Raw genomic sequence first — 103,093 nt, 5'->3', positions numbered from 1 at the left:
AAACTCTAGCTTGAGGACTGCCGAGTTGGCTGAGATAGAGAGGCGACGCTGGGTGGAGCAAGAGGAAGCTGCTGCTATGGAGCGCGAGATGCTTGATGTTGAGGGGCTGAACTTGAATCTGAACAGTTCTTTCACTGACTACTTCAATAACCAGCAGGATAACGAGTCTTGAGTTCTCTTCGTTCTTGGTTATACTTTGCTGCTGCTACTTCACTCCTACTCTTCTACTTTACTACTACTTTTGTCATGTAATAATGGTTTAATGTTCTTTGGATTTGCTGGATGATTGTATTTTTAAACTCTGAATTTGAATCTTTTATGTTTGATTGTGGAATTTCGTTTACTTTTGGAATTTGTTTCGAGGACTCTTCAATCATGATATTTTACAAATAACTTATCGGGTTCACTTTGAGGAAGTCTAATCGATTTGACGAAAGTTGGATAAGAAGGGTAGATACCATCAGCTAGATAGTATGACATATTATAGGTGTAACACCCAAAACCAATATTTAAATAAATCTAACTATAGAAAATTCTTTTTCAAATTACGCAGCGGATAATAAAATTAAAATGACTCTAAGTCAGAGATAAAATATAAAATAGTGGTTTAAAATATTACATTGTTCATTAAAAACTCTACTAATAAAATTAATTAGTAATCACCACTTATACAAAACCATTTTATAAAAGATACACCTTTAATTTAAATAGAACAACAACAAATAAAGACTCTATGAACCATTCCCGTGTCACAATCAGAGCGGAGCTTTCACCAACAACTCGATCACACGACAAACATACAACCTGAGAACCTGAACCCCCAACGGTTCAGCATATACACAAAACAGAGGGTTAGATAATGCAACCGTGAAGTGACTGAATATAAAGTATACCAGACACTGAATAAATAACAACAATTGCATATATACAACTCATACACACATAAACATGTATCAGTCATATTCAGACATAATCAAACATGTTCATTTGATAGATAATTAGCTTATTGCAAACAATCATCACTTAGCAATAATTAACATAACATAAACTCAACATTATTCGAAAAACATAGACCACATAATTAATCCTCAACAAGAGCACTAATCACATCATCATTTAGATTAATCACTCATCAATCATTCATCAAGTAACATAAAACATATTATGCCACCTAACACATAACAAGTAAGAAGCACCTTCATCTCTTAGTGCATCTAATGTCTCATACGTGCAATGTTACCTAGACACAACTAAATGCATGTGGTACCCATCGTCATAAAATTGGATAACTTAACCCAAGTGTTTTAGATCATTTTCTCTAAAACATTCTAGATCATCATCTCTAGAATAACAGTAAACTAGATCATCGTCTCTAGGATACTCATCAATAGACACAACTTATGAATGCATGAAATGTGCATATACCAAACACATGGTATCAACTACCAATACATCATCATTATAATATGGATAACTTAATCCATCTTCATCATCATAAGCATCATCATCATCATCATCACAAAATATAGAAACTTAGCTAAATTGTTCACATCATCATTATTTTAATTAATAACTCAAAACATCATTGTTAACATCATCAATTTAATCATTAACACATCATTAGTTAGCTACTCAAAACATCATAATTTAATCAACATAGATTAATCATCAAGATCTACTAATCCTAGGGAAATTAGAATTAATCCACACCAACATAGGTTTTTAAAGCATTTTCAAGTTAAAACAGGGTCTTGTATCGATACAAAACACAACTTGTATCGGTACAAGTTCGTTATTTCCAAATTTCTACATAACTCACACATGTATGTGTCGATACATACACTCCTATGTATCGGTACATACACACGATTTTCCAAACTATCAAAAGGTAGGTTAACTTAAATTCTACCTTTAGTACATTTCATTCATTTACACATTATTAACAAACACTTGGAAGACACCAATTTACATCAATCATGAGAATCAACAATATTCATCACTACTTTTACCAAAACATGAAAATACCCAAATAACAACAATCAACAACAACAAGTAAAAACATAAATTTTTATCATATTATAACATCATCAAATCATGGATAAACATTTATCAACATGTGATTCAACATAAAAATATATAATAACACATTCCCATTTTCCCTCAATTAAAACCCAAAACCCAAAAAGAGATGTGAGAGTTTGAGCTAGAGAAATGTGATTTCTCCCCTCTCATTAACCATCTCATAGCTACAAAATCCAACCTCTTACCTTGTATTAATGTTGGAAACTCTAGTCCTCCACTCCTCTTGAATCCTCAAGCTCCAAGTTACTCTTTGCTCTTGCATTTCTCTTCTTTTTCTTCATTTTCCCCCAATTCCGAACTGTACATTGCGAGCATGATTTCTCCCACCTCATACCTTATTTTGACAATCCCAACGGTCAAAGTTGCGTTTGTATGTTGTGAACCTACCCTCAAAATCTTGTTGAGAACCAACGGTTAACGAATATGAAATCGAAGTTTTAGTGGAGCTGATGCATGGAAAACGGGATTTGCTTCTCTACTCTCATTCTTTCTCTTTTTCTTTATTTTCTCTCTTCTCTTTCTTCCTCTCTTTTCTCTTCTTTAAGACAAATGAAAACCCTTGTTTTAAGGTATCATCCAATTACCACAATACCCTTCATTTAACTCTCTCCAAGCCTAATAACCATAAGCCCACTATTCTAGCAACCAAATAACTTATGACTAACTAACATGCATAATCATACTTAGTAACTAACTAAATAATAATACAATTTAAACACATAATCAATTAATCACACAAATAAATAATTAATAAAATATGGGGCGTTACAACTCTCCCCCACTTAAAAGAATTTTCGCCCTCGAAAATTGTCAGACTAAGACAACCCTAGACGAAATCTTTTCATCCGATTCTCCAACAAAACACTCAAACTCTATACACTACCAAAGTTTGACAAAACTAGTCCATTCCGGTCACACGATTTTGTCTACTCATTAACAAGAGATCAAGGGTGGTCATTCCCTTAATTTGTTAATAGATAGACAACAACTATGATGGTGGCATAAACCATCTTTGTCAATCTACAATAGTGCTTTCCTAAGAACGAATAATCTGTAAAGAAATATTCCACCATAAGTACTCTTCAATCCATTACGTTCCAAATAAATCTCATCTCCATAGGGATTTCACAACTTCAAGATTTTCCATAAGTCTTTACATTCCTCTTAATCCTTATACGTTCACGTCCAAATCTTATCCAAACCATAGTTTTAAATTTATCATCGCCATACTCGGTTGCCGATAAGGTCCTCAAACTCTTACCGATACACATCAAAACCACATCATTAATGACACAACTATTCCTTTTACACCAATCTCAATTTCTTACGTTGAGTTCCAACATAATTGCTTCATTCCTAATCCATCACTTAACCAACCTTTTTGTTTTTTTTAATATGCAACGTTTCCAACATCACTTCTTCCGTCAAGATACTCACATCCAAAATATATCCTGAATATTCCATCACATTATTATTGTCTACTCATCCTTGATTACAATATCTGAAATCTTTTATTCCTTTATCATAGGTTTAACTACACATTTGGTCCCTTACGTTTATTTTAAGTTTCAATTTGGTCCCTTATGTTTAAAAAGTATCAATTTGGTCCCTTACGTTTATTTTAGGTTTCAAGTTAGTCCTTTCCGTCAATTTTGACATATGTGGTAGTCAATTTGCATATGTGGACATACACGTGGCACTTGGACACACTGACACGTGTATTGTTCAAACGGTGTTAGTGACAAAACTAACGGAAAAGACTAACTTGAAACCTACAATAAACGTAAGGGATCAAATTGATACTTTTTAAACGTAAGGGACCAAATTGAAACCTAAAATAAACGTAAGGGACCAAATGTGTAGTTAAGCCTTTATCATATGCACTCACGTATGCTAAGCCTTTCTTCATCATACCAAGCATAAAGAATTCAATCTTACTAATCTTCACCGACTTTTCCATACAAAATCTTTTCCGATAGGTGATTACTTTAACTTGCTTTTATTTCTGAATACTACAAAAGCATTCCATGACATCCATTTCAAGTAGCTTCTCCAATCCTCCCGTTATACGCACAACCACAATATTTGTGCTTAATCTTATTTCAACCTTCAAAGTTTCACACGAAACTTTCCAACATACTTTTCCACTTAATGATCTCAGTAGTCCTGATTCCAATTGTAACTTCCTTCAAGGAATTTCCTCTTATACTTGGTTAGATTCGACACACAAACTCTACACCAGAATTTCAAAACCTCCTCGTCATCTAGTTGAAAGTCCGCTTCTTCACTTTGACTGATTCTTCATTAGTCGTCGATTAATTTAAATCTACCTTCAGGTCATATCCAATTTCTTCAAGAAAATTATCCGCCAACTTCATCATACTCAATCTTACACTGTTAAGCGTCGTCTCACATACCCATCTTCTCACTTTTGAACTACTCAGTCAGTTCCAATTATTTCGTCATATATGCCAACATCTGCAAGAATTCAATACTCAGAGCATCTGTTACCATACTAGATTTATTCGGTAGTAACTCAATTCAAAGTCATAATCCTTTTTAATATTCAATCCATCTTTTTCAATCTCGTGTTCATCTCTATTCGATCCAATAAACACTTCAAGTTTTCTTGATCACTGAACACTTCAACTTCGAATCATATAATCAATGTCTCCACACTCTAAGTACAAACACCACTACTGCTAACTTCAAATCACAACTCAGATAACTCTTCTTATAACTTTTCCTCTACCATCTGATCGATAACTCGATCTCGAATCCAGTTCACTTATCCTACGAGCACTGATCAGCTAATCCATAAAATTGTCTAATGATATCCTCATTTAGTTAGCGATAATCAATACACCATCTCATGTTGTCATCCTTCTTCTTACTTAATAACAATGGAGCTCTCCACGGCGAAACAATCAATCCGACAAACTCCTTCTCCTACGGTTCTCCAACTGCCCTTCTAGTTCAACCTACTCTGAAAGGGACATCACTAACGCTTGAACATTCTCATTCTGACATCTCTATCTATCTTATTTTCCTACACTCAAACATCTTAGAGAAATATAATCTTCTCCCCCACTTATCTTAAACCCACATACAACTCATACTGGAATTCTCAACTCTCATACTTAACTATAGGCTTCTATGACTCTCTAACTAGCTCTCACAAAAAAACTAGTATCGACAGTGTTTACACACATGTCGCATACAAGGGATAAACTACGAAATACAACCATAAACATTTGCATAAAATGCACAAAAGCAAAATATAACATTTCACACACACATTCAATAAACATATATCTTTTCCAAATTCTAAAAATTAAGAATCAAATAAAAACAAGAAAAGATAAATATTTCATAGCAACAAACTTTAAAAAATTCATATTCACATAAGCATATCACGCAAGAAAATTATTAACTTAACTTGATAATCAACATAGTAAAATAAAACAATCAAAACTTGTGCAACACATCCATGAAATTCATCTTAAAGGAAATATCATAGTTATTCACTATAACTTAGATATAACAAAGAATATGTCAATTAGAAATAATCTATCACATATCATATCAAACAAAACATATGCCAAACATATCATAAAATTCACTTACTCTAAAGAAAACAATTAGATTTTCAACAAGGTTCACATCATCAAGAATTAATACTAATTCAAAAATTATCTTATGTCATAAAGAACCACACACAAAGATATACATATAGGTATATCTACGAATTCACATAAACTCTATCACGAATAGTTAATTTAACTATTAATTTCATTAGCATATTCAAGTCCTAATTGAATCTACATAGCACAAAATAATTTTCTACATTCTATACAAGTTCAATTATTAACAAAACCATCACTATCTTCACATTTAATTTAATCACAAGAAAACACAATAGCTACACAAACACGACTGACACCATGCCCACTCAGTCTGAGTGCACAGACCTGCTCTGATCGACACATTACCCACACAGTTCGAAGACAACGGGGCTCTGATACCACCTTGTAACACCCAAACCCAATATTTAAATAAATCTAACTATAGAAAATTCTTTTTCAAATTACGCAGCGGATAATAAAATTAAAATGACTCTAAGTCAGAGATAAAATATAAAATAGTGGTTTAAAATATTACATTGTTCATTAAAAACTCTACTAATAAAATTAATTAGTAATCACGACTTATACAAAACTATTTTATAAAAGATACACCTTTAATTTAAATAGAACAACAACAAATAAAGACTCTATGAACCATTCCCCGTGTCACAATCAGAGCGGAGCTTTCACCAACAACTCGACCACACGACAAACATACAACCTGAGAACCTGAACCCCCAACGGTTCAGCATATACACAAAACAGAGGGTTAGATAATGCAACCGTAAAGTGACTGAATATAAAGTATATCAGACACTGAATAAATAACAACAATTGCATATATACAACTCATACACACATAAACATGTATCAGTCATATTCAGACATAATCAAACATGTTCATTTGATAGATAATTAGCTTATTGCAAACAATCATCACTTAGCAATAATTAACATAACATAAACTCAACATTATTCGAAAAACATAGACCACATAATTAATCCTCAACAAGAGCACTAATCACATCATCATTTAGATTAATCACTCATCAATCATTCATCAAGTAACATAAAACATATTATGCCACCTAACACATAACAAGTAAGAAGCACCTTCATCTCTTAGTGCATCTAATGTCTCATACGTGCAATGTTACCTAGACACAACTAAATGCATGTGGTACCCATCGTCATAAAATTGGATAACTTAACCCAAGTGTTTTAGATCATCGTCTCTAAAACATTCTAGATCATCGTCTCTAGAATAACAGTAAACTAGATCATCGTCTCTAGGATACTCATCAATAGACACAACTTATGAATGCATGAAATGTGCATATACCAAACACATGGTATCAACTACCAATACATCATCATTATAATATGGATAACTTAATCCATCTTCATCATCATAAGCATCATCATCATCATCATCATCACAAAATATAGAAACTTAGCTAAATTGTTCACATCATCATTATTTTAATTAATAACTCAAAACATCATTGTTAACATCATCAATTTAATCATTAACACATCATTAGTTAGCTACTCAAAACATCATAATTTAATCAACATAGATTAATCATCAAGATCTACTAATCCTAGGGAAATTAGAATTAATCCACACCAACATAGGTTTTTAAAGCATTTTCAAGTTAAAACAGGGTCTTGTATCGATACAAAACACAACTTGTATCGGTACAAGTTTGTTATTTCCAAGTTTCTACATAACTCACACATGTATGTGTCGATACATACACTCCTATGTATTGGTACATACACACGATTTTCCAAACTATCAAAAGGTAGGTTAACTTAAATTCTACCTTTAGTACATTTCATTCATTTACACATTATTAACAAACACTTGGAAGACACCAATCATGAGAATCAACAATATTCATCACTACTTTTACCAAAACATGAAAATACCCAAATAACAACAATCAACAACAACAAGTAAAAACATAAATTTTTATCATATTATAACATCATCAAATCATGGATAAACATTTATCAACATGTGATTCAACATAAAAATCTATAATAACACATTCCCAATTTCCCTCAATTAAAACCCAAAACCTAAAAAGAGATGTGAGAGTTTGAGCTAGAGAAATGTGATTTCTCCCCTCTCATTAACCATCTCATAGCTACAAAATCCAACCTCTTACCTTGTATTAATGTTGGAAATTCTAGTCCTCCACTCCTCTTGAATCCTCAAGCTCCAAGTTACTCTTTGCTCTTGCATTTCTCTTCTTTTTCTTCATTTTCCCCCAATTCTTAACTGTACATTGCGAGCATGATTTCTCCCACCTCAGACCTTTTTTGACGATCCTAACGGTCAAAAGTTGCGTTTGTATGTTGTGAACCTACCCTCAAAATCTTGTTGAGATCCAACGGTTAATGAATCTGAAATCGAAGTTTTAGTGGAGCTGGTGCATGGAAAACGGGATTTGCTTCTCTACTCTCATTCTTTCTCTTTTTCTTTATTTTCTCTCTTCTCTTTCTTCCTCTCTTTTCTCTTCTTTAAGACAAATGAAAACCCTTCTTTTAAGGTATCATCCAATTACCACAATACCCTTCATTTAACTCTCTCCAAGCCTAATAACCATAAGCCCACTATTCTAGCAACCAAATAACTTATGACTAACTAACATGCATAATCATACTTAGTAACTAACTAAATAATAATACAATTTAAACACATAATCAATTAATCACACAAATAAATAATTAATAAAATATGGGGCGTTACAACTCTCCCCCACTTAAAAGAATTTTCGCCCACGGAGAGCTTGCCATTCTGCCATTAAAGTGAATTGAACATTCTTCCCACATGCGTATATTTCCTGCGCTTTTGCCAAAACGTCATTCTCGGACCAACCTCTTTTTTGCAAACCCCTAGCGGCCTCATAAGCGCCAATCCATTTACCCAGTATTTTATTCATATAATTAAAACGGTTTCGGCATGCAGCTGCATCACGCGGAGAATCGAATAAGCAATGCTCATTACCCCAATATGTATCACCTTTCTGGTTTCTCACGACAACACCGCTTGTTCCAAATTTAATCCACCCATTCGCACCAAATTTTGATCAGTGTTCTATGCTGGTTGATGGTTTTTCTTGCTCTTAGGAGTTGAATCATCTGAATTTGGAGTGACTTCATTAGCAATAGTTATTTGTGTTGAAAATTCGGGAAGTTAGGTGTACCACCACTCGGAAAATTTTCATTCACCATTGTCATATAACCATTAAACGGGGGTGGTTGAGATGGATTTATCAGCATAGATCCATAATATGGATGAAAGTTTGGAACAAAGGATGACTGGTTGAAATTTGGTACTAAACCAAAATTAGGTATGTTTTGAGGATGTTGGTTGAAAAATTGATTTGGATTTTGATAATTGTTGGGATGATTAGAATAATTTTAGGTGTTGAAGTGATTATTTGGATCCATTTCACTAAAAAAAAAAAACTAATACTTCAAGAATAACATTCAATGACTACATGTCTAAGATTTTGTAAGCAAAACAAGCTTTTTGGAAGACAACTCAGTTTATCACAATTTGTGTAAGTTGTAAATTAAGTCCGGCAACGTTTCTATGTCAAGGGAATAAAGTTCCAAATACCTTAAACGAATTAAACTCCCTAGTGACGGTGCATGGATAAATGATGTGCATAAAACCCGAAAAAAAAAGGTTTGACAGGAAGTACTGATTTTTTTCTTTCAGGATATCGGTTCAACTGGAAAAATATGTTCGCAAGATTTCAACTTTTTTGAAGGCACCCTCATTGATTGAAAGAAATGCTCAAGAGTGAAGAAAAAGAGGAACTGAAATGGAAACAGTGAAAGTGAGTGAGAAAGAAAGGTTGGGATTTATTTATAGTACTTGCAAAATTACTCTCATTTGAAGTTAGACAACTTATAAGACACTTAAAAATAATATACTCAGTAACCTGTAGCAGTTATCTCCCTTTAATCAATGAAACACTATAATTCAGTTGGTACTCAATCTCAAGTATTAGTTGGCCTTTTCTGCATTCAGCATGGTTTTTGTGCATTTGATTTAAGAATGAATGTCTTTTAAAATTGATGAGGCTGCATTGTATTTGTATTGGAAGTGGAAATGAATGAAACAGAATTTACTGAACAACTTTGATTCATGAAACTCTCATGAAGCAGTTTTCTCATTCAATCTGAAATACATTGAACTGCAGTAGCAGGTTGACAGTTTCTGACGGTTATGCAACTCTGATTGGAATTTGTGAGCCTGTTCTCTCCCTAACTCTCCCTAACACAATACACAAGTTGTTTCTTTATTTAATTTATTTAATTGCAACTCACCGCATTTTAATATCCATCATAATGTCGACAAACGTGCTCATAGTGGTATTGTAATTAGAGATTCTGCCACACCTCAACATGAAAAGAAGGTTATACACCTTGAGACAGATGGTCAGGGTGCAAAAGTTGAAGATGACAGTTTTGTGGAAGAAACGGTGGATCTAAACGAGAATAATGGCTTTTCGTTACAATCACATGTCCAAAAAGGTAACTAAACGAGAATAAATTACTTTTCGTTACAATCACATGTCCAAAAAGGTAACTCAACGAGAATAATGGCCGGTTCAGAGTTCCTTTAAGGCCGATCAAAATGTTATCATAAAAAATCAATCAAATCCAAAGTTGAATTCAATTTCGTAAAAATGGAACGGTAAACATGAGACGCAGATTTAACTGAGAAAATTGAAGAAAGGAACACATGTCTTGGTAAGTGGAACACTGAAATGGAAACAGTGAAAGTGAGTGAGTTAAGTGTGGAGAAGAGAAAGAAATGTGAACATAGAGAACTGGTTTGATTATAGATCTTATCTCACTGTCAAACATATAACAAGTTTATATATGGCTGAGCATTGAGCAACTACTATCTTGAGCTTAAACATAATCACTATTCATTACATAACAAGCTGTAAATTTAAAAGATTACATGGTAAACTAAACTGAACCATTTTTTATATATAGAAGAATAAGAAGAATCCAATCAAAGGAGATCGGTCAAAGTTATGTGTCAATACACATTGTAGTAAAACCAAAGAGACTGTAAAATCTAATACATTGTTTCTGACAAAAGCTGAAATCAGCGAATTATAAGAACTTCCATTGCAGCTGAAAATAGCAAATCATAATGAACTCAAAGTATTCACATCTATCAACTTGGCAACAACTAGAGCAGAATCTGTTCAATTGACCTATAAACAAGAAATATAAAGTTCGAAGTCAGTTTAATTGTTCATAGGCCTTGAATTGGTAAGAGTTTGATGCATGCATAAACAACTTGCTTTTACGTATATTCCTTAGTAGCAGATTTTGTAGCAGTAAAAGTCAATAATGAGAATATATACCAATGTTCTTCAAATGGCATAAAAATATAGAAAAGAAAGACAAGAAGCTTCAGAAATTACAGTCAGTTATATATCAAAATGAAGAAGTCATTAACATGAAACGACATGCCTTCTGAGAAAGTTGAGAAAATAGTTACAATTAAAACTAAACATGATATTAGTAAATTTCAATTCCATAAACAAAAAGGGATATTCACTTACTAAACTAACAAGTGAGAAAATGAAATAAATAAATAAATACAAACTTACCTATGGCTATGAAAGCAAAAAAGAGAAATTAACACAACGAAAAGATAGATGAAGGGAGAATCCTGTTGAAATTAGAAGCAACACAACACCATCATCACCAGATGTTTAAATTTGGAATATGTGCTATCTTGTCCCAGTCCTCCCCTGTTCCCTCCTTGCATCGTTCCTTTAATGTTGGGCATTCTTGAATATCCAAACTCTCAAGAGAAGTGAGGTTTCGAATACCCTCCGGCAAGCATCGCAATCCTTTACAATTGACAATCTGTAGAGATCGAAGGGATTGTAGATTTTCCCAAATTAGCTCTGGTAAAGACTCAAGCTCATCACAGTCAGAGATAGAGAGATGCTCTAAAGCTAGGTTAAAGGGTTCATTTGGTAACTCCTTCAATTTTGAGAATTGAAATATTTTTAGAGTTTGAAGAAAAGTAAGGTTTGTGAACATCCCCTCTGGGAAGGATGTTATTCCTTCAACGCCTCCAGAAAGGGTAAGACGAGTAAGACAGCAGAAGTTAGAGATTGACCTCAGTAACTCATTGTTACATTGCCATACAGTGAGTTTTTTAACAGATGGAAGACACGGCAGTGCAAGTTTAGGGCAATGTTCGATTATCAATTCAGAAAGACAAGGAAACATCTCCCCTCTTTCCACTTTCAATAACCCCTCTATGTTTGGTAACCCTATTAAATGGAGTACCTCCAGAGATGGGAAAACTCTCTCCTCCATACCATCTTGACACTCATCATCCAAGTATTTTAGATTATCCATCTTCCATACTTCCAATCTTTTTAGAGATTGTAGTTTACCAAATGATGGAAGCCGCACACATTTCTTGCAATTCCAAAGATTAAGAGAAACTAAATTACTAAGAATACTTATCCAACTTGGTAACAATAATCCTTCATAGTCATCTATTCTCAACCTCTTGAGGTTTGAGTGAGGTTGAAGCCCTTCAAGTACTTGCTCAGCATTTGTATCTCCAGACCATGACAACAATAATTCTTTGAGGTCTTTTTTACACATCAAATTGGCTTCTTGAGCTTCAGATAAACTGCCAACATTTTCTAAGCCTTTAATACTCAGTTCTCCACCTAGGTTTAGATCACGTAACTCTGCCAAGCTATTACCTTTCTCTAAACTAACAATGTATAAACTTAATGTTCTTAGGCAAGATATTTTTCCAATGTTTGGAAACAAGCGAGACAACGAATAACAATATCTAATGACTAGATGTCTAAGATTTTGTAAGCAAGCCAAGCGTTTTGGAAGACAACTCAGTTTATCACAAAATTTTATTTTCAAGATTTCCAATTTTTGTAAGTTGTAAATAGAGTCAGGTAACGATTCTATGTCAAGGTCACTAAGTCCCAAATACCTTAAATGAATTAAACTCCCTAATGATGGCACAACATTGATAAAGGATGTGCTTAAAACTCGAAGAAAACGATTTGTTGGGAAGTAATGATGTTTGCTTTCACTATATCGTTCCAACTCATACAAAGTTCGCAAAGATTCAACTTTTTTGAAGGCACCCTCATCGATTGATAACAAGTCATCGAGGTGAACACTTATGTGGTGTGTGCTTTTTGACAAACTGATCTTGTTTGCAGACTCCAAATGGAAACATTCTTGCCCCATTATTGATTGAGCAAGATCATGGACAAGATCATGCATCTTGAAAGAAATGTCTCCATAATATGTATCCATCTTAATGTCTTGAAAGAATGATTTTTGGCATAGTTCATTCCAAATCATGCTGCCAACATCTTCAACCTCCAAACTTTTCCTAGATGAAATAAATCCATTAGCCATCCAAAGATGAATCAATTCTTCCTTCCACATTAATGTATCTTTCGGAAATAGAGCACAAAAAGAGAAACATTGCTTTAAAGTCGGCGTTAAATAAGAATAGCTCAACATCAAGGCTGGCAAAACATAATTGTCACTCTGTGAATCCCAAAGGTTACTTTCTTTAATTTCCAACCATTCTTTTTCTCCACTCCTTGAGCGCATTAGACTTCCCAATGCTTGTGCAGCAAGAGGCAATCCCCCGCACTTTTTTGCTATATCTTTGCCTATTTCCACGAGCTCTACTTGTTCTTCTCTGTCATGTCCAAATGCATATTGTTTGAATAACAACCAACATTCACTTTCAGTGAGGCCAGACAAATGATGAGCTTGACATGTTCCCATGATTGATGCAACAACCTCATCACGAGTGGAAACTAAACAAGAACTACCTTTGGATCCACTGGACAACACTGATTTCAGCTGGTTCCATTTCTCTTGGCTCAATCCGAATTTCAGTTCTTCATTTTTGTTCCAAACGTCATCTAAAACTAGCAAAAATCTTTTACCTTGCAATAGTTCTTGCGCCTTTCTTTGTATTACCTCTAAATCCAAGGCATCACATTTCTCACTGTTGATAGATTCTATAATGGAACATAGAATCCTCTTGACCGAGAAAGCTTCAGAAACACAAACCCATATCTTTGTATCGAAGTTGGTGGTACTCCTCACCCTTTGATCATTGAAGACCAATTGAGCGAGAGTTGTTTTTCCAACACCTCCTAAGCCAACAATGGGATAGACGGAAAGGGAGTTAGAGTTGCTCCCTTGGTTGATAAGAAAGTCGACAATCTTCTCTTTATCATCTTCTCGTCCATACACATTTGGTTCAGCAATAATTGAGCTTGTTTGACGCCATTCAGCCACTTCAACTGTCAATTCCTTAGCAGTAACACCCTCTTGGAGAAGAAACTTGTTCTTCTTGTCAGCAATTTCATCGAATCTGCTTGAAATTTCTTTCAACCTGTTTCCAATCTTGTGGCGTAAAATGATATTCTTTGGTTTGAAAGCGGATGAGCCCTTAAGTCGATTGGATTTAATGGAACACTCATCAAGGATATCATCAAGCACATATACAGCATCTTTGAGTTGTTGTAACCATACCTTAATAGAGCGGTCTGTGAGTTGTTTCTTCTCAGCATCTTCAAGTACTGCCTTGATCAGTTCTAAGTTAGTTGATAGCTTTTGAGCCTTTGAACTGATTCCAGAAATGATTGAAAATTCATTTTGAAGAAGAGATATCAAATTCTCAAACGCAACTCCAAGTAAAGCATCAGCCATATTTTCAGAAAAAGAAAGAGTTGAAAAGATGAGAAAGTGGTTTAGATTAAAGGAGTAGTAAACAGAAGAGCTGTGAGATGAATGCAATGGCAGCTCAATAATTATGAAGAAATATCCACAAAGCCAGATTCCATTATTTCAATAATTGATGCAACTTGCAAGGTTCCATTATTGACTTTACCCACTTGGGTGGTTGTAGGACACATTTTCAATCACAAGTTTACCGTGTGGTCCATTATTGACTTTACTTGTCTCTTTTTCTTTGTGTTCATACCTGAACAGACATAAAGAATCTACTTTTATATCAAAATTGATGAACAAACTTTACTCTATAATTACTTTGATTTGATTTAGCTTTTGGGAGAGATTATAATGTAACTTTTTTTTTTTACAGTTTTGTTCTAAGAAACATCAAGGACTGAGTACTACTCTTGTTTTATGCACTTAGTAGTGTGACCAAGGTTGTCAGAACCGGACCGGTCATCGAACCGGCGAGCTCATCGGTTCAAGGTTCAATTGGACGGATTTTGCATTAATATGCCTCTTAGTTCTTCATCCTTCTATATTCCTTCTTAGACTTATCCATTGCACTCTGACAGGTTGTGTTTGGGAAATGTAGAATCGAACAAGTCTAACATCTAAGCTGATAAAAGCTTTATGAGTGCTATTGCAACACAAAAACTGATTGTTGGGTAGTCAATCAAGTTTTAGAAATTAGAATAGTTAATCAGCTACAAAGTTGGTAATTAAACTGATTGTAAGTATGGTTAGAAGTTTATAATAAGTTATCTACTGTTACATGCATTTCTAAAGGCCAAAATTCTATTTTAACAACTTATATTTCTGCAAAATTGTAAATTCAATTCTGTAAATTCAATTCTGCCTTAAAATATAATTTGAAGTGAAGTATATTTAAATATTAAAAATGATACTATAAATACAGTATTAGACACAATAATCTTAAAGTTGGAAGCAGAACTAATTAAGTGCACTAAAATTTATTTTGATAGAAGGATTTAGAGATAGCTGCTGTCACGACCCAACTCCAATCGTGACCGGCGCACGAACTAATACTAGTCCGGCAAGCCTAATGACCGAATTTAACAAACAATAAATATATTATTTCCAAATGACTATTTACTTTAGAACAATTTTACTGAAATTTCGACAAAGTCTCATCTGTATTTTCAATGTTTCCAAATCAGAATAAATCCTGTTTTACATGATACATCATCAGCTAGAGTTTTGAGAAATACATGTTTAAATTTATACATTTCAAAACAAGATATTCCTAGACTCAAAATAGCTGCAGATACTCGATGATCAACTCCAAATATACATATACAAAATAGTTTTTCATCAAGAAGGCCTACCAAAAGAGTGACATTGACAAATCTTTAACTCTGCTAGAAGCTTTCTATTCAGTTGACTTTGAATCTGAAAAAAAATATAAGATGAAGGAGTAAGTCACAAGGACTTAGTGAGAGATAACAACCATTACCAACTAGATGGGAAACACACAAAGGCACGAGCATTTGATTTTTAGAAAGCTTGTAATAATTATTGTATAGTAGTAACTACAAAATATAAATAATACTTGATCCAAATCATTATAGAGTTTGAAATTTGAAATAATAAAAATATAGAAATCCAATCAAATAAAAAGAAGTCATAACGAGAGAATCGAGAGACGGCTCCATCTCGTTGATAGCCCTTTCCTCCTAAGAGTGGCCTTTCACTTAGGGGCGGCTCCATCTAACGGATAGCCCTTTTCTACTCGATTACGAAAACACATCCTCATCTTTAATTAGGTTGTCTACAACTCGTCGATAGTCAATTCGTTACGATAGAATCGAGAGACGGCTCCATCTCGTTGATAGCCCTTTCCTCCTAAGAGTGGCCTCTCACTTAGTGGCGGCTCCATCTAACGGATAGCCCTTTTCTACTCGATATTATATAACTAGGTGCACCTAGACCGTTATCCTTGTTATCGGTTACTTGATTGAAATCATTATTCTGAAAACATATTTATCAAAATCCACGTTTCACGAGATATTGAAATTTATGTAAAAATACCACAATCAAACCTCATTTTCAATTCATTTGCTCAACAAGTCATGGATAAGTCCAAATAGAGTATAGTTAATTTGATGACTTGGAAATTATATAACAATGACGAGAAAATGTTCAAAGGGTGTGTTCCCCAATTTTATAAATACTTTAACATAGAAAATAAGTAACATAAAATTGATAATAGTAGTTAAAATAAGTAGTAATGATCATCATCAACTCACAACTATGAAGACCGACTAATTTTGCTCTCCAACGACTCCCAGAGAAGCATGTGAAGATTCCGGCGTAATATCTGAGTATCAGCAATATTATATTTTCTTTAGATTCACAAACTCATTATAGAACTATAGTAATAACAGATAACCATGAAATCTTCTAATATATACTCTAACTTCTGGATTGGAATTAATTTCTAACCCACTAATCATGTCTAAATATGCACTAATTGAAATGTAAGTTGATAAATATACCTCAAAGAACCTTAATGAGCAACTTTCACAAAATGGGTATTCTTCTTCTTCTAAGCACAAACCCTAACCCCAAAACACTAACTCTCACTTGTATTATGAATAGCTTAGCTTAGATGTATAGTTTTTCTTGTGGGTGTTTTGATTTGTGGAAGAAAATTGATGATTTAAAAGAAAATAGGAAAGAAAGAAGTAAATTGAAAGTGGGGTGTTGATGAAAGGCTGAAGCTTAGAAATGGAAAGTGAAAGAAGAAATGGAAACGTAAGACAAAACAATGGCGGTGGGTTCCGTGTTAATTTATTTTTTTATTTATTCATTACTATTATTTTTTAAAGGGGCTTTTCATTTTATTTTATAATATTTTTTAAAAATAAATATTAAACGGTGCGTTTCAGTCTTCTCCCCTTAAAGAAATTCGTCCTCGAATTTATACTACTAACCTTGATTTTCAAATAAGTGTGGATACTCTGCTCGCATGATCTCTTCCGACTCCCAAGTTGCTTCTTCAGCCGACGATCCTTTCCAAAGGACCTTCACTGAAGCAATATCCTTTGAACGTAATTGTGTAACTTCCTTATCTACTAATGCTATTGGGTGTTCGGTGTATGACAAGTTCTCATCTAATCATGACTAATCACATGAAAGGGTTATAAAAGGTATTTCCGTAGCATAGAAATGTAAAAGACCGTTCGAACTGTCAAAAGATATGGTCGAAGGGCCAAAGTGATAAGCTAGAAGTTTCGAATCACTACCAAAACTCTAACATTTCAATGAACTTTGAACAAATTTTCCCATTTTTGTCAAACCACATTACACGCTACATTGGCGAAACATGTAGGAATACATGCTCTCCCACATTGAACCCTAAGGGCGACACCTCTGATTAGAGTAAAATTTTTCCTACTTCGAGTTGTCATTAAACACTCTTAGATGATCTTAACATTTTCAATGATATCTTGGATCAACTCTAGGCGCACTAGTTTAGACTAGCCAACTTCAAACCATCCTACCGAAAACATACATCATCTATACACAATGCCGCAAAAGTTACTTTAATACCAGACTGGTAACTACTTATATGACAATTCTATCATAGAAAAACATTGGTCATCTTCCTCCAATATTAAGAACACAAGAACAGAACATATCCTCTATGTTTTTTTATAGTTTTGACAAATTGACCATCGGTCCTAGGATAATGATTGTACTAAGATTCAAACGGGATCCTATTTCTGATAGACATCTAAAACGGAACAGGCAACTGAGCAAGCCATGTTGTCAGAGATAGTAGAGATTGACATACCATGTAAAGAAAGGATCTCGTTTAAATAAATCTTAACATAATGACCTACGGATGGTTTAAAGTTTCTACTGTTGCTTATATGAAAAATGGTCTACTGTTGGCACAATTCCATTAGCATTCTTGCTGTAACTAACTAAAATTCAACAATAGACCTTAGAATCACATCTCTTTTAGTTCAATGGTCTATTACTTTAGGCATTTGGAACCATACTTTCACATCTTACAATCATTAAAACAGTATACTCAAGGTTCTCACTCTTGTGACATCTGTAAGACCACCCCTAACAAGAACTTATATAAGGTTGCAACATTACTTTCAAACAAAACACGCAAGGAATTGAACATAAAATTAAAGGTACCGAACTTAAATTATGTCTTGAACAATGATGTATGGAGGTTTTATGAGTAGCACCTCACACACTTCTAGTTTTATTTGACACCCTGCTTTAACTATAATCATTGCAGCATATCAGAATCTCCTTTCCACCAACATGCTTCCGCTGCACAACTCTGATTTGTTTGGTATAAGTAGTTTATGACTGTATTCCATAATACTCACCTAATTTACTCTCTACTGTTTCAATTTATCAACTCGTGATCTAATAACCCAAGAAACATATAGTAAGAAATATTGAGAGGTTTAAAAATTAGTCTTCAAGAGCTTATAAATAAAAAAAACACTTGTTTCATTCATTCCAGAAGTTAATCACCTTGAATGACTATCAAGGGGCATCATTCTATTATAACTAGTATTTATGTTATATAAACCACCTACTTCATATTTAATTTACATCTTAATAGTCTACCAACCAAGCCTAGACATACTCAATCCAAATGTATTCCTATATCAAGGAATATTAAATTTCAAGTTTAATAATATCCTTATCAAGGCCTAAATTTTTACTGATAAATATGTCAATAGCCTAGAAGCTACTAACCAATGCAGAGTTAATAGGCGGTTTTCCACCTGTTTCTATTGCTTAGGAATTTCACAGATGAGTAATTTTTTTATTTTATTTTGGTGACTCATAAGAAAAGGTAGAATTTTGAGACTTGAAAAAAAAAAAAAAAATTTCAATCCTAGTAGGTCTTCGGTACAATCTTGATGTGAAAACTCCCAGGTTTATGACCGTTATACTAACTCTATCAAATATCCATAAAGATGTTAGAACATTAGTAAACTCAAAAGACATAACCAGAATTATATAATGCTCATAGTATGTGCAAAGAGTTTTCATTGAAATAAAACCCCTCTCAACCTTTAATTGGTGATGCCTAGACCGCAAATCAATCCTAGACAAAACACTTAGCTTCTTGAAGTTATCAAACAACCCGTCACTTCAAAGTAAACAATATTCACTCGTTACTACCCTACTATTCGATTCTCTACCACACAATACCACATGAGTACGGTTCATCTTTCTTCCCTATAAACAATATCACAGCTTCCCAAGGAAAAGAAGTTGGACTAATAAATATCTTATTGAGAAAATCATATAGCTTCTCCCTTAACACTTAAAGTTATGCTAACTATTTGATCAAGAGATATGGATGTCGTTGAGTGTTAGGAACCAAGTTTATAGAGATCTTAATATTCTTATCACGAAGCAATCTAAGAAATTCTTCAGGAAAAACATTAGGAAACTCATGTTTTTGGAACTATTTAATTTTTTTTTTCTTCACTCACTTGTATTTCCATAATCAAGAATAATTATCCATAATAACTCCCTTTTTAATAACTTGTTAGATCCTAAACAAGAGGTTAAATTATATGGTACAAAATCACGTTCTACTCGCAAAGGATAAAAGCAATTTACCCAATATCTCAATTCTCACTCCCTTGTTATAATAGACTAAGGTGATATGATGGAAGAACATCCAATTCATACACAACATCCTGTCATAATCTATACTAAAGCTACCAGTGTTAATTCATGACTAGATAATAATTGTGTCGTAGCTGCCAAGGACGACCCCTCCTGTTATTGCATACTCGACCACATTGAAAGTACATTTTACCCTCTTTGAAAAAAAAAATCAGATTGAAATCAACCTTTAGAGTCAAAATTATCCTAAGGAAAAGTGAATTATCTATATGCCCCATAATCTAATCTACGACTCTACACTGTGTAAAAAAAAAAAAAAAATTGTCTACTAGAACTATCTCTCTTGTGATACTAATATTTGTTGTGACTTGAAAGTTCTGCAAAACGAGTTTTGTTCTTTGAAATTGACATAACCTCAGTTTGTTTAAATCCCTCATAGTCATAATTTAAACCATCTCCAAAACTTTCTAGAAGAAAACGAGTCATAAACAATCAAGAGATCTCACTCCATGCCAACGTCGATGATCCTATTTGTACAGGTAAGTGTATAAAACAAGTCATATACCAAATCCTCCAACTTAAATGATGTCAACTTCACTGCCCTTATATCTGAGCATCCTAACGTTTTTTATAACCTCTTTAGATAGTCAATGAATTTAAGTGGATCCTCACGCACACTCGACGTAGAAAAGGTAAGGGTTTAAGTATCACAAATTTCTCTACATCAACATTAATCTCTCTAGATGGGGTTATCGTCTAGTACTCACCCTGGCTAACTACTTGTGACCCATAAACATTTTTTGTCTTAGATTATCGTTATAATGCTACTTCTCAACAACAATCACAATAAGTTGTTGCAATACCTTTAGCAATATTCGTCTTCCTCTAGGCACCTCAACACTAACTACTACTACTACAGCCAATCACGTCCGTCGACATGAACGTCGCATCCTCGATCATCTACTTTAAATCGACAACGAGTACGTACGAATCATAACCTCTTTAACTAGGTTGGGAAGTAAACCATAAGGAAAAACTTCGCTTCTAGTGGAGATCCTAGTGTTGGGTGGCGTCCTCACCAAATGAAAGAAAATTGACCGAATATTGGACAAGACGACAAACAGATGTAAACAAATCAAAGACCAAAAGAGAGATGATAGGATTGGACAACAAGTGAGACAGAGACTACCATAGAGTATTAATAGCTTCTTGCAAGTAAATGGTGCCGCGGTTCACAATTTACTAGCAAAAATCTATTATCACTCTATGTCTGCAGCTATTAGCATCTACAACCGAGCTCTGATACCAACTTTGTCACGACCCAACTCCAATCGTGACCGGCGCACGAACTAATACTAGTCCGGCAAGCCTAATGACCGAATTTAACAAACAATAAATATATTATTTCCAAATGACTATTTACTTTAGAACAATTTTACTGAAATTTCGACAAAGTCTCATCTGTATTTTCAATGTTTCCAAATCAGAATAAATCCTGTTTTACATGATACATCATCAGCTAGAGTTTTGAGAAATACATGTTTAAATTTATACATTTCAAAACAAGATATTCCTAGACTCAAAATAGCTGCAGATACTCGATGATCAACTCCAAATATACATATACAAAATAGTTTTTCATCAAGAAGGCCTACCAAAAGAGTGACATTGACAAATCTTTAACTCTGCTAGAAGCTTTCTATTCAGTTGACTTTGAATCTGAAAAAAAATATAAGATGAAGGAGTAAGTCACAAGGACTTAGTGAGAGATAACAACCATTACCAACTAGATGGGAAACACACAAAGGCACGAGCATTTGATTTTTAGAAAGCTTGTAATAATTATTGTATAGTAGTAACTACAAAATATAAATAATACTTGATCCAAATCATTATAGAGTTTGAAATTTGAAATAATAAAAATATAGAAATCCAATCAAATAAAAAGAAGTCATAACGAGAGAATCGAGAGACGGCTCCATCTCGTTGATAGCCCTTTCCTCCTAAGAGTGGCCTTTCACTTAGGGGCGGCTCCATCTAACGGATAGCCCTTTTCTACTCGATTACGAAAACACATCCTCATCTTTAATTAGGTTGTCTACAACTCGTCGATAGTCAATTCGTTACGATAGAATCGAGAGACGGCTCCATCTCGTTGATAGCCCTTTCCTCCTAAGAGTGGCCTCTCACTTAGTGGCAGCTCCATCTAACGAATAGCCCTTTTCTACTCGATATTATATAACTAGGTGCACCTAGACCGTTATCCTTGTTATCGGTTACTTGATTGAAATCATTATTCTGAAAACATATTTATCAAAATCCACGTTTCACGAGATATTGAAATTTATGTAAAAATACCACAATCAAACCTCATTTTCAATTCATTTGCTCAACAAGTCATGGATAAGTCCAAATAGAGTATAGTTAATTTGATGACTTGGAAATTATATAACAATGACGAGAAAATGTTCAAAGGGTGTGTTCCCCAATTTTATAAATACTTTAACATAGAAAATAAGTAACATAAAATTGATAATAGTAGTTAAAATAAGTAGTAATGATCATCATCAACTCACAACTATGAAAACCGACTAATTTTGCTCTCCAACGACTCCCAGAGAAGCATGTGAAGATTCCGGCGTAATATCTGAGTATCAGCAATATTATATTTTCTTTAGATTCACAAACTCATTATAGAACTATAGTAATAACAGATAACCATGAAATCTTCTAATATATACTCTAACTTCTGGATTGGAATTAATTTCTAACCCACTAATCATGTCTAAATATGCACTAATTGAAATGTAAGTTGATAAATATACCTCAAAGAACCTTAATGAGCAACTTTCACAAAATGGGTATTCTTCTTCTTCTAAGCACAAACCCTAACCCCAAAACACTAACTCTCACTTGTATTATGAATAGCTTAGCTTAGATGTATAGTTTTTCTTGTGGGTGTTTTGATTTGTGGAAGAAAATTGATGATTTAAAAGAAAATAGGAAAGAAAGAAGTAAATTGAAAGTGGGGTGTTGATGAAAGGCTGAAGCTTAGAAATGGAAAGTGAAAGAAGAAATGGAAACGTAAGACAAAACAATGGCGATTGGGTTCCGTGTTAATTTATTTTTTTATTTATTCATTACTATTATTTTTTAAAGGGGCTTTTCATTTTATTTTATAATATTTTTTTAAAATAAATATTAAACGGTGCGTTTCAGCTGCATAATAATAAGCAACCATTCCACTTTGCCTTTACAGCATGCCAAACTGGAATACACAACACTTTCATTATTAATGGTATTATCTAGAAGCACCGATACCTCTATGATTAGGCGTGTCGCGGTGTCCGACACTCGTCCGACACGTGTCGGATAGCTCATATCAATGTCAAAAAAAATTCAATTTTTTCTTTAGTTTGACACTCCTTTGATCGGTGTCCGACACTTGTAAAACACTCGTGTCGAACAAGTGTCCCAAAAATAATTATTTTTTCTTTACTTATACTCTTCTTAGGCACATATCAGACACATCTACAAGAGTTAAAGATGTGTAGAAACAACAATATTGATCAATGAGGGATTGAAGACATTACATTTTGATTACGATATTTTTAGTTTTTTCGATCGTAGATGGAAAAATAAAGGTAAAATACTATCATATCTTGTTTTAAAACTTTTTTTAAAAAATAATTTGCTCAAATTAGATTTACATGTATATATTTTGATTCTCAATTTATATGTTTTATAAATATGTAGCGGTATCGGTGTCCTATATTTTTTACATTAACGGTGTTGTGGTGTCCGTGTCGTGTCACGGTGTCCGTGCTTCATAGGGTATTATACAATTATTGTATACATTCTTAACAGCATAGTAATTATAGCATGTCCAATTGCACTGCACAATTATTGTCATTCCATTTTGCAGTTGCATATATTTCAAGATTCAACGTAAAGATCATCACGGAATTGTGGATCTATCTTCATATCACGAAAATATTTCAAAAGCAAGTGATCTATATTCCTTGATAATAATTTAGTTCATAATACTCCCTCCGGTCCTTTTTATAAGGAACAATTTGAAAAAAAAATTTGGTCCTTTTTATAAGAAACAATCATTAAATTTATTTTTACAATTCCATTTCTACCCTTATTAAATTGTATCCATTCCAAAGTTATGCATTAATTAGAGTAACATATTCCCTAAGAATAAATTAATACACCAAGGTTAGTTTTGGAATAGATCGTAAAATTTTAGAATTTTTATTAAGAAAAATAAGGTTTCTTGGTATGTGTGTTTTTACCAAATTGTTCCTTATAATAAGGACCAGAGGGAGTAATACACATCAGACATCTTTGTTTAAAAAAAAAAAAACAATTATATTTAAATATAAGATATAACAAACAATACTATTTATGAAAACCTTCAGAATTGTCTACTACTAGAAATTTGCTATTTTCCTGTGAATTTGCCTGCAGAAAATAATCTGCAGCTATTTCTAAGAATTTTCCTGCGGATTTCACACTCAGGACTCCTTTCCTGCGGGTTTTCAGGAAAATCCGCAGGTCTTTCCGAGGATTTTCCTGCGGAATTTTGCACTCGACCACTTTCCTGCGGATTTTGATACTTCAGGAAATTCCGCAGATATATCCAAGGCTTTTCCTGCGGATTTTGGCACCCCATGTTCATGCAGATTTTACTACTTCAGAAAATTCCGCAGGTAACTTTTAATGTTTTTTTTAATTTAAAAGTTATGATTAAGATTTAAAAAAAAAAATATGATTAAGATAAAAAATATTTTTTTTGAAGAAGCTAAATTAGCTCACCCAAATTGACACCAGAGAGAATCGAACCTCCGACCTCAAGAGGAACACAGTCTCAGGTCCCAAGTCAATACCAATGCACCAACCCAAGTGGGTTAAGATAAAAAATGTTAAAATTAAAATACAAAAAATATAATTTGTCGTTCATCACTCAACCCTCGCATTCTCCAGAACTCTGAAATCAATTTCTTTTCACAATGAACTCATTCCTTTCCACAACGAACCCTAAATCACAATCGCGAAATTCATTCATCTGAAAATCACAATCGATCATGATCTCTCCACGAAACCTATCCTTCTCTAGGGAAACTCATTCTTCAGAAAACTCATCGCAAATCCTTCGGTGAACTTCTCTTGCGAATCCTATGACTTCTTCTTCTTCTTCTTCAGTGAATTGCAAATCCCACGAAGGTTTTAGCTGGGAACCAGAATCCGCAGGAAACGTGTTTCCTGCGAATTGTTTGCCCAAATTCGCAGGAAAACAACAAATTTCTAGTAGTGGTGGTTCAAAGTCTAAACTAGACAAAATTTTGAATTAGTTTGTACAAAATGAATAGACCCTAGTAAGATGCATCACCCTCCTTAAAAGTAAAAGTGGTTTTAGCCCCCTCCTCATCGCAGTTGCGGGAATCGAACGGTGGTACTCCCTATTAAGTTCAACACCAATCACCACTAAATCAACTAACTATTGATAAAGTACATTTTCTTAGAGAAGAGCGTGAAATGGATTGGGATGGATTATGATTAACTCTAACTTTGATTTAAATTTTAATTGAGCCATTTTGAGGACCCTAACCCCAAACAAACCTGATTAAAAGTAAAAGTCTATAAGCCTATCAAAATTTATTAGTTTTTTTATATGTGTGTCCGTATCTAAAAGGACCAAAAATTAAAGACAGAGAAAGTACAATTATGTCATTTTTTGAATTTTTTTACCAAATCAATTATAAGATAAACGGATATTGTTGATGAAATTAATATTAACAAAATGAAAATTAAATATTTGTCACTTAAATAAAAATTCCATACATTTTCCTAGATTGAAAGTAATCATATTTGAGGATTGTTAAACATAGTGTCCATTTGGGATTTTAAGAGGGGAGGGAGGAGGGCTTTGAAATATAAGAAGGATGAAGTGGATGGAATGAAAGACTTTGGAAAGGGAGGGCTTCAGGATTTTTTCTTTCATGATAATATTTTTACCAAATTTAGATAAACTCAAAAATCGTATTGAAGAGTTTTTGATAAATTATTCAAATTCAATCCATGTTATTATAATATTCTCAATATTTAAAATATATTGTTATAAAAAAAATACTTAAAACATGCTCCAATTAAAATTTGGCCAAATTACAGGGACAAAAAATTAAAATTCGCTTAAATTACAGGACGAAATTTAAAATTCATAAATGTGAAAATTTATGCTCCAATTCTGCATTTTTTACCTTCTCACCACCATTTGAGAACTCTTCTCACCATCTTCAAACTACAAACCTAATCAATTCTTCGTTTTCTCATAAAATGTTTAATCTTAAGATCATTTTTTCAATTCTGAAATATATTTCATCTTAATTTTTAAATTTTGTCTAGTTTCCTTTACATATTTAGTGTTAAAAAGATAAAATTCTCTATTTATGTCATTTCTCATCATCTGTTATCACCACAGTGATTATATTATGGTACTCTAATTTCTTATATTATTCCACGACTTAAACTCTGGTTTTTATGTAAAAAATGGGAAAGAGAAATCAAATATATCTTAAAACAAAAACTGTTAAAGAGAAACAAAACTTCCTCTCTCTCAACTTTTAGCCGGTCCTAATTTTATTTTCTTCTCTTCTTTGAGTTTTCTTCCTCTTTTACTAGTAAGGGGGTGATTGTAGGGCATTTTTGGCCTAAAATTACTTCTCTGCATCTTTTTTCTCTTGTTTTTAATCTAAATAAGTAATTTTCACATAAATTGAGTCTTTTAATTGTTATTTTGTTTAGTTTTGTTGTGACTTTAATTTTATAATGTTATTCGTAGGCATTCTGCCGTTGTATGCTATTAACTTGGATCATTTCAGTTTGTTCGTAGATTCATCCTTTTTATTTTTAGCTATATTGAATTTGTATCTGATGTACTCTATCAATTATTGGAATGAATGAATATATTTTTCTTTTATAAATTAAATGTTAAAGCGATTGTAAGATTTTTTAAAAAATGATACTATATGTTTTTTTCTGTCAAAAATTGTCTTTTGAAAAGAAGATTTTTTGCATCGAAGAATTTATGGGGTTTCCAAGTTGAAGAAAGTGAGATGAGTTTTTTAATGATGTTGGTGGTATAGTAGAAAATGAAGAATTGGATAATGAGTTTTTCACATTTATGGATTTTAAATTTGCTCCCAGTAATTTGTGCGAATTTTGATTTTAATTTGTAATTTGTGGGAATTTTAGTTTCCGTCCATATAATTTGCAAAGTCAACACCTCTGAACATTGAACACATGACAGTGGTTTAGCATATTTTAGTAATGCCAGCATGTAGAGCTTTCAATTTAGGGGGCCAAGCAAATTTGGACTCAGCTCAAATATGAAGGCCCCAAATATGATAATCATTTTTTATTTTTTTTTAAAAAAAAGCCAAAATGAGACCTATATAAATAAAACCAAAATCTCCTCAGCACAAGACGTGCCAATGGAGATTAAAAAAGATTACAAGAGAGTCAAAATACAAAAATCATAAAGAAATTATACAATGCCCAAACAAATATGATAAGTGATCACGGTCGTTTCGTGGTCAAATAATATTTTAAGTTAAGAGTAATACAAGGCAGTTCACCTTGGTCGTCTCCAAAGACTCACAATCAGTTTATCTATATTAGAACAATTCAAAAACTGTAAATTATGGGGATTTGTTTGTTAACAGAACGTAAGAAAAATGTGAAATTTGATTGATTTAAAACGATCAATTCATTGGCTTCGGATAACTCGACCTTAATTCTATCATAGGTAACACATAATCATTCACACAACTATTTATGCTTTGGTTGATTTATAAAACTAATTATACAAGCAAGAACTAGTTTTACAACGAATTCATTCGATTAAGCATCTAATGCGTTCAACCGGCCGTGAAAGGTGATCAAGCATCTCAGACCACGGCCAATATCCTAACTTATTCGATCAACCTATTGCTAAGCGCAATTGTATACCAATTTCTGTTCGGTTTAATTTATAACAAGCGATGAATTAAAATGAGTGAAACTACTGTATCAATTCGAATATAACAATTAAGCAATCATCTAACAAGAATTAATACAGTGGAAAAGGGGACGAAATTGATAATGAAAAGCATAAACATGAACGAATTTTGACATTAAAAACAGACCTCAAGAATCATGAATCGAGTTCCTTACCAATGAATTGAAAGATGAAAATTAGTTTTCCATGAAGTTGTGACGGCTAGGGTTTGATAATTTTCGTGAACAGTGAATAATCTGCCCTAGCTGACTTTTTTCGGTTTAAATAATACATGGAAACGGGCCTTAAAACAATTGGGCCGAAAACATAAAGTTGAGCTGAAAGTTAATAATTTAATTCGTCTGGAACATAAACGTAATTATTCGACTCATTTGTGCTCCGAATTGACTTGAGGCTTCAACACAAAAGTTGTAGCTCTCTTTCTCAGCTTTCCAACGCATCCTCCCGCGCCTCAATCCGGTATACGTAGCTCCAGTTATGACCTACAGACTGCGAAGGTGTCAAGTTATTATTAATTCAGAAAATAAGTGACGAAAATAAAATAAAGCTAGAAATAAACTTAAATATAAAAACACATTGAAATGGTGAAAATAATGAAATAAACCATATGAATACTTGAGTACAATAGTAGAAGAATGTGCATTAAAATGCATCGATCAATAAGCATAAATAGCAAAAAATAATTTGGCTTAATTACACTTTTAGTCCCTTATCTTTATTTTATGTTTCAAATTGATTCCTTATCTTTTAATAGTTTCAAGTTGGTCCCTTATCTTTTTTGCAGGTTTCATGTTGATCTCTCCCGTGAAATTTTTCACTATTACCGTTAAGGGACCAACTTGAAACTTAAAATAAACATAAGGGACCAAAAATTGCAATTAAGCCAAAAGATTTCTATGCCTACAATTAACTCTTTACCCCTACATTTTTATGATATTCCAATTTTACCCTTAATTATATTATTTTTAATATTTTTTACTTTATTCTATTCAACTTTTCAAGATCTCTGCGCACCCCCTCCACTACAGTGTTCAGGGACGCTTAAATTGTTTTGGTTTGATACATTTTATCAGATCGTCGAATCCTACCATCTCATTCTCTAATAATTGTCCCTGATAAATAAATGAATTAAAAAAATGCCAGAAGTAACCTTCGAACCAGATTACATTTTATAGGCCCTCGCTCAGCGAACAGGTAGCGACCAGTTCGCTGTCGCTCGTTGTCGCTCGCCAGGAGTTGTCCTTGCACTGCCTATGCTCGCTAGCCGTCGCTAAGCGACCAGTTCGCTGTCGCTCGCCAAAAGTTGTCTGTGCACTGACTATGCTCGCTATCCCTCGCCAGGCCGTCGCTAAGCGACTAATACTGTGCAGAACATGTTTTGTTGATGTTTTAAAGTGTAATTAGACACTTGTAACATGGTTTAATGGTATTCTTACATGATTGTTGATGCTTATTGATGCTTATAATGCTCATTGTTAATCGTTGATGATTGTTAATCATGTATGAAATTATAAATGAAGAATATTAAGGTTTTGTTTAATCTTAATGATGAAGAATGTTGGATAGTGTTCCACATTGTAAATGAAGAGCTTTATGCTAAATAACTGTGAGTGAATTCATGAAAAACATATACATGCATTCATGAATTAAATAGGATATTGGATATTCCAATAAAGAAGTATGTCAGATTATATTTAACCGATAAAGAAGGATATTAGAGGTGAGATACTTTAATAAAGAAGATGGTACCACATGCATTAGAGATGTCTAGGATGACATTCATAAAGTTGAAGCATTAGAGTTGCATTAGGTTATGTGTACATTTATGTGATAAGTGATATGTGACACATGCTTGGCTAATTGCAATAATTGATAATTGATGTTTGAGTATTCGATTATATGTGTTTAAGAACTTATAATTGAATGATAGATGTTGATGTATATGTATAATGTATGATTATGTATGTATTATGAAGGAGTGTTTAAGTACCGTTTTACTTACACTTATGTTTTGATTATGTGATCTAACTCTCAGGTTTTGTGTTATGTGCTGGACCGTTGGGGGTTCAGATAATCAGGTTGAGGATCCGGCTCAGAGTTAGAGAGTTTGCTCGTGCTTTGTGGTAACGCGCTTTTTGGTGAGGAGTTTAGCTTAGACTACTCCTTTATATATATATATATGTATATCTTTTTGATGGGTTGTATAGAATTGCTCTGATTAGGTGTTTACCGTGTCGGGTTATTCGCTTGAATTGTACTTAAGCCCGTGATGGCATATTTGACCTTGCTAATCCTTACTTTTTGTTGTAAACATAATATCCTTGTTGTTGATATGGCTTAGAGCCTTAGGATATTATGTGAACAATATGGTTATTGTATGACATGCACAATGAACTATATTTGATTTTAATTTCCGTTGTGCTAGCATGACGTGTTTGTGCTATGGTTTTTGTATTATAATCGTGACGTCTTAATTTCTTAAGTGTTTTATTTATTTATATTCAATAAATTCGCGTAAAGGGGTTTTGGTGTTACACCATGCTTTAGGACAATTTTTCCACTCCCAGTACATGCAGTCAATATTGTCAATCATCCCTGGGAACCCCCGCATTTCACTAACATGTAGTATTTTTTGCAGGTCATCTTGGGTTGGTGCTCTCAGATACACTTGCTCATACAATCGTATGATTCCTTTACATAATCTACGTAAGCACTCCAATGTTGTAGTACCTCCTATTTTGATGTACTCATCGACCGCATCTGCTTCCATACCATATGCTAACTGATCAGTGCATTTTGGCACATATTTTCTAGTATTATAATTTAGCATATTAGTAGTCTTTCTACAATAATATCGAGTTTTTATTATGTTTCTAAGTTTTGGGTCACAATTGAGCCTTAATGAATTTATTTGACCAATTTTCGTATTTAATGACATATTGATCCTTCTCAGTCTGCAGGTCATAACTTGAGCTACGAGTATCGGATTGAGGTGTGCAAATATGCGTTGGAAAGACAAGAGAAAGAGCTACAACTTTCATGTTAAGGCTAGAACCCAGTTCGGAGCGCAACGCAGTCAAATATTTACGTTTATGTTCCAGACTTTATGAAAATAATGTAATTTCGGGTCAAACTTATGTTTTTCGACCCGTAGCTTTTTAAGCCCAATTTTCTATGAGTACTTAAGCAAAAACACAGCTAGGGTTTGAAAATTCGGATTTCACGCAAAAAAATAGAAAAGAAAGGCTGCTACATTCTCATGGAGAACTAGCAACCCTAGGTTGATCCATTGGTATACGGGAACATCGTTCATGACTTCTTGAGGTTCAATTCTCAATAGTAATTCAGTTTATTTATTTATTGTCTTCTCTTATCAATTCATGCTCTTTATTTATTTATGAAACTCGAATATAGTGATGCTTAATCTCTATTTTGAGTTATATATTGTGAGACTTTTCAGATTGATTCATCGCTTGTATGACTAGTTCGAATAGGAATTGATATAGGTTTTTTCGCGCTTAGCAAAAAAGGGTTGGTCGAAATCTGTCATGATACAAACCGTGTTCTAAGTGACGCTTGTTCACTACTCATGGTTAGTTGAACACATTCTTTGCTTAATCGAATGAATTCGTATAAACTGTTTATCGCTTGTATAATCGGTCTTATAAACCAACCAAGGCATGAATATATAAACAATATTTTATGTGAACCGAGGATAGAATCATAACGAAGTTTTCCTAAAACCAATGGATTGATCGTCTTTTTATCAATTGAATTTCTAATACTACTCTTTCGATCTAAACAAACCCAAAACCCCATATTTAATTGTGTTATTCATTGTTCTTATTTTTACTAATTATTAAATTAGAGGTCCTTGTGAGACGACCAAGGTTAACTACCTTGTTACTACTTTTCTTAATTAAAACTTATTTTGATCACGAAACGACAGTGATCAAATTGGCGCCGTTGCCGGGGATCTCTGATTAGGATTAGTAAAATTGAGAACTAACTAACATTACTAACAATTTTGTTTTGTGAGTTTTAGTTGTGTTTCAGGTTCTGACGTTGAATTTTGTAGTGAAGCTGAAAAATAATTAATTTTCGGTTCATATCTTGGATTGATCCGAAATTTGGTCCACAAATCCGAAAAAAATCAAGGAACAAAACTTTCGTATCTTTGATACGAAAATTCAGGCTGAGATTGCGAAATTCCTTCGTTTAGACCACTTTTTATTTTTTTTGAATTTTTCATATATTTAAAAAAATCCAAAAAAAATTATATATAGATTTGTTTGATTTTTAGAGATTTTAGGTGGTATTTTTATTTTTTTTAGATTTTATTTGACTCAATTTTTTATTTTTCTCTTCATTTCATTTAGACAAAAAAAAAAAAACCTATAAAAAAAATGGAAGATTCATTGGACCAGTTGACTTATATAATTAATTGCTTGGATGCAAGAAAACAACAAACATGCTATCAAAATCATATTCCAACTGTGATGTGTAATATTTGTTCTTCGAGTTTTCATATTAGTGATGCATGTCCTATATTGTTAGATACTGCTCTTTGTGGTGAGACCCAATTTGTAGGTAATTTTCAAGGACAATACTATCAAGAACAAAATTCATATCTTGAAGAACAGCCTATTTGGTCACATCCACAGTTTCAGCAAATTGATTCATTGGTAGTTGAACCACAACCTAGTTTGGAAGAAATGATAATGCAGATGGCTGAAAATAATAAGAGAATGGCTGAAGATCATTTGCAATTTCTTCAACATATGCAAGTTATGAAAGTCCAAACTGATCAAGTTGAACAAATAATCTCCACCGTCCATCGAATTCAAGAGGAGAAGATGTCTCATGTTGATGTACAACCTGCTGCACTATTAGAGGTAATGCAATGTGATACAAGTCTTGATGAAACTCCAAGTGAGCCCATTGAAACAATACTTGTTTCCGTTGATGAACACAAAATAAGCAACATAAATTCAAGTGAATGCATGGAAGAGATTACACCACAAAATTTATTGAAATCTGATTTAGATGAATTATATACTTCTCTTGAAGTAGATAAATCTTTTGAAATTTTTGCTTGTGAATGTGGTGTTTGTAATATTTGTCATGAGATCAATGCAGCTATTTTAGGTGAAGACATTTTGATTCCGGCAACCAGTTGTGCAGAAATCCCAACAAATTCAATAACTCTTGAAGTTAACACAAAAAGTGTGGATTTTAGTCGGAAGCAACCATTTTCTATAGCAAAAAGATTGTTGGTGGAACCTCTGATTAAGCCGCACAACAAGCAGCCATCCTTCATCATTTGTGCATCTCTTCCACCCAATTTATCTGACTCACAAGCTAAATGTGGATTTTCTGATATTCATGCTTTTGTTATTGCAGGTCCACCATATACATTGGCTATTCCTCCTAAGCCACCAGATTTTTTACTAAAGGGCAAGTCCACTTGCCACTTGCTTCTTCCTGTTACGTGTATTCGTAGTGTGGAACGACCTCCTCCAAAACCACCAGACATGAAAGCTACACCTTAGCCCTCGGGTGTGTTCCTTCCTTTTCTTTATGCTTATTGTTATACATTGCGGACAATGTCTGTTTTAAGTGTGGGGGGGACATTTATTTATTTTATTTTTTTGTCAATTAAAAAAAAATAGTAATAATAAAATAAAAAATAAATTTAGCATGCATGCAATTGTTATGAGTAGTTACATGTTTTAAGACTAGAGCAATATAGCTGTAGGATTGGTGAAATTTTTGGAAATTCTTGTTTTCATGCTTGATATGATGATCTTTGCACCTTAATGCACAACTGCTGAAAAACATGCAAACTTAGTAGTGGCTTGATAAATCTTTAAAATACACAGTCATTATCCTAAGTTGTCTGAGTATAGAATATGATAAAGAGGTATGATTAGGACTAAGTTTGAAGGAAAGCTGGATTACTTGATTGTAGGATCATGGCTAGATTAAATGATGGGATACTACACAATAAAAAAAAAATTAAAAAAATTAATTATAGAATAAGTTCCTATGCCCGAAACTGGAGGAACAATACTGAATATGTTGAGTTCCTGTGCCCGAAACTGGAGGAACAAATGTTGTGTAGGGTGCTCTATTCGGAGTAACAGGTTGGACTCATTATAAGTGAGATCCCGTCAGGTGAAAAGGTAGAGTAGCACCTAAAGCATAACTAAAATGAACTTAAGTAGTATCCTTGCGTATAAAAATCAAAAAGCCTGTGAGAACAAGAAAAGCGTAGCTTCCCCTCAAGCTGAAATCCGAACTCAAACTCTGAGTTGTAGGAAAGAAAAGACAGCTTAGTATCCTGACTGTGTAGTTTTCAAGAAGGATCATGTCATGACTCTGGTTGACAGTAATAGGCAGTACACACACACACGCAGGGTTATCGTTGACAGCTGATATACAAGAGTTATGTCAATCTTTGAAATACAGTCCACGGTTGGAAGCTTGAATCCTAGAATTTGTTGATTGCTTGTGATGATTGTAGCATGCTTTGTTCTTGAGTTTTGCTCAGGAGAGCAAAAGAATAAGTGTGGGGGAATTTGATCAGTGCATTTTGGCACATATTTTCTAGTATTATAATTTAGCATATTAGTAGTCTTTCTACAATAATATCGAGTTTTTATTATGTTTCTAAGTTTTGGGTCACAATTGAGCCTTAATGAATTTATTTGACCAATTTTCGTATTTAATGACATATTGATCCTTCTCAGTCTGCAGGTCATAACTTGAGCTACGAGTATCGGATTGAGGTGTGCAAATATGCGTTGGAAAGACAAGAGAAAGAGCTACAACTTTCATGTTAAGGCTAGAACCCAGTTCGGAGCGCAACGCAGTCAAATATTTACGTTTATGTTCCAGACTTTATGAAAATAATGTAATTTCGGGTCAAACTTATGTTTTTCGACCCGTAGCTTTTTAAGCCCAATTTTCTATGAGTACTTAAGCAAAAACACAGCTAGGGTTTGAAAATTCGGATTTCACGCAAAAAAATAGAAAAGAAAGGCTGCTACATTCTCATGGAGAACTAGCAACCCTAGGTTGATCCATTGGTATACGGGAACATCGTTCATGACTTCTTGAGGTTCAATTCTCAATAGTAATTCAGTTTATTTATTTATTGTCTTCTCTTATCAATTCATGCTCTTTATTTATTTATGAAACTCGAATATAGTGATGCTTAATCTCTATTTTGAGTTATATATTGTGAGACTTTTCGGATTGATTCATCGCTTGTATGACTAGTTCGAATAGGAATTGATATAGGTTTTTTCGCGCTTAGCAAAAAAGGGTTGGTCGAAATCTGTCATGATACAAACCGTGTTCTAAGTGACGCTTGTTCACTACTCATGGTTAGTTGAACACATTCTTTGCTTAATCGAATGAATTCGTATAAACTGTTTATCGCTTGTATAATCGGTCTTATAAACCAACCAAGGCATGAATATATAAACAATATTTTATGTGAACCGAGGATAGAATCATAACGAAGTTTTCCTAAAACCAATGGATTGATCGTCTTTTTATCAATTGAATTTCTAATACTACTCTTTCGATCTAAACAAACCCAAAACCCCATATTTAATTGTGTTATTCATTGTTCTTATTTTTACTAATTATTAAATTAGAGGTCCTTGTGAGACGACCAAGGTTAACTACCTTGTTACTACTTTTCTTAATTAAAACTTATTTTGATCACGAAACGACAGTGATCACTAACATACACATTGCTGTGTTACATTTTGCTAAGGGTGATATACCTTCTTTATTGGCTGCATCAACTCGCTGGATGAAGTAGTTATCACTACTTGAAAGGTCCCCAACGATTCGAAGGAAAACATGTTTTTGCATCCGGTACCGACGACGAAACATTGCATCGTCATATGTAGGCTCATTGGAAAAATAGTCGTCAATTAGTCTTTTGTTTGCCGCTGCATGATCTCTATTGAGATATTTTCTAGTACGAGGTGCATTATCTTCCAATATTTTCTGTCGACGCTCTCTAAATCGATTGAGTATATAAGTTTCTTCAATTTCACGTCTTTGTTTGTAGGCTGCGATATCAAAATGATATTTTGATGGATCCATTTTTTGTGATATTGGAAGTAGATTGGATATGAGATTTGGGATATTGGAAGTAGTTGGATGAGATTTAGGATATTGGAGGTAGATTGATACATAAATGGCTGTATGAGTCCCTATATATAAATGGTAGACCACTGACGGATTTGAAATAAATATTGTATAGAGTTAATAATCAGATATAGATCATATTCGAATTGGGTGGTAGAGCACTGACGGATTTGAAATAAATGTTGTATAGAGTTAATTATCAGATAAAGATGAGATTCGAATTGGATGGTAGACCACTGACGGATTTGAAATAAATATGGTGGGGTTGGTACTACACTGACATAATGATAGCATACAATACCAAATGCTAGTTGGTTCAGTGATGATTGGCGCTGAACTTGGTAGGGAGGACCACGGTTCGATCCCCCACAACTGCATTTGGGAGGGGACTGAAACCACTTGATGCCAGAACTCACCCCGAACTCTGGACTACTAGGGCCCCTTCCCGTAGGAACCAGAGGGTGAAAACCAAAAAAATAAATAATAATAGCATACAATAATGATAACATACAATAATTTAAAACAAACACTACACTGACATAAATCAACGCAATAAAATTAAAGCAAACACTACACTGACATATTCAAACACAATAAAATTAAAGCAAACACTACACTAACATATTCAAACACAATAATTAAAGCAAACACTACAGACAAATACTTGCTTGAAATTAATTATCAAATAGTTGTTAGGCCAACTTTTTCAATATATTTTTCTTCTGGTCATCAAGATGCTCGTCAGAACTTAACCGTACATACAATTTCATTTTCTCCAATTGGTTAGCCTCTTGTTGCATCAATGCTATCTTGTCCAATTGTTCAATCTGTTTCTCCCTTAATTGTTTGTATTTAGCCCCTTCTTTGTCCACCACCTCCGAGGAAGCTTCTTTGCTTTTCTTTTTACCCTTTTTTTTAGCTGCCTCCCTACCCTTAGGACAAGAACTAGATCCTACAGAGTTTGAGTCACATGCATCACTCTCGTGAGATCTCTTAGATCCACTACTTCTTGAGCCAGTATTTCCTCCAAATTGACTACTATAACGTGGCTGATCACAGAGAGCTTGTCATTTTGTCATTAAAGTGAATTGAACATTCTTCCCACATGCGTATATTTCCTGCGCTTTTGCCAAAACATCATTCTCGGACCAATCGCTTGTTTGCAAACTCCTAGCGGCCTCATAAGCGCCAATCCGTTTACCCAGTATTTTGTTCATATAATTAAAACAGTTTCGGCATGTAGCTCCATCACGCGGAGAATCGAATGAGCAATGCTCATTACAATAGTCAACAATTTTACCCCAATATGTATCACCATTCTAGTTTCTCCCAACAACACTGCTTGTTCCAAATTTAATCCACCTAATAATTAGCACCAAATTTTGATCAGTGTTCCATGTTGGTTGATGGTTTTTCTTGCTCTTAGAAGTTGAATCATCTGAATTTGGAGTGACTTCATTAGCAATAGTTATTTGTGTTGAAAATTCGGGAAAAGTTAGGTGTACCACCACTCGGAAAATTTTCATTCACCATTGGCATATAACCATTAAACGGGGGTGGTTGAGATGGATTTCTCAGCATAGATCCATAATATGATAAAAGTTTGGAACAAAGGATGACTGGTTGAAATTTGGTGCTAAACCAAAATTAGGTATGTTTTGAGGATGTTGGTTGAAAAATTGATTTGGATTTTGATAATTGTTGGGATGATTAGAAGAATTTTGGGTGTTGAAGTGATTATTGGGATCCATTTCACTAAAAAAAGACTAATACTTCAAGATTATAGAGAAGGACAACATTCAATGACTATATGTCTAAGATTTTGTAAGCAAAACAAGCATTTTGGAAGACAACTCAGTTTATCACAATTTGTGTAAGTTGTAAATTAAGTCCGGCAACGTTTCTATGTCAAGGGAATAAAGTTCCAAATACCTTAAACGAATTAAACTCCCTAGTGACGGTGCATGGATAAATGATGTGCATAAAACCCGAAAAAAAATGGTTTGTCAGGAAGTACTGATTTTTTTCTTTCAGGATATCGGTTCAACCGGAAAAATATGTTCGCAAGGATTCAACTTTTTTGAAGGCACCCTCATTGATTGAAAGAAATGCTCAAGAGTGAAGAAAAAGAGGAACTGAAATGGAAACAGTGAAAGTGAGTGAGAAAGAAAGGTTGGGATTTATTTATAGTACGTGCAAATGTGAACATATATAGAGAACTGGTTTGATTATCGCTCTTATCTCAAAGGAGAAACATACTTGATATATATGGCTGAGCATTGAGCAACTACTATATGGTAAATTAATTACATATCAAGCTGTAAATTTAAAAGATATATTGTAAACTATTATGCAAGTAGTTGGTAAACTTAACGGAACCATTGTTTTTAGAAAGAATAAGTGGATTGTTCTTATTTCATTAATTCACTAAGATCTGTATAACTAAGAGAATTCCTATTATTGTCTTAATGGGTGCTTTATTTTGTATAAGCTGATGCATCTCCTAGTGATACCCTTGACAACACCTCTCCTAATACTTTGCCTACCTTGCATTAGAAAGCCACCAGAATTTCCAAACCACCATCCATCCTATTTACAAAATTACAATTGTAATAATGTTGCCTATCACTCAACATTTTCTCACCAGTAGCAAAGTTGACTAAAGAAAGATTACTTTTGTCTATTGCAGTGCAGCCCCTTTAAAATGGACATTCCTTCAATTAGATATCAACAACGCTTTCTTAAATGATGACCTACCCAAAGAAGTCTACATGAAACTGCCTCCAGGGTATCCAATCAAGGATAGTAATCTAGTCTGCAAACTCACAAAGTCCTTGTATGGTCTTAGACAGGCTTCCAGACAGTGGTTTCATAAATTTAGCTCTACCATTGCTCAATTGGGTTTTGCAAAATCATATGCAGATAATTCTTTGTATTCAATGACCTCAGGTGTTGATCTGGTCATTTTATTAGTGTATGTAGATGACATTATTTTGACTGGTCCAAACCAGAAACTTATTCAGCAAGTGCAACATTCATTGGAAGAAAAATTCAAGTTAAAAGCGATACATCTATGCCAAAGAAAATACACACTGCAACTCCTTCAAGATACAGGGTTCATATCCTCCAAACCTTTTCCCATTCCCATGGATTCCAATCTTCACCTCAATGCCACTGACAGGACTAACTTAACTATCAGATGTCAACATGTACCGAAGATTTATAGGAAGGCTCATGTACCCCACCATTTCAAGGCCAGATATCACCTTTGCTGTGAACAAACTGATTCAGTTCATTGCTTCTCCTAGAACTCCTCATTTGCAGGTTGCTCACAACCTTCTACAATATCAAAAAGGGTCACCAGGAGAAGGGTTATTCTTCCTTGCCACTTCCTCTTTCAAACTAAATTCCTATGTTGATTGGGGCTCTTGTCAAGTTCCTCGAAAGTCCACCACTGGTTTTTGTCTTTTTTTAGGAAATTCCCTTACAGCTTAGAAGTAAAAAAAAAAGCCAACAGTCTCACGTTATTCAGCTGAATATAGGGCGCTTTTGCATTGACGGCTTCTACACGTTTTTGAGGTCACCATCCCTTCAGTTATGGTTTACTGTGACAGCAAAGCTAGTATTCAGCTTGCCAGCAATCCACTTAGTCACGAACTTTCTAAACATGTAGACATTGATGTGCACTTCATTCGTGAATATGTTCAAACCGGTTTCCTAAAGTTGATACATGTATCCTCAGCAAACCAGCTTGCAGATGCTCTCACGCATTGCCTCGGGTTCCTTTCCTTTCCATTATGCGCAAGTTAGGCATTTTAGATATTTATCTGCCAACTTGAAGAAGGCTATTATTAGAGTAACCAATTCTTAGTTTGTATTTTTTTTATCAATGTTCTTAGTTAAAGTTATACGTTAGTTAGCTTTCATTTAGGTTTAAAAATAAAACAGATGTAGTATTTATTCGCTATCTATGATTAGCCCGTATGAGTTGTTTGAAATACACTTTTTAAAAATAAAACAAAAAGGACCAATTTCAGATTTCTTAAGATAATTCAAGAGTACAATGTACCAAAACAATAAATTCAAGAGTAAATAAAAGCAGATGTAGTATTTATTTTTCTACTTTATATTTAATGATAGTAAAGGGAAGAGACGATATTTGATATATGTCACCTACATCTTATGTTGAAGACGTTTTCGAGTGTTGTACACATGTCTGTGTGTAAGGAACTAACAGAATAAGCCTAATACACATCTAAGGAATCTGATAAAGATTGGTGGTTTGAATGTCTCTGTAACGGATAAATAGATTCTAGGGACGAAACCGATAGAATCAAGTCTCAAAGTAGGAATTCTAACGAATTGAATAGAATTCGGTACAAATGAGAAATGTAAAGATAAATTGAGACTTGTTTTTAGAGAGAAGAATATAATTGTTCATTCATTCATTGATTGCTTTTTCAAAGTGAGGCACAATACCTTTAAATACAACCCTGAGGGCTAAAATAGTAAAATGACATAAGATAAATTATTATTTAAAATAAACTATTAATTGATACTTAATTCCTGTCACAGTCTCTTCTCTTAGGTAACCATTTTATCAGAGCAGTATGCAGGTGCTATTGCAACACACATGAATGCTAGGAGAATTCCTGGAGCCCCTATTTACAATGCAAAAAGGCATATCCCCTTGTTGACCAATCAATCAAATTTTAGATTGGATAATCCGCTGCAGAGTTGGTAATTAAATTGATTGAAAGTGGGATTGGTCGCAAATTTCACTAGTTGTTACAGGTATGTCTAAAGGTGCAAAATTCTGTTTCGAACAACTCTATATTTCTGCATAACTACTAGGTTCATTTATGACTAATAATAGAATTTGCAGTGAAGTGTTAAATATTAAAATTGGTGCTATACATACAGTATTATACACAATAATCTTAAGTTGGAAGAATAACTAATTAATTGAACAAAGTAGTTACCATTTATGAGAATCCTATAGTTTCACCTTTTGCCACCACCACACTTATCTCAAAATGGCTCCAACCGGAAGAAAAATAACATAGGAATAGGACTATACAAATAATGATGATTTACTGAATGAATTCACTAAAATTGCAACATTACAAATAATCAGGCATCTAAAGATCTTTCTATATTTACTCAACCATTTTTAATACCTCAAACAACTCACCTTGCACAAAATATTTAAAACCATCTAAATTGCAAAATTCTAGTTTCAATCTAATAATTTAATTGATTCATATCAACCTGTAAATTTAAAAGATGGTAAATTATTATGCAAGTAGTTAGTAATCAAGTACCTTAAGGTTGCTCTTTTCTGCACACAGGCAGCATAAATGGTTGAAGCTAGTAGCAGACCAAGACACAGAAGAATTTTATTCCAAAGAGGTAATCAAGTACATTAAGGTGGTTGGAGATCTTTTCTGCACTCAACACAAACATGGCAGACGATGATGATGCCTATATAATTATTTGTAGTAAGCTGCAAGGATCTTGGTTCTACTAGATCAAGATCTTGGATTTGAGCCTTATAAATGAGAATAATAGATGCAGAGACAGCTTTACCATATATATGTTCGACATGTTCGTGCAGATCGAGTCAAAGCTGTCAAGGTTTAATATGTCTTTTAGATACTGAAAATTAAACGATAATTTACAATGTATTTATCTGTTTTCTTCAATAAATCTTTGTAATGCTATGTTATACTAACTGATATATCCATGAAAAAATAGATTAATAAAAAAAAGTAGATCTATCAAAGTTGTGTCAATACAAATTACAGAAAACCCAAGGAAATAAATGGATAACTAACAATCATTGAAACAATGAGGAGACTGTAAAATCAAATACATAGTGTAAACCAAAGGAAATTGTTTCTGGTTTATATATAGAGCACAATTTCCTGACAAGAAGTTGCGAATCTTATTTTCCATAACAAAGCACATTTTGAGAATTTTTGGAGCACCTCAATCAACTAATATCTTAAGAACTTCCACTGCGGAGCATGACACACAAAAACAAGTGATTCCTGCACACAGAAAAACTAAAATGAGAAAATAATATGGTCATAATAAGGACATGCAGGGAAGAGAGAAAACTAACTTACCCCTTCTTACATTCTTCAATGTACTGAAAGTGAATATTAGGATCCTCTCTAAACAATACAAAGTAAAAAGACAAAATTATAAAAACTAAAAAGAACAAGAAAAAGGTTAATCCCTCACAGGCTTTGAATTGGTAAGAACAACTTGCTTCTCAGAATATTCCTTAGTAGCAGATTTTATAGCAGTAAAATTCAATATTAAAAGCTAAACAAAGTAATTTATTTGAAAAAGAAAATGCTTATGTTAAAAACATATGAGTCCTGAAACATTACCTGCACAATTATTTGTATATTTGCACAAAGGATTATTCATGGGAAAAGGTTCCGACGAATTCAACAAAAGCCTGAAAATGTTTGGAAAGGAAACCCAGTCAATTGAGAACTTGAAATCAAAAGATGTGTATTTAAATGACATAATAATATAGAAAAGACAGATAAGAAGCTTCAGAAAAGACATGCCTTCTAACAAAGTTGAGAAAACAGTTACAATTAAAACTAAACATGATATAAGTAAATTTCAATTCCTCAAAAAGAAAGAGATGTCCAGTTACTAAAATCAAAAGAAAGTATAGAGAGGCTACCAGTTTTGGTGGAAACGTGACAATCCTCTTCAAATTAGAAGCAACACCATCATCGCCGCACAATCTTCACTTTTGGAATATGTGCAATCTTGTACCAGTCCTCCCCTATTCCCTCCTTGCATCTTTCCTCTAATGTTGCACATCCAATAATATCCAGAACCTCAAGAGAAGTTAGGTTTCGAATACCCTCTGGCAAGCATCGTAATTCTTTACAATAAGAAATCTGTAGAGATCGAAGGGATTGTAGACTTTCCCAAATTAGCTCTGGAAAAGACTCAAGCTCATGGCAGCAAGAGATACTCATATGCTCCAAAGCTAGGTTAAAGGGTTCATTTGGTAACTCCTTCAATTTTGAGAATCCAAATATTTCTAGAGTTTGAAGAAAAGTAAGGTTTGTGAACATCCCCTCTGGGAAGGATGTTATTCCTTCATCGCCTCCTAAAAGGCTAAGAGTGGTAAGACTGCAGAAGGTAGAAATTGACCTCAGCAACTCCTCATTGTTACATTCATCGGCACAAAGGTGTTTAAGAGATGGAAGACATGGTAGTCCAAGTTTAGGGCAAGAGTTGATTAACATATGAGAAAGACAAGGAAATGCCTCCCCTCTTTCCACTTTCAATAACCCCTCTATGTTTGGTAAGTTCGATAAATAGAGTTCCTGCAGAGATTGGAACCCTATACCATCGTGAGACTCATCATCCAAGTATTTAAGACTAACCATATTGTTTAATTCCAGTTTTTTTAAAGATTGTAAGTTACCAATTAACGGAAGCCGCACACAGTTCATGCAATCCCAAAGTTTAAGAGAAACTAAATTACTAAGAAAGCTTATCCAACTTGGTAACAATAATCCTTCATAGTAATCTATTTGTAACCTCTTGAGATTTGAGTGAGGTTGAAGCACTTCAAGTAGTTGTTCAGCATTAATAGCAGAGGTCTTTGTAGATTCATCACTTCTTATTTTCCATGACAACTGTAATACTCGAAGGTCTTTTTTACACATCAAATTGGCCTCTTGAGCTTCAGCTAAACTGCCAACATTATTTAAGCCTTCAATACTCAGTTCTCCACCTAGGTTTAGATCACGTAACTCTGCCAAGCTATTACCTTTCTCTAAACTAACAATGTATAAACTTAATGTTCTTAAGCAAGATATTTTTCCAATGTTTGGAAACAAGCTAGACAGGGAATCACAAAAATCAACGACTAAATGTCTAAGATTTTGTAAGCAAACCAAGCGTTTTGGAAGACAACTCAGTTTATGACAACCTATTATTTTCAAGATTTCTATTTTTTGTAAGTTGTAAATTGAGTCGGGCAACGTTTCAATGTCAAGGGAACGAAGTTCCAAATACCTTAAATGAATTAAACTCCCTAGTGACGGTGCATGGATAAAGGATGTGCGCAAAACCCGAAGAAAACAGTTTGTTGGGAAGTAATGATGGTTTTTTTTAGGATATGGGTTCAACTGAAAAAATGTTCGCAAGGATTCAACTTTTTTGAAGGCTCCCTTATCGATTGATAACAAGTCATCAGAGTGAACACTTATGTGGTGTGTGCTTTTTGACAAGCTAGTCATGTTGGCATCCTCCAAATACAAACATTCTTGCCCCATTATTGATTGAGCAAGATCATGGACAAGATCATGCATCTTGAATGACATGTCTCCAGCATATCCATCCATCATAATGTCTTGAAAGAATGATTTTTGGCACAATTCATTCCACATCATGTGGCCAATATCTTCAACCTCCAAATTTTTCCTAGATGAAATAAATCCATGAGCCATCCAAAGATGAATCAGTTCTTCCTTCAACATTATTGTATCTTTGGGAAATATAGCACAAAAAGCAAAACATTGCTTTAAGGTCGGCGTTAAATAAGAATAGCTTAATGTCAAGGCTGGCAAAACATAATTGTCACTCGGTGGATCCCAAAGTCCGCTTTCTTTAATTTCAAGCCATTCTTTTTCTGCATACCTTGAGCGCATTAGACCTCCCAATGCTTGTGCAGCGAGAGGCAACCCCCTGCACTTTTTCGCTATCTCCTTGCCTATTTCCACAAGCTCTACTAGTTCTTCTCTGTCAATTCCAAATGCATATTGTTTGAATAACAACCAACATTCATTTTCAGAGAGACCAGATAAATAATGAGCTTGACATGTTCCCGTGATTGATGCGACAACCTCATCACGAGTGGAAACTAAACAAGAACTACCTTTGGATCCACTGGACAACACTGATTTCAACTGGTTCCATTTCTCCTGGCTCAATCCGAATTTCAGTTCTGCATTTTTGTTCCAAACATCATCTAAAACAAGTAAAAATCTTTTACCTTGCAAAAGTTCCTGCACCTTTCTTTGTATTACATTTAAATCCAAGACATCACACTTCTCACATTTGATAGATTCTATAATGGAACATAGAATTCTCTTGATCGAGAAAGATTCAGAAACACAAACCCATATCTTTGTATCAAAATTGGTGGTACTCACCCTTTGATCATTGTAGACCAATTGAGCGAGAGTTGTTTTTCCAACACCACCTAAGCCAACAATGGGATAGACGGAAAGAGAGTTAGAGTCCCTCCTCGCTTGGTTGAGAAGAAACTCGACAATCTTCTCTTTATCATCTTCTCGTCCGTATACTTTGGGTTCAGCAATAATTGAGCTGGTTTGACGCCATTCAGCCACTTCGACTGTCATTTCCTTGGCAGTAACACCCTGTTGTAGAAGAAACTTGTTCTTCCTGTCAGCAATTTCATCGAATCTGCTTGTAATTTCTTTCAACCTGTTTCCAATGTTATGGCGGAAAATGATATTCTTTGGTTTGAAACAAGATAAGCCCTTAAGTCGATTGGATTGAATGGAACACTCGTCAAGGACATCATCGAGCACATATACAGCATCTTTGAGTTGTTGTAGCCATACCTTAATAGAGTGGTCTGTGAGTTGTTTCTTCTCAGCATCTTCAAGAACAGCCTTGATCAGATCTAAGTTGTTTGATAGCTTTTGAGCCTTTGAACTGATTCTAGAAATGGTTGAAAATTCATTTTGAAGCAGAGATATCAAATTCTCAAACGCAACTCCAATTAAAGCATCAGCCATTTTTTGAGAAAAAGAAAGAATTGAAAAGATGAATTGTGAGGTGAATGGAATGGTAGCAAGTCAGCAAATTAAATAGCAAGTTGGTGGGAAAATATAAAGAAACATCCGCGAAGGCATTATTGGGTAGGGTTGGGTCCATCACTTATTTTATTCATTTAAGTGGTGAGAGTGAGACTGTGAGTACAAAAGCATGTGAACACAGTACTAATAAAATATAAAGGAGAATAATGCAATGAAGAGTAAGAGAAGCAACAATGCAATTTTCAATGGAAAATTGTGTAGAAACATCCAAGAAGCCACGATGCAATTTTAAATATTTGAATACAATTTTGACTAATTAAATTAATATATTGTGTTTTTATGATTACTTGCTTCTGAGGCTTAGGAGAATCTGTAATTCTTTCAACATTTGTTATAGATGGATTTTTAAATGTTTGGTCTATCATTAAATTGTTTTTTGGAGGTAATTAATTAACATTATAATATCCTGAAAACAAAAAATGATCGGAATTTGTGAGGTGGTTTCTTTATTCAAATCATTTAATTGCAATACAACATCATAATACTAATCTGAATATAATATGTATAACAACCAAAAGGTCGAGTTAGATCCAACTCTCAAATTTTAAGAGTTAATACAATATAAAATCCACTTGTTCTGGTGCACTGTATTATGCATTCAGTGGTGGGAGTACTATACTAAGTCATGTGAACACATAGTTTTTCTGTTCTTTTTTCTTTTCAATGATCTATTAAACACAGAACAAGTATGAAACAATATGCCCTTAAACACAGAACTAGAAAACATTGATTTAGTGGCAGAATTTTTCCGTCACAAAAGTCCTAATTTCCGCTAGTAACTACACATTTAGTGGCAGAATCAATCTTCCAATAAAACCAGAGCACCGGTAAATTTACTGACTGAGAATTCCGCCAGTAACTTCGTCCAAAAGTGTACTGCAAAACGCCTTTAACTTATTGGCAGAAACATCCGTCAGTAAGTGTACTATTACTTTGTGGCGAAAATATATAACTCTGATCTTTAAATATAAGCCGTCTGATCTCAATCAAACGGTTCTGATTTCAGTGACTGCATGTGCAGTCAAGGGTGCTGACTGCACTCCAGGTCCCTAATCTGATCACATCAGATCAGATCTCGTAAAAGCATACTAGAAAGGGATTTGGATTCTGTGAAGTCGACTGCATGCAGTCAGTAGATTTGGACCGTCTGATCAAGATCAGACGGCTCAGATTTTAAGGTCAGATTTTAATTATAAAATCTGATTTTAAAACCTGAACCGTCCGATAGATCGGGCGGTTTATATGTGGCCAATTGCACTGCAGTCAGTATATGTGTGAATTCACTGAATCCATATCCTACTAGAAAGCGAACGCCTTATACAACATTTGCTTTCTACAAAGTGAAACATAATAGTCGGTAAAAGGAAAAAAATAAACTAGGATCGATGGAAATATGGACTTGCCTCTTGTTTGATGCTTTGTTCCTTACTTGTTAGGTGATTTCGATCAACAATGACCAACAACTTCTTGATTTTGTTGATTTTTCCCGTTTTGAGAGGGGTTTTTGCAAATTTTGCAAATTGTTCAAATAAGGGTGAAGAAGGTGGGACATGCCTTATATAAGAGCCTCGTTCGCATTCCAGACATCAAATGGTTATAATTAGTTCGCATACATCGAACGTGTTTTTCTCCATAATTCCATGGGGGGTGGGCTACGGTTAATGTGCATAAGCCTTTTCTTATGTATGGTGCATAAGTCATTCACAGTCATCAGATGATTTTACACGTGTAATAATCATAACGGAAGAACTTTCTATTTTTGCTTGCTCAATTTCGGCCACATTTTATATGTGATTCGATCACCGATTTCGAAAACTAATACCGGAAACATTCATAAAATCGAACGACGATCAAAACCGTATAAAGAACGTCGAGTTTCGTTGATTGTTGAGGGAGAACGAATTGAGTCGACGAACCGGGTCGTCGACCCGTTTCTGCAGAAAATGGGTGGGGAAGATGATGAACAGTGACGCGCCTCCACGCCCACTCTCACTGGCGGCGCGTGGGGGCGCGTGCGGTGGCAAGGAGACTCCAAATATTTTTATTGTTTTTACAGAAAAATAATAATTCTGGGAATTTTGGGACCAGTTAGGTATTTTTCTGAGACCTGGAACTATTTTTAGTTAATTAAATGAGGTAAATATGCTTTTATAAATATCAGGTATTAATAAAATGTTCCCAAAATTTTATTTAGGGTATTTTGAATTATTTGGAACGGTTGGGGATACCTCACTCTCTCTGGTTTTATATCGTCTTAAAAATTTAAATTTATTTCACAATTAATTAAGTTGATTTAAAATATGTACTTTCGTCGATAAATTAAAATCAATTTAATTGGGTTGGGGTACTGATAAGAGGAGTGGTAGGCTTTTGTTTTGAGAGAGTGAATGACTAATTGATTGTCGGAGTACATCTAAAACTATTAAGTACATCGAATAATTTTGTAGAACAACTCTTTGAAACCATTCCACAGCAAAAATGGATTCATACCGTTATACACTGAAACTATTAGTCTAGTTAAATGGTTTCATGGCGTTATACACCGAAACCATTATTATAGTTAAATGGTTTTATATGAGCATTAGTGCCAATATGTTATATGATGACAAAATTAGCAAGTGTACTAACTTATCGTTAAGTAATAAAATTTATAAAGTTCGTATCCGCAGGGATTGTTCCAATCTCGACAAAACAATTGTATCGTATTTAGGACGTAAATAAAAAGGGGGTATGCTTGGCATATATTTGGTTTTCAGACAGTAATCTAAAGAGATGATTTTTAATAAAGATTAACGGATGATTAGAATTTTCGATTCACTTCCTCTTCATGATTTGGTAAATGCGGTCCTAGGCTTCCTCTTCACTCTTATTGTCACGATGAATTAACTAAATAGTTCAGATCAGTGTTAATGACTAAGAACCCTTTTCCATAAAAATAATTCCCTAATGTCTTAGGTCAATTCAAATTCATAGAAAGATTTATGCACGTTAATTCTATTTATCATAGTACAATAATCCGATATCTCTAAAACGACTATTGACCAAACAATTATTTCAGATTCAGGTTTCAAAAGTTATGGTTAGTAATCATTCGATTCCTAAATTCAATTCATAAATTCGTCAATTCATAAAAAGCATTAAGGGCAGAAATAACTGAATAACAATAATACTAAAAAGGTCCCAAGGATCCTCAACAATTTACATGGTTCAAATCAATTCAAGGAAGATCATCTACTAATTCTAATCAATAGAGACTTAGTTACTCATAATTAATTTAATAAGCAACATAGAGTGATCAAGAGAGAAAATAAACCAAGAAGCTATGTTGTTGTATCTGCCGTTCTATCACTTCCGTTCCTTCTCCAAAAGCCTGCGTGATTCCGCCTTTTTTTCTTCCTCTGCTGCTGTGCGTGATGCCTTATATATATTATCCATGAAACCTAATGTTTTCTTTTAGCCACATAAGCCAATCACAATTTTACTTTCTTTTTGGGCCAGCAAACCGTTTTTCTTCTTTTCTTGGGCTAATATTGTACTACATGTCATATATTTAACACATGCTAAATAATATAAAATATAAAATTAAATATTATTTGCAACTCTTCTATTTGGCAACGGTTGATTGTGTGATCGATCGTCCCATAATTCTTCATAAAATCTTCAATTCTTGGTAGCTAATAATCGTGCCATGATGTTGATGAGTTGCGGTGTGATTTTTCCAGAAATTTGCCCGTTTTGTAATTTATCTTCAAATTCTTTGTGATGTATCAACTCTTGCTAGAATCATCTCTAAACCATGTAATTATATCTAAAAACTTATTAAAATACTATAAAATTGCTACTCAAAACATAGAATGACAGACTGTCATTACAACCCCAAACTTGAACTGTTACTTGTCCTCAAGTGACATGCCTGTCAAAACAAAACGGTCAGGGAATTAACAAATTAATTTGAATGATAAAAATCTCATAAATTTTTTTTCTTCATCCGGCGATAGAACCACCGGTCTTAACTTCAGTGATTCTGCTCAATCAGCACTCTGACATCTAAGACTTCAATCAGATTCAGTCCAATGACCGTTCCCCACGATGTCCAAGTTCAACCTTATCTCTCACTCACCATTTCACTCAATTTGACAGGGTATTCACTCCATCAACATGCAAATGCTATTTTACCATAAGCTTGAAAAAATTCTAAACGTCAATCAAAGTAAATACATAACACACATTTTTGAGGTCTTGAAGGTTATAACCTGGCTTGGGTAAATGGTGGGATAATTTTGGAAAAAGTAGGCTAAATTGGAGTTAGATATCCACTACTATTCCTTGTTAAAGAATTACCATTACGGGATCTCAATTCATTGTTAATCAGGTACTTAGAGAACTTATTTTTCAATTTTTTTTTTAAGATGCCATTATTTTTCATGCTTAAATGGCTCTTTATTATTTTTTTATTCTTTTTTAAGAAACTCAATTATTTTTTTAGAGTCTCTATTATTCTCTCTTTTTTTTTTTTCAAGTTCTCTAGTACCCCTACCCCAAACTTAAGATGTTGCTAATTCCAGAAGCAACCCCAAACTTAAAATGATGTCATGACAAGGAAATTTAAAGCTTCTACCTAACTCCAAGGAGGGCAAACAGATAAAAATTTTCAGATCAAAAAGGCTTATAATTTGGTATGTCACCGAAAGAAAAGAGGAATATTTTTTTTTTTTTGGCTCAAAATGGTTTAGCAACGGATAAATAATAACGGGGTAGCTTGAAAAGGCTCAGAACACCAAACAAATGTGCCTCTATGTGTGTAAATGCAAAACCAATCAACAGTATAGAATAGTCGCAAGTTCTAGAAAATATACAAAGCATGGATACACTCATAAGATGTGAAAGAAAATGGTATACCGTGGAATTTATTTGGCTCAATATGCTCACCAGCTGAGGTATCTGAAGTTGAACTAGTACACCGTGCAAAACTCCATCTTTCCTATTCATCTCTTTGTCTCTTGAACCATCGCGCTTTCATGAGCAGTCACACGTCAGTTATTCTTTTATGTGCAAGTCTAAGAGATTCTCATCATGCAAATTCAGGTGTTAACACACTGACAATTCTGTAAAGACATAAAAACATTCAACTTGATAATAAACAAAGTAAAAAAAGGATGAAACGTAGGGGATTGTCAGCAAACAACGACCATGACTGACTCTTTTTTTTTTGAAAAATTAAAGACTGAAAAAAAAAAAAAAAAACATATCTGATGGGTTGCCTCCCATTAAGCGCTTCTTTACCGTCATTAGCTTGACTCATCACCAATCGTTAGGGTGGCATATATGACAAAAAGAACACATCATCCTTCTTCTTCCTCTTGTTTGGTAGGAATTCCATGAACTTGACATAAAGAGTCAAGTGCCCCCATCCTCTAATAGCCAAGCCTTGGTAATATGTGCTCTTCCACTTTAGAGAAGAATAATGCTCCTTTTTCAAGTGACATTCCTTTTTACTTTCCATTGGTGGAGGCTCGCATGTTGATGACATTAGTCATTACATGGAAATAAAGACCATTTTCAAGTATTTTTAGAGGTTTTTGACCTAAATCATGAAGAATGAAACATTGATTTGAAGCTACATGCGAAGAAAGATAGCAAATGAAAATTGGTGGATTGTATAGTATTTTTACGCCTAAAACGGAAGTTTTTCCGCCTGGGGCGGAAATTTCACTGAAGAACCAAGATTGCTCTCTGTTTTGCCGTTTCAGGCGGAAAAAGCTGTGCCTGAAACGTAATTCTTTACGCCTGAGGCGGAAATTCTGTGCCTCAGGCGGAAAACGTTACTTTTGATCATTTTTATAAAAAGGAAACATCAGATCTGGATCATTATCGAATTTTTACGCAAAAGAACAGCTATTGGAGCGATTTTGGAGGATCAAGAGCGACCAAGCAAGGATTCAAGTGTGGAAACACATCAAGATTCTTCTTGTAATCATGCTTTCTTTCATTTTATTTGATGTAATTTCTGAATTTGCAATGTCTAGCTAAATTCTCATGATTGGTCCTTAGGTGATTCTAATTACTTTTGATCTTGAACTATGTGATTGTCATATGATATGATTAATGAATTACGAAGTTAGTTTCTATTGATTGTTCTTTGTGCTTAATGCTTTGTATGAATTCGCGACTTATATGATGATTGCAATGATTTGTTTTACTATGACGATAGGAATAAATCATCGATCTAGGAACGATTGATCAATTAATTTTCACTTAAGAAATTTTGGATTGTTAATTGAGATTAAGAGATTAAAGTTTTTCTTCCTCACATGATCATAGGTCTTACTAAGAAATTAGGGATTGATGATCATGAGAGAGGATTATGTTACCAAGACATTGGGCATAATCAATTGTGTTTTAATCAAATCATGAAACTAATTTGAATAATTCGTTATCATACATGGCGTTACCAAGAGAAATAGTAATTAGATGACCCAAAAAGGACCAATCGCTTTTCTTACATCAATCTAAACACCAAAGCAATTCCAAAGTTTAAAAGTTTGAACTTGAAACCAAACAAGAACCCCCTTTTTACAATTTATGTCAATTTACATGAGTATGTCTTCAAATTACAATTGATTTACAACAATCCCTGCGGAAAGAACGATTTTATTATACTACTTGACGGCTATTTAGTACACTTGCTAAATTTCTATCAAGTTTTTGGCGCCGTTGCCGGGGATTGTTGATTAAATCAACAAGGCAATTGAGTCATACTTTGAAATTTTATTGTTTTATTGATTAAGTTTTTGTTTATTTTAATTATAAATATATATATACAGAAAAATAAGATCTGAATTTTATTTTCATTTTCATTCTTGTGTAGTGCAGTTGCTTCTTAAGGTATTTTCTGATTGTTTATGCAAGGTAGGAGAGTAGCAAGAGAACTTGTCTTTGATCCTGAAATAGAGAAAACAGCTAAAGCAAACAGGAAAGCAGTTCGGTTAGCCCGAGAGGCTGCCCGGTTAGCAGGTGTTGCACAAGAAAGTAGTGAAGAAGCGGTTTCTAGTCCAAACACATCGGACAACGAAGCCAACATCATGGCTGAAAATCCACCACCACCTCCACCAGTTGTGCCTGAGAGGATGTTAGGTGACTATGGGCAAAGAAACAATGGAGAGCTTGCCAATCTGGGTTTCCAACCGCGAAATCATGTGTCATTTGATATCAAGAATTCAGTGCTCAGCGCCCTCAAAGAGAATCAATACTCAGGGGCAGAAACACAATGTCCAAATCTGCACCTGGAGCATTTCTATGAAGCTTGTGACTATACAGACCCACCAGGAGTATCTGAATCAGATAAAAGATTAAGGCTTTTCAAGTACTCGTTAACTGGAAGAGCTAAAGACTGGCTGGACACAATACCACCTAACACCATCAATACTTGGCAAGAGCTAGAGATGAAGTTCATGGATAGGTACTTTCCAATTCACAAGTATTTGGAAAGAAGAGCTGACATTACAAGTTTTGAGCAAGGAGACTCCGAAACATTGTATGATGCCTGGGAAAGATTCAAACTGAGCCTGAAGAAGTGTCCTAAGCATGGGCTCGATAGTCATACTCAAATGCAGCATTTCACACAAGGATTGAGAGCTCAAACTAGAATGTTTCTAGATGCATCGGCAGGTGGATCTTTGAAAAATAAAAATCAAACTCAAGCTAGAGAGTTGGTGGAGTCCATGGCTCAAAATGAGTACAGAGTTGAAAATGATCGTGGTGCAAAGAAGAAGGCAGGCATGATAGAGCTCGATACTCAAACTGCTCTTTTGGCCCAATCTACATTGATGAATTCTCAAATGGCAGCTGTGTTGAAACACCTCACTAGCACTCCTAATGCCCAAATGCCAGTCATGGCAGCTAATGAAGTGAAATGTGATTTTTGTGGACAAGGGCATGCTAATGGCCAATGTTTTCCTGAAGGGTCAGAAGAGGCAAAGTACCTAGCCAACTTCAAAAGGAACAACCCAAAGTATGATCCATATTCAAACACTTATAACCCAGGTTGGAGAGATCATCCAAACTTTGGTTGGGGAGGAAATCAAAACTCAAATCAATCTCAACAACAATCTTCTTCACAAAACTCCCAACAAAGGAGACCTTCTCAATTAGAGGATACACTTACTCAATTCATAAAGGTGACGCAAGGGAACTTCGAAGCTATGAAGGTTAGCCAAGATCAAATGAAAACCAACCAAGATATTGCCAACAAGAATCATGAAGCTTCAATTAAGAACTTGGAAACTCAAGTTGGGCAATTGTCAAGGCAATTCGCGGCTACTCAAAATAATGGTTTTGAAGGTTCTACAAAGGATAATCCGAGGAATGAAAGTTGCAAGGCGATTAATTTGAGAAATAGAGTGGTTCCTTCACCTGAGATTGTAACGAAGAAAAAGAGTGAGCCTAGTGTTGAGGGAGTGAAAGAAAAAAATAATGTTGAGGGAGAAGTTGAACATGAGAATGAGGGAGAAGTTGAGAATGAGTTAGAAAAAATGATTGAGAGTGAGAAAGAGGAGTTAGTTGAAGATGAGAAAGAGAAAAAAATTGAAAAAGAGAATGATGAGAAGTTAGTTGAAAAGAAAGGCAAGGGTGTAGAGGAGAAAGAAAGTTCTGTCCATGCTAAATTGCCATATCCGCGCAAGAAGAAGGCAAAGGCTAATGATCATCAACAATTCAAAAAATTTATGAAGATGCTTCATGATCTCCAAATTAACATTCCTTTTGCTGAAGTGTTGGAACAAATGCCTGTCTATGCCAAATTCATGAAAGATCTCTTGACAAAGAAAAGGAAACCTCTTGATGATGACACAGTTGATATGACAGAGGAATGTAGCGCCATAATTCAAAAGAAGCTTCCTCAAAAGAAGAAAGATCCGGGAAGTTTTACTATCCCATGTTCTATTGGCAACATTTCCGTTGGTCGAGCTCTATGTGATTTGGGAGCAAGCATAAATCTCATGCCATTGTCAATGATGAAAAAGATTCCGGGAGCCGTTGCTAAACCTACAAAAATGCAACTCTCTTTGGCTGATCGATCAATAGTACATCCATATGGCATACTACATGATGTGTTGGTAAGAGTTGCGGAGTTTGTTTTCCCGGCGGATTTCGTCATCCTTGATATGGAAGATGATGCAGATGTAGAACCATTGTTGTTGGGTAGACCATTCTTAGCTACCGGAAGAGCATTGATTGATGTTGAGATGGGAGAACTTATGTTGAGAACACATGGGGAACAAGTCATGTTTAACGTGTTCAAAGCTATGAAACACCATGATGAGGAGCCACAATGTTACAAGGTTGACGTGATTGAGGAAGTGGTAGAAGATGTCTTAGTGGAAGAAACACCATCCTTACCTTTAGAGAGAGTAATTGTTAATTCCATCGATGATTTGGAGGAGGAATGGGACAAGGAGATTGAAATTTGTCTCCGTCAGCTTGAATCATGTAAAGAAGAAGAAGCACAAAAAGATTTTGAAAATGTGTATGCTGTGGAAGAGAAAGCTAGTGGTAAGGAGGACCTAAAAGTTACTATTCCGGAGTTGAAAGAGCTCCCCCCTCACTTAAAATATGTTTTCTTAGGAGAAGATGCTTCACAACCGGCAATCATAAGCAGCAGGTTGAGTTCTTTGGAAGCAGAGAAGCTAACTAGAGTCTTGCGAGAAAATAAAGAAGCCATGGGTTGGAGCATCTCTGATTTGAAAGGGATTAGTCCCGGATTCTGTATGCATAAGATAAAAATGGAAGATGAATACAAACCTGTGGTGCAACCTCAAAGAAGACTAAATCCAACCATGAAAGAAGTGGTGAAGAAAGAGGTTCTTAAACTTCTAGAAGCTGGTATGATTTATCCAATCTCGGATAGTGCGTGGGTTAGTCCTGTCCATGTGGTCCCGAAAAAAGGTGGTATGACAGTTGTGAGAAATGAAAAAAATGAACTGATACCCACTCGCACCGTCACTGGGTGGCGGATGTGTATAGACTACAGGCGGTTGAACTCGGCAACAAGGAAGGACCATTTTCCTCTTCCATTCATGGACCAAATGTTGGAAAGGCTTGCAGGGCAGGCCTATTATTGCTTTTTGGATGGATATTCTGGGTACAATCAGATTGTAGTAGACCCAGAGGATCAGGAGAAAACAGCTTTTACTTGCCCTTTTGGAGTATTCGCTTACCGGAAGATGCCTTTCGGGTTGTGCAACGCACCGGCCACATTCCAGCGGTGTATGCTATCTATTTTTGCTGATATGATGGAGGACACAATCGAGGTATTTATGGATGATTTTTCTGTGTTTGGTAAGTCTTTTGATAAATGTTTAGCCAATTTGAATGCCGTATTGAAGAGATGCATAAGTACCAATTTAGTTTTAAATTGGGAAAAATGTCATTTTATGGTTAAAGAAGGTATTGTGCTTGGACACAAAATCTCTTCAAAGGGCATTCAAGTTGACCAAGCAAAGATAGAGGTTATTAAGGAATTGCCTCCTCCCGTGAATGTTAAGGGAGTGAGAAGCTTCTTAGGACATGCCGGTTTCTATCGGCGTTTCATAAAAGACTTTTCCAAAATAGCTAAGCCCTTAAGTAACCTCCTCGTGAAGGAAAATGAATTCAAATTTGATGATGAATGTTTGAATGCTTTTGTTGTGATTAAAGAAAAGTTGGTCACCGCGCCCATAATCGTTGCACCTAATTGGGATCTCCCTTTTGAATTAATGTGTGATGCAAGTGATTATGCGGTTGGAGCGGTGCTTGGCCAACGACATGCGAAATTTTTCCATGCTATATACTATGCAAGCAAGGTTTTGAATGAAAACCAAATCAATTATACAACTACTGAAAAAGAGTTGCTTGCAATAGTATTTGCTTTGGAAAAATTTCGCTCTTATCTGATTGGATCGAAAGTTGTTGTTTTTTCAGATCACTCGGCACTTAAGTACCTCCTCACAAAAGGCGACTCAAAGCCTAGACTCTTGAGGTGGGTACTACTTCTGCAGGAATTTGATTTGGAGATAAAAGACAAGAAAGGTGTGGAGAATGTGGTCGCGGACCATTTGTCAAGGTTAGAAAATCCAATGGTGACCACAAAAGAGAAGTGCATTAACGAAGAGTTCCCGGATGAAAAATTGCTGATGGTTTCTAAAAGGCCTTGGTTTGCTGACATGGCTAATTTCAAAGCAGGAAATGAAATTCCGGAGGACTATTCCTATCAGCAAAAGAAGAAATTCTTTAGAGATGCTAACTTCTATTTTTGGGATGATCCATACCTATTTAAGGTGGGGCAAGATGGTTTGATCCGTAGATGTGTTGATGAAGAAGAGGCGCAAAGTATAATGTGGCACTGCCACAGTTCTCCATATGGTGGTCATCACAGTGGTCCACGAACAGCAGCAAAGGTGCTTCAAAGTGGTTTCTTTTGGCCGACACTGTTTGCAGATTGTGTAGAGTTTGCTAGAAGATGTGATAATTGCCAGAGGACCGGCAATGTTTCAAAGCGGGATGAGATGCCTCTAAACCAAATGCTCGAAGTAGAACCTTTTGATTGTTGGGGGATTGATTTCATGGGACCTTTTCCATCTTCACGGTCTAACCTTCATATATTGGTGTGTGTAGATTATGTTACAAAATGGGTGGAAGCTATTCCTTGCCAAGCAAATGACTCTCATACCGTGGTCAAGTTTCTTAAAGAAAATATTTTTACTCGGTTTGGGGTTCCTAGAATTCTCATTAGTGATGGAGGCAAACATTTTTGTAACAAATACTTGGAGAATGTCTTGGAGAAATACAATGTTAAGCACAAGGTGGCCACTCCATACCATCCTCAGACAAGTGGACAAGTTGAAGTATCTAACCGGCAATTGAAACAAATTCTGGAGAAAACGGTTTCTACTTCAAGGAAAGACTGGTCAATGAAGCTTAATGATACACTTTGGGCTTATAGAACCGCGTTCAAGACACATTTGGGGTTCTCTCCGTACCAACTAGTTTATGGCAAATCATGTCACCTACCGGTTGAGCTAGAACACAAGGCATATTGGGCTGTGAAATTTTTAAATTTTGATGCAGGTCTTGCAGGTGAGAAAAGATTGCTTAAGCTGAATGAACTTGAAGAATGGCGGATGCAAGCATATGAAAATGCCGTGATTTTTAAAGCAAGGACAAAGAAGTATCATGACAAAGGGTTGGTAAGAAAGGAGTTTAAGAAAGGACAGCAAGTCTTGTTGTTCAATTCTCGTTTAAGGTTATTCCCGGGTAAGCTGATGTCTCGGTGGTCTGGTCCGTTTGTCATTAAGGAAGTTTTTCCACACGGGGCTGTGGAAATTTTTACACCAGGAGAGGAGGAGAAATCTTTCAAAGTAAATGGACAAAGACTCAAGTTTTATAAGGGAGGAGATTTTAATCGCCACAAGGTGGCAGTACTTTTCGAAGACCCTTGAGGTTTCGAGACCGTCAAGCTAATGACGCTAAAAGTAGCGCTGCTTGGGAGGCAACCCAAGGTTTTATTTAACCGTAATAGTTTTTCTTTTGATTTTTTGTGTTGTGCAGGTCAAATTGAAAAAAAAAGAGGAGTGTGAAAAGTATCACAATCAGGAATTTACGCTTGGGGCACCAAAAATTTCGCCTGAAGCATAAGAAAGGAGCAGAAAAATTCAAATCCTGAGTGATTTACGTTTGGGGCGGAAGAAATTGCGCCTAAGGCGTAAAAATAATGATGAAAAATGGGTGCCCACTGTTTTGCCGTTTGGGGCGGAAGAAATTACGTTTGGGGCGTAAAAATCCTGAAGAAATTGGGTTGCTTAATATTTTGCCGTTTGGGGCGGAAGAACTGCCGTTTGGGGCGGAAAATCACACTGAAAAAAAATGGTGCTCTCTGTTTTGCCGTTTGGGGCGGAAAAATTTGTGTTTGGGGCGGAAATATTTCGTTTTAGGCGTAAACACATATGAAACCCTCATTCTTTCTCTCAAACTTCATCTTCTTCAACAAACCTTATCCTTTCTCTCAAACTTCATCTCCTTCCTCACACAAATCCTCCATTAACAACCATCCAAACCTTCAAACCCAACACAAATCCTTCATTAAAACAACAACCACAACAAATTCACCCATTATCTTTCACCAATTTCATCCTCAAATCTCAAACCCCTCTTGAACCTAAACCTCCCAAATCCTTCAAACTCCATTAAAACAACAACCTCTCTCACACCCATAACACCAAACCCACGAAATTTCTTCCATCTAACTCTATTCTTCAAAACCCATCATTAACAACAACCAATTCTTCAAATTTTTTCCAAAACCCAAAATCAAAAACCCTTCAAAACCCTACACGAAAATTCACCCAAAAACACCATAAATCTTCATCTTTTCCATCACTCACCCATAACCCATCACCCTTCTCAATCTTTACCTTTCACACCATGAAGAACATATTCAAAAAATCCTCAAAAGATAAAGAAGTTGAAGTTGGGTCTTCAAAATCAAGGTCAAAAGTGGTGAAGAAAAGGAGAGTAGTCCGAACTCCTACACCGTCACCTTCGCCTTCTCCTCCACCATCACCGCCTAGAGAGCAATCACCACCTCCTCCAACGCCGGTTGTGACTGAAATTCCTCGGTCACGTTTTGTTCGTCCAACGGCCTACAATCGGTACCAGACTCTCAAAAGTAAGGACTTCAAACCTGAAAAGCGTCTCACGGATGAAGTGCTAGCATTGCCCTTAATTGAAGCAGAATTCCGCAACAGGCATTGGTATGAGTTTAATTTCTGTCTTCGGTCTGGAAATCGTACTTTAGCATTAGAATTTTTGAGTAATGCATGGCGAGTGAAAAATTCGTCACCACGGATTGCTAAAGTACGCGGGGTAGATGTAGACTACTCCCCGGAAACTATAAATAGGTTATTTCATTTTAATGTTCCTGAATTCTGTGTTCTGAATCATCGACGTGAGAATAGGGCAACCATGGCATCAGATAAGCGTGAGGCTTTAAAATCTCAGCTGACCGTACCCGGAAGTGTGTGGGTGAGACCATCGAGACAGCTCCCACCCCAGCGGTTTAAAACCGCTCATTTGTTGGATTTTCCACGGATTTGGGCTGAATTTTGGATAAATAACGTGGAGCCAAGTGGGAACAATTCTGAGATTCCTATGGATGTAGGGCTAGCACTTCAAGCTATTTTGTTAGGTGAAGACATAGATTTGGGCACAATTCTGAGTGATGATTTGTCTGCAATTATCCAGAAAGATCCCGGGTCATATAGTCTAACACATCTCTGTTTGATCACTAAACTGTGTCTGGATCAAAATGTTGCTACTTTTGATGATGATCAAATGGAAGAGCCTAGAAAAGTCACTACGGCTTTTGTAAGAGATGTGAGAAGAAAAACTTTCGGGAAGACATTCATTCCATTTGCTGATGTGGATGATGTAATGGATTACACGATTGAGGGAGGAGGTGAAGAAAGGGAGGAGAATGTTGAAAATATGATGCCCCATGACATACCACAAGGTCCGGAAATGGAGAGTTTTCCAGCTCCGCAGTTTGATGTGAATGTTCTTGCTGACATGGTGTGGAAAATGGACATGAGCACCCAACAGGGCATTGATATGGCGGACCACTATGACACTTCATCCGCCTTATGGCAAGCATCCATGCGTTACCGGGAGCAAGTCCCGGCATATTTCTATCCGAGATATCCAACAATGCATGAATTTGATGAAGCTCACAATCAAAGAGTTAGGAGCATGGCGGCTACACATGAAAGGAACCGTGCTACCTACATTCGCCAAAGGAGGGCAGCTGGCCTTCCAGATGAAGGAGGGTCCTCATCAATGCAATTTCCTGGAAATCTGCCTCGTTTTGATCATGATCACAACATGCCCGAGCAGGATTGAGGTTTTGTGCCATTCACCTTTACTGTCCTTCTCCTCTATAGATTCTTTTTGGCCTGTGTATTATGATTCCTTTGTTTAATTTGTTGCATGCTTGATGTTGGTCTATAATAAGTACTTGAGCTAGTCGTTGTGTTTTCTTTGAATGTTTTAGTCTTTTTGAAAACTTCACACTATTGAAATTTGTTTGGCTATCATCTTAGATTCAAAATTGTTGACCAAATGTGTGATATGAATTTGTGATGTTTTTGATTGTTTCGGATGCATCATAGTGATGATTTAGGCAAGGCTTAGGGACTCTCACAAATATTGACCATAGTTTAATTCAGCCAAAAACTGTGAGATTTTGAGCCCAAACACTGATTTCTTTTGATGATTATGAGAATTCCACACTTAGCTATGTCTCTAGAATTTGCGCATGTTCTCTTTAATTGATTTATTGTTGTGATGTACACACGAGGCAAGTTGTTTGGTACCTTGAGCCTGTTCTAGCCACCCTTATCATTGCTTATCCGTTGTTTAACCCCTTTTGAGCTTAAAGAAAAATGTTTTGTTTGTATCTGACCCAAGTTATCAAAATAATATAAAAAAAAAAAAAAAATGATTTTCTTGGAAAATTAGATACCTTTAGTGGTTTTTGCACAATGCATTTCACTAAGTTTGGGGTTGCTTTTGGAACTAGCAACAACTTAAGTTTGGGGTGGATATACTATACTAGAGAACTAAAAAAATTATGAAAGAAAAATTCCAAATTATGAAAGAAAAATTCAAAAGTTCACCAAGAAAAGAAGTATCGAAAAAAAAAAAGAAGAAAAAAAAAAAAAAAAATAATAATCATGGTGATCTTTTTGAAAACAAAAAGGAATTTTGTGAATTGTTCTCTAAGTATAAATTCTTACAAAGTAGGGTGGGGTGTTGTATCTATTTGACTCAGTGGTATCTAATTTCAAGTTTTTTTACTCACTTACCAGAAAAGCCACCATCCACCTTTTAACCAGGCCACGTTATAACCTTTAAAAGTCCTCTAATGTGTGTGCTCATGACATGGTGATTGATTTTTGAGAATGTCTGCAAATTTATAGTAGTCTAGTTATGATGTGTTGATTGAGTGATTATATTACCCTTAAACAGGAGAGTCGGTGAGGGTGTGAAGAAATTAAGTATGGTCAATCTTTGTTTGATGCTCTTTGTTTTGCCTAAATTTGAAACTGTGTGTACTTGAATCATGACGAAATTGATCATTGAAATATCATGCAAATTACGTCTAACTTGATTGGGTTTGAGTTTGTTTAGCCAGATGAATCGAGGTAGTGTTTTGTTTTCCTGGAGATTGAGATATTCCTTGAGGACAAGGAAAAGTTCAAGTTTGGGGTTGTGATGACATTAGTCATTACATGGAAATAAAGACCATTTTCAAGTATTTTTAGAGGTTTTTGACCTAAATCATGAAGAATGAAACATTGATTTGAAGCTACATGCGAAGAAAGATAGCAAATGAAAATTGGTGGATTGTATAGTATTTTTACGCCTAAAACGGAAGTTTTTCCGCCTGGGGCGGAAATTTCACTGAAGAACCAAGATTGCTCTCTGTTTTGCCGTTTCAGGCGGAAAAAGCTGTGCCTGAAACGTAATTCTTTACGCCTGAGGCGGAAATTCTGTGCCTCAGGCGGAAAACGTTACTTTTGATCATTTTTATAAAAAGGAAACATCAGATCTGGATCATTATCGAATTTTTACGCAAAAGAACAGCTATTGGAGCGATTTTGGAGGATCAAGAGCGACCAAGCAAGGATTCAAGTGTGGAAACACATCAAGATTCTTCTTGTAATCATGCTTTCTTTCATTTTATTTGATGTAATTTCTGAATTTGCAATGTCTAGCTAAATTCTCATGATTGGTCCTTAGGTGATTCTAATTACTTTTGATCTTGAACTATGTGATTGTCATATGATATGATTAATGAATTACGAAGTTAGTTTCTATTGATTGTTCTTTGTGCTTAATGCTTTGTATGAATTCGCGACTTATATGATGATTGCAATGATTTGTTTTACTATGACGATAGGAATAAATCATCGATCTAGGAACGATTGATCAATTAATTTTCACTTAAGAAATTTTGGATTGTTAATTGAGATTAAGAGATTAAAGTTTTTCTTCCTCACATGATCATAGGTCTTACTAAGAAATTAGGGATTGATGATCATGAGAGAGGATTATGTTACCAAGACATTGGGCATAATCAATTGTGTTTTAATCAAATCATGAAACTAATTTGAATAATTCGTTATCATACATGGCGTTACCAAGAGAAATAGTAATTAGATGACCCAAAAAGGACCAATCGCTTTTCTTACATCAATCTAAACACCAAAGCAATTCCAAAGTTTAAAAGTTTGAACTTGAAACCAAACAAGAACCCCCTTTTTACAATTTATGTCAATTTACATGAGTATGTCTTCAAATTACAATTGATTTACAACAATCCCTGCGGAAAGAACGATTTTATTATACTACTTGACGGCTATTTAGTACACTTGCTAAATTTCTATCACATGTCGCATAGAGATCAACATTCTTCACTCTTGAATTCTTTTTCATGCCATTATTTTTGTTTTTTGAATTTTCTTCTTCTACCACAATAGCATGATGTTTCATCTCCATCTCAACCAACTTCTTCTCACACTCATTTGCTTTCTCCATGAGATTATCACATTGCACTTCAAATCTATCAAAGGAAACTTGATTGGACCTCCAGAATTCATCCAGAATACTTTCGAGTTGTGAATTGTAATTAATCATGATCACTTGTGGCTCTTCATCTTTACTACAACGTTTTTTATTATATTCGCAATCATGATTTTGATCACAATAAACACACCTCTCCTTTAGCTTCTTTATATCTATTTCCCTGTATTTTTCCTCAAGTCTTGATCTCAATAATTGATAACGAAGAATGCCTATTTCTTCACTATCGATCAATATATTCTCATACCATACTCCTGTCATTACCACAAAACTCAAGGAAACTTTTCAGTAGCAGAGCACAATGAAATAAACATGAAGTGAAAAAAAGATTTTTTATATACAAAATAAAGTAAAAATAACAGAAAAAAATTAAATTAAAATCCTATATACAATAAATTGTTTAGTCAAAATTAATCAACAATCCCCGGCAACGGCGCCAAAAACTTGATGACAAAATTAGCAAGTGTACTAACTTATCGTTAAGTAATAAAATTTATAAAGTTCGTATCCGCAGGGATTGTTCCAATCTCGACAAAACAATTGTATCGTATTTAGGACGTAAATAAAAAGGGGGTATGCTTGGCATATATTTGGTTTTCAGACAGTAAACTAAAGAGATGATTTTTAATAAAGATTAACGGATGATTAGAATTTTCGATTCACTTCCTCTTCATGATTTGGTAAATGCGGTCCTAGGCTTCCTCTTCACTCTTATTGTCACGATGAATTAACTAAATAGTTCAGATCAGTGTTAATGACTAAGAACCATTTTCCATAAAAATAATTCCCTAATGTCTTAGGTCAATTCAAATTCATAGAAAGATTTATGCACGTTAATTCTATTTATCATAGTACAATAATCCGATATCTCTAAAACGACTATTGACCAAACAATTATTTCAGATTCAGGTTTCAAAAGTTATGGTTAGTAATCATTCGATTCCTAAATTCAATTCATAAATTCGTCAATTCATAAAAAGCATTAAGCGCAGAAATAACTGAATAACAATAATACTAAAAAGGTCCCAAGGATCCTCAACAATTTACATGGTTCAAATCAATTCAAGGAAGATCATCTACTAATTCTAATCAATAGAGACTTAGTTACTCATAATTAATTTAATAAGCAACATAGAGTGATCAAGAGAGAAAATAAACCAGGAAGCTATGTTGTTGTATCCGCCGTTCTATCACTTCCGTTCCTTCTCCAAAAGCCTGCGTGATTCCGCCTTTTTTTTCTTCCTCTGCTGCTGTGCGTGATGCCTTATATATATTATCCATGAAACCTAATGTTTTCTTTTAGCCACATAAGCCAATCACAATTTTACTTTCTTTTTGGGCCAGCAAACCGTTTTTCTTCTTTTCTTGGGCTAATATTGTACTACATGTCATATATTTAACACATGCTAAATAATATAAAATATAAAATTAAATATTATTTGCAACTCTTCTATTTGGCAACGATTGATTGTGTGATCGATCGTCCCATAATTCTTCATAAAATCTTCAATTCTTGGTAGCTAATAATCGTGCCATGATGTTGATGAGTTGCGGTGTGATTTTTCCAGAAATTTGCCCGTTTTGTAATTTATCTTCAAATTCTTTGTGATGTATCAACTCTTGCTAGAATCATCTCTAAACCATGTAATTATATCTAAAAACTTATTAAAATACTATAAAATTGCTACTCAAAACATAGAATGACAGACTGTCATTATTATACACTGAAACCATTAGTCTTGTTAATTGGTTTCAAGATGTTATACACTGAAACCATTTGTCTAGTTAAATGGTTTCATACTGTTATACACTGAAACCATTAGTCTAGTTAAAAAGTTTCATAGCGTTATACATTGAAACCATTATTCTAGTTAAATGGTTTCATAGCGTTATACACTGAAACCATTAGTCTTGTTATTTGGTTTCAAGATGTTATACACTGAAACCATTAGTCTAGTTAAATGGTTTCATAGCGTTATACACTGAAACCATTATTTTAGTTAAATGGTTTCATATGGGCATTAGTGCCAAGATGTTATACACTGAAACCATTGTTATTAAGTAAAACATCACATAACCATTTTACAAAACCATGCTACATAAAGCAAAAAATCATATAAAGCAATTAGAGTTAGTTTAGTTGAAAAAAATTTGGATAGTATGCATGAGATATTGGATTCGATCATTTTTTTGTTGTAAAGAAAAATCGATATATATATATATATATATATATATATATATATATATATATATATATATATATATATATATATATATATATATATATATATATATATATATATATATATATATAAAATTAATGTATGGGATTTTATTTATATTGTGATTATGATTGATAAAACTTAAAATTAAATTGTATGTTTGACAAGCATGCTTTATATATACATGAACCATTCGTTATTATGTTGGGCTTCGAGGGGGTGTATGACAAAAATTAATTAAAAATGGATTTTTATAATATATACTTCAAAGGAACAAAAGTTATTATTTAATTGGAAACGGGGGGCGCGCTAGAAATTTGGGGGGGTGCGCTAGATGTTTGGAGGAGAGAAAAAATTTGGGGGCGCGCTAGAAATCTAGGGGAGGAAAAAAAATTGGGGGGCTTACAAGAAATCTAGGAGAAAAAGAAAAAAAAACTGGGGGGTGCGCTAAGCAAATGGGGGCGCGCAAGTAATGAGGTAGTATATGGGGGGCGCGAGTAATGGATTGCCTAATTTTGGGCTTTGGCTGACTTTTGGTGTAGGAAGCAAATATGCTGGGTGTAGGAAGGAAGTTTATGCATGGTGACCACACCCTGCACCCTGGGGGTGGATGCACTTTTACAATCAAAAAATTAACACACTCACCTTCTAGTAAGCGAAAGGCGGTCGCACTGTAAATGGCGTGAGGGGTATTTTAGTAATTTCATGAGGCGCATGAGGAATAAAAAATAGAAAATAAGTGATTTTTTTTTTATTTACAAGATTGACAATGAGGATTAAATCTATAACATCATGCGTACTATCTAAATATTTCGTCATTGGACCAAACCGGTGACTTAAAAAATAGGTGATGCTTAGTGATATATGGCTGCATGAATATTCAAAGTATCAATGTCAACAAATCATCTGATGACATCAGATCAGATCCCGTAAAAGCAGGCAAGCAGCCCAACAAAGGTAGTGACATTTCTTTCTGCCATCAGTCAAGTCAAATTGATCTCATCCTCCCACCAGCCCACATCTTTGGAGCATACTTTCTCTTCTTCTCCTCCTCCTTCTTCAAATCCAAATCCAACAACCTCAATTTTCTTACATCCTCGTACCTCAAACCTTAACAAACACAAAATAAACACTCACCGTCACCATGTCTTGGTTAAGAAACCTCTCAAAATGTTACTTCTCCACCACGAAACCCCTTCTTAAACCCACCATCACAGACCCTTTTCACCGCTTCCCATCTCTCACTCTTCTCTCTCGTTTCTCAACCTCAACCATCCCTGAACCCGGTTCAACTTCTCCGGTTCGCTATGCGGGTCTCGGACCCACCAAACCAAACGAGAAACCACGAGTGGTGGTTCTTGGAACTGGTTGGGCTGGGTGTAGATTCATGAAAGGACTGGACCCACAAATCTATGATATAGTTTGTGTTTCACCTCGTAATCACATGGTTTTCACTCCTCTTTTGGCTTCTACTTGTGTTGGAACTCTTGAGTTTAGATCTGTTGCTGAGCCTGTTGCTAGGATTCAACCTGCTATTTCTAATGAACCTGGTTCCTTTTTCTTTCTTGCTAATTGTACTGGTATCAATGCTGATATACATGAGGTATCTTTCTTTTTCTTTCGTTGTGTTGTGTTTACAAACATATTTGTTTATGCCTATGACATGTTTGACTTTTTTCTGTTCTTCCTTTTTTCAATTTTATGGCATGTTTGGAACTTGGGAATATTTATATGATTTAGTTGTTATGGTAGAAAAAAGGGGCTTTTTAGTTTCATAAAGAAAAAAAAAGGACTTTTTAGAGATCTCATTGGCTAGGTTTGAATTAAATTTTAACATGGTAAATAAATAGGCATTTGAGTTCTTCACTATGTTAGGCGGTGACACTATGGTCGATGAATGTATCAAAGTTATGGAAATACCCTTGAATGTGTCTTTTGTTGGTCTGTTTCGTCTTTAAATGTGTCTTTTGTTAGTTAAATGGGTGTTAGAATGTGTTTTTCGTTTATTAGTTTGGTCTATGAAATTACTCATTGTATCACTATGAATTCTTGGTTGGGGCTTGAGGGGTCATTGGAGAAAAGCTAAATTTCATGTTGCTTATAGTTGTGACATAATTAGAGTTTATAAAGATCAGTGATCCTTACTTAACAAGTTGATTTTGTGGGGTTGAGTTAGGTCGAAAATTTAAGAATCAAAATTAGCAATCAAGTCGTATATATGTGTTGATTTTTGTCTTAGAGACTTTTGAAGTTATAAAATCTAGGATTAAATATATTTTTTCGTTCCTATAAAGTTACTAACTTCTGCTTTTAGTCCCTTCAAACTTTCGTTCCCACATATTTTGTTATCAAACTAAGTGTCTGCTGTTAAAGTAACTATGATGTGGTCACTTGATAATGGGCATGTATAGCCAACAAGCATCGTTATGATATTTATTTATAGGGTTAAGATTAAATATACTTGCATACTTTTATTTTACCCTAACTAGTGAGATACTTGGTTATTGTTGTATTGGAACCAAAACTTTCAAAGCGGTGCTTGACACTGGAAACCTCAACCGAAATTCAGTTTCATATATATTGCTTACTCTTTTTCGCCCTTTTGCTAAACAGTGTTAGACTAGTGATTGACATTGCTGCATCCGAAGTTATTTTGTTTGTTGAATCCTCCAAAGTTAGCACATAGTTTCCATTTAATAGAAGTATGACGAAGTATATGAAATGCAAGTTTAGCGAAAAAGGTGAAACACCCGCTAGCCTAGAGCTGAAAATTGGAGACCTAACCACAGGTCACACGGTATAAGTATCTTGGGTCAATTACTCAAAACGAAAAAATAAATAGAGGGATATCTAAACCATCACATTCAAGTGGAGTAGTTGAAATGGAGAAGGGTTGCAATTGTTTTATGCAATAAAAAAGTACCACTTATTCTAAATGGAAAATTGGATTATATAGTTGTATGACCGGTGATGTTGTATGGAACAGAGTGTTAAGTGGTAAAATGGCAAAATGTGAATAAACTCAATGTAGTAGAGATTGGAATGTTGTGCCGGATGAGTGAAATACTTGACAAGATAGGCTTAGGAATGATAACTTTAGAGAAATAGTTGGGCTAGCACCTATTGTAGAAAAGATGATTGAATGCGTGGAGGAAGAGTAGAGCATATGGAGGTCAGCTCAAACACTAGAGATAAATGAAGGCCTAAACACTATATGCAGAGGCTAATGGTTTGGCTATCAATATGGCTTAAGATAGAAGATTAGGGTGTTATTTGGTCTATGTAGCCAATCCCACCTAGTTGAATAAGGCTTGGTTGCTGTACTCCCCAAACTGCTCCCTGGCAGTTCAGTTAGGTCAAGAAATGTAGCCTTTTATATATAAACTGATATTTCTTCTTAATAGTTTAGTTAGAATATTTCGAGAAATGTAGTTTTTTATGTATGAAACTGCATTCTTTAGCCTTAGCAGTTAGTACTGTTGTGTGTTCCGCTTTATCTTACTGTTGTGTCGTCTTGTTTCTGGTTTTTATTGCACTGTTTGTATTGTCCAAATGCTCTTACTCCTTTAGACTACAACTAACAAAAGGGTATGATACTAGTATTACTATTAGCTGAAATAAATGTAATCACAATGTAGATTAATTTATGAGAATCTGACACATTGTATTTAAGGTGCAATGTGAGACTGTAACTGAAGGAACACAGACACTAGATCCTTGGAAGTTTACAATCTCCTATGATAAGCTAGTAATTGCATTGGGAGCACAGCCAACCACCTTTGGAATTCATGGAGTTCATGAACATGCAATATTTCTTCGTGAAGTTTACCATGCACAAGAAATTCGTCGGAAGTTGCTCCTGAATTTGATGATGTCTGAAGTTCCAGGTTTGCAATAATTTTCATATGTTTGCTCATGTAACTTTATTTGAAAATAAAAAATGCTTGTTATGCATTATCTCTGCAATCTGTATTTGATTTGGATGCAGGGATTGAGGAAGAGGAAAAGAAAAGGCTGTTACACTGTGTGGTTGTGGGAGGTGGTCCTACTGGAGTTGAGTTTAGCGGTGAACTTAGTGATTTTATTATGAGAGATGTTCGTCAAAGATATGCTCATGTGAAGGACTATATCCATGTTACTTTGATTGAGGTATAGATAGATATGTGATGCAATTAAATAAATTATACACATGTTATGGAAATTGGCAAAAATCGTCTTGTTCTTGCCATTGTTTATCTTCACTGTCAGGCTGTCAGCAATTTATTGTAACAGTTATAATAGAATGGTTAGAAACATCTTAGAGTTCATAGAAGCCAATTTTGTTGTAAATTTGTAACAATATTTTTTCTGCATAATCATAAAATGTCTTCACGGTAATTTGTGTTAATCAATTTATTCATGCCTCTTTAGGCCAATGAGATATTGTCTTCCTTTGATGACCGACTCAGGCACTACGCCACCAACCAGTTGACAAAGGTGAGCTTTATGTTGTAAGAGTTTCTTTACTTTATTGAATATGTTCATGTTGAACTTGTGAATATTATACGACAAAAGTCCCTTTGCTGTTTGTTCAATATGTTCCTTATGTTGAAATTTCTATCAGTCAGGAGTGCGACTTGTTCGTGGCATTGTGAAAGATGTCGAAGAAAAGAAGATTATACTTAATGATGGTACTGAGGTTCCGTATGGGTTGCTGGTTTGGTCTACTGGAGTTGGTCCATCACCTTTTATCCAATCCTTGGATCTCCCTAAATCTCCTGGTGGAAGGTTTGTTTACTCCACATAGGTCTTGCATTTATTTTCTTTCCATGGACAACTGTTACAAAATTTACAATTGGCAGCTGATTTCTATATGGATAAGTATAGTATTTAGATCTGTATTATCAGGAAAGCAGGATCACATTTGTCCAAATATATATTTTTTTTTTATCAATAGTCCAAATATATTATGTTTTGACAATAAAGCGAGTGAGTATTGATGTACAAAGTTTTCTCTTAACAGGATTGGCATTGATGAATGGCTTCGTGTTCCTTCGGTACAAGATATCTTCTCAATAGGTGACTGCAGTGGATTTGTTGAAAGTACCGGAAAACCAACACTTCCAGCTCTAGCCCAAGTAACTTACATTGGTTTCATTAATTCCTGTCATTATGTAGTTTTGGTTTTAGTTTTTAACACTACGCACTTAGTTTGTCCCTAAACACATTCCATTCTGAATGTGTTACTTTCTATACTTGGTCCAGGTTCATGTATTGTATGTTCCTTTGCCGGAAAACTTATTCATGTTAAATTAGGGTCTTGTTTGGACTAACTTATTTGAACTTATCTGCTAGTATAAATACTGGTGAGATTGTTTAGGAGGGCTTATGGAATTAGCTCATGTATGGCCATAAGTTGTTTTCAATTTATTTCTATAACTTATGAAAACAGCTTATATATTATATGAAAGCAGTTTGCTTAATGCATTGCCACTTGAATTCCACAGGTGGCAGAGAGGCAAGGTAAATACTTAGCAATCTTGTTAAACAAAGTAGGTAAAGCCAATGGAGGCCGCGCAAACAGCATGAACGACATGGACCTGGGGAATCAGTTTGTTTACAAGCACCTTGGAAGCATGGCTACTGTTGGCAGTTACAAGGCTCTAGTGGACCTTAGACAGAACAAGGTGATTTTTATCATTCCTAAACCTTTTGTCGGTGCTTTTTTCGTTTTCACGCATCGTATCCCAGGAGAAAGGCGCCATTGGACTGATCTGTGGTCAATCGAGGGGTCCGTTTGTTGGTGCTTTTAAAAACATAAAACAGTTTAATTTACTAACTTATCTCCTACAGGAAGCAAAAGGATTGTCTCTAGCAGGTTTTGTCAGTTGGTTTGTTTGGCGCTCGGCATATCTAACTCGTGTCATTAGCTGGAGGAACAGATTCTATGTAGCGATTAATTGGGCTACAACTTTTGTTTTTGGTCGTGATATAAGCAGAATATAAAAGTTTTTAAGGTTAGGAGTTGTTCCAAAGAATTTAAATCTCTTCGGTTTTGAGTTTTTGTATTAAGGCTTGGAAATACTAACATATTTTTGCTTTATTGGTTATATTACAGGTTGATATTAAAGGAATAAGTAATGAATTTCAGTTAGCTGAACAATATGCTTGTTCAATTTGGTAGAAGATGGTGGCAATTGAAAGGAGATTACACAAAAAATGGCTTGAAGGGGAAGGCAATAAAATATGGCAGTGTTTGGTCTATAATAATCAATAGTGTATACACGCCATGATTCAATTTTAGGCATCATGTATATTAGTTACTATCACAACAACAAACCAATTTTCATGTTTACATAAATTATTCACCATCAAGCAAAAATAATAATAAATTGTTTCACCATTTGTGTTAAAATAATGTGTGAAACTCCAATTTGGTGCTTAAAATTGTAGGAGCCAGATTTTACATGTTTATGTAAGTTGTTTGCCAATAAGTGCACACTGGCACACATACACGCAAAAATTGATGCCCAAAATAATGTGTGAAATTCCAATTTGATGCTTAAAATTGTACCTCAAAAAAATGCAATCGACTACATTTTGAAATTATAAATTATTAGGTAATTTAGTCACGTCTCACTATCTTTGAGTAGGAATTTGAGATTTATGTAATAAATATGAAGAGTACTAGTACAATATTCATAAATAAGTTAGGGATTAATTTAATTTTAAATATTTAACTTTAGATAGTAATTTGAAATATTTGTTAAACAGGAAATAACTACAGGTTTAGGGACTATAATTTCAAAAATCTAACTCATTAACGTCCTATAACTACAACTTTAGAAAGTAATTTGAACATTCACTCAGTGATATATTTTATCAACAGAATCTTTGGGAAGAAAAATTTGGCGTCGTCATACTCATAGAAGGATGTCAAGTGATGATCTTTTCTAAAAACTACCATGCATATGTTGCAAGATTGTGAGGATGTTGGGAGTTTTAGAATCAATTTGTCACGGAAGATAATTGGACTAAGTTCTTTAGCCTGAGGGGAGATTGTTCCCCTAGAGGAGTGTCTTAGTCTTCTTTTGTTTTTACTTCCCTTGATAAAAAAATAAGTTTGGTGTCAGTAATTTTTAAAGCTATTACCAGTATGAGTCCCTCCGAATGCAACTTCCGTCATTAAGTTATTCAATTCCTTGATCTATTTTTCATTTGTTGCAACAGTATCTCCATAATTTTATCGATAAATTTCTAAACACATCTGGTTCTGAAGTCTTATACTTCCAATCAGTTCTAAACCATCCTGTCAATCATTCAGCTTTTCATGTAGTGGATGAAATTTACTTGAGATGACAATAGCAAAGATGTAGAATAGAATGTCGAAAATAGTAAAATGACGGTGTAAGCTATTCTATAATACACAGTTAATTTTCCAGTATGGAAACCTTGCAACATTACATTCCTATTATATCTGTGTACCAGCTTCTCTGCTTCACAATGCAATGTTAGGTCCATTTAAATCATCTTTGTGTATTCATATTAGAAGTCTTCATGAGAGGCAATTCGACAAATGAGCTAAAGCCCCAATTCTGAAGCACTGCTGACAAGTCTAGAATTTGCCATCCTTTTGGTGATCAGATCCTTTAACTCTATCTCTCCCGGAAACCTTCCCTCCTTCAGTTTAGAGAATACCTGTGATGACAGAAGAATTTGAAGGGGTTAATATGAGTTCAATAGTATTAAAGATGTAAGAAGGGAGTCAAAATTTGATTCAGAAAACAAGTTTCCAAACAGAAAAGAGGAATTTTTATTCAAGATCAATTTACCATTGATCCATTTCTTAGGTATTTTACAAATAAACTCTAATAAAAGAAACCTAAGAATCGAAATAATATGTCGCCAAACCAAATGACTGATTTAAAGTCAAACACATGGTGGGAGAAACAGCTCTACCCCAACTCCCCGGTAATAGCATGTTAGTATAATTGCAATCTGAAAGTAGATGCTCTAAACTGCAAAGGTTTTATACAATGAATCAAAGGGACCACCATTATTAACTGGAACTAGGTAACAAAACTGTTTCTCATTTTTCAAACGTGCCCACTATCTCATAGTAACTTATTGCTGAAATCTGATGCAATATTTAGTTTATTAAATATAAAATATGATCCAATAAATATGCATTCAACAAAAAAAAAATACGGCCCCTTACAGAAAAATTTATAAGATTAAGAATGCAACTAGTACTGGCAGAATCAACGATGGTCACTAACATGTTATATGATAGTGGTGAATATTCAGTAACCGGAAAATGAAGTCAAGTGATAAAAATGTTGATAAAACTAGTCATGCAAAGCACCTATTCAGTCATATGATTGATTATGCGTGGTTACGAAAGAGTTGCAAAGATAACAAAATTTGAATTCCTTGGAGAAAGATCAGAGGCTCAACTCATAAAGAAATATTAACTACAACAGTATATAAGAAACTAAAAGATGGAAGGAGAGCACCAACCAGATCACCATTGAAGTAAACTTCAAATGCTCCGGAGCTCTGTAAGAATGACTGCAAGGCATTCCCAAGAAGCCATGTAGTGGCAATGGTTCCAAACCTATTACCACGCAAGCTATAATACCAAGGAGGAGGTGCAACAAAACCCAACATTGGAAAAATCTGTTCCCCTGCAACTACAACACCTATAACACCAATTTGAACAACTGGAACCACTTTGCTTAGCAGACGTTTTGGAAGTGGCGGTGGATAATTTGCAAGAAAAACCTCAATTCCTGGAAAGGAAATCTCCAACATATTCTTTAGTGTTACCGCTGTTCCCCTACATACAATAGAAACATTCATTTACACCAACTTTCTCATCGTAAACATAACAAAGCGCGGCAACACAAGAGATGGATCAACTATAAGAAATTTGAAACAGCAAGCAGAGCAATGTTATTCAATAAGTAGATTAAGGCCTATTCATGGTTGTTAAGATCTATAGTTAAATCGTGAGATCCCACGATCTTACGTGTTGGGGGTGAGCCACCGTGCTAGAGCGCAGAGAAGATCGCAAGAATGGAGGAAAGCGTGAAAGTGCAGAGAAACATCGTAAGATCGTGAAAGCAGAGATCTTCCACGCGTTGTTTTAGTTATGGGTTTATAAAGATTCAATTCAACCCGTTTCGCCCCAACCCATTTGATATGTTTTTTACCCGGTTCAAATTACACCGACCTGACCCGAAAACGATCCGCTTCACCTAAAAAGCTGCTCGTTGTACATCTAACCCTGATTACATGGGAAAAAGGAACGGTTTCACCTATAAACATGATTGCGTATCAAAAAAATCATATGGAACTGGGAATTTTGCATCGAGCCTTGCATTCCTATCTCTATTCATCAACTATATCACTAATTTCATTAATGGTTGCTAATTATTCAATCGTATTCCCTAGGTCAGTCTCTTCTATAAATTCTCTTCATCTCTATGAACCATTCTCATCTCTTCAACCTCTCAGAACTGCACTTGCTCATATTTGCAATTCTTATTTCCTTTCAAATTTTCAATCATGTCTTCATCCATTGTGGGACATCATTGATGATAGATGGGATAGGCAAATGCACAGGCCTTTGCATGCTGCTGGATACTATCTCAATCCCAAATTACACTACAGTGCTGATTTTAAAGCTGATTTTGAAGTTAAGCGTGGTTTGTATGACTGTTTGCAAAAGATGATTGGTGATGTGAAAGAAATTACTATAATTGATGCTCAATTAGAAAGCTTTAAGAAAAAAGTGGGGTTTTTGGAGGTCCAATAGCAATGGCTGCACTTGGAACAAAAACTGCTGCACAATGGTGGGAGTCTTATGGGGATGAGCATCCGGAGCTTCAGAAGTTTGCAATCCGTGTGCTAAGTTTGACTTGCAGCTCATCCGGGTGTGAGCGAAATTGGAGTGCATTTGAGATGGTAAGCATCTTTAAAATTTTAAGTTTTGAAAATAACCTACGCTTTCAAAATACTAATAGATTTTCTTAAACTTTGTATATATTAGGTCCACACAAAGAGGAGAAATCGGTTGAAACAAAAAACTATGAATGATGTTGTCTTTGTGATGACCAACTCAAAGTTATCGAAGAAGAACAAGACTAGAAATGTGGTAGATTGTGAACTTGAATTTGATGAGATTGATTCCGATAATGAATGGATTGTTGAAGAGACAGGTGACAATGAAATTTTGGATTTCACTATAGGTGAGGATTTGGATGGGGAAGCTCAAAATGAAGAACATGAAGTGGCAACTGCTGAAGATGAATTTGCAATTCATAATCTGGATGATGAGATTGAAGGAGATGAAGATGCTATGGAAGACATGCGAATTGGGTTTGATCAGAATTTCTTGAACAACTTGATGAATTAGGGGTTTTTAAGTTTTTAAGAGTATAAGGGTCGATGTTCTAGTTTTAAGTTTAGGAGTCTAAGTTATTTTTCTATGTTCTAGTTTTTAAGTCTAAGCTATTTTGGTTATGTTAAAGAGTATTGAAGTTTTTATGTTTAAGATTATGTTTAATATTAATGAAGTTTTTATGTTTAAGAAAATTTGTGGGATCTTACGATCCTTGTTACGATCCTACGATCTACGATCTTTCTTTACCCCAACGATCTTTAGTGGGATCTCGATCCTGACAACCATGGGCCTATTTGAATAAACAACTTAATTAAACGCTTATAGTATAAATGTTTTTCAGATAAGTGTTTATGTAAGAACTATTTTTATAACAAAGATAAAATAAAATTATCTGTCATATAAGCTATAAGCAGCTTTCATAAGCTACCTTGGAGAACTTATAGAAATAAGCTGATAATAGCTTATGGACATGTTATAACCTGTTTTCATAAGCTCTTTCAAAGAGTTTCACAAGTGCTTATGCAAGTAAATAAGTTCAAATAAGTATCCAAACAGACAGTAAAGAATTAAATAGGTCTCAAGATTGCAAGAGAAACTAGTGAACTAAGGAACTAATCTCTAGTTAATTAAGGAAATCCCTCATGAATTTCATGATAGTAACTTAAACATATATTAAATCATAAGTGAAATGCATGGAATGATTTATGTTCCAAACATTGTTCCTTATTGATAAAACTAATTTGTTTTCAATTTGTTGTGATTAGTTTCTTTCTCTTACAGTTTTAAGTATTTCCGTAGAACTCTCTTTGATCCTAATCATGTGATATAAATTTGTAATAGTGATTTAACACTTGGGTCATTCTATTTGGAAAAATCCAAGTCCCACATTGAAAAGAGATAATCCCTTAAAAAAAGTTTATAAACAATGATATCTCTGACCTTAAAAGTCAATTTTGTAAAGATTAATTACGCTCGATGTAAAAACCTAATACCCTCAACTCTTGAGCAACAATGATAGCTAACTCTACTAAATTGTAAATTTATAATACTTGTAGACCCGGAAACTTGTGGTAATTCAATTCAACTTCTAAGCAAAACAAAAACACAAGCACAACAACGATCTAGACAACACTTCTCTGGTTAACCATTGAGAATCAAAATTCCAAAGCATAAGACAAAGATACACAACAAGTGTCTGACTATCCACATAACATTTTTCAATCTTAATGCATAAATAAAAAAACAATAAGCCATCAATTTAATCCTTAAAGTATCACTCTTTCTTCAATTTAATTCTTAGTGTATAAATATAATAAGTATTCTCTAAAGTATATTAATTCGTCATATTATTTTCGGCTATTAAGATGTTGGACTAAGAATACATATTTTCAAATACTTTAGGGCTAAATTGATGTTGATATATTGATATATTATATATTTTAAAACCTAATTATTTTGATATAGCTTAGCATTAAATACCCAAGAGCGCTTAGATGAGATGACACAGTCTCTTCTAGGTTAACCAAGGTCCGGGTTCGATCCTGAGCTTAGGCATGCAACAGCATTAAAACTCTTAGGAGAGAGAGTTTGCTGCCTCCATATTTGGGTCACACGGGATTAGTCTTCCCAGTTGCGCTTAGCCCTAATACTAAATTGAAAGTTTATTTAATTAAATAAAACTAATGGCGTATATAAATTTAGGGTAAAAACAGCAACAATACACAAGAATGATGATGATGATGATGATGATGATGATGATGACGATATAAGGGAAAGTAAGTACTTGTAGGAGCAAGAAGAACAGAAATTGATGTTGACAGTGTTGCCAAAACCTACACCTCCAATATTGTTGGCTAGTTTCTGAAATCAAAGACGAAACGAATAATTATCAAACATATTATGATGATAAAATAACTTGGTTGATGGAATAGAAAATTACCTCGGAATCTGAGGGGAACGGTATAGCTATACGGTCAACAACTGGTTGTTGGTGGTGGTGGTTGTGGTGGTGGGTGTGAGATGGCTTTGGTGGTGGAGGAGATGATGTGAAAAGGGAAAAGAGGTCGGAACAGAGGAGGAAGAGAGGTAAACCTACCAACAGAAGCTGAGCACGATCCATCGCTGACTGGCTGTGAGAGATGTGACTCACTCTGATGATGTTGCTTTGTCACTCGTTTGGTTACCAATTGGAGTACTGCTGATCAAGATTTTTTTGTACTTGGATGCAGCTATTTGAAAACTTCTATAAATAGTGCTGATAATTTTTATTATTTATAGTGATGATAAATCTATAAGTGATTACCATCAAAGTCACTAATTTATTTTATTATTTTTAATCACGTTGCAAGTTTTATATCTTCATTATAATTTCACTAAAAAAAATTAAATATATATAGAAAGAAAGAATATAAAGATAAATACAAAAAAAATGATATACTTAAAAATAGAAACAAAATAGATTATAGATTAGAACAAAACAATCTATACTCATAAAAATAACAACAAAACAGATTAATATGATCAACTCAATAATTTATTAAAAAAAAAAAGAATAAAATGGTCAATAAAAAAAATTATAGAAAAAATAAGATGAATATGCATAAAATTAAGAATATAAAAATAGAAAAAAAAACAATATACTTTGGATTTTATCCATTCTTCTTTGGTTTTTAAATAAACAAATATACTATTAACTATTAATAATAATAATAATATAATAAAGTTAATTACTATCAAATTTACTAAATTATCCTAAATATTCCTAATCAAATTTCTATTTTTTTATTAAAAAATATACAGGAGACTATTATTTGTGACAGATACAAAAAAAATTGGATAATTTATCATTTATAATTATAATCAAATTTATTCATTTAATAAATTTAACAAAAAATAGCACAATAGTTTCACTTATATTTTAACAATATTATATAACAAATTTTTAAATATTTTATTCTAAATAAATTTTCTACCATAATATAATGACAAACTTAAATATAAAAAAAAAAAATCAATGACTCGTACATGTGCACGGGTCTTTAAACTAGTTATATAATTTTATGTTCTGCACAGTTAATGGTAATTTTTATTTTTATAATAATAATAATAATAATAATAATAATAATAATAATAATAAGAATAATAATAATAATAATAATAATAATAATAATAGTAATAATTTTCTGGTAAAAGAAGATAGTAATAATTTAATTGATACTAAAAACAGCAAAAATATATATGTTATTCCGTATTGAACTAGCATAAATTATATTAGTGTTTTAATTGTAAGCCACTCGATTTAGACTCTGTTTGGTAAAAATAAGCTATAAGTTAGCTGATAGCTGATAAGCTAGCTTATAGCTGAAAAGCTAGCTGATGGCTGGTAGCTTATAGCTGAAAAGTGTTTGGCAAATTTAGCTGTTGTAAGTACAAAATAACATAAAAATACATAGTTAGTGGGTAGTTTTTTTTTTTTTTGTAAGTGTTAGTGGGTAGTTATTATAATTTTTAAAAAATAAATAAATAAAATTAATGAGGGTAAATATGAAATAAAATGAAAAAGCTATAAGCTATAAGCTCATACGCTACTTGAAATAACATCTCAAAAAACGCTATAAGCTAGTTAGAGAAGCTCGTTACCAAACACTTCACATTTTTTTCAAACAAGCTTATAAGCTAGTTCAATAAGCTATAAGCTAGCTTATTGGACTTACCAAACAGTGCCTTAGTCCAGAGGTGAGAGATTTGGATAGTATGTTATAGGTTCTGTGTTCGATCCCCGACTCATTAAAAAAAATTGTAAAGTAGAAAAGAGTTTATTGATTTTAAGTTTTACACTATATTGTCAAACATCATTGAAATTTTTCATAATTTGAACAGTGAATCAAGGTGGACCACTTGCATAGAATTAGAAAAATGTGAATTACATAAATTTTTAAAAAATAAAATAAAGATATTTTGTTTTTTTCAAGGAATAAAATAAAAATATATGTGAGTTGATTAAGACACGTTTTATCTTTTTTTAGTCAAATTAACATCAATTAAATTAGTGTCTCCAGAGATGGATATACAGGTTGGTCCAGCATATGTAACCCGATATTTCTGAATGTTACACAGACTGTGCTTGTTAATTTTTTATATGTTAGTATTTTTTGTTAAGCTTTGAACTTTGGCCTTTTAACTTTTTAATTTTTAACTCAAATTAGTTGAGCTCTATCTAACCTCCTATTATAGTCTACATATGACAACAAGTTGCGATATGTTAGTCTAAATAAGCTCATGTGTATTTAGATGTAATACAAAGAAAGGTGCAAGAAATATTGCAAGATAAAAAATAGTTTCTTAAGTTTTGGATGATGTGTGAAACAAAATCTTTCACATGTTGTCATTGATGATTATGATTCATCGTCTGAGTTGTGTCCTTCATTGAGAAAATTTCTTGCCTAATTAATAACATCAAGTATATATATTGTTAGATTAGATAGAAGGCACTGCATTTGCATGATCTAAAGTTGTGGAGTGTTGGCAGATTTGATGGGTAAAAAGACTTCCAACAATTATGTTTTAGCAAGGAGCAATAATGGTGAAATCAAGACATCTGCTACTAGCATGCCATTCAAAATCTGTTAATTTATCATTTTATATCCATAATCGTATCATATTGTTCTTTTTTACTTAATTATTTACCATTATAGATTTGTTTAGAGAGTGGACAGCTGACGAACAAATCTTGTTAAATTCGTATGTTGAATGATTATCGATGTAATGAATTACGTCCCTAATTTATAGCAGCCGTTATTTACAGAATATACTTGTATCAAATAAGTTATCTGCTGCTTCTCCTAACTCTTATGACAGAGTTGTGAGGTACTTTGAATGGGTTTTCTTTGGTTTGAAAGTGACTCTAAATTTGTTGCAACTCTTATCCTGAATGGTTGTCCTACTTCTCTTCCTTATGGATTCATTCTTGAGAACATTCATTATCTACATAAGAGGGCTTGATTGGTTCACATATCATGCTAATTTTTGGAAAATAAAATAAAATGAATTCATGGCAAAGTGTTATAATCTCGTTTGATAAACCGACTTGTGAAAAACAATTGGGAAAAACTTTCTCCATGCCCAACATGGTTTCAAATGTGCACATCCGATAAAAACACATTTGGTGCGGTCTAAAAGTACACTTCTAAAGAAATTATGTCATTCAGAGATATACATCCGAAATCATGTGTGCGGCGGGGAGAGTTTCCCCGAATAGTTTGATTATATTTGTCGTTATATAATTGTTTGCAAGAGAGAAAGAGAGGGTAAAGGTATTTGTATCGGTACAACTGCATAAATTGAAATCTCAGGTCAAACCTTGAGGTATAAGAAACCAACGCACAAATTACATTATTCATGATAGTAAAGAAAACTGTTCTGATAATCAGAAAACCACACCAAACTATTATTCAGAGTATACAAGTAATCAGGCTCTCATCGGATTACATTCTGTTTATATACTTCATATTTTTTCTTCACATATTATTATTAAACTAAAATTTGAAACTCCTCGCAACACTGATGTTTTGTTCAAGCAACATAAATCATAAACTCAAAATAGTTTGAAGAGGGAGGACCTTGAAGTTTTCTGACTTCCAAGCCAGTGTTGCATATGGACCCCAATAGCATCCAAGTACAAGCTACTCCTCCCATGGAAACCCACCACCTTGCCCTCTGTAGTGGTTGAGGTGAAGAATTTCCCTACTTCCTCACCATATGGACCATACTTACCACGACTGGTGTGGAATGTCAGTGACTTTATGACTGTATGCTTCTCATCTTTTGTGATCGGCCCATAATAGCCAGATATACAAGTCAGTACTTCATGTGGGTACTCCAATTGTATCTAGCATCCCAATTGACATAGTAAGTAAAGAGTTACAAATTGTAGATTATTCTTATTAATATATTCGCTTGTTATTTCATACTTAGATACATACATATCCACATACACAGGCACGACAGACACATATATGCATATATTATGGGTGAAAATCAACTTACTTCGGGAGTAACTCTTACAATAGTTACTTAGTTTAATAATTCAATGTAGACATTGAATTGTACCATTCAATTGTTGAATATCGCCATACTATATTCATGATCATGCACATCGAATTTCAGATAAATTCTATTTATAATTTTACTAATATAATGAACCAGGAGTGAAACAGTGGAATGTGCTTAAAGGAAGTGGAAATTGAGAATCATACCCTATGCATTGTGTTTCCTCCATTACCGCCATGTTTTATAGACCACACAGATTGCCTGTTTCGATCATACTCAATCTGAATAGAGCAGATGCCTTCTGATACTTTTGTTAAATAAATCTGCTTAATCGCAGAAAAGACTCCATCATCCCAAGATCTACCTCCATCACCACCCCAAGGGCCTGGTCCACATGGAGCTGGTTCTTTTATCATACCATAAGAAACCTGGGAAAGATGGGATCAAAGTGAATGGAATACCTCATACATAAAGATAATCAAATTCTTGAATGTCTTTGATATCTACTAAAAGTTCATTATTTAAAAGTAATACCTCTTCAGCTGCTGATGGCTTAGTAAGTACCATTTTGTTAGGCCATTGAGCACTGCCTATCTCACCAATATTTTTTTCTCCAGGGATAATTTCCTTCGGAGGCATTGCCACCGGTGCTACTACTTTTCCTTCCACCAAGTGTACACCAAAAGCATCAAGGAACAAACCTTTCCTCCCATGAATGCCAACAATTTTACCTTCTTTCGCCTTTGTGGTGAAATAAGTTCCTTGTTCTTCCCCAAATGGTCCATACTTCCTTTTTGTGGTGTGGAAAGTCAGTGATCTTATAACAGCAGGACCCATGTACATCAAAGGTCCATAGTAGCCAGATATATGTGTCAGGACTTCATATGGGAAATCAAAGACTATCTGCAAAATGATGCATGAAAAATGCTTAAATATTCAATGCAATTTTCTAGATTAAGTAAAATAAGCTAAATATGGTTGTATGCTCTTGGTTTACCTTATCACTTTTATATCCTCCTGTCCCACCTTGTTTGCACCCCCATATCGCATCCCCATCATGATCATACAAAACTCTAATCCATACAATTCCAACGTTGCGTGACAAATTGATTTGTCTGATTCCTTTATAGGTCCCATCATCAAATGCATATCCGCCAAGGCCACCCCAAGGACCGCATGCAACTACACCACCAACCTTTGCGGGTGGCACTTCTGAATGTGTTATCTGCAACATAATTTACATAAATAGTTTTAAGATTCATTTTGTGTAAACGCAAATATTTTGACATTTAAATAAAAAATTAAGGAGCACTTCAAAGACAGAGATCCTCCACAAAGGTTGCAGGCTATCTTACCTTTTCTTTGTGCTCAATGTTGTTTGATTCTTTTACAGTAGAAATTTTCCCTGATACCTTGTTTGGTATAGGCTTGCCGAAATCATCTTTTTGATCTTTCTGTCTAACAGCAAGTACAATATCATAGTTCTGGTTCACAGTTCCTTGTATCACAGAATATCCAAAATTCTCACTAGTGCTAGTAATGTGGCCCAAATTATGCAAATCTTTGGATGGATTTGGTTGCTTCAAGGACTTCATATAGACGCCAATGGCATCTAGGTACCAACCGCACCTGCCATGGAACCCAACAATCTTGGCCCCAGTCATTGGTACCGAAAAATATGTTCCTTGCTCGACACCAAATGGTCCATAAGTTTTCTTGTTACTCTCAAAACTGAGTGACCGAACTAAGTTGTGCCCCCATTGATTTAAGCTACCATAGTATCCATGAATTGAAGTTAGGAACTCGTCTGGATAATCAAGTTTCACCTGCAACACAGTTGAAAATGGTTGGTTAATGTATACTGAAACCAACTTCACAGATTCTTTGGTGCTAAGATTGCAAATTAATGTCACATAATCAGATTAGTACATGATAAAACCATTACCTTGTCAGTTTTATTTCCTCCACTTCCACCATGTTTCTCTGACCAAATAGAGCTTCCTTTCTTATCATATTCAATCTGGACAGAGTCAATTCCTGTCCCATGAACAATCACCAATTGCCTTAATCCTGAGTATATTCCGTCATCCCAACGGGACCCTCCATTACCTCCCCATGGCCCAACAGATGCAGGTTTTTTTATGGAATCCTCAGAACTCTGCATGCAAAACATACATAGGTGTTAAAAAGTAGGGGAAAAGACAGTCTTTTAACATAAGCTGTAAGGTAATGTATGCAATGAGTTCTATGCAATGTAAACATGAGATATTTTAAGAGTACACTACCATCTTCCGCTTTTAGGAAGCGAATGATAGACCTTAGAAAACTGCAGGTGTGAGTGTAAACGTGAATGAAGCTACGGGAAGGTGTAAGACGAATTTATGGAAGCAGAAAGTTGGTTTGTGGAAAAGAACTTAGTATAGAAAAATATTATAGATGTTAGAAGAAGCTAATTCTGGTTCCACCATGGAGGGAAAACATTGAAAGTCAGAGAATCATATTCCAAACAGAAATCAGTCTTTTGCTTTTATTAAGAAAGTTTCATAAACTTTTTATGCTCAAGGAGCTAACATTTTCTTTCCACATCTTATTCCAACATTTTCAGAAGAAAAAGAAATGACTGAAGATAAGAAACAATATTAATTCATTATCTTCTGCTATATTCCATTTTTGGAATTTAGCCAGGAGCACTCACTCTGTTGCTTCTGCAGGCACTCACCACCTGGTGCAACTAGTGGTGCAGCTTTTATAGGATGATGCTTATTTTGTGGATTCTTATTCATGGGACAGTTTTGATTCTACCAATATTTTATAGCTCCACTTCCCATTATCAATCTTTAAGCATCTTTGAAATTATTACAATGATTGATTTCAATAATTTTTTTAATATATTCCTGTTGAAATTAGTTACAGAACATACATTCAAATCTTCCATCCAGAAAGTATCACAAAATGGTTGAACAATAGCCAAATGAAGTTTAATACAGTTTAACCTGATACATAATGTATAAAGGGGAAGCCAAAAATTTCAGTTTCGTGAAAGGTTATCTTATAAACATCAATTCGTAAGAAAATTTATGTATGTCATGAACAACTATACCTTAAGACAGATTTACATGTTTCTGACATCACTGATTCTCTCAAACGTTATTTTTGCTCTACCAATAATCTCTACAGGAACAACGGCCACCTTTAAAATGGTGTAAGCAACTTGAATCGCTTAAATATATTTCACACCCATACGCCAATGATATGTATTTGGCTGTGTCATGGCAATCTCTACACATTTTCAAATTTTTTACTATCCGTAAAATTTGAGGTGTGTTATGAGAATCTATCAAAGCAAAAGCAAATGCAAGTTTTTCACTATGCACACTACTAGTATTTTCTTTCTCCTCTTCCTCAATGCAAAGTTCATTGTCGAAAATACGTGTCTTGACATTTACAGCTACCCGTTTTAGCCAAGAATGTAGCTTATCCAAATACGGGTTTGAACGATCACCAACTATAAAAGTATGGACTGTGTTATTCCTTTCAATCCAGCATTGTCCAACAGGTTTATTAACAGCCTTTCCTTCCTCCAGCTCAAACTTCCCACATAAAGAATATGCCTGTGAAAGTAAATATCCAGTTATATTATTTCCAGGTTCCAACTCAAGTAGACGTTTTCCTGCAATGATTGCCAATCCGAAATTTCTATGAATTCTGCAAGCAGTCAGCAAGGCATTCCATACAGAGGAATTTGGCTCGACGGGCATGTTTTGAATAAACTCCAATGCTTCAGCAAGCTTCCCTGAACGACCAAGCAAACAGACCATAGCAGAATAATGTTCCATACTTGGTCTAATCAGGTATTCTTTAGTGATGCAGGAGAAAACACTCTTCCCCTCATCCACCATTCCAGCATGACAGTAAGCTAAGAGAATACTCGCAAAAGTACCTCTATTCAGTCGAAGTCCTTGCTTCCTCATCTGATTAAAAAGACCAAGTGCAGACTCTGAACAGCCATGTAAAACATAACCAGAAAGCATAGAGTTCCAACTGACGACATCTTTCCCTGACAATCCATAGAAAACATTTCTCGAGTACATTAAATTTCCTGACTTGGCATAACTATCAATTAATAAATTTGATACAATAAGTTCAGACGCTAAATTTCTACGCACTGCAAAACAATGGATCTCTTTCACTTTCTTGCTGGCCACTAAATTTGCACAGGAAGGAAGGATACTTAGAATTGTGACTGAGTTGGGAGCTATGTCGGAAAACTGCATATTTCGGAATATCTGTAATGCCTTGTCCTTTTGTCCATTTTGTACGAAACCAGATATTAACGAATTCCATGAAGCTACATTTCGCTTAATTTTCCCATCTTTCTCAAGGCTTTTAAAAAGATCCAACGCCTGATCCTCAGCACCACTCTGCATATATCCTGTGATCATTACATTCCATGTAACAACATTAGGTGGTGAATCAGACTCCTGCATTTTCATAAATAATTCATGAGCTTTGCCACAGAAACCAGCTTGGAAATATCCTCCAATAATTGAGTTCCAAGAATACAGATCTCTCTGTAACATCATATCAAAAATGCGTTGAGCGGCTCCGATATTGCCACACTTGGAATACATGTCAATCATTGAATTACCAATTAGCACATTGCCAACCAAATTCATCTTAACAGCAATAGAATGTATTTCTAATCCCATGCTCAATGATTTTAAAGCTGCACATGCTGAGGCAGCACATGCAATTGTAATGCTATTGGCCTCAACTCCTGCTAAAAACATCTCTCTCAACAAATCTAAAGCATGACTTATACTACCCTTTTGAGTAAAGCCAGAAATCATTGAAGTCCAAGTATATACATCTGGAGCGACACCAAAACACTCCATCTTTCTCATTAAATCAATTGCGATATCACAATGCCCCAACTGATTATAACATGCTATCAAAATGTTCCAATTTACCAAACCAGGTTGAACTCCTTCTTTCTGCATTGCATCAAAATATTTCTGAGCTTGTTCAATCTCACCATTCTGGCAAAATCCAGTTATCATTGCAGTCCATGCAATACTATCCCTCTTATCAATACAATCAAAAATCTTCTTTGCACAATCCATCTCCCCACACTTGGCATACACAGCCATAATCGAATTACACAAATGCTTTGAGTAGCACAATCCACATCGAATCACCAAAGAATGGATCAACTTCCCAGTCTCTAAATCCCTACACTTCCCACACGCCCGCAAAACCTTCAGAAGCAAAAACTCATCAGGCAAAACCCCATACTCCATCATTTCATAAAACAATTCTACAACCTCCCCCCAACTGTTGTTTCTTGAACAAGCACCAATCATAGCAGACCAAGTAAACAAATTCCTCACACGCATTTCATCAAACACATTACGTGCCTCATCTAAACACCCACATTTAGCATACATACTCACCAACTTAGTCTCCACAAAAGGGTTAACTTTTCTCACCAACCCAATTCTATCATGCAACTCCTTCCCCATCAAAATGCAATCTTTATCAATACATGACTGTAACAAATTCATATATGTAATGGGTCTAACCTTACACCCTTGTTCGGCAATGGAATCAAGAATTGCCACAGCTTCACTAAGGGAACCATCAATGCATAATTGGTTCAATTGGGTATCTATTAATTTTGGATTTGAAGCTTTGGTAATTGAAACATTGTTGGAAATTGCATAGACCCTTGTTGAGACATTGCAATCAAAATGGGTGGCATTGTGAAAGGGGAATGAAAAAGGAGGTATCAATTTACAGGGTATGATGATATGAACATTTGAAATCAAATTGGGTGACATTGTAAAAGAGGAATGATATAAAGTATATATGAATTTACTTTGTATAATGATATGGATATTTTCCATAGAAATATTTTTCTACATCATCACTTGTTTGTGGGTTTTGTAAAGAAGAATTGAGATGAGGATTGTGCTGATAAGAGGATGGTGGTCGAAAATGGAAATCAGTATTCAACTTTGAGAATTTGTCTTTAGGCCTGTTTCAAATTTGCAGTTTGGTCCTTATTTTTTTTCTATTTTTCGAATTTAGTTTCCTATTATAAAATCAATGTTTTTTTTGGTACAAGTAGGAGAGAGAAAAAAAAAACACAAAAGCAAACAAAAACCAAACTATCTAGAGAAATAAGTCCGATTAGTATCAGCTAACAGGAGGAGGCTCATTCCATCTGGAGGGATCAGCTAGAGGAGAATAAGTCTCAGGATGAGAAGCCCTAAACTTGGCAAGGTAGTCGGCGCAAGCATTGCCCTCTCTGTAAGTGTGAACTATATGGATACGCCAATCTCTAGCGAGAAGCTCCTTAATATTGTGTATAATCGCTGCATAGTGATGCCAAGTGTTGACAGTTTCTGAGATCAACTTAATTGCAGACTTAGAATCTGAGTAACACCACAACTCCGTGAATCCAAAGTCCCACGCCAATACTAAGCCATAATAGATAGCCAATAGCTCCGCATGAAGGATGTTAGAGAAACCTATGTTTCCAACAAAACCATGAACCCAAACACCATCACTGTTACGAATTAAGCCCCCAAAACCTGAGATACCAGGATTTCCAAGACTGCTCCCATCGACATTCAAAATCATACCAGTACCCCTGTGAGCATTCCACCGAACCCACTGAGTATCCAGATTCGAAATGTTTGAACTAAAATATTGGTGATCCGATAAATTTTAAATATGCGAAAAGATCAAAGTCCATGAAATTGTCATAAAATTGTCTTAAAAATTTCATTTTAAACATGTCTTATCACTGGGAAAGGATTCTCTCCCATGAATTTTTTTTCTAGTGGAATCTCAACTCTTTATTATTTTCCCTACTTACAATTTTAATTATTAAAAAATTGAATCAATGGTGGATGAGGACACTTGAGGATATCCAACGGTGAATTTTATAGAATTTGTATTTGATATAATGTTATTCATGACTTGTGCACCATCCACTTGAACCACTCTTTAATGTTAGACATGGTTGTAAGTAGAATCTACAACAAAAATGTCGACAAACTAAACAGAACGAATTTACAAGGTTGAATCTCTCGCCTTTAAATCATGATCTATGGTTAGCAACGGTTGATGGTTCTTTGAAGGGAAATTTGTGTAGATGATTTTGAGAAAGTGTTGTTGAACCTGCCTACGCCTTAGGTTTACCTAATACATGCCACTTCATGGACGCAGATCCTCAACTACAGGCATATTGCGAAGAAAAATTAACACACAAGAACGAAAACATGCTAACTTCACGCATGCGAGACCTTAGCTTCCCTCAAACGAGGGTTACTCAAAGTCAAAACATAGTTCGTGACGATACACCAACTTCACTCACAAGAGGCTATCCTTCACAAACGTAATGAGGTTAAAATATGGTTTTTCTTCATGCACGTAACGGGGTCTGAACATTGTTTTTCTTCCTCATTATCTCTAAGGGTGTGTTTAATCTGCTAAAAAAATAAAGGATCTGATATGACAACTTCTGTTGTGCTGTGTTTGATTTTAAAACTGTTCCTGGTACTGGACAAAATGGGGGTCAAGGGACCTGACAAATACTGAAATTCTTGTCTCCCAAAGAACCACAAAACAACTTTTTGTCATCTGCACAAGTTGTCTAAAATAACAAAATAATATTTTTTCCACCAAACATCGTACAACACAAAGTTTGTTCAATACCTTAAACGTTTGTCCTGTGTTGTTCTATCTTGTACTGTTCTGTCTAGTACTTATATTTTTCAGATCAAACGAACCCTAAGGGTTTTTCAAGGCTCTTAAAAGGTTAATCCTCGACAATAGAGACTCACACACTTCTCATAATCTCTTTAGAATTATCTAATGGAAAATAGGAGTGTTATATTATTGAAGATAATCATTGGCCGATTCCTCCTCTCATTCATGAGTTTGCTCCTTGGTTAATTGATGAGATCTGTGCGGTCATTCTTCCTGTCTCAAGCATGGATGATGTGCTTGTGTTCTTTCGACTAAGGATGCGTATAATCACATATTCTCTCCTCTAGTTACTTCACATTGGACTACTCTCATTTGGCAAAATTTTATTCCTCTGTCATACTCTTTTGTTTTGTGGCGTTTTATTGATAATAAGATAAGATGCGGTACATATGGGAATTTATGAGCGCGTGGATGCACCATTGTTTCGATCTGTATGTTGTGCAGAAGTGCTTACGAGACCTCAGAGCATAATTTTCTTATCATGTCAGTTTGCGTTAGCTGTTTGGAGCTGGGTGACTGTCATGCTTAACTGTTTTATTGATATCACATTTGCCTTGGCTTTGTTACTTTGTTATAGCAGTTAGCACACACTAATTAGAGATGTAAGACTATCTTGCATTATATACGATTTGGATGGGTGGCAAAGGCATAATATTTAATAACGATGTGATTTCTTTAAATTCTACTCGTATAAAATATGGCTGAGCATGGACCCGTAACTCAACTTGAAATCGACATAACCTCCAATATATGGAAGTACTTGGTTGGGTGCAGGTCGGATCTCGGGTTAACAATTTTGAAAAATCGATCATGAACGGTTGTATATGGGCGGATGTGAGTCTCTAAAAGTTCATCTCCTCATACATGAAACCGTTCGAACAATTACTAAAATGCAATTTTTTTTCTTTCCAGTTTCGAGCACCTCTCTCTCTTTCTCTTAATCTCTTATATTATTTGCTTTGTTGATTTTATCTATTTTTGATAGATGACAGAAATGTGGTATTTTACAAGCTTAAGCTTGTAATATGTTAATAAAACGATATGTGAAAGATAATATTCTAGATTTATCTTAATTTCTAATTCTCATCTACTATCTATTATTGTTGTTGGATCTACAACAAAGGAAATGCATATTATCCTTTTTGTTGTATCATTTGTTGCATTTTGTACGAAATATTGAACTATTAGAAGAATATGAATTTTTTTATCAATGAAGTTTTGGATGTAACAACAAAGTTTCAATCTAACCCGTAACGACCCGTTATACCCGTCACCCATATGACCCGACATCCGAACAAACCAAAGATGTACGATTTTTATCTGTTTTGCGATTTTCGACCAAAACCTGACCAAATCTGACTGACGCTCAGTCCTATTATAAAAATTCGAACTTTAGTGTTAAATTGAGTACATCATTGATTTCCAAAGGAGTTGTAAATTCAGGAGCTGACACATTGATCCGATTATGCAGAAATATGTGGTGTTGCTCCCTGTTCGTTGGCAGTCTCCTTCTAAATAGAAATTAAAGGTTAATACAAACGGATCCTTGGTGAACTTGTTTACGGTGTGTGGTGCAATTTTCCGAGACAAGCATGATACTTATTTGGGTAGTTTTTCATGCAAATTAGACTATTATTTTAGCAATTGAGAAAGCTTTGGAGAGAGACCGGATCCACCCTATGGGTAGAAAATGATTCTCAAGTTGCTATACAAGCTTCGAAAGATCATTCGATTGTTCCACGGGATCTTCGTAATAGACGTATCAATTGTTTTTCTCATAATATCTAGATTCTGTTTTCACGTATTTTTAGGAAAGAAAATTGGTGGGATTCCTTGCTTTCGTTCTTACGTTAGGATTTCTTTAAAGATAAATTTGATGTTATTAATTATCGTAGCACTTAGCTTCTTTTTTTTCCTTTGTTATACATTTTTTTCTTTCTTTCTTTTCTTTCTTTTAGCACTTGGTAGAGAATTAGAGAGTACAAATAGTGTTAGTTGAAATTTTTTCTACTTTCTTTAATATTATGATGCTATTAATTAAAAAAAGTAATTGAATCCACAAAATATCACATCGTTTAATTATTTTCCCAAAACTTTAATAATATAAAGAAAAGAAGAAAAAAAAAGGTCAAACATAAAGAGGGTCTTGACCCGTGTATCACACATATCTTGATTAATGAAAACGTGTTTATTAATTCACTTCAAGTTGAGTTGGCACCAATTCATTCAAGAGAGATACAATGGTTATATTATTAGATAGATGTAGGCAGATACTACGGTGGATCATTTTTACAAGTGGTCCACTGTGGATAAGTGGTCAATACTATTATAAGTTTATAATGAAAACGAATTTTATAAAATTTACTGTTGGATTGAAAGTTCATATTTGGTGTGCATGATAGGGTGGGGATATGACAGGATAAGAAGCTGGATAATGATAGGATAGGATATATATTGACATGATAAACGCATATCCTGTCATGCGTTTAGTGCACACAGGATAAAAAAGATGATATCATTATTTTATGATATCTTATGTTTGATACACACTTGATATTGACATGATAAGATACATGTTTATTTAAATGAAAAACAATTTGATATCGTATAAATCATCCATAAAAAAAATTTAAAAATTTAAAATCATTTGATATCTTATTAAGATCTATCAAGATTAACGGTATTTAAAAAAAAACTCATAAACCGTTAATCTTAATGAGTCTCAATAACATATCAAATGATTTTCAATTTTTCTTATTTTTTTATGGATGATTTATATGATATAAACTTTCAATTCAACTGTGAATTTTAAGAAATTCATATTCGTTAATTATAACGTTATTAATGGCTGGTCCATCATGGACCACTTAAAATGCTTCATATTAGAATTTACCTAAATTAGATGTAACTTCAATCTTAGTACGGTTTGAAAAATGCACAATACTCATAATTTCCACAAGTTCCATTTCACACATATCCCACTAATTCCCAAATTATCCCCGTTTGTTTTGCTTGTCCCAAAACACCTAGAACTTAGGCAAATCCTCAAAATATAAATAAAAATTTGTCAACAAAATTTAATATATTTAGTAGTATAAAACTTAGAACAATTTAATTTATTTTTGTTTATATTTTAAGATGGAGGAGTATTATCTTATTTTCTTATTAATTAACAAAAATTTTATAAAAAATTATAGATATTATAAAAATTGTTGAAATAATAAATTTATTTAAAATGTATGTAACAAATATTAAATTATTCTTTCATTTAAATTATTTAATATTTATTTTTCACATTTCAATATAAATTCGTGGTATTAATATTAATGGCTATATTTGAAAAATAATAATAAATACATTTAAAAATTTATAGAAAAAATTATATTTAAGGACAATTTTTTAAAAAAACTGATTGTAATTAGAGACAGAGATATTAAATCTTAGGAAAAATAAATAAATTCAAAATTATAAGTCAAACTAAATTTTTGTGCAACTATTATTACCACTCTTACATTTTTCTATTATATAAATAACCCCATGTATTTATAGGTTAAAACATTTCATCTTATATGACTGAAAACAGAGAAACACTAGGGCAAAAAACAATGGAAAAATCCAATGGTGGCCATGACAATACCGATTTTGACCCTAGTGCTCTTCCACCATTTAAGATAGCTGAAATTAGAGCAGCTATTCCAAAACATTGTTGGGTGAAGAACACATGGAAATCTCTAAGTTATGTTCTTAGAGATGTGTTAATTGTTGCTGCATTGATTGTAGCTGCAATTAAATTTGATAGCTGGTTTTTTTGGCCAATTTATTGGCCTCTTCAAGGGACAATGTTTTGGGCAATTTTTGTTCTTGGACATGATTGGTAAAAAACAATTTTTTAATTTTTACAATTATGTTTTTTTAATTTTTTTTTTTTTTTCAGTCATGTTGATGTTTTGATGTAAACATTGATGTTTTGTTTGGAATAGTGGCCATGGAAGCTTCTCAGATAGTTCTATGGTGAATAGCTTAGTGGGCCATATTTTGCATTCTTCAATTCTTGTTCCATACCATGGATGGTTAGTAATAACTTAGTTTCTTATAAATTTTGGATTTTTAATGTTTATTAATTAATTCATTTTGTCCATGAAGTTGTATCATTGGATAAGTGTTTAATATCAATTGCAACAAAATCAATTTTTTAAATTTTATTTTATGAATTTTGCAGGAGAATTAGTCATAAAACACATCATCAAAACCATGGAAATGTTGAGAAGGATGAATCATGGGTTCCAGTATGTGATAAATTAATTTGTTCTATTGTTTGCTCTTAATCAATTAAATTATTAATTATATTATATAGTTTTGGTTGTTTAGTCTATTTAGTCCCAATTTTAGGGAACAAAGGTGTAATTTTCATGATGATTATTCGTAATTAATTTTGGATACTTTTTTGTGTCATTATCTTAGTTGACTGAAAAGGTTTACAAGAATTTAGACACCATGACAAAATTTGTGAGATTCAGTTTACCTTTGCCAATGTTTGCATATCCAATTTATTTGGTGAGTTTTTTATTTTTATTATTAGTAAAAAAACAATACTTTGTAAGTTACTTGTACTATTAAGATACTTCTTCCGCACTTAAATATAAGTAAATATTATTTTTTCAGATTCATTGAATAATTAATTTATCTAATTTCTAATATAAATTAAATACATTAATTATACAATGAATTTGAAAAGTGAATATTTACTCATAATTAAGTTCGGAGGAAGTATAATTAAAGAATGAGTTAAGAATTTGAATTTTCATATTTCAGTGGAGAAGAAGCCCAGGAAAATCAGGATCACATTTTCATCCATACAGTGACTTGTTTTCACCCAATGAGAGAAAAGAAGTGATAGTTTCAACGGTGTGTTGGCTTGTTATGTTTTCTTTGCTTCTCTATTTGTCATTTACAACTAGTCCACTTCTTACACTCAAGCTTTATGGAGTTCCCTATTGGGTAAAGTTACTCTTACATTCTTAACCTTTTGAATTTTTGTATTATTCTTTTGAAAGATTAATTTTCATACACGTTCAGGACCAATCGTCAATTGTCATAATCATAATCATACACGTTCGGATCAACGGTCAATCATTTTCAATGATTTGATGGTTATAATTGATTGACCGTATAAAAAACCTTTACACTAACATTGTATGTGGATTAAATTATTTTTTAAATTGAATGTTTTGAATTACGGTGAATTTAACCTAACGACATTGTAATTTTGTTAAAGCTCTAAAATATATCTTTTGCAAAATAATAGTAGCTCATCATGATTCTATCATTTCCGTAAAAAAATCATGATTCTGTCAAATTTACATCAATTACAATCAGTTAATTTTGTATTATTTTGAACAAATGCAGATATTTGTCATGTGGTTGGATTTTGTCACATACTTACATCACCATGGTTATACACAGAAGTTACCATGGTACCGTGGCAAGGTAAACCTTCAATAGTTTATGTACAAAATTAATCTATTCATTATTGATGGATAATTTTCGCATGTGAACGAATTACCACGTAGTAATAAAAATATCGATCCACAGGGATTGTCTGATTAAACTAGTCTAATAGTGTTCATAAACATTATGCAAGAAATACACATAAATTGGGGGTATGTTGAGTGATGAATTGTTAGAAAACGTGCTTTGATATAATGGAAAAGCGAGGTAGAATCATCGGAATCACCTAGTCTATAGCTAAACCATATGCAATCTACTATATCATAGGAATCTACTCAAGTGTTCACAACTGGATCAACAAATTAGTGAATCGCAATCTCTTGTCAAAATCCACTCTATTCGTTGTCGATACTCCCCCGATCTCTCGGGCGGAAGCTACCTACAACGAATGATATGAAAGCGCGTCGATCGTTCGCTACACTCTATGTCTCAATCTCTCGACCGGAAACACTCGAGTGCTCAATGCAATTCAGTTCAGAAATTAAATCAATACTCTCGCACGTGACTTAACTCGAAATCATTACAACACTAATGAAGGATTATAAAGCATTAAGAATAGATTTGCATTGAATCAACACCATGAACAGAGTACATTCTTACATATAGCAGATTACAAATGATTCATCTACATCCTAGACTATCCTAGATCCTACCTCCAAAAGAAGCTTAGCTCCTCATGTTGCTTCGTTCGCGTCCTCGCTTCAACTTCATGGCTTGAGAATCCATGCTATTGAGGTGCTCGGAGCTATCCTATGGAGTCCTTGATCTGGATCTTGATGCTTCCAAAATCAGAGAATAGATGAATATTGCAGAATTTTCCAACCCCTTAACAGAAAAATGCAGAATCCTTATATAATGAACGCAACCACGCCGCGCGCCAGATCTATCACGTCGCGCGTGGTTGCACTTTCTTCAACGACGCCGCGCGTGTAACGGTATCACGCGGCGCGTGATCCAATCTGAAGTCTCTGATCTTCAGCTCTGCCATCTTTACGCCGCGCGTGATAGCTCCACGCCCCCGGCGTAGTTGTTCCTCTTCTCTTCACGCCGCGCGTGGTCATTGCTACGCCGCGCGTGATCAAGTCAGACAGCAATCCAATTCCTTAACAAAGCTTCACGCCGCGCGTGGTCAGGTATCACGCCGCGCGTGATCAAAGTGAAAACTTGGCTCCCTGTGATCTCCATCACGCGGCGCGTGATGGGCTACGCCCCCAGCGTAGTGAAAATCAGCAATTTCTTGCAATTTTTCCTGTTTTCTTGCAAAACAAGTAATCAAGCTTATGATTAGATTTCTCTTACATTTATTGCTTAAAACCTACTAAAATGCATTTAATGTTGCTAAAATAGGCATGGATTAGAGAGTGTGACGATCCGTCATCACAACCCCAAACTTAAACCTTTCCTTGTCCTCAAGGAAACAACTTTTACCTCAAGCTTTTGTGTCAAGACCTTGGCATTTTCCTTAAATTCACTCGAATTATACATACGTGAGAATCACCTGATGATCAATGATCCACCTGCAAACAATGCTCCATTGCACAATCGTTCCCGCAAGACATGTTCAAGTAATTCACACTTTTCAACCAAGGCTCTAAGATCCCATCACACTACTCACATACACTCTTCAGTTTTGGTAATTCACTCAAATCAACACATCAATGCAAGTCAACAATAATTTTGCAAGTAGTCTAAGAATTCATTCGGTTCACTTCGTGCACACACTTTAGAGGTCTTTTAGGGTTATAACGTGGCTTGGCTATGGTGGATGGTGACATTTTGGGATAAGTAGTAGAAAAACTTGGAGTTAGATCCCCCTATTAGTCAAAGAAAATTTTCATAAACCAAACTCTTATTCTTTTGAAACATAGTGGACTAGAGAACATTTTCATTTCAACACACAAGTGTGCAATTCTTTTTGTAACTCAAGGCTATCACTTCTTTTTGTACTTCTTTTCCAATATTTCTACATTCATTTCTTATTTTTTTTTTCAATCTTTCTTTTCTTTTCTTCCACATAAAGCCTTGTAACTTTTGAAATTTTTTGTTTTTCAATTTTTCCAATCAAACTTTTGTAAGTTCTCTAGTTCTCTAGTACCCTCACCCCAAACTTTATTGTTTGCTAATTCCAAAGAGCAACCCCAAACTTAGTGGTGAGCAATGCGCATCAACCACTAATTAGGTGTCTAACCTCCAAGAAAGTCATTCCTTTTTTCATCAAAATTTTCTTAAGGTTGTGCAAAATAACATTTTCTTTTTCAGCTCAAATTGGTTAAGCAAAGGATAATTATATGTAAGGGTGGATAGAAAGGCTCAAAGGGACCAAGGAACATGCCTCGTGTGTGCTACAAAAGTACCAATCAAATAAAAAGACGACAAGCAAAATCGAGAGACAATACATGAGTGGATATCACACATAGAAGAAAAAGGAGTGTTTGGCTCAATACCTCTCGGTTGGGTCGAATCAAAGAACCGGTCAAAAAGTGTGCGTTCCTTTCCTTTGCCTCTTGATCACATGAGTGCAACAAGCTATTGCACTGCAAGTTTCACAAATTACACACGGAGAAAATCATGCAATTGATACTCAAGTAACTAGAAGGAACATGCCAAAGTATTGAAACAAATTCCAAAGGTAAAAACAATTCCACAATCAAACAAGACAAAGTTCAAATTCAAAGTTAAAATAGTACAATCCAGCCAAATCCAAGCAACATCAAATTATTATTACAAACCAACAAAAGTAAAGTAGTAGAAAGTAAAAAGTAGAGATAGAGTAGCAGCAGAAAATTATAACCAAGGACGTCAAACGGTGTCATCCGGCTGGCCAGTGAAGTAGTTTGTGAAAGGGCTATTCAAGTTCAGATTCATCCCGTCCACATCCAACATCTCCCTCTCCATAGCAGCTGCCTCATCCTGCTCAACCCGGCGGCGCCTCTCGATCTCCGCTAACTCAGAAGTTCTCAGACCCGAATTGTAAGCTTGTCTGGCCTGGAATGAAGTCAGCTCCCTCGCCTGATGTGCCTCCCAATCAGCATCAACGGGATACCACGTCCCAAAAGTAGGAGGAGGGAAAGTAGAACGATAAGTCATCGCCTCGGTGTACATGGAAGAGGCGGTATCAAAGTAAAGATTAGGAAGCCCGGAGTATTGAGAAATCTCCATCTGATGCAACATAGAATCCAGCTGGTTAACATCGTGAGAATAAAGAGAATGGGCCGGCTCCGGCATCCCTTGTGGTTCATCAACCGGCACATTATGTTGGTCCGGGTGAACCCCGTCTTCAAACTGATTAATCTCTTCCTCCTCTCTTGCAGCCTCTTCTCTTGCAACATTCCTTACACCATGGGGCACTATAGGACCTCTCTCAAATTTCTTCTCAAAGTATGATAAAGATAGTGGCCGGATAGGATGTAAGTCACCTTCTTGCACACACATAGGGACATTGTTTGCTCTACACAAAGCAGCAATTAAGTTGCAATGCCCCAAAGTAAAAGTCGGATTATTATTATTTGTCATTTCATGTAAATCCTTTTGTAACCAAAGACCAAGATCGACATAACGACCATCAGCTAATAATCGAACAGCAGCAACATTATCAATCTGGATTTCAGAGTTATTACCAACCACTCTAACATTCTTAAGCCAAAACTCACCCCAAGCACGGTGAATAGGGTTAAAACTCGTCAAACTCAACCTAGTAGGAAGTGATGAGGGCGAGTGTGTCAGCCATCTAGCACCAGGCCTACAAACAACTTCCTTTAACTCTTCCCTCACCATGAGACCACCATTAGCAATTCTTTCCTTCTCGGATACCAATTCACAAGCACCTCTCACACGACAACCCAACAATGTATTAATGTGAGCTGCGGAATAGTGCACTCTAATTCCCCTAACTGTCGAATAATACTCCGAAACCGATGACTGATCGGGTAAGTAAGCATTTGCGAGAAATTCCCTAACTCTAGTGAGAGAGAGGAAGAGTTTGTAATGAACTTCCATCCTTGCTTACCCAAAACGGCTAAATTGAAGACTTCAAGGTCCCGGAAATTAAGGCTTCCGTTATCTTTGCTAACCGTCATTTTATCTCACCTTAACCAATACCATGACCTTGATTTTTCTTCGTGCTCCAATAGAAAAAGTGTTTAAATAACTTTTTTTTCTAATTACTCCATTGTTTCCCTCAAAGTGTGCCAATTCAAATCATTAACCTTCTGCTTATCAAAAAAAACAAATCATTAACCTTCCATGAGTTCCACCCCCCAATGGAAAAATAGTGTGACCATGTTGGATCAAGCACAACCAAAAGTAACTATCACTTACTCTGACCACAACAAAAAACAAACACAATCTGTCAAATGTCTCTCCCTCCACACAAAACTACAAAAAAAAATACAACAATCACTGCCTACCTTAGACCATACAATAATCTGTTCCAATCCTCACTTTCTTTCTGACCTATCAATCTATCATCAAAATCAATAAAGTAAAAATAAATAAATAAAATAAACCAATCTAAAAACAACACATTTGAACTTCAAAGGAGGCAGAACTAAAAAGTGTCCCCATAACATGCCCCAAGACATGTTTTTTGTTTTCTCCAAACAAGGCAATAAAAAGACAAAAAATTCTTAAACAACAAAATTGACTTGTCAAATTTCAATATCCATAAAGCAAAGTACTCCAAATTCTAATTCTAATTCTATTCTATATATCATAAAACTTTCTTATTCTCTCATATTCAAATAAAAATCCCGCTTTTAAATCTTTTGATTCTTCTTCTTCTTCCATTGCTTTTTATTATTCAAGAGTTTCATAATCCAAAAAGAAAAAAGAAAAAGAACCCATCTCAGTTTTTTCTTTCTTTTCTTTCTTTATAGCATTTTTTTTTTCTTTGTCTACTAAATCATTATAAACATGAAACTCTTAACATCATCACCATCATCTTCATCATCAACCTTTAGTTTTGATCCAACTTTTTGCAGTTTCAAAACTGCTATCACAACAATTTTTCACAGAATTATCTGTTCTGGTAGCCTTCAAACACACCCATCAGAACAAATTAGAGAGCTCCATTCAAATTTCATTGCTAGTGAAAAAGTTCAAAATTTGAACACTAGTAGTACTATAGTTTCTTCTTCTCCTGTGGTGGCAAGGTTAATGGGTTTGGATTCAATGGTAGGTAGTTCAGTTTCACATAACAGATCATTGAACTCTGTTAACTCTGTTTCACAAGGTTTTCATTTACTTGAAAATGAGAACTTTTTGGTGTTTAGCTTTGAAAGTGGAGGTGAGAATAGTAAATTCAAGTCTAAAGGGAGAAGAAAAGAAAAGGGTTGTGTTGAGTTGAAGAAAAAAAAGAGAGAAAATGTGAATGTGGGAAATGGAAATGGTGAGAAAGTGAAGAAGAGAAAGAAAGGGAAAATTTGTTGTGTGGAAAAGAAAGTTGAAAATGAATGTTGTTCAGATGATTCTAGTCCTGTTTCTGTGTTTGATTTTGAGTGTGATGTTTCTGGAACAGGTTTGTTTCTTCAATTTGAGTTTTACTTTTGTTTTATGGTACTTGTCTATTTAGTTCATGTTTGAATTCACTTTAATTAGAAATGAATGTGATTTTCAAAACATAAAATTGATGGTTTGCTTATGTTTTCAAGTACAATTGTTTTTATATAGAAAATAGTTTATACATAAGCACTTATATATAAGTGATTATGCTAAAAACGTTTCATTAAGTTGTTTATTCGAACGTGGCCTTATTGTTTGCTTCACTTTTATGTGAATGCATTAAAAAATAAATCACTTTATCTTCAATCACTTTTAATGAATTTCAAGTTAGAGAAATTTTAGCCTCAGATATAAAGCTTTTTAAATTGGCTTTTTTGGGCATATAATATAAGTTCTTGTGAGACAGTTTGGGAGAACTTATAGAACCATGGATATGTTGTTCTCAAATTATTACCATAAGCTTATAGAAACAAGATACTGCTTCTAGCTTATTTTCATAAGTTCTCCGGGATATAACTTATGAAAGTATGATTTAATTTTATATAGTAAGCGATTGTGCTATAAATGTATAATTAAGTTGTTTATCCAAACATGACCTTATTATTCGCCTCACGAATGTATGTTAAAATTAATCACTTTTAGCTAAATTAATTTTTGCCATAGTAAAACCGTACACACAATGTCCCCATGAGTATAGTTAAATTGGTAGGGACATTGCATGTAATATGCAGAGATCGGGGTTCGAATCCTGATACTCCCACTTATTCCACTTAAGAGGTGAAATTCTAGCCACTAGGCTACTTGACAAACAAACAAAAAAAAACGTACGCACGATGAGCTTTAGAATTTTGATCATTAACGTCGATTCAAGTATTTATTTTTCTTTTTTTCATGTTCTAAATTTGCTAAACTAATTAAACATAAACTTGTTGCAGAGGAAGATCTTTGTGATGATGTTGATATGAGTTGGAGAAGAAAATTGTCACCAGTACTTGAAAATGACCAGCTCTTTACTCTACATTCAGATAGTAACTTGAAGAATGAAGAAAAGAACAAAGATAATGAAATTGAGAACAATATGCATGAAGGATCAAAGAGGCAAAACAATGAGTGTGTAGATATTTGGAGTAAAATTTGCAAGCTAGTTGAAGATGAATTTGTTGGAAATCAATTGAAGGAAGTAAAGTGTAAAAAAAGTGATTTTGAAAGTATAAGTGCTGATTTTGAGTCAGAAATTTTAGATGAATTGTTAGATGAGATTATAGATCAACTTGTTACTTGCTGTTGGTAAGGTAATCACTTGAAAGTATTGCAAATTTAGAATTTAGAATATGTAAAATAAGTAAATTAATGAAGAATAATAATAAAATATTTTAATTCTCCCTCTCATTGTTTTTTCAATTCTTATAATCTTGATTTTATGATTTCCCTTTCTGTTAGATGTAAATATTCCTTATACCAGTTAATTACTTACACTAGTTAATTAGTTAAATTGGTTAGTTATACTAATTAACCGTTCTTCTCGTTAATTAACTGTAAAAATCTTATGTATCTCTTGATGTAATTCATTTTCTCATTATCGATATATATATATATATATATATATATATATATATATATATATATATATATATATATATATATATATATATATATATATATATATATATATAATTTTC

At 34.4% G+C, this 103,093-nt stretch overlaps 11 protein-coding genes across 15 annotated transcripts; 5 read left to right on the top strand and 6 right to left on the bottom strand.

Annotated features, from left to right (window-relative positions):
- Positions 1 to 10,552: 10,552 nt before the first annotated feature.
- LOC123881846 (putative disease resistance protein RGA1) lies at positions 10,553 to 14,891 on the bottom strand. 3 transcript variants are annotated; one of them, XR_006799625.1, is made up of 2 exons: positions 11,369 to 14,891; positions 10,553 to 10,966 (listed from the first exon to the last, which is right to left on the bottom strand). XR_006799625.1 is itself a non-coding variant. In XM_045930593.1 (1 exon), the coding sequence occupies exon 1, from the start codon at positions 14,493 to 14,495 to the stop codon at positions 11,463 to 11,465; it is 3,033 nt and encodes a 1,010-aa protein (XP_045786549.1). In that variant the 5' UTR covers positions 14,496 to 14,701; the 3' UTR covers positions 11,168 to 11,462. The 3 variants fall into 3 exon arrangements, 1 of the variants encoding a protein (XP_045786549.1); XR_006799626.1 differs by having other exon boundaries at positions 10,553 to 10,970; positions 11,379 to 14,679; XM_045930593.1 differs by lacking the exon at positions 10,553 to 10,966 and having other exon boundaries at positions 11,168 to 14,701.
- Positions 14,892 to 30,721: 15,830 nt separating this feature from the next.
- LOC123922451 lies at positions 30,722 to 36,404 on the bottom strand. The gene is made up of 2 exons (XM_045975165.1): positions 35,986 to 36,404; positions 30,722 to 31,012 (listed from the first exon to the last, which is right to left on the bottom strand). The coding sequence occupies exons 1-2, from the start codon at positions 36,355 to 36,357 to the stop codon at positions 30,722 to 30,724; spliced, it is 663 nt and encodes a 220-aa protein (XP_045831121.1). The 5' UTR covers positions 36,358 to 36,404.
- Positions 36,405 to 42,219: 5,815 nt separating this feature from the next.
- On the bottom strand, positions 42,220 to 46,276 carry LOC123881845 (putative disease resistance protein RGA4). 2 transcript variants are annotated; one of them, XM_045930591.1, is made up of 4 exons: positions 43,112 to 46,276; positions 42,804 to 42,874; positions 42,534 to 42,581; positions 42,220 to 42,455 (listed from the first exon to the last, which is right to left on the bottom strand). In XM_045930591.1, the coding sequence occupies exon 1, from the start codon at positions 46,215 to 46,217 to the stop codon at positions 43,161 to 43,163; it is 3,057 nt and encodes a 1,018-aa protein (XP_045786547.1). In that variant the 5' UTR covers positions 46,218 to 46,276; the 3' UTR covers positions 42,220 to 42,455; positions 42,534 to 42,581; positions 42,804 to 42,874; positions 43,112 to 43,160. The 2 variants fall into 2 exon arrangements, with proteins under 2 accessions (XP_045786547.1, XP_045786546.1); XM_045930590.1 differs by lacking the exon at positions 42,534 to 42,581.
- Positions 46,277 to 53,200: 6,924 nt separating this feature from the next.
- Positions 53,201 to 61,551, top strand: LOC123922450. The gene is made up of 2 exons (XM_045975164.1): positions 53,201 to 54,734; positions 54,825 to 61,551. Exons 1-2 carry the CDS (start codon positions 53,201 to 53,203, stop codon positions 58,769 to 58,771), a joined length of 5,481 nt encoding a protein of 1,826 aa, XP_045831120.1. The 3' UTR covers positions 58,772 to 61,551.
- Positions 61,552 to 67,064: 5,513 nt separating this feature from the next.
- Positions 67,065 to 72,587, top strand: LOC123881844 (internal alternative NAD(P)H-ubiquinone oxidoreductase A2, mitochondrial-like). Its single transcript, XM_045930589.1, has 9 exons — positions 67,065 to 67,796; positions 69,867 to 70,080; positions 70,182 to 70,342; positions 70,604 to 70,669; positions 70,797 to 70,960; positions 71,196 to 71,310; positions 71,680 to 71,859; positions 72,026 to 72,189; positions 72,291 to 72,587. The coding sequence occupies exons 1-8, from the start codon at positions 67,338 to 67,340 to the stop codon at positions 72,176 to 72,178; spliced, it is 1,512 nt and encodes a 503-aa protein (XP_045786545.1). The 5' UTR covers positions 67,065 to 67,337; the 3' UTR covers positions 72,179 to 72,189; positions 72,291 to 72,587.
- Positions 72,588 to 73,545: 958 nt separating this feature from the next.
- LOC123881842 (selT-like protein) lies at positions 73,546 to 78,822 on the bottom strand. The gene is made up of 4 exons (XM_045930587.1): positions 78,520 to 78,822; positions 78,364 to 78,440; positions 74,693 to 75,011; positions 73,546 to 73,870 (listed from the first exon to the last, which is right to left on the bottom strand). Exons 1-4 carry the CDS (start codon positions 78,697 to 78,699, stop codon positions 73,754 to 73,756), a joined length of 693 nt encoding a protein of 230 aa, XP_045786543.1. The 5' UTR covers positions 78,700 to 78,822; the 3' UTR covers positions 73,546 to 73,753.
- On the top strand, positions 75,263 to 77,077 carry LOC123881843. The gene is made up of 2 exons (XM_045930588.1): positions 75,263 to 76,141; positions 76,227 to 77,077. The coding sequence occupies exons 1-2, from the start codon at positions 75,995 to 75,997 to the stop codon at positions 76,590 to 76,592; spliced, it is 513 nt and encodes a 170-aa protein (XP_045786544.1). The 5' UTR covers positions 75,263 to 75,994; the 3' UTR covers positions 76,593 to 77,077.
- A 3,125-nt stretch (positions 78,823 to 81,947) lies between the features above and the next one.
- Positions 81,948 to 85,028, bottom strand: LOC123881840 (jacalin-related lectin 3-like). 2 transcript variants are annotated; one of them, XM_045930585.1, is made up of 7 exons: positions 84,914 to 85,028; positions 84,574 to 84,786; positions 83,984 to 84,454; positions 83,626 to 83,853; positions 83,163 to 83,531; positions 82,835 to 83,056; positions 81,948 to 82,467 (listed from the first exon to the last, which is right to left on the bottom strand). In XM_045930585.1, the coding sequence occupies exons 1-7, from the start codon at positions 84,914 to 84,916 to the stop codon at positions 82,174 to 82,176; spliced, it is 1,800 nt and encodes a 599-aa protein (XP_045786541.1). In that variant the 5' UTR covers positions 84,917 to 85,028; the 3' UTR covers positions 81,948 to 82,173. The 2 variants fall into 2 exon arrangements, with proteins under 2 accessions (XP_045786541.1, XP_045786539.1); XM_045930583.1 differs by lacking the exon at positions 84,914 to 85,028 and having other exon boundaries at positions 84,574 to 84,801.
- Positions 84,652 to 88,616, bottom strand: LOC123881839 (pentatricopeptide repeat-containing protein At1g19720). Its single transcript, XM_045930582.1, has 2 exons — positions 85,729 to 88,616; positions 84,652 to 84,786 (listed from the first exon to the last, which is right to left on the bottom strand). The coding sequence occupies exon 1, from the start codon at positions 88,532 to 88,534 to the stop codon at positions 85,787 to 85,789; it is 2,748 nt and encodes a 915-aa protein (XP_045786538.1). The 5' UTR covers positions 88,535 to 88,616; the 3' UTR covers positions 84,652 to 84,786; positions 85,729 to 85,786.
- Positions 88,617 to 94,012: 5,396 nt separating this feature from the next.
- LOC123922449 (omega-3 fatty acid desaturase, endoplasmic reticulum-like) lies at positions 94,013 to 95,909 on the top strand. The gene is made up of 6 exons (XM_045975163.1): positions 94,013 to 94,281; positions 94,388 to 94,477; positions 94,627 to 94,693; positions 94,869 to 94,961; positions 95,220 to 95,312; positions 95,814 to 95,909. The coding sequence occupies exons 1-6, from the start codon at positions 94,013 to 94,015 to the stop codon at positions 95,907 to 95,909; spliced, it is 708 nt and encodes a 235-aa protein (XP_045831119.1).
- A 4,709-nt stretch (positions 95,910 to 100,618) lies between these two features.
- Positions 100,619 to 102,796, top strand: LOC123881841. Its single transcript, XM_045930586.1, has 2 exons — positions 100,619 to 101,430; positions 102,350 to 102,796. The coding sequence occupies exons 1-2, from the start codon at positions 100,827 to 100,829 to the stop codon at positions 102,703 to 102,705; spliced, it is 960 nt and encodes a 319-aa protein (XP_045786542.1). The 5' UTR covers positions 100,619 to 100,826; the 3' UTR covers positions 102,706 to 102,796.
- The last annotated feature ends 297 nt before the right edge of the window (positions 102,797 to 103,093 follow it).

This window comes from Trifolium pratense, linkage group LG4, assembly GCF_020283565.1.
Source record: "Trifolium pratense cultivar HEN17-A07 linkage group LG4, ARS_RC_1.1, whole genome shotgun sequence".
Lineage (NCBI taxonomy): Eukaryota > Viridiplantae > Streptophyta > Magnoliopsida > Fabales > Fabaceae > Trifolium > Trifolium pratense.
Note: the sequence above shows the minus strand (reverse complement) of the source record. Positions and strands in the feature narration are given on the sequence as shown.

What these genes read in the sequence shown, in the direction of transcription:
- LOC123922449 (XM_045975163.1), top strand. Translation starts at nt 94,013, where the DNA reads ATGGAAAAATCCAATGGTGGCCATGACAATACCGATTTTGACCCTAGT. An exon ending in CTTGTTCCATACCATGGATG is followed by an intron (nt 94,478 to 94,626) that starts GTTAGTAATAAC and finishes TGAATTTTGCAG; the next exon opens with GAGAATTAGTCATAAAACAC. An exon ending in TTGCATATCCAATTTATTTG is followed by an intron (nt 94,962 to 95,219) that starts GTGAGTTTTTTA and finishes TTCATATTTCAG; the next exon opens with TGGAGAAGAAGCCCAGGAAA.
- LOC123881846 (XM_045930593.1), bottom strand. Translation starts at nt 14,495, where the DNA reads ATGGCTGATGCTTTACTTGGAGTTGCGTTTGAGAATTTGATATCTCTT.
- LOC123881842 (XM_045930587.1), bottom strand. Translation starts at nt 78,699, where the DNA reads ATGGATCGTGCTCAGCTTCTGTTGGTAGGTTTACCTCTCTTCCTCCTC. An exon ending in TGTTCTTCTTGCTCCTACAA is followed by an intron (nt 75,012 to 78,363) that starts GTACTTACTTTC and finishes TATTGTATGTAG; the next exon opens with GGGAACAGCGGTAACACTAA. An exon ending in TTTACTTCAATGGTGATCTG is followed by an intron (nt 73,871 to 74,692) that starts GTTGGTGCTCTC and finishes CTGTCATCACAG; the next exon opens with GTATTCTCTAAACTGAAGGA.
- LOC123881840 (XM_045930583.1), bottom strand. Translation starts at nt 84,801, where the DNA reads ATGTTTTGCATGCAGAGTTCTGAGGATTCCATAAAAAAACCTGCATCT. An exon ending in GAGGAAATAAAACTGACAAG is followed by an intron (nt 84,455 to 84,573) that starts GTAATGGTTTTA and finishes ACTGTGTTGCAG; the next exon opens with GTGAAACTTGATTATCCAGA. An exon ending in ACATTGAGCACAAAGAAAAG is followed by an intron (nt 83,854 to 83,983) that starts GTAAGATAGCCT and finishes ATTATGTTGCAG; the next exon opens with ATAACACATTCAGAAGTGCC.
- LOC123881844 (XM_045930589.1), top strand. Translation starts at nt 67,338, where the DNA reads ATGTCTTGGTTAAGAAACCTCTCAAAATGTTACTTCTCCACCACGAAA. An exon ending in TCAATGCTGATATACATGAG is followed by an intron (nt 67,797 to 69,866) that starts GTATCTTTCTTT and finishes ATTGTATTTAAG; the next exon opens with GTGCAATGTGAGACTGTAAC. An exon ending in CACTTCCAGCTCTAGCCCAA is followed by an intron (nt 71,311 to 71,679) that starts GTAACTTACATT and finishes TGAATTCCACAG; the next exon opens with GTGGCAGAGAGGCAAGGTAA.
- LOC123881843 (XM_045930588.1), top strand. Translation starts at nt 75,995, where the DNA reads ATGGCTGCACTTGGAACAAAAACTGCTGCACAATGGTGGGAGTCTTAT. An exon ending in ATTGGAGTGCATTTGAGATG is followed by an intron (nt 76,142 to 76,226) that starts GTAAGCATCTTT and finishes TGTATATATTAG; the next exon opens with GTCCACACAAAGAGGAGAAA.
- LOC123881841 (XM_045930586.1), top strand. Translation starts at nt 100,827, where the DNA reads ATGAAACTCTTAACATCATCACCATCATCTTCATCATCAACCTTTAGT. An exon ending in GTGTGATGTTTCTGGAACAG is followed by an intron (nt 101,431 to 102,349) that starts GTTTGTTTCTTC and finishes AACTTGTTGCAG; the next exon opens with AGGAAGATCTTTGTGATGAT.
- LOC123922450 (XM_045975164.1), top strand. Translation starts at nt 53,201, where the DNA reads ATGCAAGGTAGGAGAGTAGCAAGAGAACTTGTCTTTGATCCTGAAATA. An exon ending in GATTGTAACGAAGAAAAAGA is followed by an intron (nt 54,735 to 54,824) that starts GTGAGCCTAGTG and finishes AGAATGAGTTAG; the next exon opens with AAAAAATGATTGAGAGTGAG.
- LOC123881845 (XM_045930591.1), bottom strand. Translation starts at nt 46,217, where the DNA reads ATGGCTGATGCTTTAATTGGAGTTGCGTTTGAGAATTTGATATCTCTG.
- LOC123881839 (XM_045930582.1), bottom strand. Translation starts at nt 88,534, where the DNA reads ATGGAAAATATCCATATCATTATACAAAGTAAATTCATATATACTTTA.
- LOC123922451 (XM_045975165.1), bottom strand. Translation starts at nt 36,357, where the DNA reads ATGGATCCATCAAAATATCATTTTGATATCGCAGCCTACAAACAAAGA. An exon ending in ACACAGCAATGTGTATGTTA is followed by an intron (nt 31,013 to 35,985) that starts GTGATCACTGTC and finishes TGCACTGATCAG; the next exon opens with TTAGCATATGGTATGGAAGC.